Genomic DNA, 144,179 nt, shown 5'->3' with positions numbered 1-144,179 from the left:
TGTGTTCTGAACACTTTGGTTAGAAATTATATCTTCCCATGATTCAGGAACAAATGCCAGTGAATGTGGCAATACCAAGGCACGTTGTACAGTCTCATGTCAGCATGTGCAGTTTTAAGAGTGGATTAAAAAAAAAAAAAAAGAAAAAGAAAAAAGCAGTGATATGGAGCCATGAGCAAAAAAAAATTCAATAGAGGTTTTGTTTTAGTGCCTCTGAAAGGAAACTGTCTCCTCTAGGAGAACACTTCTTCCTCGATAGCATATCATTAGTTACTTCTTTACATGCTCTGGAAAGATGTTTCTTTGAATCTTTATGTGTGGAAAGAGGCAGAAAAGGGTGGAGGATAAAAGAGGCTGCTAAATATAGCAGGAGCATCTGAATGCACAAACGCAGCACGTACTTGTCTGCAAAATGGGTAACAAAGGGAAACATGCCTTAGCACATCAAAATATTACTTTTTCGTTAGAGTGTATTTATGTTCTGTAATGACATTTCTATTGGGAAGGAAATTCTTCTCCTCTGGCAACAACCAATAGGACAAATTTCTTTCACTTAATTCCCCAAAGTGGAATTTGCTCCCGTTCAGTCCCGTTTAACCCAACCCTTCTGTGCCTTCGTTTCCTGTCTGTCAATTATCCTCCTTGAATTCTCAGGCATATTATTAAGTCATTTATGTGTTTTTTAAAGCACTTGGATATCTCATAAAAATGATTGCATAAAAGTGCATTTATATTAGTACACCTTCATAAACCCAAATCATGCCAGGCACAATTAAACTCTTTTTTATGTCCCACCATGCAAATCTTCCTGTAGAGCTTGAAGTTTAACTTTCAAAGCTCAGCTGAGTTTATTCAACTGATTACTATCTAATCCACCCACCCATCATCCTACACTCCCTCAAAAAAATGTTAAAATCCTGCCCAGAGTGATATTTTTATTTTTAAACTTGAATGTCTAAGCATTCCTCACAGATGTGAGAAAACTTGAGGCTTAATCATTACAGCAAACCCATGCTGGCATTAGACAGGACACTGTCCTTCACAAAAAATCTAGATTTTCATGAATAATTGGCTGGTATCTCCCAGTACAAAGGCACATTTGAATACCTGGCAGTCCTACAGCAAATAGTGCACATTTTACTTGTTTATTACACCGGGAAACAGGAGTCACCATCCTCTCTTCCTGCTCCAGCTGCTGCAGCACGTTGGGTCATTTCCCAACTTCCCAAAATTGTTGCACCCAAAGGAGAGTTTGTTTGTCCATCAGCCTTTGCTTGGACAGTTGTTTGTGGATTAAAATAAATGGCAAAAGGGGGCTCTGTGATCTGGCCTGTGCTGAAGGAGGGGGCAGAGGCACAGGGGAGAGGTTGAGGGGGTACAAGGTGTTTGTGCTGTGTCTTGTTGGTTCTCCCTGACCCTCCTGGCACCTGCTCTTCCCTTCACTGCCTTCACCAGCTTCTGCCTCTCAGGGCAGCAACATTTGGCTCTCATTTGACTCATAATTGTCCAAACCCATGTCCAGTGCCTTTTGCTCTCTCAGTGCTTAAAAGAGGATTCCTGACACAGAATAAATTTCTGGTTGGAACACCAGTCTTACCAAAAACCAGACTTTCTTGGCAGTGAGGGAAGGGCTGGCATATTCCTGCTAGAGGTCACACTAGAATCTGTTGGAGGCTTTGCTGTACAGTAGCAAAGCTGTTCTGTAGGAAATATTTTATTGCATTGAACTGTTTAATTCCCTGGGCTGGTGTAAACAAGTATAACTTGTTGGTACTCAGTGGGGCCATGAATATTTATGTCTGCAGAGTATCTCCTCCATTATTTTTTTAATCTAACTACATTAATAATTTTAATTAACCATCAGTACTTGATGCTCTATAGGAAATCTGACTGATTTTGCAAAGATACAGACTCACTGTCTGTCAGACTGAGGTGCTGCACTGATATAAAGGCTGGTACTGATGTGGGAGGTTTTAGTAATCCCTGTGACATTTTGGGGAAAAACCAGGACCGTGTTTGTTGTGCTCAGCACAGACCTGCATTATCATGACAAGCCATGGGAGCTGATCAGGTCTGGCCAGAAGGAATCAGCAATTTGGTTTGTCTAGAAGATTTTAGAGCCTGCAAGGTGAACACAGAGAACTCTGGAGGCAGCTCAGGGCTCCTGAGCACCCTGACAGACACCTCTGGAGCTTTATGGTGTGTGAGATCCAAAGAATCCTGTGGGGTTTTAGCACGAGGAAAGAATGATTCCCAAGCAAATCAGCCCAGGAGGAATTCTTTAGGGCAGTTTAGTGGAGAATCCTCCTGACAAAGCCCCTCCTGAGACAAAACACCCATTTTTATGCGTTGAGGCAGCTGTTGGGTCAGACTATCCATCTCTGGGTCCATAAAAGTCTGATCTATTTATATGAAAAGGGCTAACTTGCACAGGCTGGGGAGAGGGAAACCTCTTCCCAATGATCAATACTCTGTTATTTGTACCAGCATTGACTGGGTTATCATTAGGCTTCAGATACTGCATACATGGGTGTATCAGGAGATTAATCACATCTGATTATGGACAATTTTAGGATCAGTTCCAATAAACCCAATTACAGTGTTTCCTAACTAATAAGACCTCCTTGAACTCTCAGGATGCAGACTCACGTGGTGCTGAGCACCTCTGCCGAGAGAGGGAAGAGCCCCTGTTAAATCCTGAAATCTGGGAAAATCAGGCCTGCCAGGAGTTAATTATGGGGGATTAATGGCCCTATATGAAAAATAACAGATGTGACTGAACAGTAAGTTTGCAAGCAGCACTATGACCAATCAATATAAAGCTGTTTTTCAGAGAGATATTATGCACCAAACATGGCAGGAAGATTAAAAAAAGCAAAACTCTTCCTACTTGAAAACATGTTTGAAATGCTGGCAATATGCAAAACATGCAATTATGAACACAGCATGCTACAACTGCTGGGGGAACTTCTCACTCCACAAGGTGATTTTGTAAAAGGTTGGCTTATTTTCATAGTTTATTTTCGCTCCAGCTAGACCAAAGTGAAGCACAGGTAATAGAACTGCCTTAAATAGTTACTTAGTTGGCAAAGCATATTTTAAAGTCCATTTTAAATCTATATACTGGGGTGATTAATCTAAGCTGGAAAGGATGGGAAAAAATAAACATTATGATAAGCAGATATGATATCAGGAGCTGGCTGTGCTTGAAGTTTCTCTTGATTATTGCAGCTAATGCTCAAGACAGACAGGAACTGCAAATAAATAAATACGTTCTGTTAATATTTGCTGAAATTTTTGAACACATTCCCTTTGGCTCTGCTTGTATCCCTTCTCCCTTTTGCTTTCTGGGAACATATGTGTGACTGAGTTAGAGAACAAATGTTTGGAGAAGAAGTTCAAAGTTTCTAAAACTGGCACACATTAGTATCTGTGTCAGAGATTTGTGCACTTTAACCCCAGCTCTGAATTCCTGCTCAGGACAGCACTGGCACACCAGGTAAAACCCTGCCTGCACCATAGCCAAGGGGGAATTGGATGGGGACAAAACTTCTCCCACTGTCCTGATTTTTTGTGCATATTTGGTTTTAATCCTTTCCCAAAATCTAGAAAAAAATCAATGAAATCAGTCCCTTTGGATTTTAAAGGACTTTGGATGAAGCTCCCAGTCAGCAAACAGCTTTTATGTGACTTTGTCCCAGTGTTGCAAACCCAAGGATTCAAAATTTTTGAGTCAGACCCTGCAGAATTGTATTTAAAATTACATTTAATTTATTATTAATTTATTTAAAATGGTATTTAAAATTATATTAGTTGTATTTAAAATTATATTTAAAATTACAAATTTTGAGTCTTTCAAGTTGCCTTTTTGTATCTTGAACCTACACTGTTCACATTTTCCAGCTGCCCCGGTGATTTAGTGGCATAACTGCCAACTGTATTTCAAATATCAGATGCTGCAGATTATGATCATTTGGCAAAAATCTTAATTTTCTGATGCGAGTTTTCCAAAACACTTTAGTAAATCCTGACGAACCAGCAAATGAAAACACTGCAGGAAAACTTGACTCCAGATGGACATTTTGCCAACAAACAGGGAGTTTCATATGAATTTATGTTTATACTTGAGGATATTCTCTGTGCTGCAGCTGGGAGGTGTGATGTGAAACCTCCTAAAGAAGTGTCAATAAATACATGTAGCCTGGTAAATGCTCTGGATTTTATGCCACCTTAGCTCTGTTATTTACTTGAGGTACCTAATATATATATATATTTATATTTATATATATATATATATATGCTACAGTCTCTGAGTTCTTATGGTGCCAGATCATAACACACTCTATTGTTGCAGGTTTGTTTCTAGAGTAGAATCATGGAATGGTTTGGGTTGGAAAGGACCTTAAAGACCATCCAGTGCCACCTCCTGCCATGGGCAGGGACACTTCCACTGTCCCAGGTTGTTCCAAGCCCCATCCAACCTGGCCTTGGACACTTCCAGGGATGGGGCAGCCACAGCTTCAAGTTCAGGCTGCCTGGAGTGTTTATCTGCTCCTGTGTTAGGGAATGACCATGGAAAGGCTGGAAAGCCTTGTGGTAGGGACTGGATTAGTGCAGCCCATCCACAGGGGAAACAGGAGCAGATCCAGAGGGGATAGTTGGAATTTTGCAGAGCCTTGAGCAGATCTTTGCTGATTCAGGAGAATCAATTACAAAACCCTTTCAGCCCAGTAGATGCCTCTTGCAGTCATTCAGAAGGTCATAAAGCTCCTGATTAAGCTGATTGCTGCTTATGATAAACCAGACACAGGTTTCAGGTGTGTTCCAAAGGGCCAAATTCTGGCTTGTGAGAATAAACCCTGTTGCTGCAAGGAGCTCCAATTCTGTGACTGAAAAACAACAGATCAGCCATTAAATCGCTCAGCTATTTGTTAAAAACATTAATGAAATGTTTTCCTCAGGAGCAGGAAAAAACAAAGCAAGCAAACAAAAACCACACCACAATTTCCCTGAGTTTCAGAGCTATTATGGCCTTTGATTCATGAGTTTTAGCAGGTTCTGGAACAATGTCAGAAGAAAAAGCTTGCTGTTACAATGTAAGAACACTAAAGTATCCTGAAGTTCTGTTTCAGAGGATTTGATATTTTATTTTGTGGCTTTACGACACCAATGGGCTGCATTATTTGCAATTCACAAACTCACAACACTGTAAAATACAGTGTGCTTACATTTTGGAATTAAAAACCATTTTCACAAATAAATCTAAGCAGATTGGAAATAATACAAAAATCTGTTCGTTTGACTGGAAGAATCTGAACAGAAACTGGGCAGGGTTTCAAAGCCAAAACAATGCAGAATATATTTGGGGTTGCAGTGCTGCAAAGATGGAACCAGTTGTCATTTGCTCACTGGTCATTAAATCAGAGCAGGTTGGTATTACTGAGGTGGTAGGGTGGAATCAGCATTCCTCCTTTTTCTGTTTATTGTTCTTATCTTCTCTCCAAGTGGATAAGGGGAAAAATTAGAGCCAGAACATAAGTAATTACAAGGTCCAAGTGATCTCGTTTGCCAGTGTTAAACCAGGTCTGTTCTGCAAGGAAAGGAACAATGAATGAGAGAAAACTGAAATTTCTTCATCTGAATCATCCTGTCTAATTCCAACAAAATTCCCATGGAAACTTCAGGACAATCCAGCACATCCCACAGTATTTACTGAAGGGAAATGTTGTGGTTTCAGATGTACCTTGGGTTTCTGTTCATGCATCCGTGCTCTTTAGCAGGACAGTGACATTAACACAGTAAATCCTGTGGTCCACTACCTCAGGTGTGGAAAACAATCCAAAATATAGCATTTCTCCATGGAATGGCAGCTGGTTCCCTCCTGAAGGACAGCAGGGACAGTAGATAAAGAAGTTAAAGAGCTGCTAATAAAAGTATTGTGTGCAAAAACCCTGCTATGGTCAAACATTACTTCCTGGGTTCCCAGAACCCTGAAGAACCTGTAATTATTTCTTTAATTAGCAAATATATATTGATTTGCATTTTTTCCCATTAAGTTTTAGCAAGATAAACGGGACATTTCACCGGTAGCCCTTTGCCAAGTAGGGCTGGCTTTCCTGCCACAGAGTTTGTTGGTTGGGTCAAGCATTTTGACTAATTTTTATATAGTAGGGGGAAAAAAAACAAAAGGGAAAAATAAAGAAAAAGAGAATGAAGAGGAAAAAAAATAAAAGAGAAAATTAAAAAGAAGAAGAAAATAAATAGGAAAAAAAGGCCTCCCAGATATTTTCTGACTAATTTTGTTTCTGTATCAGGGCGGTAATAAAAATGCAATTGAACTCTGAGCTACATGGAGATTAATACCAGTCACCAAGCAACTAACTTAGGAAAAAAGGATGAGTGTTAGTAGGAAAACAAGGATATTAGGAAAGCACAAGCTTGAGTTCTGGTTGTTCCAGAAAAAAAAGAAATCAGTTCAAAACAAATTCCAAAACAAACAACACTTTTCACTTAAAAAATCCAAAACAACACATCAGCATTCTAGTAATTCCTGCCATTGACTGTTTGCCTCTTAAACAGTACATATTTTAGGAGGAAATATCTGAGCTGTACCAAGAAAAGCCATCCAAGAATCTTTGTTTTCCTCTGAAATGCAAGGCCAATAACTTATCTCTTATTAACAAGTTCATCTTTTGTTTCCCCAAGGTGCTTGTGTTTTTTTGCTTCTTCTTTTTTTTTCTTTTTTTTTTTTTTGTTTTGTTTTGTTTTCCTCTGTGTGTGCTCTTGGCAAAATTGTTTGGAACACAAAGAAAGCAGCTTCCCCCTCCCGTTGTTTTGCTGTCTTTGCAAGCATTTATTTTCGTGGAGACAAAGCTGGGTTTCCTCTGTGGCGGGTGTTGTGCTGAGTGAAACGGCCCAACATTCCTATGAATGGAGGCTCTAAAGACGGGCTGGGCTGTTTTGAACTTGTTAGGACCAAAATAGCCAAAAAAAAAAGAGAAAAAATAAAAAAGGAGCCAGCTTGTCAAATTAGGAATTACATGAGGTCAGCAAATTTAAGAACAACCACAACTGGAGGAGAGAGAAAGAGAGAGACCTAATTACGACTTGGGGGAGGGAGAAAGGGTGGACCTTGCTGGAAACCCGGAGCTGCTTTTGATCTCCGAGCTCAGTGGGGCACTTGGGATGAGGCTCCACTAATTTTGGTGGCAAACGATCGCCCTTAATATGCCTAAAAATAGCATTCCTGCTGGCCAGCATTCCAGCCCTGCACACCACAGGTTATTTCTGCCAGATGCAGAAACCATTTGAACTGGGTTTAGCCCTAAAAATCCTGTGCCCTCTCCTGACTCGCTTGGGTTTTTTGTCTAGTACCTGTCACCGTGACATCAAAAGTCAACTTCTGCAAAAGGACAGCTCTGAGACATCTCTGGAAAGGGAACTCAGCCCTTTTTGGAGAAGTTTGGCATCCCAGCACAATAATTTTACCACTTGGACCATTGTCTGGCCTCAGAGATCCTCGGGCACAGGAGCTTCCTTGGGCTCGGTGCAGGAATAACTGTAACACTCCCATCCAGACCTGAGGAATAAGTCCAGCAGCACTTGATTTGTGCCAGAGTCTGATATTTGTAGATGTAATTATAGAAAGCAGCGGTCTGGGACACTGCAGAGGGAGCAGGAAGCCCAAACTCCTGCATTCTGATCTTCACTCAGTGACTCACTTTGCTTATCTTGTACAGCCCAGATAACAATCGTGCTGACCAGCAGCAGCGCTGGCAGCGTCAGCAGCACCAGCTCCATCCTGGCAGGGCTGGGGAAGCTCAGGAGATGCTCTCCCTCCACCTGTCCACTTTGTAATGCTTGACAAATTCCTGCATTATCTTTTTTTTTTTCAAGCCCTGTCCATCACAGTCCCGTAATTTACTGTAAAATGTTATGTTCCAAAAAAACCCCAAAATAAAATTCTCCATTTGTTATTTCATAGGCAAGTTGAATTCAAAATTAACATTTTCATGCAGCCAGAGAGCTTAAAAACAAAAGAATAATTGTATTTTCCAACAACATCATGATTCCTAGGCCAGCTGGGGTTGTGAGGGTGAAGGGTGTCCTGACTCCTGAACACTTGGGAATGGCATTCCCAGTTGTTTAGACTAATACAGCTCGAGCACAATAAACCATAAGGCAGGGGGTTGTTGAGCCCTCTGCCAGGGCTGCAGCACAGAGCAGTGCTGTTCTTGCTGCTTGCCTTTGCTCACATGCAGACACAGAGTCCAAATCACCAGCTAGAAGTTAACTATTTATTCAAATCGGATTCAACCAACTAATTGTTCCCAAGCTTTTCCCTCCACTCTCCATTATTTGGGACGTACAATCGGTCCCACAGGACCCAGGTCAGATGACATGGCTTTTTTTTTGGGGGGGGGGAGGCTGGATAATTAGAGTGTGAAAGTATAATAAACAGTAAATAGCAAATTTACTTGGAAACAGCCACTTATAGACACAACCCCCCTCTCCCACCCTGATATCTCTGCTAATAAAACCTCATTCATGCCAGTGCTCACAAAGAGCAGATGAAATGGGGCACAACGCTGAGTGTAAAAAGCAAATGTGCTTTGCAAATGTTTGCAAATCCAACCCTGCATTATTCTGTGAGCAATAGCCAGGGACAGGGAGGTGATAGATCTCTCACCCTGTTTGCAGCAGGACGTAAGTCAGCTCTAATAAATGTGGCATCTTTGAAGTATTACGCCTGGAAGTGGCATATTTTCACCTAAATTTTCAACCCTGTGGTTAAAATCTATTCCAGCCTTTACACTGTCTGACTGAGGAGTTAAAAGTCCAACATTCTGATTTGTTAATTTTTAACCTGGGTATGTAAAAATGTTCTGGTTTTTTTTTTAAATAAAGATGTAAAATTAGCAAATCCACCCCTTCCCCATTTCTACACTTGAAAGTAAAAACACACAGTTAAGCACCACTTGAACAATCCATTAATAACTAAACTAGATAACCTATTTGGGTTTAATCCAGCCTGAATAAAGGCAGCAGTTCAAGTTGAAACTGAAAGCCAATATTTAATATACGAGCTGGTAAAAACAGCATTCGGTGTAACTTTAACAGAATCACCAAAGTTTAATAATTGTTGTGGGGAGGGTTGTGAATTTTAACCTTCTGTTTATTGCAACCAGAAAGGAAACATTTTCAAACAGCAGCTGAGGAAGCTTACAAATTAAATTACATGAATGTGCCTCATCTGGGAAGAAGGAAGTCCTGCCTCACATACATATGTTTTATGCAACAGAGCTGTTTACTTTATTTGTAAACCCTTCAAAACACTGTCCAAAGTTCAGTCTTTGTTCAAGGTAAGAATGTAATTGCACTGCCCTGAGATGCAATGTAAGTAATAAAGTTAGGATTCACTAGAGGAAGACAATCTGGAATTAAGAAAAAGCAACTTAAACAGTCTTAGTGCCTCTCCTCCCTCCCCTCCTTCTTAATGACTCTCGTCCCCTTAAGAAATCTTTGAAGAAGCCAAAAAGCACAAGCAAGTCTGTTTAAAGGTCATGTGTTTCACTGCTCTGCTTCCCTCAATGTGCCTTTGATAATCCCAGGAGAACACACTGTTGTTTTACATTTTCATCCAAGTTCCATTTTTAGGAAGACACAGCAATGTCCAAGCTTTATACACAACCTCTGAGATGTGTTTAATATTGTTAATTAGACTCTCGTTGGGACTTTCAAAAGCAAAGCCTCTCAGTGGAAGTTCAATGGAGATTTATTTGCAAGCACAGAGTGTACTTACAGAGAAATAAAATTAGGGAAATAGGAAGGCATATTGAATATAGGCACTTCTTCTGCAAAGATAAATGATTTAGTAATGAATAGATTCTTCAGGCCATAAAAAATCCATTTATTTTCTTTTGAATTTCAACTAGAGGTCTTGCACTTTCCCACTCAGTTATAATCAGCTAAAATTAGAATACAGAGCATGAAACCAGTGTACAGGCAGAGCAGGCAACAACCACAATGTATAATAATAAATAGAAGTTAAATTAGCAAACATTTTCAGAGAGGCAGCATTTCCACGGAAAGGTGCAGGTTTATTCAAGGTGGAAGGAAGATGTGATCTCAAACACACCCGTTTGTACAAATCATCTGCCTCGTAACAACAGGCTGCCAGACTTTAGTCAACTCATTAAAACCAAGGATCCACTTGACCTCTTCTGTAATTGTGGAAATGAACCAGAAATATGATTAGTCCAAGAACTCCAAGGGTTGCTCCATGTTAAGTTTGTCTTATCAAGGAACCTGATCCTGCAGGACCTGAACAGGCGCTGGTTCTGCTTCACTCGTGTCTCCCTGTGCTCTGTCTGCATGAGAAGGGCCAAGATGGCACAGTCCTGGCTGGGGAGCACCACAGCCTCCCTCATCCCTCTTTTCCAGAGGGGATGGGCACATCAGAGGGGCCTGCACAGCAGCCTGACCAGGCTGGAGCTGCAGGACGGGGATGTCTTGCCCCAGGAGCAGAGATGGCCATGTGGCCACTCAAAGCACAGTCCCAGTGCAGCTCCTTTGGGACAGTTCTGTGGCTCAAAAGCCAAACTCAGCCTGGGCAAGGCAAATAGCCTTGTTAGGGCTGAAACAGCACTGACCTGGTGGCTGGACTGAAAATCTGCTAAGCAGTGATCAGCTGCTGCTGTGGCACCATTTCCCCTTTCATTTCTGTGGTTCCCAGGGTCTGGCTGAACGAGACAACTGTATTTTCTTCTATTTAAATATGAACTGGAAGTAGGCTCAGTATTGCTACTCTTGGGTCCATGGGGACTTGTGCTATTGAAAAGGTCCCACTGAGGTCAATAGAGCCATTTGCATGATTAGGGGTTTAGTGAAACAAGAGAGATTGGAGTAATGTTTAATTTTTGTGTTACCCGTAGCCTTTGTATTATTTGGTGTATATTAAAGTGTCAGGAGCTGGGTACACGTGTTGAAATCAGCTGGATGATTATATGAGATGGGAGCCAGTTCTGCAACAGCTCCATTCCCAACACTGCTGCTGTTTCCCCTTGACATGAACAGGTAAAAACACAATTGCCTCCAGGTTCAGTCAGACCCCAACACCCCCTGTCTGCTCCAATTGCTGGATTTGCACTGTTTTCATTAGAAAATAAGATTTTTCCTTAAAACCCTTTTCCAAACACCAGGTCTTTAAGGTCCCTTCCCACCCAAACCAGTCTGCAATTTCATTAATTCAGGAAAAAAGAGCTGGCATTTGATCACCAAAGTATTTTCTGTCTTAATGCCCATAAAAGTTATGAACTGTACCGTGATGTTTTGAAATCATGCAGGTTTTAGCATTTTTGCCTGTGCAGGTTTATAACTGGGAAAGTCTGTTTCATCTTCCCTGAGACACTGAAATATCTGGATCCCATTTTTGTAATGATAACCTATATAATTTAGAAATTAGAAAAGAAACAGAAGGGAATAGAAATTATGTTGAATATGCGTGAAGTAAAGACTTTTTTTTTTAGTCCTGATTTTATCCCACTGTTGTTCTCTCTTTCCCTGTGCTGCTCCTCAGAGCTGCATCCCCACACAGACACGTTGGGCACATCTGGGAGCTGAGGCAGGAGCCATTCTGCCTGTTTATTCCATCTGTGCTTGGAAAACACGTTCGAGCCAAAAACATGGCTCAGGGTTTGATCCTTCCTTATTATCTATAATTTGAGCGGTGGAATTTCTGTGTATCCTGAAGCCCAGGAATTTTAATCTAACAGTTTACATGTTTAAAGACAGGAGCTTTTGGTTCCACACTGTAGCTGCTCAGTCCACGACTATAAATCTGAGTAAATTGCTAAAGACTGAAACTCCAGAAGGCAGGAGGAATGATGCAAACAGAAGGTCCTGTTCTGACTCAGTCACTTACCAACTTGTGCTACATTTTTATTGCAGGTCAAAAGTCGACAGAGTATGCAAATTATTAAAAAAAAAAGGATTCTTGTTTTGGAAAAATACACCATTTTAGTATTTATAATTACACACTAAAGGGCTTTTATGCTCAGCCTCATTTATCTTGGATTTTTGCATAATTTGAACTGTAAGTGGCAATATATGTAGAGCTCATTTATTCAAATTATACAGGGTTAGTGTTTTCCCTCTCTTGAACATGGTGTGCATTTTGGGATTAGTGCCAGATTCAAGGAAGGAGGAGGAGTATAAAAAGAAGAGACTGGAAAAAGACTGCAGAGATACTTGTTCCACTCTTAAAATGGCTTCCAAACCTCTCATGAAAAATTAGATGTGCAAGTTAAATCCTCTTCCCTTTGTAAGACAAATATATTCTCTGCAGATCCCAATAAATGCACCTGACATTTGCAGTATTACTCATGCCACTGAAGGTGTACAGAAAATTGCTGTTCTCACCTGTGTAATTTAATAGGAGGAGGATTTTCTGCGTCCTCAGACACCAAATCTTCCCTTTTCACTTGCCATTCTGCAAAATGACATATGTCAAATCTATTAACTTCAGAACTGACTTACCCTGGCTGTGTGCAGGGTGTTACAGGTTTTGCTGTGAGGATTACTCACTGGGCATCCTGTTGTAAATAATGCTGTGAATAGATATTATCAACCAGCCCAATCCAGGCAAAACATGTTTACAGTGTGGTTATCCAGTAAATGAAGTGTTTTGTATTCAGTTTTGCACTACACTAATGAACACTCAACATGTTGCAAATTAAAGGTATGAAATTCCTGCTGAACTGAAAATCCCCAGTGCAGAACAGGATAGTGTCAGTCCCTAAAGGGAAATGGCTTTAAGAGAATTAATTATTCCCCAGTGTAACAATTGGAGCTGGTGTTGAAGTTGTTCTGACCCCTCATGTTCCAAATGGGATCTTCCCAACCTTCCTCCAGGTACCTGAGGGGGGCTTTTGCACAGGTGTGTCTGTGGAGCAAACTGAGATGAGAACTCATGATTTCCAGGAGTGCTCTGGGAGCTCCCAACTCAGCCTGGAGCAGGTTCCTCACTCCCAAATGCAAACTGAATGCAGAACAACTTAATATTTACTTGGAGACCTTAATGATCTATCCTTAAAAGATTAATTTGCTGTATTCTCCACTGGTGTAAATCAACATTCACCCATTGGGTGAAGCACAATTTTATGCCAACATGGCAATCTCCTTTGAAAAAGGAGATCTCCACACACAAAAACTCATCCTGCCAGCTGAGGAAAGGACTTGTGCTTGTGGGATATAACACAGGTTTTATAAATGGAGTTGTTTTTGTGGGCCTGAACTTCCAAACTGTGCTTCTGTGAGCAGGGGCAGATGCAGCCCAGATGTGAGCTGGGCATTTGAGCATCATCTCTCCCTTCCTTGCCCCAAGTCACTGTGACTCCTGGTTGCTCTGGCCTGGACCAGCAGTGCCTGTGGGGGCAAAGGGTCTGCACTGGACCCTCTCCCAGCTGTCCCACCACCTTCCAGGCTTCTCTGGGAGCTCCTGACTCCCGCTCCTTCCCAGAGACCCGGCCCTATTCCCAGTCCCGCTCCCATTCCCTGCTCGGAGCAGGTGACTGAATTCTCCTTGAAATACAAAGTGTAATTGTCACTACTGTGGTTTTTTTTATGCAAAGCAGTAGTTTCAAAGCTTTCAGCTCGTGATTCCTGTTCCTGGCTCTCCTGTGGCCATTTCCATCTGCACTTCCAGGTCGTGAACCCAGCGGGGTCACAAGCTCATCTTTGGGAACTGCTGATTTAACGTGTCCATGTAACTCCATTGCCAAGCTCCAGTGAAGTGCTGTGATTAGCAGGATTTATTTTGCTTTCCTAATAATACACTCGTTATGGGAAAAACTGAAGTTGAGCTTCCATTCCTCAGGAAACAAAGATCCAGTGTTCTTTTCGTAGGGAGATGGCCTCAAGGAGCAAGTAATAGTGGGGGGAAAGAAAGTAAAAAAAAAAAGAAAAAAAAAGCCATCCACTTTTTAAGACATCAAACACTAAATTGTGCTGTATAGGAAATCTTTTAACAGCCCTATTAATGCTATGCTTATTCCCCCTCCAAGATGGGCCGTGTTGTTGCCCCAAGGAAATCTGTGGAAAACTCCCACTGGAAAGTTGCTTTAGTGCTGCTGAAGGGCAAGTGCTGGATCCATACGTGTTCTGTTTTGAACCATCCTCTCTCCATGGCTTGAAAAGGAGTGCCACTGCTTCCACATGTACAATATGAACTCCCAGTGATACTCTTCCCAAATGCTAATGCACAGCTGTGGAGTTTGGATATTCCAGAGCTGACTCATTCTGCAACACAGCAGATTCACAGAGACGAGGTGGAGGAGGGGCAGTGCAAAATAGCTCTTTCAGGAATTAAAAGAACTCCTAAACCCCAAAGTATTACTATTCCATTACAGTATTTCTTTCATTGAAAAGTTTGGGTTTTAATGACCCCTAATTGATTTTTTTTTTTGGCTTTGCTTTGTTTCAACATAAAATCTATGTCACTCTGGCACAGCCTGCCAGTCTTTTGTCTGATGTTACAAACAAATCCAGGCAAACATTAAGATTCATAAGGGGGATGGGGGGGAAGCACAGCTTCTTAAAGCCACATCAAGTATGTTAGAGACAAAACATTTAATTTAAATGGTAGAAACTAACACAAAACAGCTTCAAACTTAGTAAGCAGAGTCAGCTAAGTAGAAACACATGTTCTTTTGACATTTGTTTTCATGACAATTAGAAGCAACTAGTTTTCAGCTAACATTCTTGTTCATCCCTTTGAGGCTTTGGCTCGTACATGGATTCAGAATTACTGCAGAACAGGTGCCGATTGGAACATGCAACCTCAGAGGATGGAAGGCAAAGGAGCCAAGTCTGGCTCAGGCACGTCCATGACCGTGGATTCAATGAGTCAGGCAAATGAGGAACACAAAACGCTTTCATTTTTATGTCGCTTTGACCTCAGTGTGTGTTTTGTTCTAATGTGTTCTGCATGCTCTGATCACCCTGATCACATGCATGTGGCTCATTCACTTGCAGAGCATAGAGTTTCTTCCCCCCCCGTTTGAAGACAAAGCCCTGTGACAGCTTACAGAGACAAGAACAGGTTTTTAAGTGTCATTAGCTCCTTGGGTTTGGTTGCAACAGTTTTCATGTCAGCCCAGAGCCACTGAGAGGATTAAATTGTCAATAGGCTCTTCCTACCTTTTTTTTTTCCTTAACCAAGAAGTGAATCCTCACTTTGTTGAAGTCAATGAAAGGTTTCAGGCTGATTTCAACAGGCACAAGGTTACAGATGCAGCCAGAGGGACAGCTGAGGTTTCAGGAGGGCAGATGGGTCTGAGGTGCCCTGCTGACAGCAGGGAGGTGATGGGGGGTGAGGAGGTACATAACTGTCAGGCTTCTGTTCTGGGATGACTGTACAACTGAAAAAAGCCCACAAAATTGCCCCAAAGTTTTTCAGCAAGATGGGCTACCCTGACATTTCTTGTTCCAGGCATAAAGGACATGACGGGTTGGCCAAGGCTTCTTTCACAAATAAGGGTGGGACTGGGCTGAGGAGACAAGTGGGGAGCGCTGAATAATTTGGCTTTCAATTTCTGGGGGCCTAAAACAGGTAGGAATGACTTTGCCTGCAGAAACATCAACAGACACACAGACACACACCCCAGTCCTTTTGGGCTGACCTACAACTGTTTTCCCTGTTGACCATCCCGTTCCTTTCCACTGCCTTTAACAACTCCCTGCCTTATCCATGCTGGTGTCACTCCTGAGAGGAATGACTTGGCAAGGGTCTGATGGAGAAAGGAATGAGCAGGTTGAGTCCCAGAGCACATGGAACAGGGAGATGTCACTGAGAACATTAATAGGAACTGTGTTAGCACCTCTGAATCATATTTTCAGAAGAGTTATGAGAAGTAGAAGCTCTCACTGCTGCTGCTATCAAGGGATTTGTCCTTGCAGGTGAGATTTTTAAGAAATCCAAGAGACCTATTATTGTTAGCCAATAAATAATTATTTTCTTTTTGTTTGTTTAAACTGGTTTACCAGGCTACTGAAAGACAGGAGTAATCTTAAAAGACTTGCTAATGAGTTAGGAAATGCAGAAACACCACACCCTGTGCCTGATTTCAGTCATACAATGGATCTGTATATGATGAAGAATGCAGATGGTGTCACATGACAAACCCTGTATGGATCTACCCTGCCTTAAGTAGATATAGATGTGACCTTGGCTTTCAGGAAAGATCAACAAAAGCTTAGCTTATTATTCCAAAATCTTAAACATATCATTTCAGCATCCATATAGGGCCTTGGCATATAACATCTGTAACTGCAGAGCTGGGTTTTCTCCCATATGGTAGAAAAATGTTCTAGAGGATGTCAGACTTCCCAGCCTTGCTGTATAAAGGGCAGGGCTCCTGCCAGTGCAGCAGGAGGGTGAGGATCACATCCCTCTTCAGCTCCCACTGATGCCACTGCAAACCCACGTGCTGGGGTTGGACACTGCTGTGTCCCCATGTCAGAGAGGAGTATTTGCAGCGCTGTATTTTGATACTAGTACAGATTTCATACATCTGTGGTAATGAATTTCACTTCATGTAATAAAATAGGTAAAACTTTACCAGAAGGATAGGATTGAACCACAGTGTCATAAATTGATGACACTGCTGTGTAATAAGATGGAAAAGGACTTTTTACAAGAGCATGTAGTGACAGGACAATGGATTCAAACTGACAGAGAGTAGGGTTAGGTGGGATATTAGGAAAATATTCTTCCCTGTGAGGGTGGGGAGGCCCTGGCACAGGTTGCCCAGAGAAGCTGTGGCTGCCCCATCCCTGGAAGTGTCCAAGGTTGGACGGGGCTTGGAGCAACCTGGGCTAGTGGAAGGTGTCCCTGCCCATGGCAGGGGGTGGAACTGGATGAGCTTTAAGGTCCCTTCCAACCCAAACCATTCTATCTGTAGTACAAGCTTGGTTTCAGGGGCAGTGAAGGTTCTCCTCCTCAGTCTCTATCAGGACTGCAGCAATCACTCACCCTCTGACCTGAGCCACCCCTGTTCTTAAAATGCTTTTAATTTTATTTTTCTTTCTTTATTCTCACTTCTCCACAATAATGCATAAACATTATATATATATCATATATTTAATATTTAAATATAGGGGTACTTTTTCACTTCTAAGAGAAGAAAAGAGCCTGGTAATACCCCAGGCTGAATCTGGTAATAGCCCAGACAAGCTGTATCTCTCTGGGCAGGGGTTTGCCACTCTTACTGTCACAGCACAGTTCAAGGTAGGATATTTTGTCTGTACTACAGACTTGTCTGAGGTGTGGCAGGAAGCACAAGTAGTTCAGTGGGTGCCTCCCTACCAACTGCATGGAGCCAGCCCATGGTTCCTGGGGCCAAAATGCTGTATTTGCCATGGAACATAGAGGTGATCCTACCAAGTTTTGCCATAGCAGGGTGTTCACAGCAAAATCCAACTATTTTACTTTGATGACCTTTAATACCAATCAGATCTGACCTGGTTTAGTCTCACTTGGAGGAGCATTGATCAGACCAGCAGAGAAATGTCCCTTAATCCCATTTTGCTAAACCTGCAAAATGCTACAAATCAGCTGAGTGAATGTGTATATAAATACTGTTATTATCATGCTGTTATCTAGTTTATCAACACTGAATGATACCCTCACAGCATCACTGTGCATCCTGTAAATAACTGAGATAATACAAAGGAAGCTTTTTAACAACTCTGTGCTTTTGAAGTTGTAATAAATCGTATATCACAGGGCGCAAAAACACTACAGAAATGACTCTTCTCTGCCAATGCTTCCTCTTTGTGCGTATGATTTTCATTTAATATCACTTATTTCTGAAGTCTATTAAACCAATTGTCTTAATCTCGCTTATTATCAGTGTATTTGCTCCGTGCAGCAGCAGCATTAATAAAAATCCCTCTCTAAACACAGACCAGCTGGAGCAAGCACCACAGGAACTGGGAAGGGTGACCCAGATGTGCAGCATTACCCGTATTCTTTTTATGAGAGATAAACATTTTGTCTGGTCCCTCTCAGGAATGCCTTCTCCCGGTGTCCCACTCTCCCTGCCCAGCCAGCAGCTGCACTAAATCAGGCTCTTTGCATCGTTCTCCTCAGCCCACGAGGAAGGGGAAATTTCTCTTCCCCTCCCCTTTTTCTTCTCTGTTCAGCCGGAGGTGATAATCCCCACGGAATGCAGCATTTAGCACTTGTCAGGTATATGGTAATTGCTACATTCCCAGGGGATTAAATCCCTGGAATCTAATTACAGTGGAGGGAAACCTCCCTATAAGAGAAGAGCTTTGCTGTATAAGAGAAGTGAAAGTCCATGGCAGGGTAACAGGGAACTGAGGGAAGGCAGGGCCTTTGCCCCTTTCCTACCCAACATCAGCACTATGTAGGTCCATCTGTCTGTCCATCCTTTTTGGAGAGCAGCCTGTGGGGAAGGCACTGGGAAGCTCTGAGCCCTGGCTGCAGTTCCTACAGGTCTGGATGTCCCTGGGCAGGGCAGATTCACCTACTGAAGTGTTTCATGACTTGACTATTATGGATGCAATCCCAACCCCAGCTGGGGTTGTACAATTGACTTACAGGCCTTGATCAAACATGATTTTGTTAACTCAAACTGCAGTCTGCACCCACCAGTACACCCCTATCCCTCACCTCCACAGGTCCATAAAAACTGCTATTATGGATAATCCAAACCAGCCTCCGTTGCTGCTGCTGTGTCACCTAAAAGCAATTTGAGTTCATTTTTGTTTGACGTCAGCAGAGCATATTGCAGAGGGGAAAAGAAAATACACTGCACAGGGGGGAAAGAATACTCAAAAGCACGTAATACGAATATGCTGATCTATAGATGATACCAGAAGAAAATGAAGGAGGCAGGAAGAGGTTTGTTTATGAGAGGAAAGATCTCTCACACACAAAGTGAAGTGTGTTATGTCAAGATACCGAGTGAGGTTCTTGCTCTGTTTTATTTAGATCACAAAAGAACAGATGCACTGCACACCCGCCTGTATGAGCTATTTTGTTGCATTCAGTTTTCCAGTGAATAATTATATTTGGAGAGTGAAAATATATATGTATATATAAAACACCTTGATAAATCAAAGCCCTCTGCAGTTGTGTGGCTGTCTGTTCTCAGGAAAGGGCTCTGTCTGATTACACAACCTAATCTTCTGAAAACATGAGTTTCGAGGAGATGAGTTTCTCCTCTCTTCAAACCTACACCTGCAGACTCTGTAACTGCCAAAACACACGTGGAAAGACTTTAAAATGTTGCTGCCTATCTGCATTATTTGTATCACACCACCAAGGCTCTGTTGCCAGACAACGGTGTTAGAAATAGTCACAGGACTGACTCTCCAAAGGAGGTTTTAAAAATACTGTCTCCAGTTTATTTGTTTGTTTTTGAGGCTTTATGTATTATCAGTTCTTATTTTCAGGCTTTTGTTTTCATTCAGAAAGAGTAAGAGAAATAAAGAACTAACTTCAAGAAAGTACTTGCAGTTCTCATGGAAACACATGAGAACATTTCTGCCTCCCAGAACTGAATCCTAAAAAAACCCCAATATTACAAGGCTTAGTGACATTCCTGGAGTTGACACACTATGCAAAACATCACTTCTGTTGTCTTTGAATTATTATTTATAAAACAAAGAGAGGTACAAACAGTTCTGCAACGAACATATATTTAAAATATCTGCACTAAATGTTTAAAGTTTTATACAGGAAAACATGGGCTGAGAATTAGGAGCCCTGGCTCCATTCCCTGCTCAGCCTCTGGATTTCCAAAGGGGCTCTATGTCACCAGTCCTTTGCACCTTCAGTTCCTGCAGCTATGAAGTTGACTTGTATCTTTTAAGGAACAAATCCTTAAAAATATGCTCTGAAATTACTGTGTAGAGTATTAATCTGTATTATTAGTGCTATGACTAAGAATCATGAATAATTAGAATTTGGAAGCATAACTGTATATGGTCTATTACAGATATTTCTCCAGCAGGAAAATTATTTCTAACTATGCCACTGGTTTATTATCTCATTTGGGTAAATTAGATCTGATGTTTGATAGTTTCCCCAAAAATAAATAAGGAATACTAATTCCTCCTATCCTTTCTGGAAATGCTTTTCTTTTGATTTGGGCAATGCTGAGTGTTTAAGTCTCAGTAATCACGGTTAAACATTAGTACCAAGAAAATATTCATATTAGATATGGGCAGATAAAATAATTCTTTATTCACTTATTCATAAATTACTGACCCTGGCACACCTATCAGCTAAACAGCACAAAAAGTTTTATATTGCCACTAAATTTTGCAAATTTTCTTTGATTTTTCTTCATTTTGCCTGTGTATATTTAGAACAACATTTTGAGATGCAGTAGCGTCCTTTGGTGATTTCTTTTTTAATGTTTTATCTTTTGTATTTTCCTGTGGTCACCCTCTATTACAGAGAACAATAATTTTAGACAAGAGGATGCGTGGAAGAAAAAGATGCTCATTCAAACACAGGCAGAAAAGCAAGAGCATTTTACAGCCCCATCTCCATTAGTCCACAACTGACAAATTACATTGCAGTCACCCAGAATTTCCTCTGCTCTTGCACTAAATTTTTGCATGTTATTTATGAGCTGTTGCATTCGACTCCAGGAGTGGCTGCACTTCCCACAGTGAAAAATTCACTGTAAGAGTTTTGAAAAACTCATTAGGTTGGCTCACTTTTTAATTTAATCTTTGCTCGGGGTTTGACTGGGTGTAAAAAAACCAGTGAGGAGCTGAAGAGCTGGCCCAGCATCTGCAAAGTGTGAAGTGTGGTTTGTCAGGAGAGATGCCCCTGGAAACAGAGAAGAGGCTCTTTGTGATGTCAGTTAATATAAAATCTCTTGTCCTCAGAGCTGGCTGGGGGGGTGTTAAACGTGGTTGGCACAGGGGGGACGGACTGCAGGTGAGAAGGGTGATCTGATGGGCTGAATAAAGAGCCTGGGGGTGCTTCTGGGTGGTGTTGCGCTGGCAGGAGACAGGGCAGCTCCTGCTCTGAGCCTGCAAAGGGGCTGGGAAGGCAGGAGGTGGGCAGTGCTGCCAGCAGGGAGCTGGGTGGAGGCATCACCAGAGGTTTTTTGGGAAGGTGGTGGCACGAAAAGGCCAAAGAGAAAGTGGTGCCACTTTCTCTCCACCAGCCTGAGTCTGTTCTGCAGGTCAAATCTCCCCTTGGTGCAGCATCAGCTTCCCCCTGGCTGGTTTATAGGCAGGTGCAGCTGTGTCTTGGTGCTCTGCCCCTTGCCCAGGGTGGTGCTGGTCAGTCCCCTGTCCCTGCCCAGGAGGGTCCTGGTGCTTCCTGCAGCTCTTCTGGTTTGTGGATCTGTTCCTTTGGTAGTTACTGACATTTCTGCTTCCCAGGCCAGACATTCCCTGTTCTCAGCTCACACATAAAGCCCCTTATTTCATATTCCTCTTCCATCAGAAGCCATAGATTTTATACACTCATTTTGAGACCTTCAAAATACAGTAAATCCATTAAAAACTCCCAGTGTTCAGGCACTGAAAGCCCCTCTTAATACTGACATGGTGTTTAACCTGTGTCCTTCCCCCTGTGAGCCCTGCAAGGTCAAAGCAGAGCAGTGATAAGTTTTTTGTATGTCTCCATGAACCTGCACACTTTTTTCACTATTTCAAATGTTTTGTAAGGAAGACTATATCTTCACTCTTTATTTTTTTCAGTAGTTGCACAACTGTTAAAAGTAGTGGACACTAAAAAAAAAAAAAGGAAAAACACATTCTGAGAAATGATCAAATGACCTTTTCAGAAAACTGAACTTTTGTCCAAGCATCCTCTTTTCTTAGTTTTATTAACTACTAAGCTATTTGCTTTGTGTTTGATTTATATTTAATCTGAATCATTATATTGATACAACAATAGCAGCAGAGCCTGCTAGGGAAAAATACTTGAGTGAGTCCAACCAAGATCAATTTTGAGTATAAATTGTCAACTCTTGATGAAATTGGTCTATTAATTTAGTGGTTGCAGGTGCAGGAGTCTCTACACCTGGAAGGCATCAGTGTGGCTGACAGTGTTGGCACCTGGTGAGTGAATCTCCAGGAGGTGACCCAGGAATACACTGGGATTCAGCCTTTCTGTTGTTTGCAGGTCAAAGCTGAGAGTATTCAGGGCATCTTAGGAGATATTTCCTACTTGCTCTATTTTTAGAGGAAGAAGAACTTTACTTCTTAGGGTTTTGATGTATTAATAAGTACTAGATTTCTTTTTTTTCCACTTTCTTCCCAGACGATGAGAGTTAACTCAAGCAGAAATCTAATATCTGATTACAGGTAGCTGGAAAGTGTGACCCAGAATTGTGAGCTTGACTGCCAGAGAGCTCTGGAGAAGCCCTACCTCACACGTACATTTTCTTCTTTCTCCATGAAGCACTGGGAATAGGGAGTGAATTTCTGATTAATATTGGAAACAGAGAGATGAAATTACTGACTGCCTACACACAACATAGTGAATTTACCACTCTGAAACGAGCAGTTTGCTATTGAGCTCGGGGTTGCTGTGAATTCAGAAGGTAAAATACAAACCTTGGTGTATTCCAACCCTCATTTACATTAAAAATATGCAGACACGTCCTGTGGGGAACCATCTTCAGAACTCGGCAATTCAGGGCAAATTTGCAGTGCAAGATGTAATTTATCTTGGTGGGGCTGGGAGATGAGTGGTCCTCACATATGTAAACCTTGGAGCTGTGCACTGACACCTTCCCATATTTCTTCTCCAGCATTTCCTCAGGAGTTTTTCATGCCCAGAAGAACACCTGGAGAAGCCCAGGGAAGGTCCCCTGGCCCTGCCTGTCCGTGGGCAAACCCTGCACTGCCAGTGGTGCTGGGGGGTTGTACCAGCAGGGCTTCACTGGGCAGGTTAAAAAAATACCCAGATCTTCCCTCAGAGACACAAATGCAGGCAATGGGAGCTCTCTGGATGCATGGGATTGTCTGGCTTTTAAAGGGAAAAGAACACTTGATGAGCAAGAAATTATTCCAGGTGCTTGATGACCTTTGCTGGTGGTGGGACCAGTGACTGTAATGGAGATTGGTGCTGTTATTTTTAGAAGCACCAAATTGATGTCTCCCTGACACTGCATTTATGGGGTTTATGCTGCCTTCCTGAAGAGCTCACCAGTTTCTTCATGTCACCAGGACAAACTCTCACAATCATCTAGAAAATGAGAACAAAGGACACATCCTTCTCAGCTATTGCCAAATCATTACACACTCTTGCCAAACCGTGGGACTTCTATTTTTTTTATTGTTTGAAACTGTACTCAAAAATAGTTTTCAATTTAAATTGAGTGGAGGAAACAGGAGGCAAGAGGGAAGGATTATTTTCTTTGTCAAAACAACTGACAGTGTTCCATGTAGTGAAAAAGAACAACACGTTGCTGGACACTGGTTATAAACCCCATATTTCAGTGGATTAATTTGCAGCCATATAACTGTTGTCAGGTGAAAAAAAATTATTTAAAGCATTTTTTTCCCCTAATAAAACTCCCAGCCAGCTATTTTTCCATTCTTTCTAATCACTCTGTATAAGTGCTTTGCTAGGAATACATTATCTCTGTTTGCAGACTGCAAACTTGTATTTCTGATGTTAATCTGCTGAGACATTGGCTCAGTTCTGAGCACAAATCATGGGGAGCTGGACAATATTTCATGTACTGCTTTATAACTAAATTCAGACAATATGACCCTTATGTTCCTAATGCTGAAAACATTTCACAAATGTTCAGGTTGTACCTGAAATGAAGTTCATAGAAACGGTAGGAAAACCCTGAAGCTGCAAAGAGAGGCAAAAAAACATGTGTACACTTCATTTTGGGTACATATTGAGGCTACACTTTTTTTTTAAACAGTATCTTAATGACATTAGAATTTAATGTCATCAGTAAATATATATATATATATATATATATTTAACTTCTTTGTTCACTTCTGAATGCAGTAATATTCTCCCAACAATAATCAGGCAGAGCAGTGAGTATTCACAGCTGGAATTGTCCTCGATGAGGTGTCCCGAGCATCCCCGAGCAGGTACAGCAGTTAATTAGTCCCCCAGTGTGAAGTTTGCAATCAGGTGTCGAAGCAGTTTCAGTTACAGTGTTGTGGTGAATCATTTCCTTCTGATGCTTGTGGTGATCAATCATGTGGGGCCCTCTTCTAGATTTTCACACCAGCTTTAAGACAAAAGACATTCACAAAGAAAAACAAAATATTATCCATCTGGGTACCCAGCGTGTATCTCGCCTCGCTTTGATTATTTTCAAACTACGAGGTTAGGTAAACATTCTACTTTTTAAAATTCACATATTAGTCCCAAACAGGCTTCATAAGGAAATATATTAGAGTCTAAAATATAAAAACTGTATATATTTCTGAAACACTGGTTTGTTTTGTTGGTGGTTTTTTGATTTTTTTTTTTAATCGCTTTTATATCTAACCAACATAACACTCAGGAAAATATCCTGCTTTTCCAGAGGCAGCTTTTAAACTGCATAACACATAAAAAAAACCCAAAATGCTTTCTTTTTTTTTTTCTGAAATAAACAGCACTACAGGCCTGTGCTTGTATGACCAGGCACATTTCACTGAAAGCACGTATGAAGAATTTTCACCTGCAGCTATTTGGATGGATTGATTTGGATTCAGGAATGCACCCCTGCTTGAGCCCACACTTAAGCATGTGGGTAAAACACACAGAGGGTAATACTTCAAGCTGGTCACACACTTCAGTGTGGTCTTGAGGAAGGTGGGATCAGAGCACGAGGGAAAGTGATTTCTTGACTCGTGGCCTTTGTCATTGGAACATAAAAACATGTACAAAGAACGTGGCCACACATGGCAATTACATGCAGAGCTCCTGTCCTCAGCCGTGGTTTAATATAGAGAATAATTGTGTGATGATGAAGACCTTGGGCTCTCACAGGTTTCGGTGGGAATTAAGGATCGGTGGAGGTGGCGAAACTAACAGTATTTGCATAAAAATGCTCATGGGAAAACAAGAACATCAGCTAGATAATAATATTCCAAACCTATTTTCAGTGTGTTCTCTTCCCTTACAGCTCACTGCAGGATGGGTTTGGCTGGAAATGTAAATGAACACGCTTTTCCAAAGATACATTTTTTTCCCTTACCGGATGGTAATGGATTAGGGGAAACAATTTTGAACTTTTCCCCATTGTTTCCTCCATTTTCCTGATCTGTACCCTGGGGTCTGGGAAGATTATTAACTGTGAGGATATGAGGATTGCTTGCTTTCCATCGCTACTTATAATTATCAAACGGTTAAATGAATAAAGAATAAGGAACGTGACCTTGTCACCCTGACTCATGAGTGATTGTCAAGTGAGGGATCCCAGTAGGTCAAACGCTGAAGTCTTCATTTATTTTTTTCATTTCACCATGAACTAAAAATGGAAATGCTGTTCTCCCAAAGATCTTCTGCACATTCATGCTTTTAGGCATCAGACAGCAAAGTTTATGCCTTAAATACACGTGTTACAGAAGGAAGACCTCAGGAAGTCTGGAGTCACCCCCGTTGACTTCAATAGAGGTTTTCCCATGAAGGATTGCAGGATTCCTGGGTGATACAAAGGAAGTTTACAGCAAGTGCTGGGGGTGGGGGAGCTGTTAGTGGAGATATAATTAAAGTTGCAGCCGTGGTTACAGATGATCACTTCTGATGACAAACTCTACCCCAAGTAAACGTGAAGGTCTCTGCTCTCCTCTTTTTTTTTTTTTTTTTTTAATTTCCAGCAATAAGGATCCTTCCCAAAAGCCAGAAGAGGGCAGGGCTGGGGGATGGGTGCATTTGCATTTTGGTGAGAGATGGGGGATATCACTCAGAATAGTGATTATGTGGAGACACTCGAGATGTTATTGCCCCTGCTACAGTATTTGGGAGAGCTGGATCAATATAACATTGGCTGTCCTTGCAAAACACAACAGGTCAATAAATAAATTTGTCAGCATTTTTCTGGCTGGGAAATAATACAGGTTACTAAAGAATTGCCACCTTTGATTTATAAAGCTAATTAAATATAGGTGGGTTGATTTCTTGAGAATCATTTAACAAATGAAAAGATACAGGGGAAGAAAATTCTAAAAGTGAGGCAGAGATACACACAGCACATCTGAATTCTTCTCAGCTTCTGGAGACATCTGCCCTCAATTCCTGTAACCACTTTTAACTCCAGGCTTTAGTGTTGCTCACCCCTTGTCTATTGACAAAATATGATATGCAAAATAAATCTGCAATGAAGCAGTTTTAACTTAGCATTCAAGATTCTAGAAAATCATTACAACTTAAGTCTTGGGGCAACAGATATTTTCCCTACTGATTTCTTGTTTTTTTCTGCACTTTTTTCTATTGCTTTGCATGATGTTACATTCATAATACTCGAGTTTATTCATTTCATAGGCATTCATTTCATGTACAAACGGCCTTAGGTGTTGTACTAACAAACATTTCAGTTCAAGCCACCATCCTCAGAGCAGGCTTTGGAAATATTACACACTGTTGTGTCCTGTTGTGTTGTAAATCAGCAGCTCCTGCAAACTTAAGGAGCAGTTTCAGGGATTTTTCTTTTTTTTTTTTTTTTAAATCATGGACTTTTCCTGGTCAACTTTGGCTTGCAAACAATGAGAGTCACAGATGAGGGTCTAATACTCCATTTAATTAGGTTTCCTTTGTTACATTTTTATAAATAACTTGGGTTAAGGATTGTCTGCATCTGACTGCCATGGCCCAAATTGTGCTCTCAGCCTTTCCCAAGGAAAACAGCCTGGCTGGTACTTCCTGAATATTGTGGGATGAAGATTCAGTCTGAAGAAACCCAGACAATGAATGGGGGGAAATGAAGCCGAGTGGTTAATGGAAATTTCTCATATTTCCCCCTGGGATTTTGCATTGGGATGACAGGTATTGTGTCCAAAGCCATGAGTCAATATATTCCTCCCAGCTCCATAATCCACTCAGCCCTTGCTTGGCTGTGAACAGCTAATCTGGGGCCCATACATTTCTGTCTGGGATTTCCTGGACAGAAACAGGGGCACATGTGCTGGGCAGTGGCATGTGGAATAAACTGGAGAATAAAGCTGATGTACCCAGGATGCATCAAACTTACTGTAAGTGTGTGAATCAACCATGCACCATGTGCTCCATGAATCCAAGATTTGTGAGAAAGTGCTACAGCATCTCCAAATCCATTGCACAGATCTGGGAATTTGGGATGTAAATTTTAATTGCTCTGCCCTTATAGACAGAAATCTCAGATAAAGGGCCAATCCAGCCCTTGGATTTTTCTTGAACAAGGAAGTAAAGGACAAAAAAATTATTTTCTCTGTGTTGGTGAAAAGAAAAAGGATATTTGCCTGCAAATACCTAAGCCCAGAGTAGCCCTTGCTAATCCCAGGGTATTGCATCTTCCCATTCTCTTTCTTGCTTGGCTAATGAGTGCCAGGTCCATGGATTTGGCTCATTGGATGTCACATGGCTGTTGTATGGTATCTTTAAAGGTTTGATACACTTGGTTCAGTGGCTGTGTCCCATACTCAGATCTTGGGGAAAATACTCAAGCCTCAGTTTCTCCCTCTATAAAATGGGTTTGGTGATGACTTCTACTGTTTGTAAAGTGCTTGTACCACTACACATCAGTGGTTCTCTTGTTCCTGTGGCCATCTATGACTTTTAATTAAATTGTGGGTGATTCAATACTGGTGCTACCTCCGCAGCCTGTGCCTCTGTAAGACACTCAACTCCTACACAAGGCATGTTCTAAAAGCCCCACAAAACTCACATTACCTTTGACCTATTCCTGTGACAGACATGAAAGTCCAGGACATTAACATAGTGCACGACCTTCTCTGAGCCAGCTTCAAAAATGTGACACAGTCAGAGCTACCTTCAAAAAGTCTTTTTTCTCCCCCGAAACATGAGCAAGTGGAAACAAAGGCCGTTCAGATGATAAATATTTCTTACTGAGAATAATTTAAATCTATGAAAATATTTATAAGCCTAAGTAGTAGGTGAGTTTAGTGAGTCTGCTGACTCATTATATAACTAGTTATTATATTAAATACAAGGCATCCTGTTACTACAAATCCATTATCATTCACCGTGAGGCTCCTCGTTCCAAGCAGTTAACGCAGTTATGAACCTGTAAAAAGGATTGGTGACTTTACTGCCCTAGAATAGAATTCTTTCCCCTTTATTTTCCAAACTGTGATTTTATTTCCAAAGCTGAAACAAAGGGAAGGCTGTGCTCCGGCAAGGAGATGCACTGCTCCAGGCTGACAGCTGGAGTAGTGGATATAGGATGGCAGTTCTTGATTTGTCAGCATGTTGCCAGGGGTGGGGAAACTGAGAGCAGAGGAAAATGCTACTGAGATATTCTGGTGTCTCCTGGTGCACTCGCTCTACCCCTCTCTGTCTATATTCCAAAAGGGAAAAGAAATCCTCCTGGCGAACCCAGAAAGACACATCCTGCCTTTCCTTTCTTCTCTTTGCCTTTGTGCACGGGGCTAAAAAGTACCCAAACTGAGTGTACAGAGCATCTCAATGGAGCTGAAAAGCTCCTGGGGGGCAGCAGGATGAGGAAGGGGGGTCAGCAAACTGGCATGGGTTGGGGCACTGAAAACTGCAGGATCTCATTCCTTCAAAAGCAGTTCTGTATGGGATCCATAGCAGGACACAGAACCTTAGATCTGCCTGGGGTTGCTGCAGGTAGAAAATGCAGAGGGCATTTAATTCACAGTGAGCTCTTGCCATCCCTCCCGAGTGTCTGTGCAGGTAAAAGCAAATTAAAATGTGCTCAATTAGCTGCTTCCATGTACAATTACCTGGTTTCCATACCCAAATTAAAATAATTGCATGCCTAAAGCAGCCATCCAGCTTCACACACATTTGCAACATTTATCGAGTTCCTAATTTCTCTTGAAAATCCACCTTTTACAACCAACAGAACAGATTATGGAGCTTTTCTGTATAAAGCAATGACATTCACCGTAACCTTTCAAAGTCTACTGAAGGTATTTATCTAAATCCACACACATTCAACACCGGGGGACACAGCACTACCAGCTTACACACTTTTCCAGCCCCGTGTGTTAAAGGCTTTAATTCACCTCTCAGCCTGACAAAAACCCCACCACGGAGCGAAGTCCTCTGTGCTGCTCCTGTGGCAGCAGCAGGAAGCAGCAGCAGCAGGAAGCGTTTTTTTCACGCTCCGGGTTTGTAGTGTCACCAGGAGTCCCTGATGAAGCTCTGGTTTCATCTGTTGGGCACGGATTTTGTCGGCACCAAAAACGTGTTTTAGGAGACCTGGGAGAGGAGTCGACCATCTCACAGCCACCTACTGCACGTGGCACGGTCTGTACCAAATATCCTGCTTTCTTCCTCACAGGAACGAGCTGTCTTCTCCCCAGCTGTTAAGAGAAACTTCACTGCTGTAAAACTATAACATCCCATTACTCTGGAAGAGCACTCCCAGGTTAAAAATGCCCCATATAACAATTTTCTCCTATTTAACCTGTGGTGACACCACCTCAGATGAATAAACTGTAAAGGGTTTACATTTCAATTCTACTTGTTATTTCATGTCCGATGGTTTAATTTCTGCATTTGCTTCCACAGAACAAGTCACCTTCCTCTTTGCCTCATAAGTAGTTTAAGCGTAAAGTGCCCTCAGTTGTGTGTGTCACTGTCTTGTTTGAAAACAGGCTTTATAACTGTACAAAAAATTCCAGTTACGGTGTTTTTTTTAAAAAATCCTCTCAAAAACTTCAATATGAAATAAGAGCTAATTTATTTTGAGGGGAAAAAAAATGTTATACAGGAAATAATGTAACAATGGCAAAAAAAAGAAGCAAAATCTGATGATTTACTTTGAATAATATCCTGGCACGAACAGCCTGCAGGAAGATATTACTGTGTCCAATAGACAATACTTCCATTGTAGCGAAACACCAATGTCACATTTTGAATTTCCACACGTGAGTGGAACTCTGGTTTGCTGAAGGACAGATTTTGAGGGGGCTGCCACGTCCCTGCAGCCCCCTGCCCATCACCCCAGCACTGGGCCCTGCAGAAATAGTGGGTTTAGAATCAAAACTCCCCTTAAGCACTTTAAAATGCTGTGGTGAAGTCTCAGCTGCTGGAAATTATTGTGGCTCCATTAAAGGCAGGACTGTGATATCGATATGCACCAGCTGAAGCCTTGCTCTGGTCCCAGCCTTCACCTTCCATCCTCATCCTCCTGCAGCCCAGCAGCGAGTGAAGAGTGGGGAAAAGGCACTGGGTAAGCAGGAGCTCAGCATTTTGTTACATTTATGGTAATCTGGCAGGTTTTGCTGATGGTGGCTGCCTGTGAGAGTTGCCTGTGTGTGAGTATTGGCAAAACTTCCCTGGTGGGATTGTTTGGGAAACTTTTGGCCCAAGTCAGCAGGGCAGGAGTGGTGCAGAGACTGCGCTTTGGGCTTGGTTTCCAAAGGTACTTGAAAGCTTCTTAGCTCTGGGAAGTTTGGGTTTGCTGTTCTCCCTCCCCTTTCCCCCAGAACAGAGGTGGCAAACGTTCATCACCTGTCTGCCCCCGCACCCACCTTGTCCTCCCGCACTTGTAAGAACCTGACTTTGCAAGGAGAGGGAAGCAGAAAAATATAAATCAAATAAACACAAGAAATGCAAAGACGGGGGTCAGGTTACTTGCCAGTGGTGAAAGAGGAAAAGGCAGAATGTGTTTGGAAGTAAATGATATCTTCTTATGGTGTTGGAACAGTAATTCTCAATTCTCTGTGTGTGACTGTGCCAGTGTCACTGTCCCCCAGGTCAAGGGATACTTGTTCCCATTAAATGGCACTGGAAACCAGGGATCTCTGGCACGTGGCTTTGCCAAGTGTCATGCTAATTCCTGGTTTTAAACAATTCCTTGGCTCTTTTACCACTTTTCAAATGCACATTTGTGACATACCAGCTCTACTGCATTCAGAACTCAGAAGCCTCGGGTTTTTCTTCCTGCATGTCTCATACAAGGAGGAAGTGCTGCTGAAAGTACAATAGGAAGAAACAAATAATGATAACAAAGAGCCAAGCTCGGGGAATTCTTTGTTATAAGATTAGGAGGAAGTAAAAAAAAAAAAAAAACAAAACCAACCCGTTGCAACCCTCCAAGAATGGTAATTCCACGTCAGGATTGATCAATATTAGGTTTCTATTTATAGAACACCTTTCATTCTGAGGCTGTGTGGTGTTTATAAATTAGTAAACACGTGTGCAAGAATCCCATCATCCATTATTAATGCATCAGCACTTTCAGTTTATGAGAGATAATTATTATTTTTAACACCATGAAAGTTGGGAAAGGAAACAAAAAGTCATTTTATGAATCCTCTTCTCTCTGCTCTGCAGTTTGGGGGATTAAATGCTGTAGTAGCATTACAGCCCAATGTGAGGACACACTCTAAGGTAAATACTTGTGCAAAAGTATGGCTCAAAAAATTAACTGAACTGGTCATATTGTTCTAGGTATTACACCTAGGTAATTTTACATAATGAATGTATTCAATTTTACCAAATGAATACTTCCTTAACTCTGAATTAATGTGCACAGATGCATCCAGTCTCTCTGCTATCTTAAGGCAGATAATTTTGTTTCCTTGCTCATGGGACAGTTCTTAAGGATCTGCCTCCACATCACAATTACAAGGAGCAGTAACTGCCACCCTTAAAGGCAGTTTTGGAATATGCCATAGGAAGTAAAGAAATTAACTTTCTTCAGTCTGGAAATATTTTGTGAGACTCTGAGAACCTACTTCCATTATTTTGATGACAGACCCTGTTGCAAATGTTATGGGTGTACCTGCAATTTCAATTTCATTTAAGATCAAGACAAAGAGGAGTCAAACTTCTATAGCTGAAAGTAAAATAAAAAATTACCCCAAAAGGAGAAGTGGGAAAAAGGTGACATTTGAATTACACCTACAGCACAAGTGTCAGAACTGAAATGTGGCTGTAAAACTCTGGTTTATCTGCTCCAAACATCCAAGATCTTACAGAGCTCACGAATCTGTAAAGTCAGAGTTTTTTCAACTTATTTTGTAACAAGCATGCACTGAGCTCAGTAATAGAGTGAGGAAAGTTGTATTAACAAATACAGAACTTAAGCATGCCATCCTATCAAAACAATAGGTTTCAATTTTAGAACCAGTTCAGTGCACACCTACCTTTGTATGTGAATAGTCAGCACAGGGTTGGGCTTTTAATACTAGACTTGCTTTTAATTGAAGAATGGTGTCAGGTGCTAATTAGCATGAGTGAATGTACTTTTATTTTGCCCTATCCAAGCAATAGAAAGAAGCAGTTTACAAACCCAGAGTAAGAAGACTGGAAGCTCAAACTAATCAAGGGAGAGAGAGGATTAACAGCCAGCCTCTAGATCCAACTCTTGATATTCAGAGTAAAAGCCGTGTGATGCTGGGCAGGACAATTTGGAAAGGTACAACAAGAGTTTAAGGCCTATGGTGCTGATAACTGAGCCATTCTGGGCACAGGGTATGACTTCATCATCCTCACTCTGTTTATCTGCCCAAGAAGCCCTTTTTGTATAATTTGTATCTCACCAATACATTTCTCTGCACTCCCTGCACAGATGCATGTGAGGCTTGTTTCTGTTTTCAGCCCTGAGGAAGGGCTTGTGTGCCTGAGAGCTCTTCTCTCTCCTCCGGCCACATCTAATAAAAGATTTTACTTCTCCATGCAAATCTTCATTCTCTTTCTATCACTGCAGCAGCAACGATGCTGCTGTTACTGCTGTTGTGATAGACCCTATCAGACAGCTACCATGTGCTCGAATAAATAACAGTGGGATCCCGGGGATCTCTCACCCCACAAAAAGAGAACATTCACACTGTGCTGTGCCATCATCTCAAAAAGGATCCATTTGCGGGACAAAGTACAGGAACAAAACTGCAGGCTGAGCAAAAAATCTGATGTGTTTTCTTTGAGAAATCTATGTGCTGTTGAAGAGGCTTCTGTTTACATGTATTTTCCTATGCCGTGTGCACTGCAATGAGTAAAAAGAAAAGGCACGTCATGCTTCAAGTCTGTTAAAGTTCATACACGGCGAAAACAAAAAATCAAGGTCAAACAGAAAATCTTTAATAGCTGCACTGTCAACGTGCCTCGCAGGACTTGAAATCTATGAGTTTACACAGACAGGATGTACAAAACAGCGAAAGAAAACCCCTGCGACTTCTTTATCACTATAAAAATAAACTGTCGTGCGTTAAATGCGCTGCTCAGAAAGTAGCTGAGCATCGAAATACCTCCGAATAGCATCAAAGTACCTACAGTGCATGTATAAAGAATGCAGCCCTTTGGTGTAGAATGCAAAGGGGGTGTTGACGAGGGAGCTGTAAGTGAATATGGGTGAGGAGATAGTCACTAATGCAGGAGCCAGGCGCATTCTTGGGGGGGGGGAGGGCAGCGCCTGCTGGTTTCTGCGCAGCCCTCCGTGGATTATCTGATGTCGCAAGAACCCGATTGCTCGCAGCTTTCTCATCGCCGTCTCATCCGTGTCTTCATTTAGTCAATGTGATCATGTGAGTTAGTCAAATCTGAGCCCGGGTCTAACGAGCACAGGCGTTTCCTGTAAACATGCACCAGCAGCCCGATCCCCGGCACGGCGGGATCGGCTCGATTTGCTCAAATAATGCTGAAAGAAGTAATTTGTGCGAAGGGGGGAAACGCAGAGGAAAAAAAAAAAAAAAAGAAGCCACAGAACACTGATAAAGCTTCTCATAAATGATACCGTTTTCTAGTCTCGGTCTCATCTGAATGTTGCACAAACAGTTTGTGAACTGTTTTGTAAGCAGAAAGGCAGCGTGATCCTGATTTTGCCAATAGATATTGTTGCGCAGAAATGAAGAGTGTAGAATTTTTATATTCCACCTCGTGGCCCAGGCACTCAAAACAGCTTCCAAAAGGACTTCTAAAATGCGTTCTCCAACTTTGAGCTATTAGGCTGCACTCTGATTGTGGTTTCGAGCTTATCTCCTTAAAAGCCTAAACACGGTGTATTTACTTTATTTATCTGTTCATGCCAGCAAATTGAGAATTTCATGTAATGCCTTGAACTGCCACAGCAGGGGCTTGAAAAAAAACCCAAAAAAATGCCCCATTTTGTGAGCCCTGGGAGAAGACTTGCCCAAGATCACGCAGGAAGTCTGTGGGACTGAGCCCAGCTCCCCTAAATCCCGTTTGTGCCTTAACCACACGACGGGCCAGATTTAATAGCTGCCTAAATATGAATCTAAAATGAGAGAGTCCCTGTGCAAAAGAATGAAACTTGGCTGATCTCCTGCTGCCAGGGATAGACCAGGGGTGTTTTGCTACTCAGGTCAGTTGTTTGAGACAAACACCCACAGAAACCCTTGAAAGATTTTAAATTTAGGTGAAGGCTTCCTGCTGCCTGCTCAGCTCTGTTTTCATTCTCCCTGACAGCGAGGGCTTTCCCCTGTGTGCTGTGAGAAGAGCAGGACTTGAGCCAGATCACCAAACTTCCAGCATGGATTTTTATATAATGTAATTGTGCATAATGTAATTTAAAAGTACTTATATGTTTAAGTGCATTAGGAGTTTGGGGACTGAAACAAAACTTTTCGGCTTTCAGCAATGTTATTTTATTTCTTTCTGTTGTTATGGAGGAGATTATCACAATTTTGGGCAGGCTGCCTGGTTCCAAAGTCTAGTTTGGGGCTAGGTTTAATATTGCAAGACTGTGTAGTAACATATAGTGCAGAACAGTAAACACAGGTCTGTCAGTGCATTTGTTGTGGAAGTTTTTGCTTCATACATAAAACATCGATTAGGGAAGCTCTCCAGAAAGGCAGCAAATGTCCTCAACGTAAGGAAAAGGGTAGGAGGAGAAAATCTAGGATTTATTTTTCCAGGTTGGCCCTTGCCTCATATCAAACATTTCCAGTGCCATGAGCATAAATCACAGAGGTCACCGTGGCTAATCTGTAAAAATAAATGGGATGTTTTCATTTCAGCCATGTAATGTGATATTATACGACGCTCTTTGAGGAAAAAGAAGAAAAGTTTTATGATATTCTGAGTCTCTCATTTTTTCCTGAAACAGTCTTTTTATTTCCTTATATTTTCCACAGAGGTACCACATCTCAGTGGATAAAAACCACACGGCTTCTGTGTTCTCTGCTAAATCATGTTTACAGTCATCCAGAGCCCTGACTCAAGTGAAGTGCCCCTTGTGATCCAGAAGGTCAGTAGATTTCACCTGAAAAAGTAAAATCATTAAAAAGGGGTAAAAAATGAAAGGAGGAGGGGGAAACTAATGGGTTTTGCTGTGTCATGAGAACAAGAAATATTGCAACACCTGACTCAGGGAGTCTTTTAGGAAACACATTTAAGAGCAAAAGTGCAGGTTTAATATTTTTAAAAATTTGTGGGCCCTGAAGTTGTTTTTAACTCTTCAATGCAAGGTCTTTCAAAATGCTAAAATCAGAAAATAAAGACTAAATTTGTTAAAAGAGTCATTTGGTGTGATAAAACTGGTCACTCCCACACCCATTTCCAGCAAAATTCCACTTTGTTCTCCTTGCCAAGCTACCATTTATAGATAATCAATATTTAACTGGCCTAGTCCTGTGCTTAAACTTGGGAGTGTTTGTGGGATCAGGTTTGGCTACATAGTACAAAGTGCTGTGCAGCAACTTCCAAAGAAATGCAAAGATCTTGCAAGACAATGGAATATTTTGCATGCACGGATAAACACCTGGCTTGGACACATCCTACTGCAAAAGAATCACACTCAAGCCAACTGGAACTGCTCAAGGTGCAATAAGCCATTCAAAACTCCATTCAGAGCAGTGGCAAGACCAAGATCTGATGCTTAAATATCTATATTTTCAACTTTTGGCCTTATCAGGTTTGACCTTCTCTTCATGAAAATAAATGTGCTTTGAATTACTTTGAGGCAACATTCAAATTTGCCAATAAAGATATTTCATCTCCCAGAATTACCTGGTTAGTAAGTATATTACTATATTACCTTGTGTGTATTACACATCCTGTAATGGTTTTGATTAATCTTTATTTGCCATATAAGTGACCTAAATTTCAGCCTGGGTAGCTTTGCTCATTTTACACTGGGAGAACATTTTGGGAAAACTTAAAAAAAAAAATAAAATAAAAAAACCCACCCCCACATAATTTTAGCTGCAATTATTTTAGAAATGTCCTCCATTCGGGCAGGATGATTTTTATATTGAGGGAAACAAGCCCCTGGGTGTGATCTGAACCTACTGATGTAAACTAAACTGACTTTAGCAGGTCTCCGTGTGTCTTTGGGGGAAAAACGAGAGCCCACATGGAAACTCACCTCCTTCTTATCCCATTTCCTTGCAGAAGGTGCTAACCTCAGAGTCTAGCAGAGATTAAGCACTTTGCTAACAGCATTACAGATTGCATTTAACTCCTAAAAACCTCCTCAGTGCCAAGTGGCATACTTGAAAATATATTTTGTCTTTGTCTACTGCATTGAATTCCTCTGTAGCGTCCACACCTCTAGAGCAGAGGTACCCGGAGAGCAGCTGGTGCTTTGGTGTCAAAGGGAATGAAAACCAGATGAATCCTTGGCCTGTTTCGGGTGATGTCCACAGCAAATCTCTGTGTTCTGGGTGTTCCCCTCCTCAGGCAGCACTGACAGGCGCCAGGCCCTCACTGAGCTCTGCCAGCAGTCGGGGGGCAGTGGGTTCCAGGGACACCACAGGAGGGACTGGTGGCACTTGAGGGTCATTGGGGCTCTTATGGCACCACAGGAGGGGCAGGTTGGGGCTGTCGTGGCAGAAAGGGCTGGTTCGGGTCATCTCCGCAGAAAGGGCTGGTGCCATCACTGCAGGAGGGGCAGGTTGGGGCCATGTCACCCTCAGTGACCCACCCGAGGACATCGATGGCCAACAGCTACAAGGTCCATTGACATGGGCTCTACGGCCCTGCCCTCGGTTTGTTACCCAGGTGATGCCCATCGCCCAAATCCTGAATCACAAAGTGCCCAGCGTGGCTGGCACCTCACACCCCAACGGGACAGAGGAACAGCCACCAAGAAATCCCAGAATATTGGTGTTGGAAGGGCCCTCTGGAGATCACCCAGTCCAACCCCCTGCCCAGGCAGGGTCACCTGGGGTAGGTGACACAGGGACACGCCCAGGTGGGTTTCGGATGTCTCCACAGAGGGAGACTCCACGCCCGCCCTGTGCGGCCATTCCAGTGCTCTGCCACCTCCACGGGAAGAAGTTCTTCCTCCTGTGGGAACCTGAGGTCCGCACGTGAGGTGGAACTTGTTGTGTTTCATTTATGGCCATTGCTCCTCGTCCTAAAAGGGGCTGAGGCGGCAGGGGCGTGGTCGGAGGGGCGTGTCCAGAAGGGCACGACCGAGGTGGGGGCGTGGCCAACAGAGGTGAGGCCAATCAGAGAGCGAATCGGGCAAGGGGTGTGGCCACAATGGGGCGTGGCCAACAACGGGGATGTCCAGGTTCGGGGGCGTGTCCACAGGAGGGGGCGTGTCCCCAGCCCGGTGGGCGTGTCCTCAGCGGCGGGGGCATGTCCTCGCGCTCCCGAGCAACAGCCGCGGCGGGGCCGTTTACAAACATTGCCCGCGCTCCGGCCCCGCTCGGGCCCCCCCGCTCGCGGCGGGCACCGCGCAGGTGAGGCCGCGCGGGGGCACCTGCGGGGGGCCCCTCATCACCCCCCACCCACACCCCCTCAGGGACACCCGGGCGAGCCGCAGCCCCGTCCCGCGGGCGGCCCCTGCCGTGAGGGCGGCCGGCTGCGAGGCAGCGCGGCGGGGGGCCGCTGCGCGCCGGGTGCGTGAGGGGGTTTGGGGCGCACAGCCTGTGAGGAACCGGGGGCTCGGGCGCCCCTTGAGCCGGCGCGGGGTCGGAGCGGGAGCAGGAGGAGGCGCAGGGCAGGTGCGGGGCTCGGGGCCGGCGGCTCCGTGCCAGGTGTGCCCGGCGCTGGCCCCCGCCCGGCCGCCAGGTACCGGCCCCTCCGCCGCCCCCTCCCCGGCCGGGCGGGCGGGGCCGGCCCGGCCCGGCCCCCGCTCCCTCCCGCCCCAGCCCCGCTGTCCCTCGCCGGTGCCGCCGCTGGCCCCCCGCCCCGCACCCCCCGAGCAGCTCCCGCCCCACACCTGGGGGGTCACCCGGCCCCCCCCCGAGCCCCGCCGGGTCTGGGGGGGATTTTCCGCCGGGGTCGGGGGTGTGCGGAGCGAGGAGAGACTTTATTTCTTTGTGAGTCAAAGATGTTCCTGGAAGAAGGATTTGTAGTAAGTGGCTCATGGGGCGGAGGAGGAGGAGGGGGGGGGTTGTTAATGAAAAGTTTATTGATCCGTTTTGCCAGTTTTTGTTTCATTTACCTTTGTCTTCTGAAGACCGAACCCTTCCCGATCATTTCTTCTCGTGATCGTTTCTTTAGCATCGTGTTTCTCTCTTTCTTCTTCTTTTTTTTTTTTTTTTAAAGAGGAATAGGAAGTTTAGAAAATAAATAAATAAGCCTCAACTGACTTCTTGAACAACAAAAGAGGTTGCCAGGCGAGGACAATAAAATTCTAGAATATCCAGAGATTGGATTTCATTCCTGTTCCGTGATACCCCCTGGACTTTGTGTTTTGGGGTGTGAGGATTTTTTTTTGTTTGTTTGTTTGTTCCTCACACAGAAAACCTGCAGCCAAGTAAGGTCTGTATGTTCTCTAATGAACCATCCCATAAAATGTGCTGTGTGACTCCCTGTAAGTATTTGAATTGAAGTGTAATAGTTTTGAAGTGGAGGGGAACAAAAATCTTTATGTTGGGTTATTGATCTGCTGATGAAAGGCGTTTGAATGTGAAAAGGGTTTAGTTTGGGGGGTTTGCGTGTTTAAAGGTTTTTTTTTTATGGCAACATTTTTTTTTTTGATTTTTGAAATGACCTTGAGAGCTTTAAAACTACATCAGTTTCTACCAGTGGGTTTGAGGGGGAGGCAGGAGCAGAAGAATCTAGTGAAAATCGAAAATAGAAATGGGAACTGAAGTGTAGCTGCAGTGAAATATTTTCTTATAGAAGTATGTGAAAAGGGAAGTTTTTGTAAGAATATGTGAGAAAGAAGAGAGGGAAATAACGCAGTTTCAGATGCAGAGGGGGGAGAGAGGGAGCATATCATTCTTCACATTTTATTAGGCCGTGAAATGCAGGAGTGATATGATCTGGAAGACACAGAAATAAAACGCCTAACTACAAGTTGAATAGCAGGCATTGACTTGCTGACCAGTGCTCACAGGCTTGGTTGGGGGCTGGTTCTGTGTCTGCAAAGGTATAAGAGCACAGGGCTATGACAATGGCTTGCAAATGCTTTAACGCCATGTTTTATTGCTCTTAGGAGCTCTTATTAACTGTAGGTTTGGGAATACGACTAAGACTTTAATTTGTGATGTCCACACTGAGGTTTCAGCGTTTCCTTGGATAATAGAAAAGGACAGTTGCAAATAAGTAGGATAAACTGCATTCTTTGGCAGAGGGGGAGGGAAGAGGGAGAGGGTGGAGGAGGGTTTTTTTTTTTTCTTCCCCTTTACTAGTTCTGTAACTGAGTCAATATTTTAAGATCTGTAGCAGGAATGTGGCTTTGTGATCACTGATCTTTCTGCAACATGTTTTTTTAATGAGCAATATTGTAATGCTGTGCAAAATACTTGGGTTATAGATCTCGCAGCTCGTTCTTGAAATCAGTGTCTGAGTTTTCAAGTTTTGCCTTTTAAGTTTGCTGGGATGATGAATATGAAAAACAAATAACTTTAGAACCGCGGCTATTACAGTGATTATTGATTGGCTTGGCCTCCAGCCAAGCAACTCTTCTGCATGCACCAGAGTTGCTGATGTAAATTCTATGGATTCTTTTTCATATGTTTGCTTTTTTTTCTTTCTTTCTTTGAAATCTCTCAACGGCATATATGGCTATTTAGGAACAGTAGATCAGTTTTTAGTTAAGGTTGTTCAATTATGTCTTCATCGCTTTGGAGTTGGTTGAATGACTTGACATGAGATTAAGCACAACAAAAGAAAAGGCAGGGGAACAACAGCTGCCTTCCAGTACCAGAGCTCCAGATTCTGAGCAGTTCAGCATTTTACCTTTTTAGCATTACGTGGTGTCAGGTTTAAATGCGAATATTTCCAGTCGCCTTCCCAAGAACCTCAGGCTGATAACACATCAACCAGTCAACACTGGATGTTCGCGCTGGGGGCTTGTTTGTCTCTTCGCATTTTGAAGAAAATGATCTGACGGTCTGATACTGAGCAGTGAATTGATCTCATTAACTTTTAAGACAAAAGTAGCAAACAGTCACCACTAGTTTGTACTTGTTTAGTTACTGTGTGGTAAGAACTTTAAGGTGTGTCCTTAATGGCAACTGACGATTCTTGCTGCGAACCTTGTTTATTTTAGGTAGATGTTTTATACAGAATTTCCAGTGGGACAAATTACTCCGCTGACTGCACTTATTCTTTCTGAAGGCTGACTGTGAGCATAAGAGAATGATTTTGCCATGCTGCAATCAGTATATATTTAAAAATTGAAGCCATTAAGTTTTGCTGTGTATTTTAAGGCTTTTCCTACTTCCTTTGTTTAAACATTCTCAAACAGTGCATATCATAGATGAGTTTAAAACATTCATATGGCACTGTTGGGGCCGAATTTAAAATTAAAATGAATACCTACGTCCTTGTTGATCTAAATAGAAAAAGCATTTCTTTAAATAAGTGGATGTTTTCTGGTTTTGAGTGTGGTAAGGAGGCTATATTTGTATCTTGTAAACAAAGTTTCACATTAAGTAGTCTTTAGAGAATGGCTTCCAGGCTTTGCATTAGAGGATTTCTTTTTTTCTCTTTAAGTGAATAATGTTTTTTTGGGTTTGCTTTCTTTTGGTGTAGGGGTGGGGAGAGCAAGATTTAGGGTGGGGGGTAGAAAGAGGAAAATAATAAACTTTAGCACCTTTTTATCAGACTGTCTTACACAAAAGGTTACTTGATTCTAGTTTCCCCTTTCATTAGATCACACTCAAAAACATTCCTTTTTTGAGCACTTTTTTCTAATCTTCAGAAATATCTTCTCTTATGTTTTCATTTAGAACTATGTTGATAGATTGATAGCATATTTTATACAAAGTGCTAAGTAATTACTGCGATCAGGGGAAAATAATTTTAAAAGGGAACTGTGGGTTTCACTTAGACTTTCAAAAGAGTGATTACAGTAAACTTTTAGTTACAAAAAATCCGAGAGTTTGCAATTAAGAAGCTCTGGGGGAAACGTTAAGTACATTTTAACTTCCCTTTGTTCTTGGGGACTTTTTGTTGTCCCAGCTCTTTTCTAACCTGAACCTTGATTTGGAATCCATTGTCCTGGTAAAGGATTCCATACAGTGGGTATGTAAATGCACTCCCTCTTTCCTGTGTTATGAAATGCTGGCATATGGAAGGAGCAGCCCCCCCTTCCCCAAGGTAAAATGGGCTGAGCTTTCTTTTCTTTGCAAGAAGCTGAAAGAAGAGTTTGACCTTTGAACTCCCCCTCACACTTCCACGCTGCTTTCAGGATGATTAAATAAGCGAGGATATTTGCCTGTGTCTTATGCTTATTTATCTCACTTAAAACGCTGTAATACTTAACCGTTGAGGTATTGTCTTTAAATATAGCCGGCCGGTGCCTTTGGGTTGCAGCGGGGCTGCCATGTGCCAGCTCAGCCTCTTGTTTGTGGGGCTGTGCCTTTGGAGCCTCAGCGTTCCAGGCAGATCCTCTTTCCACATCTCATAACTTGCGCTCCTTTCCAACCGCTCTTTGGGGCGTTTCTGCTGACCCGTGACACCTTCCCCCCCTCCCTTCTTAAGGTGACTTTAGGAACAAAAAAGTTTTTCTTCCTGGTGCCTGAGCGTGCTCAGGGGATTCTGCTGACTACTGTATGTGTGCTGTGAGGGAGATGTGACTCATACCACGAGAGATTTGCAGCTGAACACAAAAGTAAGGAAAAGGATATGACCAACTACGTGAGAGTCTCAATACTATGTTGCATTAGAGGATTAAAAAACCCCAAGCACACTTTCTCAGCCTAGCCTTCCCTAGGTTTTTGTGCACCTCTAGAGAGAAAGCTGCTCTCTCAAAATAATTTGCTTTTAGCGATCAACTTTTGTTTTTTTTTTCAGTGAAATTGCCAAATAATCGCCTTTTGTTGCTGATGAAACTTGTTTATGCCAAACGTGGGCGTACGTCACTGGGGAAAATATATTCAAACTTCTACTGTTATAACCACATGACTTTGGTCAGAGCATAGTTTATAGCTTATCATAAATCTAGCTTTTGATTCTTCCTCATTTTTTTTTTTTTATAAGGGGGGCAGCAAGTTAAGTGGCGTGATAAGAGCAGACTTTCAATTTCAAAGTAAAAGAACTTATGTGCTGGGAAAAAAATGAGTTTGAAATCAAAAATATAGGTGCCACACTTGTTTGGAAAGACAATGCCTTCAGTTTATTGCAGGGGATGGAACTGGTTATCAGGCTGCCTTGAGGATTTCAAAAGAAAGTACAAGAGGAAATGTGGTCAGAATATGCTGGGAAATCTATGTAGATCAGTGTGACTTCAAGATTTGAGCAGAACACCATCCAAGTAGAAGTGAATAATTGACTGGGTAGTGATTTTCTATGTGCTGAAGATTTTATGTAACTAAAAGTATCAAAGTCTGAGTTTGTTTATGTGCAATAGGTACGGGGGCATTTCTCGGTGGAGTAAAGGCAGTACAGTTTGCCTCTGACATGAGCTACAGGAGGGATCTTGTATTGTTTTTATACTTTATTGTGATAGTTGAGAACTGGTGGGGTGAAACCTTGGGGGTTCTGTCAGCCTCTTCTCTCTTTTGCCACTCGGGAGGAAGAAAATTCAATGTACACCAAAGGCTGATGTTGAGTACATTGTAAGGAAAATGGGTGTAAAGTGGTCCAGAGAAGCCCAAATCACAGTTTAATTTTCCTGTTCCTTTCTAACCTTTTCTTATGCTTAAAGAATTGGTACATGACTCTGCCTGTTGAGGTCAGTTTGTTGTGGGTGCTGCCTCTCCTTTCTTTGGCCCTGTGAAGCCCAGGATGCTGGATACATGATCTCATACATCCCTGCAGCCCTCTGGGGTGAGAGACTGCAGGGCTGGGTAATTAGAGAGGTTTATTTGTGGGTCTCTGGGAGATCTCCCACCTGCATGGGAGAAAGGAGGCAGCTGTTGGAAGTGTCTGTTTCTATCACTTTTATATTTTAGTACCTTCAGATGCTAGTCCAGGATGACTGGAGTACAAGTGAATGCCTTTTCCCTGGGTCGGGTACCTTTTTCCATCTTCCAAGAGTGACTTTTGCAAATCCCTAATTGTGGATGTGTTTGAAAGTGGCCACTTCCAAGTGCTCTGCAGAGAAGAGGAACCAGACATTGCTGCTTCTCCTGCCACTGTGCAGTGGTTTGAGTGTGTTGGGTGAGAGTTGGATTCAGAGCTGAAACCAGGTGAGAGCAGTGGGGCAGATTTATGACCTTAACAAAGGGAACTCTTTGGAAGTGACCACTTGTCTCAAATACAGGAATAGTAAAACAATCTCTTTTCCTGTTATTTCACCTCTGCTGCCCAAAGGGATGCAACTTGTCCATAATTGCTCTGGAGGAACTCCTGGCTCTTGAGCAATAAGGAATTAAGTCTAATTTGGTAAACTGAATTTACCACTTCTTTGGAGTTGTGGCTACTGGAGAGACCTTACATCCTTCTACCAAGAAGTAAAAAAGTCCAATTTCCTTTTAAGGTCTCTGAAAATATCTCCTTTTAAATGAAAACCAAGACTAAACACATGAGGCTGTCTAGGTAAGGTGAGACTGACTCAACAATAAAAATGTATCACTCATTCCACAGAGAGCCTTTACCTGCTGTGGAGAGAACAGTAAACTGTTTTGTAAGGTAAGGGGTCACTGCCAGTTTAAGTGCATGTAACTTCTTGATTTAATGAAGTTGCATCATCCTGTAGCAGTGGTGAAATGTGGCCCAGACTTATTTCAAATAGGATCACTCCTGTGTCTTTCAGCCTTTCTACAACAGGTATTGGCCACTTCACCTTGTCTAAAGTACACTTTGGTTCTGTGGCTCCTGAGAAATTCTCTCCTAATCCCAGGGAAAAAAAAGGAAAAAAATCTGGCAGTTAGAGCAGTCCTTCTGAACTTTAAAAGTCAATACTTATTTGTAGCACTTCCTCCTTTAATGCCAAGAATTAGTCTCTTTTATATTTGCTCTTGCTCAGTGGAGGAAAAACATGTGCAAAATGATGCAAGCTTATATGTTCCCTGCTTTAAAAGGACTAATTACATCTTTTGATAGAAGAGGCTTTCAGTTCACTGAGGAGACACATTGAGCTCATCCATCCTCTGCCAAAACACTGGTAGACATATAGCCTTAAAGAAAAAGGGACTCCACAGGAAAAGGTTTCTCAGAGAGAGGATATCCTTTGTTTTTATTAGTATAGATGTCTGAGATGGGGGGAGGGAGTTTTCCTAATATTGTTCATTATTAACTACTAGTTATTTTCCACTGGTGATTAAAATCCTGTTTGCTGGACTCGCATGTGTGTCTCTTTTATCTGACTGTAAAAGAGCTTTCCACCCAAAATCTTTCTGAAGTGCGTGTGCAGAAATGCCTGGATAATAACATTCTTGAATTCTGGATGTGTGTCTGGTTTTGTGAATTGTCTTGGTGTCACTGTGTTGGGAATCTCTGTAGTGTTGTTAGAAGGGACTGTAACTGAGCTGCTCTCTTAGAGAGGATAAAAACGATAAGCCATGAAAACCCCCCCTAAGAGTTTAAGTTTAGGATAACTTTGAAATCTTCAAGCCTGAAGGATGAAGACTAACGAGGGGGACTTAAATTTGCAGATTTAGGGAGTGGAAATTCCAATTTAGGGTCATCTTTTATGTTCTCTTTTCAACCTGAACATCTTCATTTTGATCTTTCCTGCAACTGAAACAAACAACTCTCTTCCTCCCCTTCCTCCCCCTAGATCTCCATTTCCTTTACAAGTGTTGGTTCTTTATCAGGCTGAACTGGTAAAGTATTTAAAAACAGTTCTGTACTTGAGCAGTTGGTGTAAAAGCCTCGGTGAGGATGAGAAGCAGCTAAAGGTGTTTTACTCACGTGCTCCTCCATTAGCAGAGAACACACTGGGAAGTTGTGTGAAATGATCCCCTGTTAAAAGGTGGAAGGGGATAGCTCTTCCCCTCCCTAGAAAGCAGTGGAACAGCCAGTGATGAGGAGTTATTGGTTCTGTGCTGCTCTGCAAAATCGGGTTTTATCTGGGCAGGCTTTTACAACTTCCCAGTGTTGTCATTTCAGTCGTGTACTTTGTCAGAAATAAGGTCACATCCTATGTAGCAAATACTGCATCATCTTCCCTGGCTTTAGGGACTGTCCTTCTCTTAAACTGGGGGAGAAAAGGCATTTCTGTCTCACAAGGGAAAACACCTGATGGCCCGAGGTGTGACATCCACACTGTTCTTCTGAAACGCAGAGAGGAAGTTCAGTGGTTGCCATGAACCCCTGGTGCCTGGAGAGACAAACCTGGAATTCCTCCCTGTGGATTTTGGAAATCTGACTCGTGTGTTGGAGCAAGTGGTAAATCAGAAACTCCCAATAACACTTGGCTTCACTTTGTAAGTGTAGGAGCTTGTGGACAGGGCTGGTGTCACTGGTGGGTTCTCCAAGCACAGCCCAGGGCACTGGAGGTGCCATCCCAAAAATTTGGAGCTCTTGGATGTTCCTATCAACTGTTTAGGGATGGTATTTTCTGCTGAATGTCTTTGTGTGTGCCAGGTGTGGTGCAACTTAGCTTAATGCAGTGATAGAAATGTATATTAAAAAGAAATGCTCTCAATAAATTCAGTCTCAGCTCAGGTTTTATTTGAGGATTTATTTATGTATTTAGTTATGCATGAGCTCCTCTGCCTGTGATCAGTGTTATACCTCAATACAGCTGTGCCCAGACAATACAGATAATATTCAGAAGGTAGCTTTTATTTGTGGTCTCAATGACGAAAAGGTCATGTTAAATAAAACAAATTTGTTGTGTTCCTCAGGTAGAACTGGAACAACTATTCTGAAAAGGCAAAACTTGTAGATTGAAACGAGAAAAAAAAAAAGGTGTTTAACTTGTAATTTCCATTAAGCAATCAGCAGTGTAAAATCCATTTACCAGCAACATGTTCTGGGCTATAAACATACCAAGAGAAAAGAACATTTTGTGTAAAATGACTCTTAATATCCTGAAACTTCTTGAAACGTGAGGAAAGCTGAAGGGTTTTTTTTGTTGTTGTTTTGTTTTTGGTTTTGTTTGTTTTTTTAAGTGGAGTTGAGAGTTACATGAAAGTTTCTCAAGTCTGATAGACACAGTGAAAATTAAGGTGGTTGATCTGCAGCAGCTGAAAGAAACTGGTCATCTGTTGAACAATATCTTTGCTGCTGGCCTTGAATTTGAGAATCTCTGAGTTTGTGAGGTGGTTGTGTCTGAGGCTGTGTCTGCCAGTGCAGAGCAGTAACCAAGTGTCCTGAATTTGGCTGTAACTCGAGTAGTTTTCTCACTTCTGTTTCTCAGAAAGTGTTGCAGCAACGACTTTAACTTCTGTAATTGTTCCCCATTGCTTTTTACAGTTTAACAATAGTTTTGCCAGCACAGGAGTAGCAAGGAATAGATATTTTTCCTGAGACTTGGAATGCAACTTTCGTTCCCAGTGCTCTGTAATGTTTAAAATGGGAAATTCAATGGTTAGACTTTGCTATTCTCTGAAAGGTGTGTCGAGAGTTTTTATTACATATTCATGGAAATTTTGAAATGCAGGAAGTAGAAATGCAATAAAATTACTCCTGATAGGTCATTTCCCAAAGAAATCTTTGAGATTGTAATATGTTGTCTTTGGTTGTGTAACTTAATAAAAAGAAATGAAATTTCTCTACAGGCACTTAATTAAAATTTTCTCTGTTTTAATAATCCATTTATATGCAGCAGGTTTTTGGTGTGGTTCTTGGGTTGTGTGGCAAGTGCAGTGAAAACAAGATGTTCTCATCTGTCCAGTGGAGTCTTTATTTATACACGTTTTGTGGTGTTTATAAATGCAATGGGCATCACTGTGAACCTGCTGAAATACTTGGCTAAAGGCCCTATAGCCAAATATGACTCAGGTTGAACTGAAGTTTGCTGAATGCTCAGGCTCTGCACTGTTGGAATGGCGAAGTACAATAAGTGGCATCCTGGAACTCAGAGGAATTTGTCACTTCTGGATGGACCACGCCAGGAAAAGTCCTGGCAGGTTCTTCCTGCCCCGCTCAAAGTGTTGGAGCAGCCCCTGGAGCCTGTGGGTCTTGGATTGGGCTGTGAGGTCCATGGTGACATTTATAGGGCAGGGAAGGCAGAACTCAAGTTTTCTAGTGAGGAGGGACAAGTCATTCTTTATTTTTAACCTTGAGTTCATCTGGAGCAAAGTTACGGCTTTTCAGCTGTTGGAAGGAAGGATTTCCTGTTTTGTTCTGCTCCTTTCCTCATATCTCTGATTCTGGTGGGTGTCTGTTCTTTGGTCTTCTGAAAGTGAAAGATGACAGCAGAAACCCAGGTACTGTGTGTTTTTTGTGGAGCTCATGCACAGACCTCCAGCCACAGACAGTGTTGGTCAAACCCACACGTTGTCCACTTTCCCAAGGAAGCAACAATTGAGGCAACTCTGGACAGTTTTCCTGCTGCCTACAGGGTTTTGAATAACAGGAATGTGATTAATCAGCATTTTTGGTCCTCAAATCCAAGGCACATTATCTTCAGCAGGAAGAAAGGTTTGTTACTAATGGATAAAATCCTGGTGTAGATATTTGGGCTGCAGTTCCAGCGTGTGTTGGCTTGTCTAAACAACAAGAGCCTAAAATCCTGCCTGCTTGTAAAAGCCATGTACCTAATCAGAGTGAGATGTGTAATCACCAGATACAAGAGTAAGACTACAGCTTTCTAACTCACCTCCTGACTCCAGTAGTTTTGTTCTCTTTTCCTCTCAGTTTAAATATAATTCTGTCTAGTTGCATCTGCAGTTTCCTTCAGAAATGCTACCTGCAGTCTTTTTCCCCCTCTATGGGTACTGTCTCCTGTATATCCAAGAGCAATGGTTGCCTGAACTGCAAATAGGCATTTGAGATTCCAAAAACAGGAATATCTTGCTCTGCTTTGCAGTGCTGCCTAGAGGATGAGCTGTGGCTGGTTCTTCAGAAGTGTTCAGAGCCTCTATTAAAAGCTTGGAAAGCACTGAGCAACCAACACAGCTTGGTGGAGGGGCTGCAAAGTGCTGTGACCATGGAAGAAGTCTCCAAGGGGCTTGTTCAAACCTGTTGATGCCCAATGAAACGGGACCCAGACTCCTGTGGAACTCCTCTCATGGCCCATGTTCATTGTACACTCTGAGGACAGGTTTAATTTTTTACAGCTGAGGTTGAAACAGACCCATTTTTAAAGGACTTACCAGAGAAAACATTATTGATTGAGGTGTGTTTTTCACACACCAGTGACCAACCTGGGGCCTTCCCTAGATGTGATCTGTGCCTGTCCCTTCAGTTCTGATAAATCTTGAAGGACGTGGCTCTCGGTGTTTGTATCATCCCAGGCTGGGTTTGAGTAGAGCTGGGTGTGGTGGTCCCTGTTAGAGGGAGCTCTGCTCTCCCTCACCTCATCCCAGAATACTGTGGAGAACAAGGCACTAAGTGTGGATTTTGCTGCTTTTGAAATCTGTTTCCTCTCTGCAGTGACTTAATTCTCGTTTCTCTGTTGTGTGGATATTGTAGTGTAGCAAAGTGGGAGCGTAATCAACCCTAATTGGCTTTTTCTGTGTTTGTAGACAGTTTTAAGGAAGTAGTGGATGACAAATTCCAGCAATTCTATTTGGGACATTAGGCACTGGCCTTTGGATCTGCCCTCATGCTCCAGAAATGCCTCTTGTAGGCATTTTTGTGGGATGATTCTTACAGCTGTTCTTGCAGAGCGCTTCCCTGTGGCTTGGAAAGAAAATGCAGTTGACTCTAAGCTTGTTCCATTTTTTTTATCTTGCCTGGATTTTTTTTTCTTTTTTTCTTTTTTTGGTTTGAAACAAAATTATTTTCAGGCAGATAGTCACTGAGCTTTGCTGCAGCATGTTATCCTGTTGGGTAAAAAAAATACCTCTTAAAACTACAGTAGAAATAGAACAAAAAGGCAAGTTGAAACTTGAAGTAAAACATGCTAACCAGCACCCTTTGATATGTTTTTTCCTTCTGTTTTACAAAAGGGAAAGCTTTTTGAATACTTCAGCTTCAAACTTTGGTTATAGTTTCTCCAGCTGCCTATAAGGGAGAGAATGAAAGTCAGAAGTGAGTAGGGAAGGGACAAAGGCAAAGGCTGCAGTAGAAGTGTCACCCTACAGCCTGAACCTGCCTGTTACAGGAGATTTTTGAGTCATGATGCAAGGAGGAAGTGTTAATCATGGCAGTGATAAACCTGAAAATGGGGAGAAAGGGTGTAGTTAGAAAAGAAAATCCAGGTTCTGTTGGCACCAGCCTGTCAGGGGCTTGTTCCCTCTTAGGGGAATGTGCTCATTGTTTAAACCTGAGTTGGAGGACTGGGCAGGAAAGACACTTGTAAGCTCTGGAGATACAGAAAAATAGAAGACAAGCAACTGGCAACAATAATTTCCTCCTGTTTTGGGGCATATTAATTCAAGTCATGTGATCACTGGCTCTTAGGAGATACTTTTGAAAGTTTGAGTCAGATTTTTTATGAATTCTTTTCATTAGATATTCATTTATCTGGAAATGTGTCTTGTCTCTGAGTGATTCTTCTTCAATTTGTATTAGTCTTGTATTAGTTTGCTAGACTTTTCCTTCATCCAGAAATTTGATCAAGTGGAGTCCTGAACTCCAAACAACTATAATTTGTCAGCCCAGAGTGGTGAGTTGCTGGTAGCAGACATTATAACTTTAGTAGACTTGGAGATTTAAATTGGAGTTGTGATTAACTACATTATAACCCTTTTTAGTCTTGTGGAATCTTTCCCTTGTGAGGAAAATGAATTAAGCACCTTTTTTGTTGTGTGCAATTTGAAAGTAGAGGAGTTTTCTTTTAAAAACGTAGTAGTTGGCTTCTTGTGTGATTTAAATATTAATATACTGTTCAAGAAATTGTATCAGTTTATATCAGACTTTGAGATGTTCCAGTTGTACCAGCCCCAAACTGACACTGTAAATTTGTGGGTGATAGGAAAAGCTCTGAGAGTGGTACTAGTGAATAGTCCTTAATACAAAGATTTGTGCTGACACTTCCTGTGTTCCAGAACTGTAAAAGCTGATTCCAAGCTGTCTGGTCTTAAAAAAAAAAAAAAGTCCTTTGCTCAACAGCCTTTAGAGGACAAACAAGCAAAGTTTTACGGTGGTTTCACCGGTTCAAGGAAAGGTTACTTGGGCTTGCTATGTTTGCCTGTTGTGAATTCAGGAGTGTATTGAAATATGGTTTCAGCAGCTTTATATAACTGGGTTGGAACAGGTTTAGAAGAGACAAATTATTGCTGTTCTGTAGCAGTTGTGACACAAAAACCCCGCTCATGGAACAGAGGGATGGTCAAGTGTGGAAGGTAGAAAAGTGACCATAGTGCCTTTTAGCTGTCCCTCTTTGACTCTTAAAAATATGCCTCCTGTGTTCAAAAGCACTTGGTAGTTCTCAGCCCTCTTGTTTTCATTATTTGGGACACAATCCTTCTCTTTGGAAAAGTCTGACTGACTCTTTTCTCTCTTTTCCAGGTGCTGGAGTTCTTCGTGGCACTGAACTTGGCCTTGAGTGTCTTTTGCCCAATGCAACTATTTGAAATGTTTGTGCAACAAAACTAAGTGCAACTGACTGTATCTGTAAACTTGAAAAATCTGAAGAAGCAACTCAATAAAAAAACCTCATTCCATCACTGAATGACCCCACGGATGCACTTGCAGTGATGTGTGAAAGCACATAAAGCTGAAAGAGAATAATTTTTTGCTCGTGGAAAAAAACACACCTTTTCCTGGCGGAGGTTTTCCAGCTCAGCAGACTTGTAAGCACATGTTGGAGAACTCTACAAGTGTCCTTATAGTGATCAGTGAGCACTCCCAAAGAACTGCAGCCTTCCAGTGAGACATGTAAGAGGGCAGAGAAGGGAGGAATCATGCCCACCCAGCCCCTCCTGGCATACATGGAAGGGCCGGACGGAATAGCCAGTACCGTGGGGGCACAGATGGACAACAGCGACGCCTCCATGACAATAAAAGGGACAAACACCATTTCCTACAAAAGCTTGCAGGAGAAGTTCCTCATGCAGGCTGAGGGCTGCATGCCCCTGGACTGCATGTTCTGTGATGAGACCTTCAAACACCCTGAGGAGCTCGGGAAGCACGTTTTAACCCAGCACAGGCCCACGCTGTGTGAGCCGGCTGTCCTGAGGATTGAGGCAGAGTATCTCAGCCCTCTGGATAAGTGTCAGGTAAGGACCAACCTGCCTTCACCAAACAATGAGCAGGACAGCGAAGAACTCAGCTGTAAGGTTTGTGGGCAGACGTTTGACAAAGCTTTTGACATTGAGGCACACATGAAAAAGCATAAAGACTCTTTCACGTACTGGTGTAACGTTTGTGGACGAAGATTCAAAGAGCCCTGGTTCCTCAAAAATCACATGAGGACGCACACTGGAAAGCCTGGCTCAAGAAACAAACACCAACAAGGTTCTGAAGGCCCCGTAACAATAAATGAGGTGGTGCAGGAGCATGTAACTGAAAATGTAACGTCACCTTACAAAATTTGTATGGTTTGTGGTTTCCTATTTCACAATAAAGAGACTCTAATTGAGCACAGCAAAGTGCACACCAAAGAATCAGTAGCCAACGGTGAAAGCCCCCAAGTGACTGCTGAAGTGAATGCAGAAGAAACATCTCAACACCAGGAATTTTTCCAGTTCTTGAACTTGAGACCAAATTCAGTTCCAGATAAGGACAAACTGCAGAAACCTGCCAAATGGATTGCTGAGCTGGATCCTTTCACCACGTACCAAGCGTGGCAGCTGGCTACCAAAGGGAAAATTGCAGTTGGCCACGGCCAAGTGAAAGAACCGGGGCAAGAAGGAAGTACAGACAATGATGAGTCATCTTCTGATAAAGAAGAACTCTGTGAAATTTGGAATGCAAATAAAGGTAGCCAGGCTGAAACTACAGGGAAGTCAAAAGTAAATAAAAACAGTTACGCAGGGAATGGTAACTTAACCCAAGACAAACTGAAACATCCAGGTGGTGAAGTGCCTTCTATGGAGATGGATTCTAAATCATCCCAGAACAAAGAGAAACCAACACACTGCTCCGAGTGTGGGAAAGCCTTCAGAACATACCACCAGCTAGTCCTTCATTCCAGGGTGCACAAGAGGGACAGGAGGGCTGAGGGAGAGACTTCAGCTGCTTCCAGGACGTTCTGTGCTGATATAATTGCAAACCTGGAGGAAAACGGAGCAGGAGAGCGAATGGAAGGAGGCTCCGAAGATGGATCTGAAGACGGGCTCTCGGAAACAATTCATTTAGGTGAGGAGAGTTTGGAGCACTTGAGTCTGAAGTAGCTGATGTTGAATTGTTTAGGAACTCCTCAGAGCCAAAGAATGCATTGTGTCTTTGTTATCTGGTCAGAACTTGGTAGGAAATGTTAAAAAACTAGATGGGAAATGTTATGGTGGGGGGAAAGGGAAAAGAGAAAAATGACAGGGAAAGGAAAGGTTTGGATGCTGCCATTTTTGAGGTCTTCAAAGTTTTGTTGGGCTTTCCTGCAGTTATGAGTTACTGGAATCACTGAAATAGCCTTGATAACAATCAGTGTAGGAAAAGTCTAATCTGTTTACTCACCTCTTCTCTCTCTCTTTACTGGATGCTTTGGAGTGTTGCATATCCCTTCTTTACCCAGAGTATTTCTGAAGAAATTATTGCAATTCCACTTTTTTTCCCCCCTGCATCTCGTAAGGGCAGAAAATGTTCAGTGCTCGATTCCAGCAGGTTTTAAGACCCCGAGAAGCAAAGAATAATTTGAAACTTTTTCTGTCAAACTGCAAGTTCTGTGTTTGTTTTGAACAGAAGTAACTTGAAAGCCTAAATGTCAGAGCCAGCAAGTTTAAATCCATTGTGCAAGGACGTGCAGGCTGTTAATATGTGGACATGTGTGTAAGGTATATATTTAAGTCCTCCTCCTTGAAGGGTTGCTGACAGAGTGGATAGGCTCCATCTGTACATTACCCAGGATTAATTCTGCATGTCACAGTGTCTTGGAAAAGCACGTGATACTGAATGATTCCTTAATTGAAAAAGATTGCCTGTCTGGGGACAGAAAGGGATAGCAAAGATTGCAGCTAATCTCACATTCCTGTGTGTGACATGCTCCGAGTCGGCATTTAAAGAACAGACACTTGCATAATCTCAAGGAAAGACACGACGTACAGAATGTCCTGGCACACACACAGGGCTGACTTTTCCATTTCTGGTAATGTGCAGCCCTTTATTTTGCCTCCAGTAACAAAGGAATGGAATTATTACCTAATGCTAACGTGCTTGTTTTGTTTCTCGGCGTCTTATCCTAAAGCACAGCAGATTTCGGTGTGAGGGTGCTGAGTCACAGCTATTGAGACATGATGTGTTTGTTTAACTCAGCTACAGCTCGGCTTAGCCACAGCTGAGCCAAACAAAGGAGCATTTCCACTAGAGAACCTTTCCAACACTTAGGAACCTCAAAGAACTGTTTTAACCTCGATCTGTTAAGCGGCTGCAGTCTTAGTCAAGCCAAAGGTCTCCTTCCTTCTCCTGGTTTCCGGTTGGACTTGGGTGTTTAGCTGAAGTTGTCTCTGTTTTTACTGAACCTGCCAGCAGAGTCTCGTTGCTCAGTGGTGTTGGGAGAGCTCTTCTCTCCCATTTCCCTGTCCCTGCCGCCCTCCAGTGGCACCTGCTGCAGCTGCACTCGAGTGGAACCACCTGGCCATCCCTGGATTTGTTCCTGGAATACACGTGTCCACCCGGGCCACTGCCCTGTCTATATTTCTCCAAGCTTTAGCATTAATGTTTCTAGGGAAAGATTGCTCATCAAATCTAAAGATGCTATTATATAGATACACCGCTGATTAGCACGGAAATAATATTACTATTAGAATTAATACAAACTTACATCTATTTCTTTGCCCCCCTTCCCCGAAACACCTCCTTGTGATTGGCCATTGTGCACAGAGCACATTTTTATTCAGAATTATGATTCTCACACTAATTCAAGCACTCCTTTTAGTAAACTGGTGCAGTTTATAATCTGTGTGAGTTTTTGAGATGGGCCATTCTCCATCAAGTTCCTGTAGGTCAGTAAAGAGAACTTTTTTTCTTCTTTGAGCCATAGTTTTGCATCTTGTTCTCTGGGCTCCTTCAGTTCAGTCACAAGCCACAGCTCCTGGACACAAACAGAACTTTTAATATTTTAACTCTTGTGCTTTGAGATGAGAACAAAAGATACTTGTAGACCATAGGATTTGACAGCAGTTCATAATTCTGTGGTCTTTTTCTTAAAAAACCCAGTTAAAAATAGTTATTGTTTTAAACAAGACTGCATTTGCTCTTAATAATATACCTATGTTTTTTCCCAAAGATAAAAATGAAGATAGTTTGGAAAGAACAAAAGTTAAAACCCTTGGAACCTCCAGAGAATGCAGCTACTGTGGAAAGTATTTTCGCTCTAATTATTACCTCAACATTCATCTCAGAACTCATACAGGTAATGGGGGCTTCTCCTTGGTGGGAGGGGAAGGAAGCCTGCTGAATCCACTTTTTTTAAAATGAAAAACAGAAGTTAGCTTTAAAATTGTTGATATTAAAAACGAGGTCTTCTCCAACGCTAAAAAAAATATTATAATTGCAATAAAATGTCTTAGAATTAATTATTTACCTAAGTATAAATGTTTTTGAATGGAACTCGTTGCATCAGGTATTGTTAAAAACACAATACGTTTTAAAATTTGAATTTTTTTCTGCTTTTAGCAGTGTAGCAACAAGTTTGGGGTTTGGTTTTAATTTTTTAAAAGAGCCTGTTTCCCAGGTATTCAGTTGTTTGTCTGCCAGCTGCTACTACCTGTGAAAAGCTGAGCCTGCTTTTCAACTCCTTTTTTTCTCTGGCCAGGCAAACTCTTTTACTTCTGCCTGTCCCTGTTTCTGGGGAAGCAGCTCTATTTATAGGTGAGCTGTGCCACTGGTGTTGTTGAATAGCACACTTGTGGTATGATCAAGGGCTACAAGTTGTTGGAGTTGACCCACAGTTACACTTCTTGCTTATCTCTGCCAAACATGTCAGCTCCCATCTCCATCCGTGGCCAACTGTGTGGGAAACATCTCTCCACTGCAACCAGAAGATGTCACTGTAGTTAGTCAGAGCAAAAAGATGTTGTTTAAATTATTTAAATGGGTTTTGGGCTGCAGAAGGGGAGAGAAAAATCTGGTTTACTGTTTTAGGGTCTCCGTTATTCCCGTGTGTTTTATTGTGTTCAAATCACGTCACATTTATTTACTGATAAAACTGTGTTTCAGGTGAAAAACCATACAAATGTGAATTCTGTGAGTATGCAGCAGCACAGAAAACTTCACTGAGGTATCACTTAGAGAGACATCACAAGGACAGGCACGGTGACAGTGCAGCAGACGTGAAAAGTGACAGCAAAGTTTCATTACGGAATCAGGAGACGGTGCTTTCGCTGGCTGCTGATGGTGCTCAAGAAACCAAAAACCTGAAGAGGCTTTTTGATGGTGCCAAAGATGCTGAGAGCTGCCCACCTGCCAAGCAGCAAAAGGAAGTTCTGTCCTTGAGCAATGCAATAGGCAGCACAGTCTTTTTAAAAATCAAAAACAATTCCAGGGAATCGAACAAAGGTTCTCTTTGTAACAATTCCAATCAAATACCCGAGAACGTGCCCACTGCTTATGTGGAAAAACTAAAGGCTGAGAAGGAAACAAAGGAAGCTCAGCTTAATGTTCCTCATAAAAGAGAGAGAAAGGTTTCTGTGGCATCAGAGGAAGATGATGTCCAGTATATCTGTGCTTTTATTGGTGGAAAAAATGTGGATGATGTGCAGGAGTGCACCGAGAGCTACAAACACAAACCTGTCGCGAGCTGTCACGAGCAGCCCTTGGACTTATCCAGCAAGACTTCACAAGAATGTTCAGTGGTTGCAACTAAAGGCCTGATAGCACCCAGTACCTGCCCCTTCTGTACTTACAGGACTTTTTACCCCGAAGTCCTAATGATGCACCAGAGGCTGATGCACAAGTACAACCCCGACACCGTTAACAAGAACGGCTACAGAACGAAGGCCGTGACCAAGGCCCGGCGCACGGGGTGTCCCCCAGCTCTGCTGGGCAAAGATGTGCTTCCTCTGTCTCCTCCTTCCAATAAAAATAAGACTTCCTCATCTACACAGCAGAAACCATTGCAAACAGGGAAAGCTAAACAATGTCCCCCTGCACAGAACAAAGCCCCTCTCTTCTCAGCGACCGAGTCGAGCAGCACAGCCCCCAATAACCTCAAGTTTCATAAACAGCCAAGTAATATTGGAGCTCAGGCAAACAACTACAGACAACCTCAGCAAGAAGTGCACTCCAGTCCCAGCATCTCTCCAGTACTGGACAGAGTAAAAAGGTCTGAATCTAAGATAAAAGCTCTGGGTGCCCCAGTGACTCAGTCTGGTCTGATAAGCAGCAGCATGAATGGGGTTCTTGACTCTCACCTAAATGAACCTGCCTGGGCTTGTCATCGAGGAAGGGACTATCTTTGTAGTAAATCTGGGAGCAATGTGAACCTAGACTATGGTGAACCCTCTTCCAAACGAGTGAAACCCACCCTGGTGGCTGTTGACCACGTGGACTCTCCCATGGCCAATTACATGAGATACGAAATGAGCAGATTTCGTGTTGCAAACAGATATGCAAATCTGCTACCTCAGGAATACCCTCGCACCAAACCTGCACCCTCTGCTTTGCCAACCAAACAAAGGCTTCTGAATTCAGATGATGCTGATCCTCCCAGTGCATTGACTGCTCTCAAACCCTACGAGCCATATGGCTCTGGGGCACTGTACAGTTCCTGTGGATCCAGCAATGGCCAAGTGACCAGCTCTACAGGAGAAGGTACGGTGTCCCCTTCCTCCTTAAATGTCCTGCACTGGTACAGAGGGAGGGGAGTGGAGTGTAAATGTGTTGTACCCACCTTGAAGCACAGAAAATAAAGCTGTACTCACTGTTCCACTAAGTCCAGTCAGTGCTCGGACTTGAAATTTAAAATCCAGGTTCAGCAAACTCCTGGCTTGGGGAATTAGGCAAGGAAGGGATGAATTTTAAAGAGGGATTTGAAGTTCCTCAGGTTCCCTCCTCCCCCCTGCCATGGGGCTCTGATAGCAAACATGTATTGTTTGCTCATCAGAGTGCTCCAGACATGTCGACTAATCCAGGATATGGAATGAACCTTTCTGCTTAATGTACCAGAAGTCTTGAACCATCTGGAATATTAATAAAACTTCTTACAAAAAAAGAAAAAAAAAAAAAGAGAAAGCTGTCATGGACAATTGTTCCCTTCAATAGCAGAAAAGGATGTATTGCAGATCATAAAACTATGATTTAAATCTTATACTTCTGTTCTTCAGTGATGTTTTTTAATGTTTAGTTTTTAGCAGGAACAGAATACTTTGTTAAATCAGGACAACAGGTTTCTGCTGTTGTAATTATGGTGTAGTAATGCTCTGTGGAAAATCCTGGGCCTAGCAGAGATAAATGATTTGTGATGTATTGGGAAAACTTTGGTACTTCTATGAAATACATGCTTTTTGTGTTTTGTTCTCGGTCAGCATTTTCAAAACTTAGCAGGAGGCCAAGATTAAAAGGTGCTGGGTGATATTTAAGCAGTTGTCTGACTATTTCTAGAAGGTGGTATTTATGACTTGGAGCTGAGGTCAGCATGGACTTAGCTACAAATACAGGACTTTGAATTTTGAAATGAAGATCCTACTATAAAAATGAATAGTGTGTGTGTGTGTGTGCTGTGTAGTCTTAAAGTCTGTTCCTGAACTCTGAATACTCCCATTCTCTGGAAGCAGTAAAGTTACTCTTCTGAAGTAGTCTGAGCTCGTAACAAGCCAGGGGTGTGTTACTTGAGGTCAGAGCAAACTGCAAAATACTAAATCTACATTTAGTTATGGGGCAAAAAAATATATGTGCTAACTCTGTTCTGGTTTTTGTTTGCTTGTTTTAAGGTTGAGGGCTTCAAAAATATATCAGATTTATATATAAATATCCAGGCTTGCCCAGTGGGTTCTGGAAGGATGAGGGAAAGTGTCCCAGTTGTGTTTCCAGGCTGGGTGGGGAGTGGATGAAGGAAAGCCTACACCCCAGCTGGCTCACTGAGGAAGCTGTGGAGTTAAGGGCTGATTTTGTGAAGAGCATTGTCTGTGTGCCCTGAGCTGGACCAGCAGCTGCTGTGGGGGTGTAAACTGGGCTCTGGGTTTGCGCAGAGTGCCCAGGGGTGGCAGGAGGACAAATGGTGCTGGTGATGAGAGAGGATGAAACAGAGGGGGCCAGCAGCATGTGTGGGGATGGGAGATGCTCCTGTTGTGTCAGCAGGCCCAGCCAGGCCAGGCTGCTGAAGCAGCAGTTCAGGCAACACTATTTTTAAACAATGACTTCACTGGAATCCACCTTGTTCTCCTTTTGGAAGCTCCACCTGTCTGCCAGAGAAACCTCCATGGCTTTTCTGCCTCCTCTTTAGTGCAAGCCTGGAGAACTACCCTGGAGTCAAGAACTCTCCACTATTCCTTGTTACTTAAAGCTCTCAAAACTGTGCCTGCAACTAATTTGACAAAGGTTGTTGTCATGGAAAGAAAGATTTCATTGTTGGTTACAGGGAGGAAGGAAAGCAACTTTTTATGGCTGTTACCTACATTGGAAAGACTTGCAAAGCAAGCCCCCCCCATGGGGTTTCTTAGCAACTTCAATAAAAAGCCCTATCCAATAAGATGTAAATAAATATAAATAAAATATAAACAATAAAAATGTAAATAATACAAACACAGAAAAAAATGTAGGTTTATGAGGTTAATGTCTTAGTTTTCCAGCCATTCTGCCTAGAAGAACCCAACCTAAACCTTGACAGTTGTTGAGAGGGTACAGGGGAGCAGCCAGCAAACCTCTCAGTGTTAGAGTTTTATTGTGAGTGAAGACTGAAGATAAAAGTTCCTGCAAATTCTCTTTATTTTTGGTTCAAAAGCCAAAGTACAACTGTTTGTCAAGAGTTTCAGCTCCTCAGAGCTGTGTTCTGTGAGACACCACATGCAAAGCACTGCAGGTGCAGACCTGCAGCTTTCCGCACTCTTTTTATTGAACTCTGGTGATGTTATAGAACACGATGTCAAACCCCTTTTCTAAGGGCCCCTGTGCCTCGTGGCAACATTCTTTAGGTCCCGTGAACACGTTATGTCGCATGTTAAATGCTGGATCAAGTTGTCATGAGAATATGTTCCACTTGGCAAACTTGATTAAGGCACGATGCCTTCCCTTATTGCTTGTAAGCTCTGCCATCCCGTGTTGCCCTGAAGAGACAGGAACATTCTGAAACCACTCACTTTGTGTTATTTTCAAATTAGTTGCCTTTGCAATGGCAACATGTTATCAGGGATAACCTGTTGGCTGATTGATTTGGCAGAGGCTGCAAATTAAATGACAATTGCTCGTGACACACTCCAATGGCTTCCTAGATTCTGTTGAAATATTAATTTAGCTTTGCCATTTTAATTTAATTAAAGCTTGCTGGCTTTTTTTTTCCCAATGCTGCATTTAAAGCTTCCATGGAATATGGATGGCAGTTGGGCTTTTTGTATCCTGTGGGAGTAATGATTCTGGACTTTTTTCCTTAGTTTTATGAAGTGTTTTTGACTGCTTGCTTGAGGTAGTAAGACTTAATATGGAACAGGCATTGATTTCACATCTATAAATCTGAATTAATGGTCTCAGATAAACATGAAACTACCTGTATACTGGACTGAAAATTGCTTAACAAAGGGCTTCAAGAAAATGTATATTAACACTCTTTAAAGTGTCACAAGTGCCATATAATCTGTGATGGCAACAATGAAGTATCCCCAGTTTTCCTCTCAAATACTCATTCAAAAATTGAGTTTTCAAACCAATACAGGCACTGGATCTGTAGCCATCAAGGTACAAGAATGTCCTGCAGCACTCACACCTCCTTAGGTGAGGCCTCTGCTGTGATGAGTTAAGCAAAACAATGTCTTTCTTGCAAATAAAATGAATGAAATCTGGAGATGGACATTATGTTTATAAAGCTTAGCACAAAGTTGTTAAATTAATACTTTTCATTCTCCTTGTATTTGTTCTGGACAGTGAATTTCACATAATCATTAATCAGGACTGGGAATATCTATGTCTTGAGGCCTGGTGATGAGATGATTTGTTGAGGCATCTGTGGTATTTTGGGAACCTGGATGCTGATGTAGACCTGACATTTTAGCAGGAAATAATTCTAATTCCTCTAAATTATTTTTTTCCAGGGAAGAGATCAGTGTCTTACCAACACTTACCCAGCAGCCTCCTGCAGAGGAGGAGTTACGAGCCCTTCGTGGGGAACTCACACTTCAGGCCCAGTGACAAGAAGAATTAAATCCTTCAAGAAAAGGTAAACAAACCTTCTGAACTAATTGTTGCTCAAATCTTGCTTTGTGTTCTTGTGGCATCAAAGGTGCTGCACAGCTTGATGAGAGGTTGTGAAAGTCTGAACCACAGCAGCTGAAAAGACACAAACTCCCTTGTTCTTATAAATTCAACCAAGTGCTGGTGTAGCAGCAGGAGTTGTTTTGAATAGTAGTGATGGTGTGTGTAATAAGGAGGTAGATGCTCCTTTTTGGAAAGAAATGGGAGGGCTAAAACAAGATAAACGTATTAATTAGGTACAATACCAGTGGGTAGTGTTCAAAGTTAAGTCAAAGTTTAGTCAGAAAGTCAAAATTAAGTCAGTCCTGGAGGGTGGGAGAACATGTTGTGGAGAACTAGAAATGAGAGGAAGTGCCTGTGATCACAGTTGCTGAGTCCTGTGGGAGGTTATGGGTTGGTCCTTCCTGAGAATGGAGGTGAATCCTTCCTGAGAATGCAGACACTGCTCATTTTACCCCTGCTGGGGCCTGAGCCCTGCCCCAAACACAACCTCATGGGGGATTGCTCCATGGAGAGGTGAGGGTGTCCTGACAGCTCCTGCACAGTTTCTCTTTGTACTGGAGGGGTTATTCCAAGTAGTTTTCCCTCTGTTTGACATAGGGGTGGGTGTAGCCTCTGGGGGAAAGAGGTCAATGAGAAGCTTTATCCTGGTGCTGGGAATTCCTGTGCTCCAACTCCTCAGTGCTGTGCCTGTCTGAGAACTCACCAACCCCCTCCACTGCTCAGGAGACAAGTGCTCTGTAAGAGTATAAATAAATAAATGTATCTGTGGGCCTTTTTCAAACCTAGAGCTACAGATAATTTTCCTCATTCAAATTTAAGGAGCTGTGTCTGGAATGCTGTAGCACCTGGACCAGCACACACTATTTTATGGAAAGATTTTACATGTCTGCACAGAGCTATCTGACATCTAGTTGACAGCTTTTAAAGTACTTTGCTTTATTTCTTGATATTCTTCTAATCTCACTGCATTTATTGTCCCTACTAAGCACATTTGTGTCCAGTTGTGATGTTTTAAGTTAACTCAATTTCATGCCTGTAGCTCTACTTGGGGCTGAGTATCTTCCAAAGTAGACTTGATTGCCAGCTTTTATTTGGAAAATTAAATATGCAGACCTTATATGGCAATACCAATTCCTAAATACACTGAGCAAGAATGTGGAAGAAATTCTCTTTATGTTTTAAAGCTGCTCCTTGAGAAAATGTGCTGTACTATTTTATAATTATGTGCCACAAACTTATTTTTTTTTGCCCTCTTTTTCCCCCAGGCCTAAGGACACAAATGCATGTTTTATGGAGTTATACCTGCAGTTCATCCCCTGAGGAAGAGAAAATGGTGAAAGCTACTGAACTAAGCTGTGATTGTACTGTATATAGAAACACTACAGTTTTATAATATCGGTTCTTTTAACATTTTGTACCAAATAGCCATAAAAAGTAGTCTAAACAATTGGGTTATGAAGGTGTGTGGAGAATGTATATCTTGACATTGACTTCTTGAGTATTTTTCATTAGAATGAATTGACCAAATATTAGGTAGGAACTATATTTTTACATACTTGAGCGCTGCTGAAGAGTTTCTCTTTGAAAGAATATATACTGTTGCACCTCAGGTAACCTGTAAATAGTGAAGATGAAATCCTGTTGGCTTAATGCTCCTTTTTGATAAAAGTGAAAGTTTCTCATCTGGGTTTTTTTTTTTCCCTGTTGAACTATGTTAGTTTTTTTGTTTTGTTTTGTTTTGTTTCTTTTTTTTTAACAACAACTTCCAAATAAACTGTCTGAAACTGTCCAGTTTATAAATGTTGTGAACACGAAAGCAACGGTGCTGACATTGTGCTGATCTGCCTTATGTGTGAGAGGACCACGACGTGCTGGAGGGCTCTGGTCCTCTGGGCTTGTTTCCAGCATGTTTTTAAATGCAAGGATGAGGCAATACTTGACATTTGGATTTCCTGAAGTGTGGTTGGATTATTCTCTTGGCATTGGCTGCTGTTCTTCAGAGAAGCCTCTCAAACGTCTCTCCCAAAACTTTGCAGCAGAAAATCCCTGGGACTGGCTTGAGAAACGTACTGCTCTGAGTGTTGCAGAGGTTTAGTTCTGTACTAAGCTCCACACACAGTTACATTTAGAGAAAAAAACTACTTTGCACCTTTGTCCAAGCTGTAAAGTCACAAACAGGACTTGCAATATGAATATGGGATCTCCAGACTTCAAAAGGGATGTGGCTCTGGTGGAGCCTTATTAACTGTGCTTGGAAGCTTCTTGATGTCAAGTTTTAGCATCTGCTGGGTGTTTAAAATGAGTGAGAAATAACCTGTAAATGGGAGAATATCTCCTTTTATTTTTTTGTGAAGACAACAAGAGTTTTTTCTAATGCACATGCAGTTTAAATTTTGTAAAGGGAAGATGGCCAGTTACCAGCCAGTAAAGCAGAACTGTTGCATATTTTGACTTGCTTTCCTAGTTTCTCCTCATGAAACCTGTAGTTAAGAGTTAACTCCTTCTGGACCTGGCTTTGACTTCCATATATTTTAGTAAAACAAAACAAAAAAAAAGAAATATTTTGCACTGTTCGTTTTGCTCTCTTCCCTCATACAGCAAATGTAAAATAGCAAAAATGTAGAAGCCTTATGCAACTTGAGATGTTCCAGTTGTCTGTCTTAGTTCCTGGATATGGGACCTATTTTTGCTGTCTCTGTGAACTGGCAATGGAATGAAGTGCTGTGTATCAGGAAATTGTACACTATTGACCTGTTTTCCTGTTCATAAGCTGAGCCATATGTACATAATCTAGATTTTTGTTTTCCTAGTTTTGCACTTTTATAGCCTATTTTTTGAAGATGAATTCACTTGGAAAATGGTTGATCTATTTTTTTTGCCTGATCTCTCCATGAGTTTATAGAATCCGTGGCTGTCCCTGTCCTACCTGTGCCAGGGGGTCTGAGGTTGCTCCTCTGTGCAGGGCTGGGTTTTAACGTGTTTCAGCAAACAGACCTAAGGCTTGTTTGTTTTTAATCTCCCTTCATACTGGTACAGTTTTTCAAGGCTTTTTTTTAAATCTTGGTATCTCTGGGGTTGGAATGGAAAAACAGACCTGAAGACTCTATTCCACAGCAGCACCACCCTGTGCTTCAGAACACACTTTGCCCATCAGTATTAACTATTGGGATACTACTGGTTTTGTATGTCTTTGGAAATAACAGTGCATATATAGAGGTACAAATTGTTGATTTTTTTTTTAAAATGTATTTATTTCATTCCATTTTGTTCTATTTTAATTGTTGGAACCGGAAGTTGTCAAGCAGTAGGCGCGCAATACTCATTTAATTTATGATGTATTTCACTTTAGTTGAGTATATTATTACATGTGGATGTAAATATAGACTTGGTGTTTTGCAAAACTGGTTTCTGTGTCTTGCTTTTAAAGCTGGAAAGGAATTGCCTGGAACTGCATATTCACTTGACCTTTTGTCATACTCGCTCTGGTGGGGGGGAGAGGGAGAAGCTGCCAATAACCCAAACCAAATTCATGCCATGTTCAGTTGTTACATGAAAATACTGAACCACTCCACAGAAAAATCCATCTGTGAGGTAAACTTTAAATAATGAAGAAACCTTTGGTTTCTTCTCTTTCAGTTATTTTCCTTCAGAAAGGAAATTGAGTTATTGGATGCATTTTTTTGTGGTAATAACATTATCAGGGGACTGTGTGTGTGTATGTATGTATGTATATATATATATATATATGTATTTTTTTTTTGGTGACACTTCAGAATTGTATTAAATTATCAATTGTTTTTGAAACCAAGTATGTTTCAAAAAAAATTTCTAGGTCTGTCGTGTCCCTGGAACTCTCCTGAGGTGTCAGACCTTCCCAACACCTCTGGCCACATCTCAAAACCCACTTCTGAGCTCTGAAGGCAGCTGGGAAAGACTTGTCAAAGGCAGCTCATCTGGGGGAGAAAGGGAACTCCCCAGCTGAAGCCCCAGTGGGAATCAGCCCCATTTCAGTGGGAATCAGCCCCATTTCAGTGGGAATCAGCCCCATTTCAGTGGGTGAGCGCAGCCTTGTTAAGCCACGGGCTCAGCTGGGCTGGCTCTGGTGAGGTTTGGAGGAGTAGGGTGGCCCAGGTTCTTGGCTTAAGTGCTCCTGTAAAAGCAGTGCTGCTGGGGAGCATGAAACCTTCCAGCTGTTGGGGCGGGAGGGCAGCAGGATGTACCAGGGAAATTGTGGTGCCTGTGTGGTGCTGGGTGGCAACAGGGTTGGGGGGGGTACAAGGGGTAAATGTGAGCTTTGCAGTCTGCTGTAAGGCTTTGGTGCCTCTCAGGGGCCATGTGATGAGTTTCTGATGAGCCACACAGACCTGGAGACAAAGGATGCTTATTGCAGTGACTGTAGGTCAGCATTTGCTGGACCAATGTGTGAGTTCTGCAGGTGAATTAAAGAGCAGCTCTCACTGCCTGACTGAGAAGGAGGTGCTGAAGATAAGGACCAGTACAGGGATATTTGTCTGCAGGTTGAAAAGGCACTTGGAGTGTCTTGCATCTCCAAACCCCGTGGGATGTTGGAGGTGTGCTTTTATTTTATGTTAGTTTTGTCAGAGATGTGGGCTCTGGTTGCTACAGGTGAAACTTTTTTCGCCCCCATTCCTTTGAGATAAATATTATTCCCAGCCTAAGCTGGGTTAATGGGAAGGTTGAGACTCTCCCTGGGGAAAGGCCAAAACTAGAAATAAATTGTGGCAGTGAATAAAATGAGGGTGTCTCGTCACTGCTGGTGTTGGTGGAGCTGCTGTAGGGGAGGGTGTGAGATGGCTCCGGGGCTGCTCTGGCTTCTGCCCCCTCATCCAGGCCGAGGAGCTGGGGCTGTGCAGCCTCGAGGGGAGACACTGAGAGGGGACCCCATCCATGTGTGTCAGGGCCTGCAGGGAGGGGGCAGAGCATGGACCAGGCTCTGCTCGGGGGGCCCAGCAATGGGACACGAGGGACGGGCAGGAACTGATGCCCAGGAAGTTCCACCTGGACAGGAGGAAGAATTTCTTCCCTGTGCAGTGACTGAGCACTGAACAGAGACCAGAGAGGGTGCGGAGTCTCCTCCCTGGGGATGTTCCAGAACCATCTGGACACAATCCTGTGCCATGTGCTCTGGGATGGCCCTGCTGGAGCAGGAGGTGGGACCAGGTGACCCCTGTGGGCCCTTCCAATCTGACCTAGTGGTTCTGTTTCCTTGATAACCTGCAGTGCAGGTTCTGTTTGGTGCCTCCATACACAGAGTCAGAGGGCTTGGAGCACTGTCTGAGATGAGGGAGGGTAAAACAAACAGTGTTTCTCTGTGGATGTTCAGACCAGCATCACAAACACTTCTCTGAGGGCTCTTCCTCCTCTGCTTTTAGCTAATTACTGGTTCAGATTCATCCTCAGACTGCTGGATGTCCTGAAATTGCAAAGAAGCAACGCTCATTTTCACTTACGAGGGAGATCTAATATTAAATCGCAAAACTGTTTCTTCTTCCCCTTTGTGGAAGTGGAAAATCTGCAAGTGCTTTCCCGAGCAGATTTCTCCCTTCATTTGCACACACTTGAGAAAAGTGCATTTAATTAGGATTAGCAAGTCTCTAAATTGCAGATGGTTCTCAGGGGAAAAAAATAGTTATGAGTGCATTCATGACATTAAAATCAGTACATTTAATTCAATTTCATCTTTACGAATTAATATTAATTCGTAACATCTAAAGTAGTAGTTCCTACAGCAGATATTTATATGATTTAGAATTACTGGGGAAAATGAGATGTAGCAGTTCCAAACATGCTACAGCATGATTCCCATGTGTAATTATGCAGATTGAGTAATCACATGCTAATTGCAAGAATGCCCATTTTGACGTGTTGTTATGTGTAGCAAGGGTCCGTTGTATGCTGAGTGGTTTTATTTAGTTTGGAGTTTGTTATTGAGAGGCACAGAGTCCAGTATTGGGTCAGATGTGAAATATTGCAAAAATCAGGAGCTATGGTTGCTGTTGGAGCAGAATTCCAGAGAGGAGGCTGCTGGGCTGAGCATGGCACTGCAAAGCACAAGATGCTCTGGTTTAACACTTCCCAGCCCGCCACAGACTCAGTGGGGTGAAGACAAACGTGAAGGTGTGGTGTCTGCCCAGGTCACCCCTTCACTGTGGTGCTGGATCTGAGCTCTTTGGGCAGACACAGCAGCTTTTTATCTTCCTCCTGTATATTTGTGTGGAATGAAGTCACTTTGCTCCCGACCTTTCTGCAGGACTGGGGGTCTCTAGGTTTTGATAATAATATTCCCTATAACAAGAACATTCCCTCTCCAGAATTGCTCTCCCTTCGCTTCCCCTGAGGCTATCCCTACTCCCAGCATGCAGAATTCCATCCTGCAGCCTCCGGGAGCTCATCTCAGCTGTCCAGCACTTCCCAAATGTCTCTGTGAGCTGGGGAGAGGTTCTTCCCCCCGCTCCGCGTGTGCTGCAGCCCCAAAGAGCCACATCGCCCCGCTGCTGGGGCACCTCCGGCTGGGCACAAGGGGGGTCCAGCCGGGCGGGAAGGGCGCTGGGAGCATCATTCCAGGTATTTGGAGCTCCAGCGGAGCGGGATGTGCCGGCATTAGGTGGCGGTGTTGGCCAAGCCGAGGAGCGGGACCCGCCCGCGGGGCTGGAGCTGCCGCGTGTTCCCGGCACAAGTTTGCTTTAGACACCAGAATTAATTAGCAATCGCATAAAAGTACCTAATAAACACAGAGCTGCCCCCAACAGCCCAAACGGGCTGAAAGGCAGTGACCTGGTTAATAACGCGAGCATCACTGGGAAACTTCCCCGACAAGGGAGATGGACCAGAGAAAATCTGGAGATACAGAAACGTTATCCTCGATTTTCTCTTCTCACCCGATCAATATTTCCTGAAATGTGTTGCTACCGAGCAGATTTAGCTGCTGGCAAACATTATTTTTGACTGCTTGGGTTTTTGCTATTAATTAAATGATGTGTTTTATAACGTGGGACAATCACTGTGGACGTTCCTCTGTGTGGATCTTGGGGACAAAACTATTTGCATGAGCAAGTTCAGTCTAATAAATAGTTATGGAACACTTTGGCATTTAAAACTCATTTTACATATATAAAATGTTTTTATTAATCCTCTCTGAAAATCGTGACCTAATTACTGATTTTTTTTTTTTTTTGGTCTTGTGGAATAATTACTTGCAAAGAACCTTCCTGTGATTTCATCCCTCAGTCTTTGGTGCAGTTTAGTGGAACAAGAGGTAGATAAAGAACAGGCAGAGTCTGCATTACCCACGTGAGCTGAGGAAACCACAGGCTTCACAGTTTTCTGATAATTCTGGAAAATCAGGAAGTTGCTCTCACTTAAAGCAAAAAAAAAAATAAATTCACATTTTGTAATGAAATGTTATTTCATTTTCGAGCAGTTCTGAATTTTTAATATGTGTGTATATATATATATATATATGTATGTTCTCGAAAATCTAATTAAACATTGCTAAATAAAGTAGTTCTGAGCAAACCGAATGAAATTTTAATGTCAAAGTTGAGCATAAATAGTTTGGGAAAAAAGATCAGAACCGAGTGAAATGATAATTAATGCCGAAATACATTTTCACCAAACTTGAATTTTTTGCCTTCTGTGTTTTTCCAAATCCCTCTCACCAAAACCTCCCAAAACTTCCCAGCAGCAGGCCCAGGTATTTCCGACCTCTGGGGCAGGTTCCTGTTCTCAGCTGGAGGAGGAGCAGTGGCTCTGCACTTCAGCTCTCTTGATTATCCAGGGAATGTATTTTCCAGGTCAGTTTTTGGGTAAAAATAACCCCTTAAATGAAGCACCTGCCCCTGCCCTTCTCAGTGTTGGTGTTGTATGTTCACAAAGGGAGGTGAGGATGAGACACTCTTAATTTCTCTTTCCTTTTGGTTCCCCTTCACTGTTGAGTTTGGGGTCGTATTTCTGGTCTCCCTCCAGCTGTTACTTGAGGTTAAGAGGTAATTGAACCCAGCATTTCTGTTCAAATTGTGTCTTGTTAAAGTCTCTTTTTAGCAGAACCTAAATCTGGGCCTCTGACATTTTGACAGAATCTGTTTTCAGGTTGAAAAATTTCTTTCCCGATAAGAATTTTGGTTGTTTTCCTGTTGGACTCCAAAAGCCTGAGCTGATCATCTTTAAAGCATTAGCACAATTGCTTACAGATGGACTTTTCATATAAAATATGTGATTTCCCCCTTCTCCAACCAGCACTATTGCTGTTTGCCTGAGCTCAGGGGCTCCTCACTTTGTTAATTTAACCTAAATATTTTCTGGGATGAGTTTATCCAGAGCCGTCAATATTTTATTATTTCGGAAAAACAAGCAAACAAAATTCTTAAACACTTGTAACATTGTTTTTAGTCAATTAAAAGGTAATATCGAACATCCTGGTTCAAGAAATGCTTTGGATTTGGTTTTGGTTCCAGATTTTGGAGTTTTTTTTAACTTGTTACTGGTTTTTGGCGCTGGATTTGCAGAGCCCAGTCTTGGGACACCTTAATCCCACCTGAATTGCACCACAGAACTGAGCTGCACGCTCAGGCAGCCAGATGCAGTGAATTTGGTTGAGAATGCTTTAAAAATAAAGATCAGTGATAGTTTGACAGCAAAAAGGACTTTTTGGTGGAGAGCCAGGGCTGGTAACTGAGAAGCCAGAGCTGTACTTGCATGGTTATAGATTATATTAATGTAAAGCTGGCATCCATTTCTGAAAAAAAATAAAAAAAAGAAGAAACGTGTTCAAGGTATATTTCCCTGGGAAATCTGTCTTTTAAGTAATTTAATGTTTCCTGAAATGCCCAATGTTTGCAGCCCTGCTCTGTCTGGTCACTGCAGGAACATCCAGTGGGCCCAAGGCTGGTTCATCACCACATCTACAGAGTCCCTAAAGACATCACAACCATAAAAGCACCACTTCACCAGCAAAACTATGTCTTTCCTGTGTTAAAAATGTTGTAAATGCCTTTCAAGTGTCAGTACCACTGCAATAACTATTTTCAGTGTGCAGACAGTCTTTGTTTCCCAAATGCTCTTGTTAGTGTTGAGGTTTATCTGATCTCTTCAGGAATTCTCTTCTTCCCTCACCATGGCTTTCAGACAAGCAACACACTTAATATTTTAGGGGCTCAGGCGTATTTTGTAGGACAGCCTGAGGAGGTATCAGAGGGCTTAGCCTGGATTACCATTTGGGCTGCAGAAAACTCTGCCAAAGTAGAAAATTTTACACAATTGAGCAGTCTGGACCTTGCTCCACAAGACTGACGTGGCCTGATGTGCTGAGAAAAAATAAAGGCAGGTTTGAAGTGCGTTTCCCCAAAGCACAGCTTGGTTAAGAACTGCTTTGGGGCAGCTGAGAACTGCTGAGGTGGTGTTTAAGGTACTGGGGCCACGGGGAGCTGGGGACCCACTGGGAACTCTGTGTCCTCCTGTTGATGGGATCCCATAGGAACACATCCCTTTCCATTACTCATTTGTGATGCCAGTCACTGCTGGTCACCAGCACCAGGGGACATGGGCAGACATGCTCAGTCCTCGTGTGCATGTAGCCAAAATCTTGGATGTCTCTATGTGTCTGTTTGTCCTGCTGTGACAGACACCTGCCCTGCCCCTCCTGCTCCCCTGGGATGGGGTGGAGGAGGAGGATGAGGCCCCAGCCCCGTGCCCTGGGTGGCAGTTGTGGTGTCTGTGTGTGCTGAGTCCCGGGAGGATCCCAATCATCATCATCCTCAGGACTCGACTCCTTCCCCCGAGCAAAGATCTTCCCAGTAGTGGGCAGCAACTTGACACAGCCTGATGTTTTCTGCTGCATTTTGGATTGTTTTTCCTGTGATATTTGCTCCTGCCTTTTCCCTGCAGGCAGCCTGGAGCCCAGTTAACAGCTTGGTTTGCTCCGGAGCTGCCTCTGAGCCGTGGCTGAGGCGTCAGTGTGAGCTGGGAACAGATGCTGAGGGGATGTGGGGCTGCCTTTTGTTCCTCTAAACATTTGTCTTCCCGACCATAAATCTTCCCAATAAACTGCCCTGAGTGACACAACCCCCTGCAGCTGCTGTGCTGGGTGTGGTGCTCCAGCCGTGTCCAGCCTGGCTCAGGAGTGCGGGGCAGCAGCTCCTGGGGAAGCTCAGCCCATCCTGGCACCAGTGCCAGTCCCACCTGAAGATGTCCCTGGGCTGGGAGCCCCTGACTGTGGAGGGATCAGGGGAGATGTGAACAGGGCTGTCTGTGCAGGGGGACCAGCCCAGGGGCACTTCTGCATTTCAAAACTTCGGAGCAAACCGTGGGTCACAGAATGTTGGGGCTGGAAGGGCCCTCTGGAGATCACCCAGTCTGACCCCCCCACCAAGGCAGGGCCACTCAGAGCAGGTGACACAGGAACATATCCTGGTGGGTTTGGAATGTCTTCAGAGAGGGAGACTCCATGCCTGCCCTGGGGAGCTGTTCCAGTGCTCTGCCACTCTCACGGAAAGAATTTCTTCCTCAGGTTGAGGTGGAACTTGTTTTAGTTTGTGGCCATTGCTCCTCATCCCATTGCTGGGCACCACTGAGGAGGGTCTGGCACCATCCTCTGACACCCCTTGGAGATATTTGTATGGATTGATGGGATCCCCTCTCAGTGTTCTCTTCTCCTCCTGTTCTATGGTGCTTCATATGGGTCACATAATCCTCCTTCTGGTGGCAAACCCAGCCCCTGGTCCCAGGCTCTCCTCTCCTGCCTCCCACAGACCTGGACAGGTCCCACTTTACCCTTTGTACCACAACTTTGGTGCCCTCCTGGAGTGCCTGGACCCCTCTGTCAGACCAGCTATTTAAATTGTAAAACACTCAGCAAAGGTAGACAGAATTAAATTTATTCCTGAATTGCTGAATAATGTAATATTCGTGTTGTACATAAAAGAATCACAAACCACCCAGCCTGATTTTCCTATGAAAACATTTAACTTTTATTAAATCAAGACAGTTTTAAGGAGCAGCAAAAAAAATGAAAGCAAAAACAACAACTGAACCAGCTTTCAAAGTTGCCCTGTAGCCAAAACATCCATCTGAGAAGCTGAAGGGTTGATTTTATTTGTTTGTTTGTTTGTTCTTCTGTTGGAGTGTATCACCAATAATTAAAAACAAAACAAAAAAAAAAAGAGAGAGATGCAAGTTCAAACCCTTGGAATAAATTAGAACAGGCTCTTCAGCCTGCTGGGAGCTGCCTACAGCTGGTCTGGCATCTCCATCCGTTCGGGAATGCTGTGGTGGTGGGTGAGTGGCCCCACTGGCTCACCCAGGGCTCCAGCACAGAGAGGACGTGGATCCTTGTGGACCACAATCCCAGCCCCACAGCCAGTGGGGTGCTGTGGGCAGGGGCATGGGGTGAAAACCCCCTCCCATGGCACATTTATTGCTGCTTTGTGGGGCACTAAAATGCGTGGGGTCAGCCCCCGAGCACCTTGCAGGTGAGACTCCCCCAGGCCAGGATTTGGCCCTGCACCTATAAAACATTCCTGACCCATTAATGATCCTTCCCAGGGAAGTGGCAGAGGACCCTGTGTGCTGGAGTTAAGTCAGAGAGGCGAGACAAAGCCCAGGGGAGGGTCTGCGGGGAGCAAACCTGTATTGGCAGACAGTAAGATAAATTGGATGATCTAATAGTCCTTTTCCATCTCTAAGTTTTATGATTCATTTGTTATTTTAGCCATCTATATATATTTTTTATTTTACCCTAGAGGGGTTTCTTGAAATGTGTGCAATATATTCCTTAAAAAAAAAAAAAAAAAAAAATCACTTAAAAAAAAAAAAAGAGGTCGGTGTTGCAGGATCGGAGGCACCGCCTGGGAGGGGGTTTGGTAATGAGTGTGGGAGGGATGGGTGGCCCTGGGGGTCACCCGTGGGTGTGGGATGGTCACAGCAAGGGGTGAGGAGTGGGCAGAGCCTGTCACTGGATTTGGCTCTGCAGGAGATGGGCAGCTGGAAAAGGGATGGGTGATGTGCTCTGGAAAAACCCTGGGGTGGCTTGGGAAAGGAGATTTGAAGGAAGTCAAAGGGGGACACATCCAGCTCTTCCCTCCCGTCTGCTGTCCCTTCCACAGGTGTGGGGACACCTGCCCTGTCCTTCTGTGACCTTCAGGGACAGACAGGATGCAGGGAGGACGCGCTGCGCTCGGGATGGGCTGGCACGGGATGGGCTCCGCCGCTCCTGGAGTGCTGTGTCACAGCAAGGAGGAGCAGCAGAGTTAAACCCGGCTCGGGCTATCCTGTGCCCACCAACATTTAAGGAGGACGAACCTCAGGAATCTCTGCCCCGGAGAGAGCTCTGACTCGTGGGCAGTAAATCAGCCACGGGGTGGGCGGTGGGGACACAACTCCCGGCGCAGGGGGACAGGGAATGCCCGGGGACAGGGAATATTAACCGGGGGACCAAGGAGTGCCCGGGGACTGGGAATGCGAACCCGGGACAGGGAATGTCAGCCCGGGCGATCCGTCGGGGTGGAACCCCCGGAGGGGGTTTTGGTGTCTCAATCTCTCCTGGTTTGTGGTCGGCGAGCCCCGAATTTGTGTGACAGCAGCGCGGAGCCTCCTGCAGATCCCTCCATAAATAACCTGGAGTGGCCAGAGCAGCCCCGGGAGGGAAGGCAAAGCTCTGCACCACCAATGCAGGGCGGGGTCGTTGGGGATTCTTCCCCCTTTTGCTCACTTTAAGTGATTATTATTTAAGGGAAAGGAGACTGCTAGAATTTGTTCGTGAGTTTTACTGAAACAGGCACATTCCTGTGGGTTTTTTTCACTCCCACAGCCCCTCCAGGTCAGTCCTTTTCTTTCTCTGCAGAGAAAGAAAGGCAAAAAAAAAAGGAAAAAAAAGAAAGAAAAGAAAAACCCACACAAAAATCAATCCATCAAATGTCATTACAGATTTATTAAGCCTGATGTAGAAAGACTTTTAACAGTAACATCTTCAGAAAGCATAAAAAGAGCACTTCTGTTCAGTCTTGTGCTTTGAAAATCTAAATATATTTTTATCATATAAATAATTCTTTTCATGTTTTAAGTGCATCTGTTTTTTTTCTTTTTTTTTTCTTTTTTTTTTTTCCCTTTCCCTTTTCAAATTTCCATTTTACAATTGGCCAAAACTGAAGCCTGCATTGACTGAAATGAAGCCATTTGCAAAGCTAATGATGTTGTGAAGCATGTCTATGGTGAGCCATATCAGCTAGATTTCAGAAAGGTAGTTCAATGAGTGCAGCATTAAAATGAGGGACAGCCTCCAGCAAAATCATAATTGAACACACCCAAGTCCTTAATGTCTGCAGTTGGGTTTCCTGATGCAAATTACGATAACATTTCAGATGTGAGCAGTCGCTTTCCAGTAGCTGCAGTGGAAAAGAGACATTTTATGCCACAAAGGAAAGAATTACCATGTTTAAAAATGTAAATAATATATGTATAGAAACCTTTTTTATGGAAATGAGGCATTCAGGATTATGTGAACAGTTTGGGCTATTTTTTTTTTTTCCTTTTAAACACAACAGATAAAGATGTGTGATCTATTATTCAGGGCTTTAATTACAGTTCTAAAACTGCAGTGATTTTATTAAAAAAAAAAAATCCCTGGGCATAAAAAGTAATGTTTTCTGTGGGAAAGTTGAGGGATTTTTTTTTTTTAACAACATATTTACTGTGGTGAAAATACAGAACAAAAAAAAAATCACCATTAATAGATTTCAATGCTGCAAAATCATACACAGAAATACATCTTAAATGCTCTGGAATACAGTCATCTTCCTGTAAATCAGAAAAGGCCTTAGATAAATAGGTTTGACCTGATTTAAATTTAATGAGATACATAGTCCTGATTGTTAATAATTGGTTTGGGGGAACCCAAAACAATAAAAGCAATAATCTCCTCTAGTATAAATTATACGAATTTATTTAGCAATCAACCATGGGGGGGGGGGGGGGGAGGAAAAGCCATTAACATTATCAATTTGTTTAGTTTAAGTTAGTTATAATAAGCAAATAATTGGAAGCAAAATTGCCAGCCAGGCTTTTGGAAAGACAGTAAATATGGGGAAGATGTGTGTCTGTGATGAAGCTCCAGGGCCACTAGATGGTATGGTCCTCCCAGCAGAAAGGGCTTTTTCCTTGAGAAGGACCATTCATAATCACCCAAACCAAGTGAAACATGGTTTTGATTAAAACAGCCTGTTGGCTCAATAATCTTAGTAATTTTAAAAACATCCTTAATGTGGAAGAAGAACACTGCAATGTCAGAAATGGCCTTGGGGCCCATTATAAACAGCAACAAAATAAATAAGGAGAAGAAATGAGGGGTCATGAAAACAAAATTAAGCTAATGTTTCAAATTTTGACAATTATGAATTGTTCCTCCAAGAAGACATTAAAAAAAATAATTCAGGCGCTATTAGATAAAATACAAAGAGAATAATTGTACATGTATGAGTTTCCCATGGGACTAAGCATGCTTTAAAAGCAAAACTTGACTTAGATTTCCCCTCTTCCCCCCGCCCCCCTTTCTAGCCAGCAACTGGGCAGGTCTCATGCAAACACAGACTTGCTTCTCAGAGTTCCTCCAAAAACTCGTCTCTAATTCCTTTATGAGTCATTAAAAGATGATGACCAAGAAAACAAACAAACAAAAATTACAAGCATATTTTCTATTGGGAAAAAAAAAAATAAAATAATATCCCCCGTTATGGACCCATTTTTTTTCCCTTTTTTTTTGTTAGGAAACCGAAACAAGCAAATATAACAAAATCTGTGTTCATAACATGGCAATATAGTTAATATATACAAATATGTACAGTATAAAAATGCATCAAAGGCGCAACTTTTCATCCCAACAAGCTGCAGTGCCCAAGGAAGAGCAGCTTGGCCCCCCCTCCACTCTAAGTTACAGGCAATATGTTCTATACAGCATGCACTGGTTACAAAATCAGTGCAGAGCACTGAGACATTCTACAGAGAAAGTCACTGCGAGTCCTCTCCAAGGGAGTCCCCTTGGTTTGTTCGTATAAAAAATGTGGTTCAGCTTTCCTTTTTGCCATTTGGAGTATATACATTATTTTTTTTCTTTTTTTTGAAAAGAGAAATGAGCTTTTGATTCTTTATTTTTATGACCATTTTTGAAACGAAATTCCAGCCCTAACACCACGGGTCACAGATGGGACCTGAAGATGCTGCCAATAACAAACGTGGGCAGGGGCAGAGCAAAACCATCCAATTTACTGTTACGGCCAACTGTGCTCCTTTAAGTGGGGGTGGATCTCTCGTGATTCCTGCTGACAGGTTCCAGATAATAAAACCCAAAATAAACATGCAGAATAAAAAAAACAAAAGCAAAAACAAAACAACAGAGGATTAAGAAGTGGTGCCTGAGCACAAGACAGGAGGGGTTATTGTACCAGAGACAGGACAGAGAAGTACCCTGAGCCAGATAAGAACTGTTGAGCTTGTCAGCTTTTGCAACCTGTATTGCACATCCCAGTGTTTGCTGCCTTATAAAGCCAAAATCCTGCCCTGCTCATCCTGCAGGCCCTGCTGCCAGCAGTGCCCAGCTGGTCCCTCAGCCAGGGGTGGGTGCCTGGGCAGGAAGAGATGCACAAACACACCCGGGTGTGCCCGTGTCTGCACACACATGGTGAGTGGAGGGGGGGATATCTGTAGCTACCTGCACATCTACACACAGGTATGCATTTATTTAATGCTCCATGGACCAGTTCCTAAGTGAAAACCTTGCCCACATAAATCCTCCACACCAGAGACAGCTGTGTGGACGTTTCCACACCGTGAGTCCCTGGGGATGGGGACAGCATTCCCTGCCTTTAACGTAGCTGCGTTTTTCCAAGGTGTTATTTTCATTTTCTTCTTGAAATACTGATCTTTTATTTTTTCCCCTGCTATCTCATCTAAGAAGTATAATGAGAGAATTTGTTGCCTTTACTTAGATCAAAAAGAGGAAAAAAAAAGAAGTTTGCTCAGCGAGATGGTGTGAACTGAAGTGGGGATGTACGATCCGCCAGGATTAGTATTTAATCTGTTGTCTCAAACAGGGCTTTTTACAAAGGCCTGGAGACATTTCATGAGCTGAGAGGGATGATGAACTGGAAGTTTATTACTCTGCAGTTAAGTCCAGTGGTACAGCAAGTTCGCTTTTAAAAATACTCCCCAAGAAATTATTGTGCAGACACTTTGGTACGAGAAATAACAGTGTCATCCTAAACTTCATCTGCTCTTCACTTTTTTGCCAGCACAGTGGAAACAAAAAACCACCACTAGCATAGACTGGAGAATACTGGGATAAAAGTGCTTGCACTGGGATAAAAGTGGTCCAGCAAAAGGAAAGGAGCTGTACCAGTATAAAGTGCTTTATAGTGATACAACTGGTTTTACATCAGGACTTATACCAGCATAGTCACAGCAATACCAAAGTATTGCAGTCTCCTCCCTGACATAACTCTGAACCTTCTGAAGTGCAGAAGGTTTAATTTGTCTGGAGATAGAGGTTGTTTGCTGAAGTTGTTTTCAAAACTGCCTAAACACGTTGGGAATGCGAGGTTAGGACCGTGAGGACAGTGTTTGGGGCTGTGCAGATGGAGGGTAAATCTACTGAATTTGAAGGAGTGGCTCTGGATTTACACTGGAATAATTCCATCCAGAATCTGGCTTCTGTTTTTTAGACATTGGACTGAAACCAAATCAGAGGGAGGCGGTTGCAGGGAGGATCAGGGAGGTGCTGGCAGGACATGGCACAGCACGTGTGGGATGCAAAGGTAAGTCAGCTTCTGTTAACAGTGCAAATCCATTATTTTATTCTTTCACTTTCCCTCAGAAGGAAATTGAAGAACAAAAGTTCTAAATTCTCTGTGTTTGTGTGAAGCCAACCACTGCAGGAAATAATTAAGAAAAGAAGAAAATCCAGGACAGCATTTCTTTCTGGAATAACAACCCAGTGGCTCACCCAGGGCCATCAACAGACAGATCTTGACTTCAGGTGCAGACAAATTAGGACCTCAGTTTGATGAAATGTGAATTGAAGTCTGCCTTTAGATGCATGTCATTTATTCACTTATTACAAGTCTAAAAATATTACACTTACTGTGGTGCAATCTGTCACATAACACAGTGGTCAGAGGTTGGGCTCCACAACTGTGGGGGTCTTTTCAAACCTAAATGATTCTGTGGTATAAAAAAAGGCTCAGTTTGCACCCACCAATGTCCAACTACAACACTTCAGCACCGTGAAAAGTGCTGAAGCTCTTAGTTTTAGTGAAAGCTCTTAGTTTTAGTGAAATTCAAGACCCTCTTGCTGACCATTCCCAACTGAGGACAGAGCTTTGGCAACAAGGAAAGTTGGGATAAATTGTGAGGGGGAGCAGGAAACCCAGGGGGAGCAAAACCACAGTGTCACTGACCTGCTGTGAAACCCAGCGAGAAGCTGGTCTGAGGGCCCCTCTTGGGAGGTCAGTACCCAGGAATTACAGCTCTATAGCTCCTCACACAACTTCCTAGGAACACAAATAATATGTCAGGCTGTGAGAAGATGGGCACAAACCAGTAGCACTTGTTCCCAATCCATCGAGGTGGCTGGATCGGTGCTCTTGCTTGGGGACAGATGGCCTTTAAAGCCTGCTGTAATTGCAACATATTGATCTGGAATCTGTGATCAATACTGTCTTTATAGAGAGAATTTTAAATATAAATTGCATCGTATATCTGTTGGCGAAGACAAAAGGCCTGTGTGATGGAGATCCACCTCTGCTCCAGCCTGGGAGTTACGATGGCACAGGGAGAGGGGACGTGGCCTCAGCACAGCCCGGCCTCGGGGGCTGAGCAGAGTCAGTTCTTCCATCTCTGCCAAAAATCAGGCTGCCATCTTCATTCCCTTGTTTTTTTTAGCAGGTTTGAGCCCAAAATAATATCCACAGCACAGCCAAACCATGGGCTGCCCTGAGCTGCTGTGCTGGCCCGTGGCTGGATCAGGCCCTCAGGAACCAGCAGAGTCAATCTCCCCTCAGAACTCCCACCAGAGCTGCCCCAGGACAAAACTCCCTCACTTCTGTATTTCCTGCTCACTCAGGGCAGCTTGTTTTCCATGGATGTTCCCAGTGGGAACATGCCTTTCTGTTTAAGGAACTGAACCGTGGGTATAAATTAATCAATAAATATGGCACTTTATCAAAACATGATTAAGGAAAGAAAAAAAAAAGGCCAAAAATTAGGGAAACAATCCTTGCCATGGTAATGAGTAAGAGTTGACTTGATAGCCTGTAAAACTGGTTTGGAAGGCTTCAACCCCTATCCTGCTAATATATAATTATTGATTTTTAAAATGACTTTTTGTATCCTCCCTGATCTCTAAAAAAAAGCTGGGAAGGTCAGTCTTGTAAATACTTTTACAACTAGGTAATAAACCCCCTGATAACTTGCATTGACAAGTAATTACTGGGCAGGTTTTTTAGCAGATTCTCAAAGATTTTTTTTTTAACCCAACAATTATTATTGTACTAATGACAGCTATTTTTAAAGTTAAGTGTCCTTCTCCCTCTCAGCTTAAATAATAAGAGCCTGGAAAAAACACCTGAGACTGATCCACTGAAATTCTTATATATTAGGCTCCAAAGGGATGCTAATTGCATCTCCTTCTTTTCAAATAGAACAATTTTTTAAAGGTGATATGGCTTATTTTGACATGGGTGGTGGTGGGAAGGGAGCTGTGGTTTCTGAATAAATCTTTCAAAGCAGGGTAACAATTCTCACTGCTTTATTGCAGTGCAGGAGCACAAACAGCTTGGATATGTGGTGTATCAATATGCCACTTGTTAATAAGCAAGGACGTGAATCATAAATATTCGGCTGTTTGATCACCAGGCTTTTAATTAATGTTTTGATGATCTCCAATAAGAATAAAAGTCAGAACGATAGATATTGAGTAGCTGCGACAGAGAAAAGATGCAATGATTTTCTGTGTTACCTGATTTATATGACAGATAAACTATCAACCCATCCAGTTCCGCACAGAGAAAGAGAGAGGAGAGATGTACATTTTCTTTTTTTATATCATATTGTAAAAAAAAAAAATAAAACCCAGTTAATTCAAATGTGTACCTAAAACGTTCCCAGAGGACAGCGGTGCCGGCAGAACGAGCGAGGCTTAGCTCTGTGTAATAAAGGTTTGTGGCCACGTTTCTAAAGGAAGTAGCTGTTCCCACATTTGCCTGTGCCAGAGCCAAGCCTCCTGACCAGAACCTGCTGCTGGGATGGCCAGACCTCCCTCAGGGGGACTAGCCCTCCCAAAATCTCCCTGGAGGTTTGCACCTCTGGGGTCCCAGGTGCTGACGAGACAGGGCTGTGGGGTTTTGCTGCTCACTGGCTATGGGACACCAGCAAAGCCTCTGTTCTGCCAAAATTGAGCAGCTGGTGACCCAAGAGCCCCAGCCCTGGTTGCTGTGGGCACTCAGGGCCTCCCTTTTGCAGGAAGAGGCTCCTGGCAGCTTCTCTGGCCACGGCCACAGGGGACAAACCCAACTGCGTGGAGGATTCTACCAGAGCAGACAGCAAAACGCCAGCAACAGGGAACAGCATCAAGATCTTCACATTTGGCTGCTGCAACAAGCCAAATATTTTTTCTGTGCACCCAAAAGCTCAGGGAAAGGAGCAGGCCTGGAGACACACACGTGGTTTCTCCCACGTGGTGATTTACTGTGGCGCTCGTGGCCTTTGGGTCTGTGCCACAGGCCCCACCTTGGGCAACTTCACCAAATAACTCTGATCTGGGCTGTGCAATTTAACAGCTTCTGAGGAGCTCGATGCTAATGCATTGATTTTGCTTTAATAGAATTTTGTTGTCAATGGCCGGTGCTCAGCACGGCACAGGCTTCAATCTTAACCCATCTGAAGGCTCTGCTCGTTTCCAGTTGAGCTCCGTTCATTTCCAGTTGAATAGGTTAAGCAAAGACAGACCTCACTGTTCTCAATTCACTTTATGATCCTCCCATCATAAAAAATAATATCAGCACCTTGCTTTTCATGTCAGAACTACATTTGAGCTGCTATTCCCTATGCCCATGAGTAAATCCCATAAAAGCCGCCCCGTTGTACTGTCGCTATTTTTCCTTGTGGATGATTGATTGATGGATGAGTGCTGACACTTCAATGAAGCTATTTCGACTGCCATCTCAATCCGATGATGTGAGGGGTATATTTTCTGTCCATGCCTCATTACTTCAGAATGACATTCCTGGAACTTCATTTACTTTTTCCCTCCTTCCCTCAAGCGCCATATTTTTTCCCATCTAGGTTATGCATGCCATAAAAAAAGCAATTTGCTATTATATGTGGCATAAGGGCAACACTTTCCCTAGGAGGTAAATAAGAAGGGCCTTTTTTTCTCCTCCATGTTGAGTTTAGGGATCATGTCAAAATTTCCCAAGCAGTGCCAAAACAGGCCCTTCTGCACAAGCCGGGGGGAACGCAGTGAACATGTTCAGCCTGATTTTGTGAATGCTGCACTTCAATTAAATCCTTGAACATCGAAAACAAAACAACAGTAAAAAACACCCCAAAGCCCCCCCTTATTTGAGAAAGAGCCTCTTCTCCACTTGTGCCTCGCATACTTTGAATATTTCATTTGCCACGGAATAACGATTTACAACTTGATCCAGACTTATTTTTCCTTGGAGAATAGGGGAAGTTCATCGTTAAATGCAGAGATGGATTTGTCTGCTGGAGGTTGCTTTTGCTGAGCGAGAGTAAACAGGGCTGTGCCTGGTTTTCCAGGCAGTGCACTAGGAAACAGGAGACTCATGACACTGGCATACCCTGGAAGAGTCTGGGAGTTGACTCTGGACCCGATTTTAATCTGTGTAATACAGTATTCCCGTTAATAATAATGTATAATTAAGACATCCGTTAAAAATCCATAACGTTAATTTAATGGAGAAAATCTAATACAGTTCTATTGGAATTTTTACGTTAAATTAACTTTAACGGGCTTTTAATGGATGTCTTAATTAGATCTCATTATTAACGTGAATATTCCACAAATTAAAATTGGGATCTCGAAGTTTTAATGAAAAAAGTTCCAAGCACAAATTCGGAATTGCCATCTCTGTAGCCCCCTTCTCCCCAGGTCTTGGCGGACTTGAAGGCACAGCACAGAACACGGACACCAGATTCTGATCCCATTTTTGGTGGCATAAACCCAAAATAACTCCATTGACTACAACAGAGAGTTCCAGATTTACACTCACCTAACTAAGAAAGGAATTCTACTTTTCTTCTTTTATATCTATATATAGATATTTATATAGTGATATTTATATATAGATATAGCTATATTTATATAATGTTCAATAATCTAACAATAGTACTTTTGTTTAAAAATCCCTCCATCCCATATGTCTCGTCATAAACCGTAATGGAGATTTAAATATATATATATATCTGAGGAATAAAACAAACTGAAAATAATCCATTTCAAACAAATCTTTGGCAGCAACATGGTTAAGCATAACTATTTGAACAACTTGCACAGAAGATTAACATTGTTCAGAGGTTTTTTGGCTCAGAATCTGTTTTAACTTAATAATTCTTGTACTTACTGTGATGTATTGATCCCTAGTGCAATGACTGGATTGGGCAACCCAGGTGCAACAGTAATAGCTGCACAGAATAGAAACATTTCCTTTAGACAAACTATCCCAAAGGGGTTATAAATAGGAAATGGACATTACCATGAAAAGTAAAGCTTCCAAAGTGACTGCATCTTGTGTAGCACACTTGGACATTAAACTATGAAGAATTTTTTTTTCCTGTCAAGTGTTACAAATTGACGAAATAAGTACATCAATGTTCTCAGTCATTATCTTACTTCAGTGGCACTTTGTTTCAGTGACAGCAAAAAGGGACAGTGGAGACCAGACAGCCCCAGTGCAGTTTATCAATGAAAATCTAATATTGTCCATAAGCAGGGGAGTGGAAATCAATACTTCATTACCAAATTGTTAGTGAGGATGAAGAAGAATAGCAGGAGTTTTTTTTGGCAGTCTTCTGGGTCCGGGTTGCTGTGAGTTCAGTGTCAGGGCCGGAGTGACGTGCAGGGCTGGGCGGGAGGCTGGGCTGGAGAGCTGGGACTAAGGCATTCGTCCTGCAAGCACAACAACAACAGCCACTGTCACCAGGTTGTACCAACTGTGTACCTGCAGCCACAGAAATTCCTGGAAATGAGGCAGCTTTGCTTTACTTTGTCCACCCACAGGCTCACAGAAGGCAAGGACACACAGGTGGGAACAAAATCCCGGCTCCTCGTGTCTGTAACTGGGCAGGGATTAGTTGGCAAACTCCAGCTGGTGCTGTGGCTCTGCCTGGTACACCAAGCACTCTGCATCTCTGCTTTCCCTTCATGTTGCTTAAACCAGAACAATGAACTCCTTTTTACAGCCAGCCAAGAACATGCTCTAAAATCCTCATGGTACTTTGGACATCTCAGTGCCCACATGGTGTTTAATTACTGTGTTATTTCTGTTGTTGTGGCACTTCCCCAGCATTAAAAGCCACTGTTCTTCCAATGGACCTTTTCCATTCTGCAGCTGCTAAAAGTGCTAAGTGACTCAAGTTGTGAAGTTACTGCTACACAGAGACAGAGGGGGCTTGTTTTATTTAATTTCAAGATGTGGGTTTAAAAGTTCAGCCCAAAGTTGAGTTCTGTTTTGCTTATAACCTGGGAGAAAGATACTGAGAAAAGCAGGAGAAAAAACCAACTGGAAAAATAGGGTGAGAAATGGGGCAGGCAATAAGTAGAGTGAAAGTCAATCTGGAGAGAGCCCAGAGGAAAAAAAAAGACCAGCAGTGGGCAAAGAGAAATATGTTACTGAAAAATATATTATCTGTTCAAGGCCATGGATAGTTCAGCAAACACAACTCAAACCCTGCGGTGTGTTCCCTGTGTTCTGGCTAAATCAACTGGAAATTCAGTAGTAGCTTTATTTAAAGTAAAATAAACTCAGCTTCTCAAAAAATTCCATATGAAAACAAAAAAGTCCATTGACTTCATGCTATTTAGTTTATAATTTGGTCTGTTTTACAATATCTTCACCTTTTCAGTTTTCACAGTGATGCTGAGTTTTGCACTGGCAACTCAAACCTGCTGTGGAGAAACTGTTGGAAGAAGAGGTTTTGGCAGCTGAATGTAGAGACTTTTGGCAAGTGGGGATGCATGGAAGTCAGCCTGAAATTGTGGTGAATGCCTTAAATCATTATTCCCACTTAAAATACATTAAAAGCAACCTATGTTGACACTTTAAAATATTGTCTTTAGGTTTCAGGGGTAAGGCTCTGGAGCCATTCACGCACCTTGCAAAGCCATTATTTTCCACTGCAGAAGGGCAGAGCTGAGCCAGTTTACACCTTGTTCAGATTATAAAGAAATCCAGAGGCCTTGCTATGGTAAGGCTGGAGCTGAAATAGAGCAACACCAAACAGTCCAAGTGCAGCCCCCCCGGGATGGCACAGGAATTTGGCTTCACCTCTCCAAGCAGATGTTTGCAGCCCTCACCAGGGTGGAAAACTACCTGCGAGATGCCACCTTAGTCCTGCCTTGGGTCATACCAAGCCCTGAAACATCTGCCTCCCTCATGGATGTGGGATACCAACACTGTGGGCTGGTCCTACATGGGCCAACAGGAGGGGCAGTGGTGACACAGCTCAGTGCAGAAGTGATAGCTCTTGATTAGCTCAACTCTGCCTCCAGAACATAGTTAGGACAATTAAGCAGCGTGTAAAGTGTTAAATCTAGGAAGGAGTCCTGAAGTTACTGCAGAGCACTGGTTTCCTGCCAGAGGGAAATATTTATCAGGGGATTGGATTGGAAGAACAAAAAAACAAACTCCTGTCTCCTTTTCTTCTTGTTTCATTGTGAAGAAGGCCCTGAGGTTTTGGATTAGACCAGCTGTAAATTCAGCACAGCAATATTCCTGGTCACTCCCGTGCCACAAGGGGAGTGTGCACAGAGCAACACTAAGGACAGTGTTAGCCCAGGGCAGAGCTCTTCACAGGCACATCAGTCAGGGAGGAGATCCACAAGAAACTCTTCTGGCAAGAAATAAACTTTTAAGGCTCAGTGTCCATGTACTTGACTAATGGTAACGTCTACACACAAGTAAAATCAATTGGGACTTGGCATTGATTTCCATGGGATAAGTACTTCACCCCTAAGGTCTTTTGGCCAACTGAAGTCTACATCCTTGTGGTTTTCTTTTTCTTTTTTTAATTTTATTGATACCTCTGCAGGCTGGGACAGGACTTTGGGAAATTAATTAGTGTGAGCCCTGATCAATAAGGGTCATAGTTTATGTATTTCATTATCAAGTCTGTAAGAGATTCAGGGAGTATGTGGAGAGCTTGTCACCCACAGGCAGAGCACAGCCACTTGGATGTTCAAACAGCACTTGATGGGCAAAGTCTGCTTCTTCCTGGGCATTTGCTGAAATGCAGTTCAACCTGTACCATAAAGAAATCTGCATCATTTAAATTGTTATGAAAATGGAGTTGAAGGTGTTCATTGTACTGACGTGTTGTACAGCATATGTGAAATATCAGTTGCAGATACTGAAGCTTTGCTTTTATTTAACACTAATTATCAAGCCATCAACAGCTGTAGAGTCGAATCTGTTTGAATGTAGATGTGTCAGGACTCAGGATTCCTTCTAACAACAGCCTTCCCACTCCTTGTCCATGGCACAGCTTCCCTCTCCTCATTCAAACGTTGCCATAAAAACACAGCTGTGAAACCCCTGAAATGGGAGCTCTCAGACATGTCTGCAGCCTGACACAACTGTCCAGGGCACGCCAGCAGCTCGTGGGATGTGTCCAGCCTGGGCTGGCTCCGGCTGCTTGGCCGGGTCCTGCACAGCTCCTCCTTCACAGAGCCACACTCAGCTTACCCTCACCCATCCCAAACCACTCCCTACACATCCCAAACCCCTTCTCACACATCCCAAACCCCTTCTCACACATCCCAAACCCTGTGCTTTCTCTGGTGTCTCCTTTTCCCTTTCTCCACGGCCGCACCAAGGAATGACATGGCTTCCTGGGGGTAGGACAGAGTATTTCACAGAATATGCTGAGTTGGAAGGGACCCACAAGGGCTGAGTCCAACTTTTGTTTCTTTAAGTGGATGGCCCATACAGGGATCAAACCCACAACCTCACTGCTATTAGCACCATGCTCTGACCAGCTGAGCTCATCTCAGGACACAGGCTGCCTGCTCAGGGGTTGGTTTCCAAGTCACAGAATCATGGAATCACAGAATGGTTTGAGCTGGGAGGCACCTTAAACATCTTCTCATTCCAACCCCCTGCCATGGGTTGGAACTAGACCAGGTTGCTCCAAGCCCCATCCAACCTGGCCTGAAGCACTTGCAGGAATGGGGCATCCACAACTTCTCTGGGCAATCTGTGCCAGTCACCACCCTCACAGTAAAGGCTTTCTTCCATATACCTAATCTAAATTTCCACTCTTTCAGTTTGAAGCCATTCCCCCCTGTCCTGTCACTCCTGATGAAGAGTCCCTCTCCAGCTTCCTCATAGGCCCCTTCAGATAGTGGAAGGCTGCTGTGAGGTCCTGCCAGTATCTGAAGTCCTTTGCTTGGGAACTGCTGTCACTGTTTGCTTTTTGGGATCTCCAGAAGTACCAACCTCTTCAGTGGCTGGTCCAAGGTGTGGTGGAACTCCAGAGCCAGGTCGATGACAGCAGGTTCATGTGTTTGTAATGTGTTCTTTGTATTTCCAGATCTCTGCTAATATCACGTCACCATCTCCTATTTATGTAATGGGATAATAAAAATGACAATTTTCATCTGTGATCCACCCACCTCAGCCTATGGGGAGTCTGTGGATCAAAACTTTGTCATGCTGCAGCTGTACCTGTAGTAATAAATTGCAGGACTATTTAAAGGCCACGAAGGAAGACACAGACAGTCCCTTTGTGGTTACCAAACATGTTATCTCTAGATGTCATTTTCGACCTACTTTTGCTAGATTTTTGCAGCAGTGGAAAATCTGCTCCTTAAAGAACCATCCTTACCTAGATACAGAGAAACCAGCAAATCTGGATATATTTTATTTCATTTAGGACTCCTCTCACCATGAATTACAATATTACAGGCTGTAAATGCCTTCTCGTTACCCATAATTATAACTAAAATTATATCAATCTAAACAGTAACTACTCAAATGATTCCTCCTGATTAGGAGGAGCAGGCTCCCTTGAGTTGTCCCTGCCCATCCATTTTAAAGCCTTGTGCAGGAATAGCTTTCCAGAAGGTCATTTAGCAGCACATTAAATAAATAAACAGAACATATTTGTTTCGGAAAACACACTCTAGGAGGGTGGGAAAGCATTCTGGGAGAGGTAAGAACAACCCTCATGAAAACTAACACTTCCAGCTCTTCATCCTCGCTGAGGCTGCAGCACCCACCCAGGGACAGGCAGAGGCTCCATGTGGTGCCAGCAGGGAAAAGTCCCTTGGGTTCTGCACACTGAAAGGTGCCACAAGTCACTAGAAGGCCCTGAGCCTCTTGTGGCCCTGGAAGAGCCACCAGTTTTTGCATATTCCACCTCAGCCATCAGCCACATGGAGAGGGAAGTGGGGAAAAGGCTCCCCTTTGCTGTCAAACATATTTCTGTGCTCTGATTCAAGTTCGTCAGAGTGTGGGACAAGGCAGAGGAAAAGAAATGTGGGCTGTAGCTCAGATGTTCCTGGGGTGTGTCTACCTAAACACAAAACCCACTGTGGTAACACCCAAGTGGAGGAATTTAGACAGCTTGTTGCCTGGGCTGATGGAAACTATATTTAATAAAAACTCAAAGTCATTAAGTTGCATTTATCTCAGAAAACTCCCTGTTGAAGACACTTTGTTAAGAGGCCAAAGGCCTGTGAAAAGCCTCTGGATTTCAGCAGAAGGATCATCAGAGCCCACACTTGATCTGGTGCAGGCACCTTCTCTGTGGGAGGTCAGAGAAGTTCTGCTGCTTTACCTCGGAAGGGTTTTGTGATATAAAAGAAGAATCTGCTGGAAATCTGCCAAAATAACCCCCAAACCTTGCTTTCAGAAACTTCTGCTATCTGTGCCTGTAGTTTGTATGACAGGTCTGTTATCTGTGGCCCTGGCTGAGCAAAACTCTTAAGGAAATGTCTCTTGTGTCATGCATGGTGCAGGAAGCACAGTGATCCACCTCTGCCAGGAACTGGGGACTAATGGCACCAAACACCATGGCTGGGCTGCACAGGAACAGCAATGCTGACATTTTAGGGCCATGCCTGTGCAGGCCTTTATGTGCATCAGTCCTGCCACCTGAGACCTGAGAGAGAGATGAAAAAATTCTCCTGCTTTTATACATTATATCTTATGTACAGAAATAACCATATTTTTATATGTAAAAGTGTCTGTGTATTTCTGGACACCAAGCAGCCCAGTCAGAGCTATGGATATGTGCAGCAGTGCCCAGCTCACGAGGGTTCTCAGACATCCCTGAACAAACACCTCCAAATCCACCTGGACAATGTGGCTTGTGGGAGCCCTGACACCTCAGCACAAGCCCTTCCCAGAGGGATGGCAGGTTCTGCTGCTGCTGACTAGAGAAGGAACTGGGAGTGTTTTAAAAGCAAGAATGATGAGACACACCCCCAAAAAGCCAGAGGCAAATGAAAGGTGCAGAAGGGTGGAGGTGAGCACTGCGGGCTGAAGTGCCCCATCCCTCCCTCTCTGTCCTCTCACCAGAGCCACCTGTAAGGAGCTGTGGGGCAGGGGGCTGTCTAGGCAGGGAAAAAACAGCAATAATATCTGCTTTTCCTGATAGTTTGGGCAACTCAGAGCTGTGCATGGGCCCAGGCAGCTGAGGCAGCAATGGTGCTGGAGGGACAAGCAGCTCAGCCCCTTCTCAGAACTTGAAGGCAGCTGGCAAGAAAGGTGGTGAGAGATGGTTTCCAAGGGCCTGGAGTGGCAGGACAAGGGGGAATTGTCTTCAAACAGAAAGCAAGTAGGTTTACATTAGATATTGGAAAAAAATTCCTTTACCCCAGATCTCAGTGTGGGTCTCAAGGTGACATAGGATACACACGTTCAGTGACAAAGAGCACACGTGATGTCTCACAGGTACAAAGGTGTATCCTGCTCCCCATGGTTACACCAGTTACCTGGTGCAACTGGTCCCCCTAATTGCTTCTGCACATGGGCAAAGCCCAGTACAGGGGTGTCTGGATGGATCATAGGCTTGGAAAGAGAAAAAAAAATGCAGAAGAACAGTTAGTTTTTATTTTTTCCTTATAAATAAAGTATAGCCATCAAACTACAATGTATTTGGGAGCACATGTTATTGACAGCCTATTCTTGGGGAAAAGAAAAAAAAAAAAGTTGATTTTTTGGCAAAGTTTCCTAAAGATTAAATTGTTCATTGTACAGGGCACCATCTGCCCTTGGAGAGAGATTTAGTTGATGGCAGCTGCAACCAAAGTGTGGAAGATAAAGCTGAATTTCTGGTTTCTTTTCAACTAGCAACTGTCATTACAGGTCACATGCAAACTGTGTCATTTTCTGTGACAAGCAGGTTCTGTAGACTTGGGTGCTCGCTACATTTTAAACTGCCACCTGTATAGATCCCAGACAGAAACAGCTTTTGTAACACACCTTGAAATACGTGAATTTAGAGCAGATAAGACAAAACAATTATGGATCAACCATCTGGACACCGGCCGTGGGTCCCAGTCCCAGGTTTACACGGATGGAGGTCAGGATGGACTTGTGGGTCACCCTCTATTAATTTGGGTGCTTAAAAAGGCCAAATTGTCATTTACAAGTGTTCACTCAACTGTTGCATAATTCCTCAATGGCCTCCTTGTTTCCCTTGTGGTGTAGTTCCCAGTTAGATTAAACCCCACATTTCTTAAGCCCTGAAGAGAATTTCTGAATCACCAGAGGCTGTTGCTGGTGGGCTTTTTCCCAGCCCCACCTATGAGCTGAGACATTAAAATACCTCAATTCACTGCCAGGCAGCAAAGGCCATTTGAGAATGGGGAGATGCTGATCTATCTCTGCATCTGAGCTACTTAAACATTACACAAAACTTGTACTGGTTAAAGCAAACCCCTCCAGGAAGGGATTTGTATGTCTTCCCTCTCTCCTGAACACTTTCACAGGAGAATGATGTTCCCTTTCTCCTTTGAACAAAACGGGAGGGGAGAAGTTAAGAGCACACTGGTAGATTTTATTAGGACTAAGAAACAAAGCAAAACAAAAAAGCAAACCCAAAGCTCTTCCCTTTCATCCCTGCCTTTCTATGAAAATGCCTTCATATTTCCAGGCTTGCTGACAATATTTCAGGATGGTACATCACACACCGTCTCGTCTGGAACAGCAGACATTGTCAGAGCTGGGAGACAACCACTCTCTGGTTTATACTTCACAAAGATTCTGTATAAAGAAAGCACTTCTATAGAAAAAAAGAGTTTTGAAATTTGTGAGTCTCTTAGCCTTTCAGACAAGGATGAGTTCTGGTTAATTTTCTTCTGATGATTTCCACATTTTCTGTAAGAAAAACAACAGCTACTGTTGCCTTAAGATAGACTGAACTAGTTGTAACATGCCTAGATATAAGATATATTTTTTTTTTTCATGTGGAAGAATTTGCAGGACATGGATTTGTTCTTGAGTTTATTCGGTTCAGTTTAACTTATTGGTCTTCTATTCCATTTTATCACAGTAGAACGGGATCATATTTTGAAACAGAAACTGCTACTGCTGGTAGGTTTTTAACCAATCTGGTGTGATTAAATCCATGCTTTTGGATAATAAGATTAATTTTAAAATGGGTGGAGACTTTGTCTTTCCAACAGGATATTGTTCATCATTTCAGGTGTCAGTGCAGCTGTCTGATGGCCTTGTGAAGTGCCCAGACAATCCAAGCCAAACCTCCTTGGGAAGGCTCCCACTCCCATGTCCCTTTGCTGCTGCAGAACAGACCCACACTCACCCCTTGCCTTTCCTTAGGGAGATGCCCTTTTTTCCATCCATGACCTGACTCACCTCAAGCGCTTTCAGGATTAGGCTCTTCGAAGAGACATCCAGAAAAATGCTGAAAATCTAAGACTATGCCTGTTTGGGTTCCTTTTTGCAGAGCATTAACGGGTGGGAGGGGAGGCTGCCTGTGAGGAAGCGCTTCAAACACAAATTCCCACCTTAAAAACCAACCCCGTGCACTCAGCGCGAGCTGCGAGTAAATCACCGGCTCCGAGGTGCCAGGGCTGCACAGGCTCCTCTGCTGCTGATTTATCTACAAAATATATCACATGCCAGTTGCTTGAATTAGGATCACGGGGAGAAGGGAATCATTAGAGAGTAGAAGAAACTCTAACGCATAAAGAAAACTTATCCGTTTGTCTCCCTGGTTTATTTCCTCTTCAGGCACTGACAGCGCTGATGAGCCAACGGGTGCTGTAATCCTGAGCAATCGCTTTTGGGGGGAGCATCGTTAGGGTTTTGGACATGTTTGACACAGCAGAGCTTTGGATTTGCAGACAGGCCCTTTTCCCCGGTCACTGCCAAGGGTTGGAAGTGCTGGGAGGTGAAGGCACAGCCCGGGTCGGGTCTCTCGCTGCTGGTGCTGTTTGCTTTGCTCTCAGAGCGCCTTGCAAAGCCAGGTAAATTAGACTTGGAGAAAGGGACACTGCATCTTTGAGTAATGAGGCTGGGAAACAGGGAACACATTTTCCACTAGCTCATGTCTCACTGTATGGCATTCTGATTTCCTGACACTTCATAATAAATCATTGCTTATCACTCACATGGGAACATAACATGGTTCAAGTTAAGATTCGTTAGTGATTGTAAAGAAGAAACATGAATTGCTCTATATCAGGGCTTTTTGATCATCTTTCTGTCCATTGCAGGCGTTTTTTTAATCGGAATATTTACAGGAACCATTGTTTGAGGCATAAATAAAAAGGAGAAGAAAGAGCAGAAAATATGAATAATGAAAATGAATTTATTTGTCTTATTTATGTGTTTATGTAAACATTTGGCAATTGCTTTTCACAGCAGCTTGTATTCAGTGTCACAGGCTGCTGCACCAACATAAGTTTCTATAGCTGGGATTTTAAATATATATGTGTTTGTGCGTATATAAAAAACCCCTAAATGCCAATACATTCATTTTCTGGAGAAGAAGGCTCTAGCAAACATATCTAGAGACAATTTGATTTAGCATGGCTGCCACAGGGAGGAGAGAGTCTGATCCTGCCCTGTAGGGCTGGACCAGCAGGACAATGGGAGTGGAAACGTGGTGGCATCGGCCTGGATGGCTGTAACTGGGGTGTCTGGGCTGCTCCTGCAGCCCGTTATCTGTGGCCAGGGATCCATCAGATGCTTAGGAAACAGGGATTCAGTTCAGTATGAGGGGTATGTGAGAGCTGGGCCAGCCTTGCTTCAGTCCCTGCAATGAGCCCAGGGATGGCAAATCCTGAGCTTGGATGGGACACGTGCTGGGGGAGGAAAAAGTCACAGGCCAAGGGGGAATGGCCTCAAGCTGTGCCAGGGAAGCTTTAGACTGGATATCCAGAAAAATTTCTTCCCTGAAAGGGCTGTCCAGCCCCGGCACAGGGTTGGAGTCCCCATTTCTGGAGGGATTTAAAAGCCCTGTGGATGTGGCACTTGGGGACATGGGGCAGTGGTGGCCTTGGCAGGGCTGGGGAATGATTGGACTTCATGATCTCTGACAGCTTTTCCAGCCTCAAAAATTCCAAGATTCCATGTATCCAGCTCTATATTCAGGCAGTTCACTGCCTTCTCTGACCTTCAAGGGATGGATTTTTCTCCGTGTGCTGCAGTTCACAACTTTTTCATCAGCAGTTTAGGGAGAGGGTGAAAAGCTTATGGGTTTACAGATGGTGTCAGTAGAGCTTTAGGGGAACAGTGAATTTTGCATTAAAAGACCTAAAAACTGAAAAAATGGGAGCTCACTTAAAGAATTGCAACAAATGTGAAGAAATTTTCACAAGAAAAATAAAATTAAAATTCTATTCCTTCCCTTGTGTTACAAATAGTTTTACTTTAATTTGTTTCTTTATCTTTTGGGTCTGATTGTGGGAAGTACCTAAAACTTTGGGATAACCCGAGAGAAATCAGATAAGGTAACTATTTGCTGCAACTACGGCTTTGATTATTCCCCCTTCAGTAATTTGCTATTTACTACATTAATCAACTATATAATGTGTCATTTCTACTGCTCCCTGGCTGAATAATTTCCAAAACTACAAACAGCTTTCAACATAGTTGCCAGACAGGCGCAAATTAATACTTTCAGAAATTCTTCCTAGAAATATTCCCAGGAACAGAAGCTTTCACACCCTCTATTTGTGTAAAGAAAATAGAGTTGGGTTAAGAAAAATTGCCAAATGATTATTTTGGGCAGATTCTTGCATATATTTTTTTCTGGTTTTATATAGATTTATATATATATTATGTATTATAAAAATATAAAGTTTAGAATAAGTAGCTTTGGGAGACAAGGTGGCAATGGAAGTACATATGGAATTAACCCTTTGCAGGATTAGAGGCTTAATTTAGTAGTTACAAAAGGAGGGATCTGATCTGCTTTTCCTGAGGCAAATAATCCCCTTGATTTGTGGGACAACCTGTCTGAGTAAAATGGCAAATGACCAAGGGACTGTAAATTCAGCCACTTGATCCATCTGATCCCTCTCCCTGACACTCCAAATTCCAAGTATTTGCGGCTACTCTGGCCTCTGGCTTTGATCCTCATCCTGCTCTCTTTAATTCAGTTTTCCTTCTTGTGTTCATGGTCAGGTCCCTGTAAGACTTTCCCTTTTGCTCAGAAAGTCCCCAAATCCTTTACAGGAAATGCATTATGCACAAAAATGTGAAATCCCCCAAATATCAGATTTTTAAAAGAAAAACAATTCTGTTCTGCTAAACCACAATATAAGACAGTTTTAGTTTATCTTACTTTTCACCTACCACCAACAGATGATTATAGACAAGAATTAAAGCCCCCAACTCTTGACCAAGAAAAAATACACAGTTTTTCTAATATATGTGACACAGGCTCTTAATCTGCTCTCACTTGAAGTGGTGCAGTGAATGGGAATATTCTCCATTTATTTTGGCTTACACTAAACTGGAAATTTTGCCCCATAAGCTTCCTGTAATTTTTGTTAGTGGAACTGCCTTTGTCAGCATTTCTAATATTTCCCCATGGAAATGGTATTAAAAATCAGCACATTTGCCCTACAATCTCACGTTTTATCCTTGAGAAATGAGGACTTATGGTAGGTTTTTTTTGTTGTTCTCTCTTTCTGTAGGAAAATGGCTTAATAAAAATCTCAAACAGAGCCTGGAACGAGACGGTCTATCTTCAAAATGTTAATTCTCTCGCAAACCATGCCTGGGTTAAAAACAGATATTGAAACAGGGGAATAAATATTTGACAATGCTGTTAAGGCAACTTTGCTAACGATTTTTGAACAACCTCCAACTGAGGTCTAAATGTCTGCAATATCCATAAACAACTCTATACTGTCCAATTAGGGAGACAAAGACATAGAGTCCTGTCAGGAAGATTTGCATGGCTAAGTGTCTGAGATCACAGAGACGATGAGGGATCGTTGGGAGTGATGGGGGATGCACACAACGGATGACTATCATTAGGATATTACAGAGGCTTACACCTTCCCAATTACTGGCAGGATTCATTAGTTACTGCTGCATTTCCCTAATAGAATCCTCTCTCTTGGCTTATCACTACCTTCCCTCTGTCTACATAAACCCACAACTCAGCAGTCGATCACCTATGAAAAATTAGACGGTGGAGCTTCCAGTGGCCTATTTAAAATGAAAAGGCAACTGAGTAAGAAATAAAGAACAAAAAAAAAATAAAAAATCAGGGCTGTAATGCAGATATGGGGGAGCTACAGGAGAGGCATCAGACGGATTCGGAATTCTCTTTCTATTGAACTGTTTGAGGAAAAAAAATCAGTGGCAGCTGCAGAGAGCAGCATCATGGTGGGTTTAAAAGCACAATGAAAGTGTTTTACAGGGCTGTACGTACACACACGAAGTGGAGGCAGATTGCAAAGTGACAATTACTTAGGGCCTGCTAGGCTGAAGTTTCCCAACTAAGATTGGTGAGTATTGCAGGGGCTCGATGCTGCTGCAATCGGCTCAGCCCCATTAAAGATAATGGTGTGAGCATTTCCACGCTGTCATCATGTTACTATCAACAGCATTATCAGTATCAACTGCTTCTACAATTATGCACAATGCACAATTATGCTCTTCCTGCACAAAGACTTAGCAACCACCAAACTCGTTTTCTTTTTAAATACACTGAAAAGAGTGTAGATTTCAATCCTTCATCTGCTCACAGATGAAACAACATTTCCAAATCATCACTGATAGCATTTTTTTCCTCCCATTCTAAGGATGGCCAACTGTTCTCAGTGATTTCTATTACATTTCCTACCTATTATTTCATGTAATGGCATTCCTTAAATTTTAAATTAGCTTTGAAGAATAAAAATAATTGAATTCCTGCTGTTTTGTGTACATAGAGGGTGACAGGAGCTAATGTGATAATTTAAACTGTAAATGAGTCTTCACTTTGTGTTCATTAATTACAGCTAATTACTGAATTACAAACCTTCTTGGTTAGGCACTGTTATGTATTCATGTAGCATGTTGGATTTCCAGCTGGTAGAAAACTGTTTTATAGACTTACAAGCTGACACACCAAGCTACTGCCGGAACAATTCCGCTTGAAAAATAAAGGCAGGGTGGGGGGCACAGAACCCCTCCTGCTCTTTGAATTAAGGGACTGATGAGAAACAGGGCTGCAAACCTGAACCTCAGGTGAGGCAGGATCTGGTGGGTATAATTAGAAAATACTCGCTGTGTCTGGTGGGCAGAGACGCGGTGGGTTTGAGCTGCCACTCCGGGTGAGGGGTGTGAGCAGGCTCTGCTCACACCTGCTTTACACCAGCGAATTCCTGGATTTAAGCAGAGTTATTCTCTTTCCAGAGGCACAGCAGAGAGACAGAAATGCCCCTGCAAATGGGGCCAGTGCTCCCAGCACTGATTCTTCAGCTCTGCTCCTGAACAGCGGGACGGTAATAGAAAACTGAACATCCCAGCAAATGTGCATTGTATTCCATATGTAAGTGCTCATTGTTCCTCGCTGAAGGATCGTCTCCAGCGCTGTAGGGCTGTCTTGAGCATTTACTCAACATGCTCTGCACTGAATGGTTCTGTCCAAACCTCTCCTTCGGATCCCTTTTGTCTGCTGATGCTCCGTATTGAAGCTGAATGCAGGAGTTGAAGTCTCTCTCTCTGCAGAGCGAGCAGGAGGAGCCCCACAATGACAAAACCAGCCATGTTAAGGTTTTACAAGCTACACAGCTCAGTGCCCAGAGAGAGAACTGTGACAAGTGGCAAGACAAAGAAACAAAAAACCTCACCCACACTTCTGATAAATACATAGACACAGAGATACAGAGATTTCCCTTTCACTAGCAATTTCATTTTCCACCGGTTTCTTGTCTTTAGTTTTTTTTAATAAAATAGGCCAACCAGACAGCACGTTGCTGGCACCATCCGACCCACACCAGCCCAGGTAACCCCAGCACTGCTTTGTGCTGGAAGCAGCAGAGATTGCAAGAAATTACTGAATCAAATAATTACATTAAAACTGTTTAATTAAATTGCTCCATGACCCACTTGGCCTTCCTGGAAAGACACAGATCAAGAGTCCAGTGTTGAGTGTGGAGAGCAGATCCTTCTCGGAAGAGCCCAGTGTTTTCTATGGTCTGTACTGGAAGGGTTTAGCTGAATAATACATAAACAGCCAGAAAGGAAGAGCTGGATCCTCAGCTGATGTAAAACTGTGTAGCATCATTAATTTCAGGAGAGTTCTGTTGATTCACAGCAGCTGAGGATACGGCTCAATAGGTTTGTAATAATAAAGACTTTGATGAGAGGCCCCTGAAAGCGGTAACACTAATGTGTGACTGCTCACATAAACACCAGTTCAATAACAAGGCTTTTCTGCCTAAGAACCACTCTGTGTCTTCAGGTTTAATGATAAGTACTAGTCTTTTGTCCTTAAATAATCATTTTCATCTGGAGAATGGCAAAGTGACTTGTTCTAACACCAACAGAAATTCAGCTGTAGGCTTCACAATGGGATTCATGTCATGTCCTATTCCCTCATCACCTTCTCGTGCTGCCTCTTCTCTTTCAAGGTACAAAAAGAAATGGGGAAACCAGGGCAGAAAAGATGTGCAGGCAGAAATCCCTTTCATTCTGTGGGTAGTAACTCCCTGCTATCATAGAAAGATAATGACTTTCATTAATCTTCTGTAGGTCTTTAATCGAAGGGTTTTTTCTCTCCATGCACAGACACTACTTAAATGCTACTATATGTGAAGTAAAAATGAGAATCCTTGATATCAGATACACAAAAATGGAGTGAGAAGTAGCAGCCTGCAGCACGGTACCTACAGAAACTCAACATGACCAAAGAGCTGAGACTGCTGTTCAGGAAGGTATCAGCACCATTTCCAGCAGTCTTCCACCCAACTTGTTTTCATGTCCCTTTTTACTCTCACAGCCTCCAACATGCAAATTTACACTGAAACTAAGCATTCCAAATGTGCCACAGGGAAGCAGGGGCCTCACACCTATTGGCAGATCAGTGCACTAATGCCCTTTGGCTTTTTTTCCCCCTCTTTTTTAACATAAAGGCTGATTATCAGTTGAACAACTTGGAAGGAGTGACAAGGAACTAACAAGAGTAACACTGTATTTGCTGTTTGTTTTCTTCCCTTGCAGTGGTGCTAATTAGGAGTTCTTGATATGGAGCTTTGGGGAATGCTGATGAGAAGCACACAAAAGGCTGAAGAGCCTCTTCTGCAGAGCACTGGATGCAGCCAAACACAGCATCCTCTCGATTGTCACTGCCCTGATCTCCCACACTGTCTCAGTATTTGGGATATTAGGGCACTTACCTTTTAGGGGCAGTACAGACCAGCCCAAACCCTCACTTAGGAGTGAGTAATACCATAGTCACTCACAGCTTATCATAACAAAATAGGTTTTCAAGCAGAAATATCAAACCTGCTTGGTAGTGGTGGGAAGGGAGGCAGGAATGAGATGGGAATGTATCTTTAGAGGGGCTCTGTGCTGCCTGTGCACCCCTTCACCCACAGGGCATGGGCTGCTCTGGGTGGGAGTTGTTACTCAGCATCCTTCATCCTTCCAAATCCTGCCTCCCTGGAACGTGCCTGGTCCCAGCCCTTTGGGCAGGCCAGCCTCAGACACTGGGGAAAAGCGAGACACTGCCCTAACTTCCCAAAAGCCACCACCAACAGCCTCTCCTTCAAAGACTTTCCCCCCCTCTTGGACTCGGGAAGGGGTCATGGGGATGGAGGCTGGGAGGGAAGGACGGCACCTCTTTCCCATTCACCAAGGTTTGATTCTCTTTATGAGCATGATCCGCCAATCCGTAATCAAGGGTTAATTTCACAGCTCACTGCTTCATCTAGCATAATATCCATTCAGACTAATTAAATCTGTCTAATAATGTGAGTGTCTTTGTCTTTGTTCTTTCCATTCTTTGTTTTACACCCTTCACATCTCATCTCCAGAACTACACGCCATCACACTCTGCTTGACAAGCAGAATCCATCCCTAAAATTAAAACATTCCTGACCTATCTGCGATGACAAGGCAAGCAAGCTTCACAGCGCTGCGGCCCATGAAGGGAGCTGACACATTTGTTTTTAATTTCAAAAGAGTAGAAAGTGAAGATCTGACCCTGTCAATCAGGCCCTGTGACAAGTTTAATCATTGCTGCCCCACAAAAATCACGGCTAAATAGGAATGCAAATAATGTATCACAGGGCTCTTATAAATGCTAATCAAGGAGAAGTAATCAACTGACAATTTCACTGATCTCCTTTCTGAAGAAGTCAGTCAACGCACTGTCTCTGGACCACAAAGAGAAGAAAAGACAAAAGGCATAGATGCCGTTTCCCAAAAAAACCTATCCTTTTTCAGGGCTTTCTTTTTCTTTTTTATAGAGGAAAACAGAGAATTCACTCTTTTTGATCCTCCACCGAACTTTAAAGCAAAGCTGTTTCTCAGGAACTTGAACAGTTATATGTCAAGTGTACTTTATTAACAGTACCCTCCCAACCCAGAGACAGCACTTGGAAACTTCTGCTAAAATAAAAATCTTCATTTGTCTTTGTCATTCATCCATCTTCAAAATTCTTTTCCGTCGTAACAGCTTCTGTCCTCTACGGGCAATATATTTAGTGATATATGAAGTTTTACAAGTGGAAAGCTAATAGTTGAGCTCCCATTTTTTTTCTAGCAGCTCCCCTCCCCCTAAACTGAAAAAAGAAATATCTTGCTTGGGATTTATTTCAGTGTAAAGGGTTCCTTCAGTACCAGGGGTTTTAAAACTGCCATCCTTTTATGACCTTTTTAATGTGGTAAAGAACAGACAGCACAGGTGGAATGTCAGTCTTTCACTCCTAAATGCTGCATGGCAAGAAGCTGTGTCTTCACCTTTGTACAGAATAGAGAAGGACTCAGGACAGACAGATGCACGAGCCCTGTAATGCTATTTGCTGTTATCCTTTCAGTGTGGTTTGCCATGATAAGCTGTGGTTCACTGTGGTGGGTCCTGACGGGGCCCATCAAGCCTCAGAGTCACTGCATTGGCACAAAACAAAAGGATATGGTTTGGCCAAAGAAACTCAAGGCAGGGAGATGTAAGTAGTATAAAGATTGCTGCAAGAGGTAAAGTTCAAAGAATCTGGTTGTTTGAAGTTTGATTGGGTTTTTTTATTATTATTATTATTAAACCACTTTCCTACATGGAGCCAATAGATGAAATAACTTGAGGGGGGCTTCAGCAACAGAGACTTGGGTTGGTAAATAGAAATCTTCCACCACTGCAAAACCTGGTGCTTCACAGCCCATGAGAGTTCCCCACAACATGGATAAAGATGTCAAATCTTTGTCCTGGGTTGTGTTTGGAGGGCTGAGTTACAGAGCTCAGAACTCAGTGATGCTGTGCCCACTGGGGCTGAGAGCTTTGCTGTGCTCAGGAACAGTTGTGTGACTGGGGAAAGTGCCACCAAATCCATTCCAGACCGGACACTGAATCACTCAGATTGATCAAAGAAGAATGGGAATGATTTTTGGCCAGTCCCAAGTTTTCAACTGAAAGAAGCACTGTGGCAGCAACAGAAGCTTCAGTGCCACTTCAGTGAGAAATGTGACCTGGAGCTTTGTCACGCAGCATTCGCTGCTAGACAGGGATGTTCCAGCAGCAAACTCTCATACAGGATGAACGTGGAGGGTGGGAGTAGAAAACAGAATGAGAAATTGAAAAGCACTTTGCAGTTGTCATGTCACTTAGCAACAACCTTTTCTATTTCACATCAGCACGGGTGTAGTAGAGAACCTGCACAAAGCACACGCACCGAATGCCGGGGTAAGCAGCACGTGTGGGAGGGCAAGAAGGAGCTCAAACACCAGCTAATCACAGACAGCTTTCATTTATCATTTGAGATGTGTTTCACATTGCTGTCCTTGGGCTAGGGCTTCTCCTGAACAAACTCCTGGATCCAGCCATCACTGGTCTTCTGAGCACTAATGCAGAGTAAATTACACAAACGCTCCTGGAGGTGGAAACCAAAGTTCAGCTATTTGTCTCTCAAATGAACTCCACCAAAGTGGTCACCCTTCTGTCACTCTCCAGTCTGTAGTTTCACTCTCAGATTAACACATTTTTCTTTTTTACTTACCTGCTTCAATTTCCCAGCTTCTTCCCTGTAGGATTCTCACTCTCCTCTCTCTTTACACGCTGGGTTTTCATAGTAAGGTCCAGACTTGCAAGTCCTCTAAGACTTCTTTCAGAAGTTAATATTGTGGCTCCTTCCAGATATTTCTATCAAGTGGGGAATGTGTCTGGGCCCTGATAAACAGTGGAGCAGATCCCTTCCTGCAAGGCTAAGTGGCTAAAATGAAAAGCTCTTACACAAAAAGAAAGACCTATGCAGGTCACTTTGCAACTTCTAAGAAGGATGGTAAGTCAGGCACCTCTCTACTTTAATTATATCACTTGTCCTCATTTGTTTAGCTCCAAAGAGTTAGGGTTTAATTATTAGCTTTTCCCACACTGTTAGGGACCAGCTGATTGACTGAAGGGATGTCTGTGGAGACAACAGGAGGAAACCTGTGATTCAGGGATTCATCAAGCTCAGAAAATTCATTCTATTGCTCGGGGAAAAAATGAAATGGCAGGAGCAGGCCTGAAGGTCTGTTATTTCTAAGGTTGCTCTCTGAATATAAAGCCCTGCAAAGTGTATGAAATATTACACAAATAGAGCATTAGTATGTGCCAAATTAACAACATGCATTATCTAGCAGCCATGCAGTGATGTTTATTGTACGATTCTAAATCATCCTAATGGGAAGGAAAAAAAATCAGAATCCATCACTTAGTGGCTGAGTTCCTCTCCTTGCAATTACAAAAAGTGACTTTTGCACACAGAATTGTTGGAGATGCATCACGGAAAGCTGGGCATTGCCAAGGGACCAGAGCACACCACTACCAACCACTGGCTCCTGAGCTCTGCTCCTGCTCTGCTCTCAGGGGGTGTTGCTGAGCTGAAAGCAACTGCAGCACGATGCCAGAGTGCCTTGCTTTGGGTGGGGAGTGACAGCCTGATTTTCAGCACCCTGTTAAACACAGCCACAGACACAGCCACGTTACACCTTCACTTTAGCCAGGCATTCAGCACTTGTGAATATCTAAGAACACAATTGGCGGCAAACACGTGTTCAGACCAAACCACTCACCAAGTTTGCTTTGGCCCTGCCCAGACACACACACTCGCTCCAGCTCCAAAGAGGCCTTGCCAAATAGAGAAGAGACTTATTTTTTACAGCTGGGTTTCGTTTTTGCAGCTGCCAAGCAGCACAGAAAAGTAACCCTGGTGATGAGGCCAGAGGACGTGTCCGATGCTTCCAAACAGGCTTCCCGGGAGCAGAGACAATCCAACGGCTGCCGCCGCACGGAGCCGCTGGAACCGGCGCCACGGGGAGCCAGCACAGGGGGGTTATAAAGGGTTGGCTGCTCCCTGTGCTCAGCCAAAAACCCAAGGAAACGTTGCAAAGGTGAACAAGGCTTTGGCACAGGCAGGATCTCAAGGGATTGTTTCCATCAGGGCTCAGCTTGGCTGCAGCTCCGGAGGGTGCAGGGTGAGCTCTGGGGGGGTCACTCTGCAAACCCATCCCTGCACACACTGCATGGCCCTCCCTCGGTCACTTCATGCACCACCAAAATCAACAAGTGCCCCTGAGATGGGCTCAGCTGGTTAGAGCATGGTGCTGATAACACCAGCTTGTGGGTTTGATCCCTGCAAGAGCCATTCACTTAAGGGCTGGACTTGACGATCCTTGTGGGTCCCTTGCAACTCAGAACATCCCGTGTTTCTGTGAAATGCAAACAAACAGCATTTAGCTTTGAAAGGATCTCTCGTTAGAGGTGATGCTACTGGGAGAAAGGATCAGTTCTCCCCTGGTTGTGAGCAGGGCTCCTGTGGGGGCCACAGTGAACTGCTGGGGTTTGGGGCTCTGGGACCCAAAGAGATGATCACAAAGTGAAGGGTCTTGCTCTTTTGTTGTCCTGCTCAGGCAGCCTGTGCCAGGGACCCTGCAGAGCTTATTTATGCTGTAACACCTTCTGGACACAGAAGTGATGATGAGCACAGGAACCTCTGTGGTTGTGTTCAGCCATAACCAAAAACTCATCTGAGGGGGCTACTGAGGACTGGCACAACTCACTGCAGTGCAGGGAGTGTGGCCTGTTAAATCAAAAGCCTTCTGATCTGAGCTGGAACAGGAAATTCTGCAGTAAAAATCCAAGTGCAGAGAGCAGCACAAGCTACAACCTCAAGTAAAGGAATCCTATTATCTCACCCCAAGAATACATTAATATAGATGACCGTTACATAACACACATTAACATAGCGTAATAATATATTTACTCAATATAGGCATGTTTTGACACAGTGCAAGCTGTGTGCAGTTGCTTAGAGAATTGGGGATTGTATATTTTTACCAATACACTGAAAAACTTAATTTTGAAAAAAAAAAAAAAAAGAAAAAGATGGTCTCGGGGCTACTTTTGTGCAATTCTGACAACTGGAAGTAAAACTCAGAGCAGCTTTTGCTGCCTCGTCTGGAATAATTGAGCTATCAAATCTGTTTCTGTCACATGTCAGTCATTTAATGGGCTGTGTGTGAGGAATTGCACAACGAGCCAAAGGCTATCATCTCAAATCTGGCTGTGTTTGGTCTGGGTAATCCACATCGGAGCAGGGATGGATCCTGCAAAGGGCCTGTGTGGCCCCTAGTGCTGCAAGGGCCAGGCCCTGCTTATGGCCACTAAAGCACAACTGTTCTTCTGTGTCATTTAAGGGCTTGAGCTCCTTATTTGTGACCTTTTTAATCCAAATCAAACAGAAGAACAAAATAATCACGGAAAAATTAAGATACTCCTGTATTGCCCTGTGGGAAACTCATTTCTTATAAAAATCTGCTGCTAGAACAAAAGTTTGATTGTACCCATGGGAGATTTAAAGTGAAAGTATAAGAAATGTTACCTGATTTAAAAAAAACCAAAAATAATAGAAACAAAAGCAAACATGGTAGAAAAATAACCTCTGCATTTCATAAATCCAGCCATGTTCATCACTGCTTCCCTATCACACCAAACTTTACATTGCAAATTTATCTTCAAAGCCTGGAGTCCCTCTCCACAAGGAGCTGACTGGTGCCAGTCACTGCACACTGATGCTGGTGAGGACTTCAAGGATCCTGCTTTTCAACAAGTACCTGGTTACTTATTGAACTCCCAGGTTAAGTCACCAGACTGGTCTCCAGAGTTTTAAATCACAAATAGCCCAGAATATTGGTGTGCCTTGAACGAATGATTCTTTATCAAAACAAGACACCAAAAGCAACCTGATTCTTTTTTTTTTCTTTTACTTTAAGCTGATTAGAAAGTTAGTTCTGTACTTGATTAAGTTCTGCAGAAATTGGGCTTGTGATGAATCATTAAACAAAGACATTTTTTGTACAGCAATAAAGCCTCAAATGATTAATTAAGGGCACAATGCCAAAACAAGTGTCTTTGTTTAAAACGCAGTGGACAAGACAGGCTTGGGAAAGTTGATGTCTTAAGTAGACGCCACAACATGTTTTTAATTATGTTCAGGAAGAAGAACAAGAATGGGAATTGCCAACTGTTTGGAAAGATAATTTTTTTTTTTTTAGAAGAAAGATTAGAATAAAAAATAACAAACAGAGCATTATTGATTTAACACAAATGCCATTTGTTGGGCCTTTTGTAATTTCCTTATTAGTGTCATCATTCTGGAGTTCATATGCTCCCTTCTGTTATAGCATTTGGCACACATTCAGCTCCCAGCAATATGATACAGTAAACATTCAGTGACTGCTCATATTAAAATGTTTTATTTGTTGTAACTGTACCAATGATCAGGCGGTGCAAGTCCTAAATTACCCCAACTGTTGTGCAGGCTGGGCTGTGGCAGCGAGCTGGGGATGGTCCCTGCACACACAGAGGGCCCTGCAGAGAGGTTGCAGACACAGCACACAGGTCATGCACCACCAGCTCCCCAGGCTCCTTGTCCAGAGTGATCCCAGTGCTCAGCCAACACGGATACAAGCTCCAATCAGTGTTGTTTGGGTTTCACAGGATCACAGGATATTCTGAGCTGGAAGGGACCCACAAGGATCATTGAGTCCAACCCTTAAGAACGGTCCATCCAGGGATCAAACCTTGGTGTTATCAGCACCATGCTCTGACCCACTGAGCCAATCTCAGGTTTGGCTACATCTCCCTTTTTGGGCTGTTACTCTGTGGGTACAGTGCAGGGGACACCCCAGACATTTTTTCAGACTCAATTCTGTAAGACTTTTCTGTGCATGTTTTACTCAAAATGTTATTTCAAACTTATTCTAGCAGTCACTGCATACATTAGTCCCATGTTTCCAGATATGGAATGCTTCAGGAGAGAGGAATCCCAGAATCACTGAGGTTGGAAAAGACCTCCCAGACCACCGAGTCCAAGCTGTGCCAGATGCCTGCCTTGTCACCCAGCCCAGAGCACTGAGTGCCACGTCCAGGTGTTCCCTGGACACCTCCAGGGATGGGCATTCCAAACCTCCCTGAGCAGCCCCTTCCAATGCCTGACCACCCTTTCCAGCAAGAAATTCTTCCTGATGTCCAACCTGAACCTCCCCTGGCACAGCTTTAGGTCATGTCCTCTCTTCCTGTCACACAAGAGAAGAGGCCAACCTCCACCTTGTTACAACAACCAGGAATAAGGTTAAGGAGCTTGGAAGGAATTTTGGAGGATGAAAAACAGCACTGTCCAAAAATCATGTTTCCCCCAGCAAGAAAATAAAGCAAATAGTAACCACAACGACAAGAGCATCGACCATGAGGATTTACATGTAACAAATCCAACATATGGAGCTCTGAAGACTTCCCAGAAAACCTTGTGCTTGCAGTTGCTCTCTTTACTTGTGTCCAACTGCTGGCAGAACATGCAAACAAGGCAAGACTCACTGCAGTCAAACACAGGCCCCAGAGAATGTCTTTTTTCCCCATGGCACATGCACTGGGAGCCTTTATTAATGGGCAACTCCTTTATTCCTGAAGAGTCTCACTCTACCCTTGGTCTGTATGCAAACCTCTGAGGGTCCTCAGCAGGAGACCACTGGGGACCCAGGGGAGCTCATGACCTTCCTGCTGTAGCACAAGTCCCTGGATCATAATCAAAAACATAACTTGGCCCCTTCCACAAAATGGGCTCTGACACCTCTGGAGTGGGTGTGTGACTTTAGAGGCCTCCTCAGCTCTCATTTGTCCTGCTGGGAATGGCACACATGTAGGCATGTAATTACATGGCCAACATGTGGAAAACCAGGCTGCTCCTCAGCCTTGCTAGGGCCAGATTTACATATTTACACCTCCCATTAACACCTCCCAGCCTTAATGAGACAGACTCACCAGCGCCTTCAACCTGAGAAAATAGGAGAGCAGACATCTCAATTTTCTTTTCAGCCCTCCTGCTTATGTGGTGATCCAGAAGAAAAATTAATGGATAATTATTTCTAGTGAACACACCATTAATTTACCTGTGGGTCTGTGACAAAGGGAAAGTTTTTTGTCATGGATTTCTTTGGAAAGCAGAGTCAGGGGCGTTGCTGGTGAAGAAGCACAGGAGAGGCTGGGCTGTGCAGCCCTCATTCCCTACCAGGAGTCGCTGGGGAATGCAGGGCTATGGAGTGATTTAGCTCAGGACAGCAGCCAAAAGCCAAATCTGCCACCAAATCTCTCTCTCAAAGGCCCAGGCCCACCCTGGGTATCCATTCAACGCTCAGGGCATTGAGCAAACACAATAACTAATCAGATGCAGCAAGTCGTCAAATCTATATGGGTGCTATAAAACTTTAAAGGATCCCCTTAGGCAACAATAAGAGGTGTGTGTGTAAATTCTGTACAGAGCAAGGCAGAACGGGGGCCTCAGTAAAAGCAAAGTAAACACAAGTGACATTTGCAGCAAAAAACGTGTGTGCACAAAACCCCTAGAGCTTCATCTCAGTCCTCTAATATTTCTGCCCACCTGGAAGCTCCTTAAACTGTTCAAGAAGGTGCTGGGATGTTCCACCAAAGGGCTGAAAGCCCTGAACATCCCTGAACATCCCAGCTGGGGTGCTCAGCACCAGGCACTTGGCACTTGGCTGGCACAGGGTGCACACAGGAGAGATCCAGCTCTTCTGCTCCTTCCAGGTCCAAAGGTGGTAGCTCCAAGAGGAGCTTTCTTGAAAAATAGCTGCTGAAAAAGCATGACCTTCTAAAGTGCTACTCATGTTAGAAATGAAAGAAGATAAACCCACCAGAATTTAACTAAGATTTAACAACTTCTGCTTCTTTGACTGACTCTGTGAAGTTAATATAATTAATATAATTCAACACTTAAAATGGATAAAAGAAAAATAAAAATTCTGCATGATTTTTTTAATTTGTTCTTACAAAAAAAGATAACACTAATTTTTTTAACCCTTCATTTGAAGCCAATAAAAGAGTTAAATAGCATTAAAAAAGGGTTTTATTTCATGACTTTGGAAAATGGGACTCAGCTAATCTCTGGGACTGCATCCTTCCCACTACACAACCACGTGAAGCAAACATGTGACACCAAACTTTGCTCCTATTGCTTGTAGGAGAGATGAAAGAGTTTCAGCAACTAATCCTCATCAGGTTTGACAAGGCAGCTCATCCTGCTGATGGCAAAGCACCAGTGACAACGAACCTGGGTGAAGAAATCAGGAATGAATCCCACAGGAGGCAAGGGCCCAGGGAACATGGAGAAAGACCCTGCTGGGTGCTGTGTCCCCACTGCTCCTGCTGAGCCCAGCACAAACCCAAGGTACTCCAGTTCTTACTCTTTCTTCAAAAGCCAAATATTCTTTCTAATAGCTTTTCTCAGTGAGTTCTATGTTTAACCATCAAACACCTCTTTTAAGTTGGTTGATATTAGTCATATTCACCCACACCAATCCTCAGCCACATGCAGAAGAGAGAGCTGAGAAATGTGTGGCCGGAGGCCTTTCAGGGTGACCTTGCTGAAGAGTACACCCATCAGCAGGAAATCCTCCAGGAGCTATTCCTGTCCACCTGAGCAGGAGCTATCCACTGTTCCACTCACTCTTAAAAGCAAGATTTCCACAGGGCTCTTCATAGAGTCACTTAACATGTTAGCTTGCCATGGCCTCATGTGAACCCCAACAAAAGAACCACAATAAACTCTGTTCCTTCTCTCTGTTCACTACAAAGAACCATTTTACTTTTAAAATGGAAGCCTGGAAATAAGTGAGTGGGCAGGTTGGGAGCCTCATGTCATCTGAAGGTATTTACAGTGGCTGCTTTCTTTGAAGGCAGAAATGTCCCATCAGAGACCAAAATAGCTGAGGGGACCTGTAGCTCACAGAAAGGTGGTTTTCCCCTCATGGGAACAGAATCATTAACTTTAAATAAGTCATCCTTAATCTCCTGAGCTGTGCAAACAAACAAACAAACAGACAGAAAAAACCAACTGACTGTTTTCCCTCTGCCTTTCAAAAGCACAAACAAAGGCTCGTTTGCCAGATGGACGCTTTCAGAGCTGGAGCTGAGGGTTGGGAAAGGCTGATCACTCAGCAAGATTTTCTGACGGTGGATGGGGGAGTTTGCTCAGAAGCTTCATGGTAGTTTAAGATATTAGAAGATGCACAGGCAGAGCCTCTGCCTTCCAGCCGTTTCAGAGTGGAGTTTCATGGCTTTGAGGATAAACTGCAGAATTATATCCAGGATGTTGCAGTGCCCAGGTGTGTGAGTGGGAATGCAGAAATCCATCAAAACTGAAAAGATAAACCACAAAATTCCTAGTACTAGTTCTGCTGTAGGACATACATGTGAGATCACAGAATCAGTTAAGTTGGGAAAAACCTCTGAGATCACCAAGTCCAAGCTGTGTCTGATCACCCAGCCCAGAGGGTCACCTCCATTCATTCCTTGGACACCTCCAGGGATGGGCACTCCACCACCTCCCTGGGCAGCCCCTTCCAATGCCTGACCACCCTTTCCAGGAAGAAATTTCTCCTGATGTCCAACCTGAACCTCCCCTGGCACAGCTTGAGGCCATTTCCTCTCATCCTGTCACTTGTTACCTGGGAGAAGAGGCCAACCTCCACCTTGCTACAACCTCCAGATGGTAAAACCTTTCCTGTATTTTAAATCCAAAGTAAAATTTTATTACAATCTCTTTGGATTCACTTGCATTAAGCTCTGGGTGTGGAGAAGACTCCACCACAGTGACCAGGAACACTGAGTCCATTACAGGGTAAGGGTGGAACTCCAAACCTACAGAACTTTCAGTAATAATCTTGCAAGTGTACATGAAGCCACTGGTAGCACTTTGCTCTCACCTCATACCATGTAGATGCAAATTGGCATTCATAATTTAAAGGAGTCCTTTTTCTGCACCCCAGCAACACGAGCCGGATGCAAAAGGAAAACGGAAGAGTTTCTCCGGATACAGAGAGGATCAAGCAGAATCTCATTAAGGACCACTTCAAAGATCAGTTCTTCATTTCCATACAAACAAGTTTAAATTATCTCGTGTGAATCTGCTGTTAGCTGTTGCACTGTTCCATTATGCATGATTCTTGACTGCTTGTATCATGAAAATCTGCACAGTGCTCCATTAGTGATTTTCAGTGTTATGCTAAAGCTTGCAAGTGGTCATGTTATTAGGTTAAAGTACTATATTTTGCATATTTATTCTGCCTTACCACATTTATTACTTCTGATACTGGCCCAGCAGAATTTTGCATGCATTTGACCACCTACTTTGCATGACTTATGTGCAGCTGCCACTACAACCATGGGCAGCAGACTCAGAGAGCTGGAGACACGACTGGCTCTTTGCTCCCCCCTTCACTGTGGTTTTGATCCACTTCTGGAAAAAAACTTCCCCAATTCCTGCAGAGAGGCACTCTGGATCTATCAGACTGCATCTACAAAATTAATCCTTTTGAATAACTCAAAATAAACTATGTGACAAATTTCATTATGGCATAAATTATTGCCTTTATTACAAAGGATTTGTTTTTACACTTTGGTAATTTAAAGAAGCTTTTCCCAGGATTTCCATCTATAAAAATAAAAGTGCTATCATCTGGTTTCTGGGTCTTTATATTTGTCTTACTTCTGGGATGCACCATATTATTAACTTTCATGGAATACATTCCATTCTCAAATTACTGAAATCATCTTGCTCGCTTCGGGGATATTTGTATTAGGAAGGAGACTTGTTACAAACATCAGGAACATAGCTGGTGTGTTACAAAGACAAATATATCATTCATTATACTTAGAGGAGAAAATAATTCACCTTTTATATATTGGTTATTTTGCAAATCTTTGAGCCATGGATGAATGCTCAGGGGATGCAGAGGTAGAATATGGATGGCATAAATTAGAGGGGCACGGAACCAGCCCTTCCCAGTGAGATGTGAACAGGTGTTTTCTTTGTTGTTTTTTTTTTTTAATTGAAGGAGAATGTATAAAAGACAATATCAATATTTCCTTCTGCTTCCCAATATCTGGACATTCCTTTAAAAAATAACAGTGAACTGTCCATTCCATTGCACCCCAGTGACAGCAGCTGGTGAGACCACGACTGAAAGAAAGTGCTCCTGACAGCCCTTCCCAACAAAATCCTCTGGTTTGCAGCTGTGGTGAAACTTCCACGGGAATTCCTGCTGGTTGGTCCCACAGTTCTGGGTGATGAGCAAGACAGAGGGTTGGTTGGAGTGCTGTGTCCAGTTCTGGGCTCCTCAGAACAAGGGAGACATGGAGCTCCTGGATTCATCACTAAAGATGATGAAGGGACTGGAGCATCTCTGTGACCAGGAAAGGCTGAGGAGCTGGGGCTGTTCAGCCTCCAGAGGAGACACTGAGAGGGGACCCCATCCATGTGTGTCAGGGCCTGCAGGGAGGGGGCAGAGCATGGACCAGGCTCTGCTCGGGGGGCCCAGCAATGGGACAGGAGGGACGGGCAGGAACTGATGCCCAGAAGTTCCACCTGGACATGAGGAAGAATTTCTTCCCTGTGCAGTGACCGAGTACTGAACAGAGACCAGAGAGGGTGTGGAGTCTCCTCACTGGGGATGTTCCAGAACCATCTGGACACAATCCTGTGCCACGTGCTCTGGGATGGCCCTGCTGGAGCAGGAGGTGGGACCAGGTGACCCCTGTGGGCCCTTCAAACCTGACCCATCCTGGATTTCTGTGAAACACTTTGCTTTTCACACAGCAGCAGATTAGCCTCGTTGCCACCATGAATTCCAAAAGCATAAATGCATCCAAGAAGAGATGTGGTTGTGGGAGGCAGGGGACATGGAGGGCCATGGATACAGATGCATCTCATGGATACAGATGATGCAGGACAGCACAGAAATAACAGGAATAATATTCAGTGTCTGAACAGACACTTCTGAAAAGCTTATTATGCTGAGATGCAGCTGAACCAAAACACTTTTTCCAAACAGTTCTGAAGATGCCAAGTGATTGACATCTGAAACTAAATCAAGAGCCACGGTTTGAATGAAATCCATATTTTTTTTCAAGAGGGGCCAAATGAAATCCCTGAATATCAGCCTACCAATCCATCTGCTGCCTCTGTTTGGGGTTATTCAAATCTATATCCAAAATTTTAGGCTTCATCTGATCTCTGATAATAGATTGTCAGCTCTGATGTTTTATCCTCATAAATTGCAGGCTGACACACATTCTTTCTCAGGTAGTTCATTCATCTTACAGCATTTTGAGCTTCTAATTTGTCATTTTTCTTCCTGCATCCCTGCTGACCACAAATTACAGATGGTATCTCATCATGGGGCACCATAACAACAATAAAAGCCTCAACAAAATAGTCAGGATCTGATCCTAAGTGATACTGATTGCCTTCAATATTCACTGGGGCAGATGGGAGCAGAGATGACCCAACATCTCACAGGCAGCACCTCAGGAGGTGCCAGGGGATCCCTGTTGTGGGTCCAGTGTCTGTTTTATCCATGAGGATTAATCCATGTGTGTGTCCTGCTATTCAATGTTATCATCATTGGTGTTGCTGTAATACCCTGAAACTCCAGGCCACGAGGAAGGTGCCACCAGCTATTTTCACATTTTCCCTTTCACTCTCTACTCAGCTGCAACTTTAAGAAATGAATTAATTTCCTTCATCACTGTGCTTTTTTCCCTCTGCCAGGTTTTCAGATAACCCTGCTGAAGTTAAAGATGGGGTTAATAAAAGTGCTCCAAGTTTGAAGACATTGCCAATTTGCATGGCAGGCTGGGTGCGGATAACAAAGTTTATCTCATCTGTGAACTGACACGGATAGAAAGGAGGTTCAAACTCTCCACACACCTTTGTGCACTGTTCTCCAAAGCATCAGAGCATTTTGTTCTTAAAAAGATAAAGAATTCCTGGCAGGTTTTTGTACCTGCAGCTACTGCAGAGCCACCACCATCCCCTGTGCAGCCGTAATTAATTAGCTGCATTTACAATCACTGCAGCTGTGTGTGTACAGTCACAACAGGAGAGCACCAGCTTCTTCTTACGTGTTGTCTCCCCATTTTCAAGTGTCTGCAGACACCTGTCCCTCCACTCTCACCTTCTGTGACACACTAATGTGCAGCAGCTGAAATGTTCAAGTAAAAACTGTCTGCATTACGTTTTTAAGGCATCGGGCGTCTTTTCTTTAGTCTCTCAACAGATTTTTAACACTAATCAAGAGCATAAATGCTACTGAAAAATCTTTTCCTGGCACGAAGCCTGTGATAGGTGATGAGGGGCCAGAGAGGCCACCCATTAACCCCCATCCTCCTCCCTCCATCCAAAACCCCAACGCTCCCAAGGAGTTAAATCCGCAACCTCCCTCCACTACGCTGAAGAAAATAGATGTGATTTTCTTTACAAAAGAGCATTTCATTTAGGGAGAGAAAGAAAAAGGAAAGGCAGAGTTAACACAGCCATTATTCTCCATCTCAGGGAAAGCAAATCCTATTTTGCCTGTCATTACAGTAGGTAGAAAAATCCTTTCATCCAGTCATTAGTTGTAAACATTCCCGCACCGCCTGGGACCAGGCCTCTGTTTCCCATCCCGTGCCGGAGCCATTTTCTAATACTAATGTTTTATACACACATCTCAGATACATTGCGAGCTCCCCCAACCCCAAAGGCAACGGGGCATTCGTTTATACTAAATCAGAAGTGTCACCCTTGGCAACCTGCAGCACTGAAACATTTATTCGGCTTCACATTGCTGGCACTTGGAATTATTTCTTTCATGCCTGATAGCCGAATTACAATATGGCAGGTTTCCCCGGAGCCACTGGATCATTAGTGCCAGCTCACAACATACTTTCAACTGATATGGCATTTCATGTACAGCTGCCAATCAAGAGATGGGGGATGCAAATGAGGGTGGGCCATTGGTGTTCAATTACTGTACAGCGAGCGCGGCGCGGCTCCGGTAATGACTGGCAGTTGTTTTGCTGAGTGGAGGAAGAGCAGAGAACAGAGGCAGGAATTCCCTCCGGGAAGCCGGTTGTGAGCGCGAGAAGTTTTTACATTTGATTTCCATATTTATTCTTTTTTTTTTTTTTTTTTTTTTTTTTTTTTTGTTCTTTATTCCTTTTCCCCTCTGTGTATTTCTAACCGGCGAAAAAAATACTTAGCGCAGCTTTTTTAAAACCTTTGAGCATTGTCATTCATCGATTGCCAAGGCCACATCAGCAGAAGATTAGGCTTTTTTATTTTTTTTTTTTATATTATTTCCTTGCCCCCTTTCTCTTCGAAATATATGCCTCTCTTCAGAAAGGCCCAAGATGTTTCAGCCTTGAGGGAGTTTCGAGCTCTACGGAATCAGTTATTACAGTCCATTTCGGTGATTTTTGCTGTCCTTTTCGCACACAAGAAATATGACGCCAACCTTTCCACGCCACACATCTTACACCATTTGTGAGCTCCTCCTGTCATGAAATACCTCTTGGAGGCCCAGATCTGCAGGGGTCAGTGGCAGAGAAGGATGAAAAACAACAGCAATCCTACAAAATCAGGAATTCTGCTTAATGTGTGTCTGTGTTACTGCGGGCACAGCGGCGCCTGCAGCTCCCGGCGTGGGCTCTGCAGACATGGATCACACCACACAAACCCAGTCAAACAAGGTATGACAGAAGGGGAGGATTTTCTTTGCCCTCCTCCCCAGTACCCAAGTTCAAGGAGCAGAATGATACTCAGCAATTTCAAATGGGGTTTACTTTGCATTTTAGCATCAGTCACACCGAAATCTTGAAGAGAAGCTTATGGTACCTGGGGTCAAAAACCCCCCCACAAGCCATTCCTGTCTGAAATCTGCAAAATAAACCCGGTTTGCTCTCAGCAGCAGCTGGACCTCTTATAAATGTCAAGAACGTGGAATCTATACCTGTTAAAATATAATTAAAAAATTGAGTAGTTCTTATGTCTGCACAGTAGCTACTTTTTAATGTTAATCACTGAGTTGCATTTAAAATCCTTTAAAAACAGGAAATTATGTGAATGACTAAATGCCTTTGTTGTTCTTTAGTTATTAAAGCACAGCAGAAGCCAATTAGACTTGTTTTTCTCAATGCTAAGTAATAAAGTGAGCTCCTTTTTTTTTCTGTAACCAGACTGCAATCCTCCACAGAATGGCTTGAAACAAAACCATCCCAGAAATCCCTGGGATGGGGAGCCTGGTTCTGCATCCATGAAAATTGTTTGTGTTATTGCTCCCAATGTACAATCTGGACGATCCGAGAACTGAATCACAGGAAGAAAAAGCCATTTGTACTTGGCCCTGAAATGATATTCTTAGTTATATCCTTAGCTGCAGCCTCCAGAGGTCACTTTGGGAAGCACAGTGGGATGCAGGTTTGGAACAGTGAGGTCACTGTGATCCCAGGTGTGGGTTTCACAGCCCGGCACTGCAGCTTGTGTTGGGAGATTTACACTGCCATGGAACACACCAAAGGTTCCTGCAGCACATTCCCTCCAAATTTCCTGCTCTTGCATGGACTGGGAGCAACAGATCTCAATATTCTGTCTTAGCACAGTGAATTGCATAATAATACCACAGGGGGAAGAAAAGTACAAACCAACGTGGTAAATTTAGTCAGACACACCTTTAACAATCCTTGGATGAATTCTTGAAAAGAAAATGCCCAGGTTATCCCCAAATAAAACCACAGTTGGCACATTAATATATTCTTCGTGCCTCTCTTTTTCCTGATATGTTAAAGGAGAGTTTTAAGATTAAGTTATCAGTTGTTTTAGTACTTATTTAATACCACAGGCCTAATTAATTTTGCTACTTTAGGGGTTATCTTGGAAATTCTATTCTGTGATGCTGTCCAGTCCTAATTGACACATCTTACATGAACTGACTTGTCTGCCTATGGAGAAGTAAGTGCTTTTCCCTTAAGGAAGGAGGTGAGAGGATTTTTCTGTTGCTTCTGGTCTGTGTAAGATGGCAATCAATGCCTCAGCCCTTACAGAATAATTCCCGAAGACAAACTTGGTCATACTTTACTGATAAGAAGAGAGGTGCTTCACTGAATATACTTGTGTGTGATATAACAGCCTGACACAGCAAAAGAACAGAAACAAACCCTGATGGTTTAATTATGGATGGCAACAGAGCTGCTCCTGTCTGAACCACACACTCAGCACCTCCAAACACACCCGACTGGGTAGGAGATGGAGGTTGGTTTACAGTCCAACAACCACTCTGAGGTCAGGATCCAGCATTAATGATGCAATGAAACCATGATGCAGTTCTTGCACATCACACAGCCTCACACAGACACCACCTTGGGGTTTAAAACTGGAATTTCCCCATGTGCCAGCAGCGGAAACAGATCCCAAGCTCCTCTTTGCTGTGGAGCCCTCCTAAGAGACAAAGACTTCAAATTTACTAGTGTGAGCTTAAATTTTACAATAGGTCCCTGAACTAGCCTGATCTATCCAATGCATCATTTTATGAGGCACATCAAGTAATATTTTTTACATTTACACTTAAGTAGCAGTTGGTTTTCAGTGGGCTCAAGATATCTCACAGACTGTTATTGACAACACTTCCCCCAGGTATTTGTTACCAACATAACAAGCCTTTCTCTGAATTGCAATGTCTTCATTTCTGACACACAACACTGGCCACTACAATTGTCTTTCTCAGAAAGAAAAACTCACCATAGGAAATGTGCCTATTGGACCTCAATGACATTTTGCTTGCAATTAGTAACTTTCGAGTCAAACAAAAGTCCAGTGTAGAGACCAGAAGTGAGTTGACTGGGTAGAGAGAATATTAAACCCACAACAGAGAAAGGTTCAGGTCTCTGCCAAAATCAGAGGATAGGGTTGAGTGTGACCCTCCCAATTTAACTACTGAGCCATTCTAGATTTCCTTGTATTTGTGTCCTCACTATGCTTTATTTTCATGGTTTCTCACACTGATGAGAAACAAATTGTGAGTGTGGAAAAGCCTGAAGTTTTTCACAAAGTGGAACTATGTTTTCTGGCCAGTCCAGCCTTTTCCTTCAGCACAGGCAGAGCAAAAACAGATTCGAGGCTAAATAGGAGCTGAGACACTCATTTAAGTGGACAAGGCTGGGCATCTAGAATTGGAATTTAAAACATAATAAGAAGAACTTCTCCATTAAGCTCATCAGCTTTAACTCCTGCCATGACACTCCCATTTGAACTGCTCGAATATGAAGATAAAGCCCCTAATGCCTGTGAGGCCTCTGGGATTGCCACCCTCTTGTGTCACTGAGACCTCTGGGATTGCCATCCTCCTGTGTCACCCACCTCCCTGCTGCTCCTTTTTGGCCATTCTCCTGCTTTGCATGACTGTGAGATCAGTATGACCAGTCAGGACAATCCATGGACCAACTTTGCCCACTAAAACAGAAACAAGAACCCCCATTTTTCTCCAGTAACACGAGTTGCTCTTTGCTGGTATTGTGAGAGAGAAGGAAATTCCTGCAGTGGCAGCAGGAAAACTAAAAGCAGCAGGATTCATGCCTTTGTTTTAAACACCACTCTGGTTTGCAACTCTGGTTGCAAATTATTTTTATCAGACTAGAAATGCAAGACTGGGGCTGCAGAATGTCTATAATTTGGGAGATACAGTGTATGACACCTCTTAAGTAAGTAGGAGGAGGTTAAAACCTGGGGAATGCATCTTTAAATATTTTGTAGTTGAGAAAGAGGGGAATGAGGAATTGTAAGTTTTCTGAGCAATGAAACCAGTGAAGAATTACTAAAATATTTACTCCTAAAAATATTCTGGAATATTAAAGATTTCTGCCTGTCTAGGATAATACATGTATTAACTTGGATTGAGATATCCTCAAGAGTAGGAAGTTTTCAGAAGATGGAGTTGTAGGAGAGGAAGATGGGAGAGGATTCCACAGGCTAAATTTACTGTTAAATAGTAATAATAACAAAACTGTTTGCTCTAAGAAGGGCAAAAAAGACGACCAAGGTAAAAACAATAATAAAAAAATTCCAAGATTGAAAAGGAAGCCTAAAAATATGATAACAAAATCTGAAAAGAGTCCACATATGCTGAAATATCATTTTACATGTGTAGGTCAGAAGTTCACGTCTGCAGAATCATGGGATGAATGTGTTGGGAGAAATATATCACCCTCATGTCTTAGGGCTATTGGGAATGTATTCAATACATTGATTAGTTTTATCCAGATTATATTACTAGTTAGGTATTTGAAATCCTCAAAACTTAAGAAAATGCTTTGTCCAATTTTTCTCTCTCCCCCCAGTGTCTCCCTTGTTGTCACCAGGGCTGATAAGATCAAATTTTCAGCAACACACACGTGCAGAAAAACTACAAGTGCTGCAGAAGAGAGCTGGGAACACCCTCCCCATTAGTGGGTGTGAAAATTGTGCTAAATGAATGCCTGAATCAAGGGCCATTCTGTTGGTCACTTGACTGCTTTTTTTTACTGCCTTTGTGCCTGTTGTATCCTGGAATCTGTGCAAACAACTCAGGTGTGCAAATGAGATTGTAGTCAGGAAGATTTGGGTTTTTCTCTGTTACTTTATACTCTAATTTTTTTATGAGTCTCCTGTGTCTAGTTTTGTTTATAATGCCTTGTGGCAGATCCTATTTGTGACTTATCATTTTAAAGCAGTTTTTGTATTTCATCTCTGTAGAATTCCCTCTGGAGGATGCTACTAAGGAGGCTAATCATGCCAACAAAGCTACTGTAGTAGAGGAACTCATGAAAAGAAGCAGATTATGTTATTGCACATCTGCAGGAATGTTGAATTCACCTGGGCTGCCACAATACATGTCCCTCTTTTTTTTTTTTTTGCAATTTTTTTCTCTCTTCATAATGTTGGAAATGATTCACAGTCACTCATGCTGTCCCTCACTACTTTCCCTGACATGCAGGATCAGAGAATCACTGAGCAGACTCAGAGCAGGAAACTGAAACTGTGGTTTCTGCACTTTTTGTCACAGAATCCTTTTCGAAATCTGCTGAAGTGTCCAGAGGTTTGACAGTGCCAATCATGAGGCATCACACCCAAAAACTGTCAGCTGATCAAATAACTGCCTGAGCACAGCAGAACACCCACCAGCATCCTCCCATTCTTGTATTAGAACATATGAAAGCTTTTCTTGTAATATGACAAAAATTCTCCATTTATTGTATGCAAGCACCAACCCAGAGGCAGAGCACAAACCCTGACTTGGCATTTGGATCTAATTTGCCAATAGTTACGGGGCAAAAATTAAACAGGGCTCTTGTTCTTGATCACTGAAATGAAGTTGTAGTTGCAGTTCCACAGCAACCCTCAAAACCAGGAGCACCAGCTGCCAAGGAAACCCTGGGGTCTGGGAGCAAGTGCCCACCTACAACATGAGATTTGGGGTCTGTTCCTCATTCCACGACTGATTTCCAGTGTTCCCCTGGAAAATCACTGTCTCTCTGTCTACCTCCATATCCAGACTCAGGGCTCATCAGGGCAAGGATTGCTTTGTTTGAGAGGTTTTCTAGAAGGTGACTGTAACACAAACACACTGGCTTGGTTCAACAACACTTGCAAAGTGCTTGGGCTGTGGGAATCAAAAATACAAAAGCGTGACAAAGAATTAACGATGGGGAGGAGGTGATGCTACAAAGAAACTTTGGGATGCTTAATGAGTGCATAGCTGTTCTCTGTTCAGAACATCAAACAGCTCCCTTTTCACACCAGGGCTGAGAAAAAACCCGCAGATAACATCATTTCCCCTGAAGGACAGCCTACTGGAACAGTGTCATCCCTTCCTGACCCAGCCTCTAAACCCGGGCTTACTGGCAAAATGGTAGCAGAGTTAGCATATCATCTTGGGGTGTGCAGCAGTGCAGAAGGATTTGACAGCCTCCTGGATGAGTTCTCTATTTACCAGCTCCTCGATACTGACAGTGTTATGAAAGGGCCAGTAAACACAGCAGTGCTCTAGTTCTGGGGCACTGTTCTTGGCAAGAAGCAGCACTGGGGCTGAGTTTTTTTGTTTAGTTAGACTCATGTCGATTCTGTCGTGCTTGCCTAGCTCGGGGAGGCAGAGCCTGAAAGACTCCTTGCAAAAATGTGAAAGACCAACTTATAATAGTGTCTAAAGAGTCAACCCTGCCAAAAATATGTGTATTCAAGGAGACTCTTAGCTGGTTAAAATGGAAAAGGCTTTATGCTGGCTTAGAGCAGCGAGTATCTGGTCTATCAACTTTTCTTCACTAAAGAAGTATGATATTGTGTTATCAATTAGCTTATGCCTTAAAGGAAGCATAGAGAGTGCAAAAAAACCAACATTCATATCTTGGCTTGGCTTGATTCAGCCAGGAATTTGATTTAAAAGACAAACAAACAGCTCAATCTGAGTCTGTGCATGCATCTGTTTTACAGGACAAAACCTTAAACTTGAACAGTTATTGAACTCCTGTAACTCTTATCAGAGGAAACAAGGTGCAAAAGAAAAAATGATTCACAGATAAAATATTTTGTATTCTCAATATTGATGTCATTATTCTCCAAAAATAACTAAGTTCTCAGATCTTAATGATACCTTTTCTACAGGCTGAACTTAAGTGTCAGTATTGCTCCAAGTGTACTTAGTTTAACAGTTCAGGTTTCCTCTAGAGCTAAAGGAGGAAAGCTGGTATTTAACTAAAGTGCTCTGAATATCCCACTGAAGGTTTATCCTTTGCTCTCCTGGTTGCAGAGGGAGCTGGACTCTCACTCAGGGACCCAGATGAAGTCCCCAGAGGTTAAAGGCACCCATGACTCTCATCTGGCCTCAAACCAACCCACTTTGATGCTTTTCAGCCCAGAGCTGGTCACCTTCCAGCAGCACATCTCATGACATCAGTAGGTGCAGACCCACCTGCCAGGCTGTGGGATGAATGTTTGTGTGCTTCAGGTTGATCAGGAATGTTTGCCAGACTGAGCTCTGGCTTTGGACAGGACTTTATTCTATCAGGAGGAGGGGGAACCTAGGAGTGTTATTATTATTTTACTTACTACTGCAAACTATCCAATCTAATAACTCATGGCATAATAATTCAGGATCTAGTTAGTCTGGGATGAGATAAAAAAACATCAAAGGCATATGGAGCATAGCTTTTAATTGCTCCAAGACTCTCCCCCATCTTTTAGCGCTGTGAAATGTCTATTAATAAGTGGCCAGAAAGCAGACAGAGGGATTGTATTTAAAGACATTTCTAGCAATGTTTAGACCTCAGCATGGTGACTATCTTAAATTTGCCAAATGAAGCCTCTAAATAAACTAGTTCTCGGGCAGAATCTTCACAAATATGCAGATGTTTGCGAACAGAGGCCGAGTTTCTCCGCTCCTGACATACTATCAATTTGTCAGCCTCTCCTTTTGCACTTTGCAGCAGCAAATATGGCTTTGTGTAGCAACAGAAGGACCATCTTTCATTTCAGCTGAAGGCCACACTCTGCAGCTCAGTCAAATGTTTGAGACAAATGCTCTTCATAAAATAAGGCAAATGTGTCTTTTTTTGGTTTAGAGGAGGTCAGCCGCTATTCTCTGTCAATGGATTATTATCAAAGATAAAACCTTAACAAGCATTTTCTTTTTCTACTCATTTTTAGGGTCATATTACAATCCATTGAAGTTTTGTGAATCTGAAGAAAAAAATCAGCGACAGGACTCACCATCTGTTGCATAATGAAAGAGACATGTGAATAATAGAACGTCAGTTGAAAGGGTTGCAAGTGATCAAATGTTGTTCAGCACCTCAATAATATTTCCTCAGAAAAAAGGCTTGCTACAGATATTCCAGCTTTGCAAGTTTTCGTTTGTTTGTTTTGTTGTTGATTCCATAGCTGGGAGTGGAATTGAGTGTATATTCCATTTTATATATATATATACACACACACACACACATATGTGGTTGTGGCTCAAAAGTGGCAGTTCTTGGGGTTGGTGACAATCACCATGGACATCACAGACAGCTGCTCCCTTTGCTTTTGAAGTCCAGGGGCTGTGGAGAATGTACATATACAGTTCATTTTTATAGATGTGAGGTCGAATTCTTAATTTAAGTCCAAGCTCACACAATCCTCTCTCACCAGTGTTCATTCTTTGACATGAATAAAGAGCTGAGGGTTAATCCTTCATCATATTCCAAAATAAAGGGCAGACCTGAGCAGATTCAAGGCCAAAATGGTTTTCCCAGATGCCTTTTCGGTTTTGGAAGAAAGAAGAATGCAAAGTGCTTTAATATTTGATGAACCCGTCACCTGATGTGAAGCCACAAACTCTGCTTCTCCATAGATCCCTTAAGGCTACTGTGCAAATATTTCCTATGATGTTCTCTTAGAACAAGAATTGAGGTTATATGAGTCATAACTATCATTCCTAAGATGTCAGAGCTGATCAAAAAATAGACAATACTAAATACTCATGCAAACAGCACCATAGCAAACTGAAAACGATGCCACATTTCTATTTTAGCCAGTATTTTATCTAATACCAGGATGTCTTTCCACACTTGTTCTCTCACAAACCATATTGTGCAAGGCCTACATACTAAATAACCCTTCCAGAGACATTAATCATGGCTTTTATAGTTCCATCAGAAACTAATCTGAACAATGGAGACACCAAAACACAGATGCAGTTACGACAAGGATGACTCACTGCATCTATCTACATCTATACCTTCATTTTTTCCTTTCCATGTTCCAAACATTTCTGTCCTCAGCCATTTTGCAAGAATTTGCCCCCATCTGCAAAGCATTTAAGTGCTAAAAACTTCCCTTCACACAGCAGTCAGGTTCTATTTATATTAAACACATTTTACTAATTTTCACTTTCCTTCTGTAGAAACCTTGATAAGGAGAAACCTTCTCCTTGAATATTCAATCATTCAAATTAATGGGCATTTTCTTGGAATGTTGTTGTTTTTTTTCCCCCTGTGAGTGCTGGCAGATCAAAAGTTCACAGAGGGATTCTGGTGCAATTTGTAGCTGCACTGCAGAGAACAGGGTGCCTCGCTGCAGCCCTAATGGCTCACAATTGAAATGCTACATTTTCATTTTCGACTGACAATGAAAAACACCAAGTAATATTCTAAGGCCAAAAATTATTGCTGGAACTTATGAGCAAGTCATTTCCTAACAGCTTTGTTCCTTGAATACTGTCTTATCAAACGTGCCCAGGATTTTATTGAAGTGAACTGTTCTAATGAAAAAGAGCATTTGATGAACAGGCCTGGCTGCAAACTCAATTCCACTCCCTTCTCCCCAGTTGGGTTCATCAGTAAAATAACCAGAAGTACCCAGGTGACCACAGATGAAAATATCTGGGTAAGATGTCTTTAGGATTTTTTTTTAAATTGTTCTTAAATTAGTTTCCTAAATATGGATGAAGGCATCTGATTTCTGTTCAGAAATACTGAGCCTAGAGCAGAATGCACACAAGTCTTGTATGTCCTCAAACTATCTGTTCCAATTTTTTAAAGTTCTTAAGAAAGAACATTTTAATACCAAATTCTGATGTTCCATATGTTGGAAGTGAGCTTACCAATTATTACTGTTTTATTAGATTTAGTTCCCTCTTTGATCTCCTGCAACACTGTGCACTCAATATCTCTGTCTCCAATCCAGATGCTCAGAGTTTCACCCCACTGATACAGTTGTAGTCCTATTACTTGGAAGTTCTGTACTTTTGATCTCACTGGTAGAGACAGAGACATAATTACAGCACCAGATCAGGCTGCCTGCCAGTATCAATGGTAAATAACACTGAATGACTCAGAGTTTCACAGTTCTAACGTGGTTTACACATTTTGGGATGCAGCTGCCCAACAGATTCAGCCAGAATGGATACACAAGTGCTTTTTTTCCTCTTTTTGGAGCAAGGGATCTGTGAATTAATCAGCATTGACCCTTCCTCTGGCAAAGAGTTGAAATCAGACAGGAAAGACACCGTTGCAAAATGAGTTTCCTTTTCAAAAAATGAAAAAAAAATCTACCCATAGAAAAACCCAACAAGCAAAACCAAACCAAACATCCACTTGAGAACCAAACTCAGGCTCAGTGTAGATGGGTGTGACTCCCCAGCATCAATAAATCCAGTTCTTGTTTGAGCAGGCTGTGGAACTGAAGCCCTGCTTGCACCAGTTCTCTGACCCTGGACTTGTGTTCAAGTGCACAAACAGTTCAGAGCCCCAACTGTGAGAACCCTCTCTCTGCTTTCTGGACTGGCTCTGTCCCTCTCCTTCAGCATCTACTCTTTGCTCAGTGGAGCTTAAACACCGATAAGAAAATCTGGGACTTTCATCAAGAAGTCATTTTTAAAACTAAACTGCTCCATCCACTCCTAAAGAAAGTGAACACGTGTGTCTTAACTTCTTAAATCTGCAGCAAGATGAAACATTCAAACAACAACAACAAAAAAATTAAGGATTTATGTGAGTGGTGTTTATAAAATTCATTTCAACAGCATTGTCAATTAAATATTATTATGATCTCTAAAGTGAGATGTTATCTCTGCTGTTTCCAAAGCAGCAAAAACACACAAGCTAATGCAGCACAAGGAACTCAGAGTTTATGACCAGTAGCAGTTGCAGTGGAACATGCAAAGATAACTCAAACCTCGCGTTTGGGGTATAGAAGAGACCACTGGGAGGGCCAGGAAGGACCTTTTTTCTGGTACAGGACCCTCTATAATAAGGCAGGTGCACTATCAAGGGTAGGAAGAAGCTGTCATGTTACAAAGCAATAAGTACAGACCACCTGACACAGAAGAAAAGCTTTCACAGAATCCCAAAATGGTTTGGGCTGGAAGAGATTTTTAAAGCTCACCCAGTCCCACCTCCTGACATAGCAGGGACACCTTCCACTAGCCCAAGTTGCTCCAAGCCCCATCCAACCTGGCCTGGAACACTTCCAGGGATGGGACAGCCACAGCTTCTCTGGGCAACCTGTGCCAGGGCCTCACCGCCTCACAGGGAAGGATTTCTTCCTAAAATTCCTCTTTTGTGGAGCAATTAAAATTTTTTATATTTCCCCATGAGATTTACTCACACCCATGTGTTCCCACAGGCACAGACTCACCTTCTGTGCTGTGAGATACAGCCAATATATTTCACAACATTAGGAGGATTATTAAACCTTCCCTGCAAAGTTTGAACGAGAGTATAATCATATATACACAAGCCATAAATTATGTATATATATATCTGTACAGATGATGTGTGTGCACATATCTGTATGTTATAAATGCACACACTGGATATTAAACACACACAGCTCTGAGGGAGCACCAGACAAAGTTTGAAGGAGCCACCTCACGAGCAGGTTACGTTTTGTGACGCGTCTCCCAACCCCGTTTCACTGCACTTTTCGTTTTGCTGATGGCCATTAATGACCAGGTTAATTAAAACCAGCCCCAAAGCCGGGGGCAGGAGCTGCTGCCCTCGCTGGCACTGCCCTGCTCCCCGCACACCGGCACCAGCCAAGGGAGAAGTTTCCCTTCCGAGAGCTCCGCCGGCACAATGAGATATTTACTGTATTTATCGCGGAGATCAAACCCACACACAGATGTCACATTTCTTGAATTCCATCAGTAGATCAGACAAGCAGTCTCTGGAAAGGGGACACTGCAGCCGGAGAGTTCAGCGTGTGCAGGCGTTGGAGGGCCATTCCCACTCCGGGGCTGTCGTGCTCCCGGAGCCTTTGTTGTCTCCGCAATGCTGATAAATCAATCCATCAAAAAATTTCCTCAGTGAAACTCAATCAAGAAAGGTCATGTCAGCGGGAGAGGAACAGATTAAATTAGCATCAAATTAGACATGGAAAGTGAGTTCTGTCAAAATCATCACAGCGCTCAGCACAATTAGAATATGTTAATTATGCATTTCATTAAGGTAGTGCTCTTTGAATGCGAGATGAAATGTCAGTGGTGTAGGCATCCGAAAAAAGGAAGATTGCCAGGCACAACTTTCTCTAGACAATGTGTGACACCTTCATTAACATCAAGAATCACAAGTCTGTCTTGACTTTTTTGTAAAGTATTAAACCGTTAACTGTTTGCTGGCACTGGGAGGAGGGAGAGCCGCCGGCAGCCCCCTCTCCCTCGGCTCCAACACCAGCTTCCTGCTCTCCAGGAGCCCTGGAGACCAGCAGAGTGCCCAGTGGGCTCTGCAAAGGGAGCTGGGATTCAATGATTTGATGAGGGTAACGTGGTTGCCCTGGGGGTGCAGCTCAGGTGGGGCTGGGAGGAGAGGGTGAGATAAGGAAAGGCACAGGGAGGGATGGAAGGAGGGGAAAGGGTGGAAGAATCTTATTTTGCCTCTGGTTCCAAGATATGATCAACATAAAGGGGAGAGCAAGAGAGAGAAGGGGAAGGAAAAAAAAAAAAAGCAGAGAGATTTGCAAACCTACATTTGACAAACCCTAATTTGGGAAATTATTTTGTATATCAAACATCTTTGATTCCTAATGATGAGCTGTTTTTCAAAGGGAAAAATGATCCCTGGTGAGCTTGGGAGGGAAGTGTAGCTTCATAAAATACTACTTATGGGCTTTATTAGATGCACTATCAGAAGTTGGGTTCATGGAGGATTAAGAGCCATCACATACTTTCTAGAAACATGAGAAATCCTGCCAACTTCTGGTGACTTGGTTGGAGCCTCCTGCGTTCTCTTGGGGCGCACAGGTGGGGGACAGTTACAGACAGTCAAGCTTTCCAGTGGTCACCTCACTTGGATTTCCTGCCTAAGTGAGGATATCTAAGCCAGCAGATCTGAAATTGTGCCCATTTGCTCTGGAAGGAAGAGGCAGTGGATGGCAGAGCTCTCCAGCAGCTGTTTAGGATCAGTGACCTGGTATTGAGAAGTTCTTGCCCTCGGGTTCCCCCCAACTCCACAGCCCAGTGGGCTTGTGCTGTCCCACTGACACAGCAACAGGGACAAAAAAGGGGCTGCCCAACACGAAAGAATCCTACAAACTGTGTATCAGTCCCAAGACTTTAGTTTTAAGCCCCTTTGGAAATTATAAAAAAAAAAAACAACCCTCACTTTAAAAGTCTAAATATCCTTTCTGGCATCTCTCACCTTTCTCCTTGTTTCTTACCAGAAAATCAGTGTGCCGTGGTATTTCTAGTTACAGAGCAATGCCCTGAGTCCAGGGTGATGTGCAGCCCAAAATACTGATCAAAAGTGTGTTGGGAGAAGCAAATTTTACCTGTACAAAGCTGCTGTGCCCACGGTGTGTGGCACACGTGGCAAAGGGATGTGCAAACCCCCATTTATTGGTACAGATGCAGAACAGGCAGTGGTGTGCCCATTTTAGTACTTGTACATCAGCATCCCCACATCTAACCTGTCCCTTGGCTGTTTGTTTCTCTCCCTGGCTCCAAACTTCCCTTTACTGCTGGTATTTAAAACACCAGAGGACTGAGAGAAGGGTTACTGTGAGCACAAAAAAATTCAGCGTGTTTTTAATGAGCTTTTCTTTGGTTTGCTGTAGCTTTTGTAAATCCTGCCTGAGAATTCAAAGTTGCCAAATCTCCTCCCCAAAGATACATATTGTAGCTTCCAATGCCCCTAGGACTCATTTTAATATAACAGGTTCCCATATAGTCAAAAAATGCCAGCGAGTGAGCAGGAGCCAGAGTCTACTTCAGCACACTTGGCTGGCCTTACAGCTCTCTGAAATCTCTGTTTTCGCTGGAGCTACAAAAAAGAGATTTTTATCATTTGAAAGAACAACTCGAGTCCCAGAGCAAACAAGCTTTAAGATTATGTTAGTTCTGCTCACTAGCTCAAAGACAAGGGGACTAAAGATGACCTGGAAGGGCTTAGTGTTCTGGGAGAGCCCGGTCTCGTCTCGGGAATGGGAGCACCAGTGCCTGGTTTGAGATTCCAGAGGGAAATGCCTCCAAAGTGCTGGATCTGTTACCCCCCAGGTGACCTAAGACACACTGTGGTGTGTGCAGGTGGTGCCTCTGAGCTCACCAACCATGAGGCATTTTGGCTGCTCCCCCCAGGCCCCCCCACCCCACCTTGTCCACAGAGGCACTTCCAGATTTATCAGGATCCCAGAGAAAATTCACGGCATGAGGCAGAAAATTGACTCAGCCCTAATGACAGCTACCTGGTAATAGCATCTCTCATTTTCCTTTATGTGACTGGCTTAACATTTTAATAATTACAGGCCAAGTCTAGTCATGGAACAGTTTCACTGGAGACAGTGATAGGAGTTCTGGGATAAATGTGATCTAAGTAGAGCTATGCACATGTTTCATTCAGTGTCCAAATTATTATCATTATCATCCATTTTGGGCTGACTCAAAAAGAAAAAAGTTAAGCTTGTGAAAATGAAAAAAAACCCACCCAGTATCCACTTGGATTTCTAAGAATTGTCCTGTTTGTCCTGAAATCAAATGTTTTAGTTTACAACGGGTTTTTTATTTACTTATTTGTTTAATACCTAAACACTTTTCTTCAAAATGAGAATTCAGTGCTAATTCCAGAAAGTATCCCCCTTAAGTACCTTGACAGAGTACTTTCTGGGGTCTGTGGGCAAACTGCCTTTTCCATCTGGACACTACTGGTCCGAAAATTTTTGCTCACCCTTGGCTTAACACTTCTTTTGTAGTAATAGGGATGTGATCATATGCTCTGCTTCATCATTTCTATGTCAGCACGACTGCTGGGGTTACAGGGCTATAAATTAACATAATTGAATGGTGAATCAAGCTCATTTGTTTCTACTTTCCTTCACAATAGGAGAAAAAATACAAAGCTAAAATAAGTTTCAACTATGATCCCTCAAAAATTAGCATTGAACCTGTAATGCACACTGGAATCAGAATTCCTTTCTGCTGAAAACATAGAATTAAACCCAAACCTGCCACCTATCCTGGTGAGGGATGGTAAGTTTAATGGATAGTTTTTCCAACTAAGGGTTGGGGCATTTTGTCCATCTAATGATTTCCATGAAAGACAAAACATTATATATATATATGTATATATATACCCAAAAATGCTTCACTTGGAGGCTTTAACTAGGTAGCAGTAAAGTGTGTCTGAGCATTTGCTTTGTATACCTTTATTTACTTCATTCCCAATCTGAGAAAATAAGTTTGAAAGCCAGAAAACATGAAAAATACTGAAAAGAAAGAAGTGAAAATTATGGACATGAGCCCTTCTTAGGAGCTGTTTTGTTGCAAGAACAATTTACCATCTCACAGTTATAAATGTTCATGTCTCTTCCAGGTTACTCAGAAATTAACTTAATTGTTGCTACTAAACATTTTTTCCCTTTGCTTTTTCAATATCTGGGGGGAAAAAAAAAATCAATGAAAGCTTGTATTTGTCATTTAAAAGTGTAAAGGAAATGGCACATGAATGTAATGTTTTGTTTTATATTACAAGTTTTCATTTCACTGTGATTTTAACAACTGGATGGTTTTTGAACCCATAATGCCAAACAGCAGCTAAGCACCAGAAATTCCCAGGAATGTTATTACATGATAATATTTGTTTGGCCTGAAACTGGACTTTTAAACAGAAAAAAACCCCTCAAACTGTTTTCTAAACCCAATTTCAGATAAATACTAACTTGGCCGCTTCAAAATAAATACAGTGTCTCAATTTTAATTTCATTTAGAGAGAAGACTCTTTAATTTGTCCCTGGTAGAAAAATATTCTCTCTTCTTCACCCTTCCAGCCACTACATGGCATTGTACAAAAGGAAGAGAGACATGCCCTCTGCTCCTTGGATTTTACAATCTGGTTCTGTGTGACGTGCATGACAGAGAGAGATGCCACTGCATGAGTTAAGGGGAGAGATGAGAAGTGTTTCGAAGATCCAGGGAGAGATTTACATGTATAAATAGTTATTTTAAGAAAACATCTCATTCATTTACACAACTGTGGCAGTCCTCTTTAAATTCAGTAAACTGCTCTGCCCTATGGTGAAATAGAAGGCAGAAGAATTTAAATCAGGACAAACATAATTGGTTAATCAAAGTTTAAGGAAAATCCTCTGCTGCTTAATAAGAGCTGGGTTTGCTGATTGCCAGAGCCCCTGCGGAGGGTGGGCTGGGGATGCACCTGCAGAGCAGCACCAAAACCACAACTGCTGCTGTGCTTGGCACCAAAACACGCTGGGAATTCCAACTGGTGCTCAGGCAGTGACCTGAAGACAATTCCTGTCCCAAAGAGCTCATAACTCAGTGCACTGACAAACCCTCGGTGGTCAAACAGAGAGGGGACAGTGGGTAACAGTCCAAGAGGGGACATTGGCATGTATATATGTTTTTGGGCCAAGGATCAGAGCAGTCACAGGTGACTGGTAAAGGCTGTGGCCCCACCATCACTATCAAATCAGGGAAATTTGGGGAACTCCCACCAGGGGTAGATGACACAAAAGCACCCGGAGCAGCTTCCAAATCTCTGGAACGGCACAGGCACCATGAGCAAAGGTGTCTTAAAACACATCACAACCCCAGAAACACAAGGGGGTGCTGAATGCAATGGGCAACCAGAGCCATGGAGGACACTTTCCAGTTGCACTCAACTGGATTCACCAAAATCATTGTCCCAAAATATGTAAGCCAGGCCCTTGTCCGAAGCAGCCTCCACTCTGCTCCTGTCCCTTTGTCAACTCAACACTCCCAAGGCCTCGGTGCAATCAGGGCATCCTGGGGGCAGGCAAAGGCTCTGTTTCAGGGAAGGGAGGCTGGGAATTGCTTTAAACACAAGACTTGGAACAGATCTCCTTCTTTCAGACCACTGTGAGCCAGAGCCGAGCCCAGGAGGACAATCCCTTACCACCCTCTGCTCTCAAAAGCACCTTCTTCCCACAGCAGGACTGCAGCAAATCGCTCTGCCTTTGTTGCCAGGCAAACCCTCCACACTATTTTCCCCCTTGCCAGTCCCCAGTCTGGGGGTGTTTGAGGATGAACTCTTAAATCAAGAGCAAGTCCCCTCAAAGCCCATCCACAGACAGGAGTTCACAGTGCCCCAGTCACCACAGACACTTGTTTCTTTGAGCCGTGTTTCTGTTTAGATACACAAAGGAGGCTTTGAAGTTTCTCATGCAGCAATTCAATCCCCTCAGTCAGGAGAACATTCCTCTTAATGAATTATTTTGTCAATCCCTTCTCTTACAGAAGTGCTGGCAAGGTTCAGACACTGATGCAGGACACTGGAGCTGTCTGATTTTTTTTTTTTCTCCCCTTTGAAAACTTTTTTTTCCCACCTTTTGCAGTGGAAATTAGATTTTTAACCAAGGCAATTTTCAGTAGTAAGGTATCTGCTTGCTAGAGAAGCTTTTTTATCTTTCATCAAATCTCAGAAATGTGGTGTTGAGAAAAATAATTCTCTGAGAAATAAAATGTTTTCATTGGAAATTCTAGTGAAAGCAAATTTTTTTTTGGGGGGGGGGGGCAAAAATGACCACATAAATTAAAACCATTTTCAAATTAATGGAACAAGTACTTCACAGACAGAGTAGGAATCAGGAAGATTTGGATGACAGGATCTTGGACGTGAGGAAGAATTTCTTCATGGGAAGGGTTGTGAAGCACACACAATGTACCAGTTCTAAGCCATCTTTGCAATAAAGTTTCCCTGTAATCCAGCTTGATTTTATATATATGCTTCAAAAGGGCAGCTAATCCTGTTTTGAAGAACAGAAAGCACTCAGGAGTGCACTTGAGGAGCTGTTGTGAGCTTCCATCACCTTCACAACCAGGAACCGTGTCTCATTTTAATAGAATGTTATTATTTTACTGCTAAATTTGCTCAACATCAATATCCTGCTAAATCTGCTTTCTCAGCCAGACTCAGGGCTGGCTCTCACGGAGGGATGCCCACACACAGCAACCAAAGCATCCCTCAGTAGTTCTGATAAGCTGAATATGTCAAGTTCTTTAAACTTCACAGCAGAAGGTTCATTTCCAGCCTCCAGGCCACTGCTTTGGCCTCCTCTAACTTTTCTTCAGAATATTTTCACATGCTCCTGGAACATGGATATTCACATTGGGAATCCATCAGAGCTGCATATAAGAATAAAATTCATCATTTATTTGCTTGATTTCATTTAATTTGCTTTGTTTTGTTTGAATAGTTAATTTATTATTACTTTTCTTTGTGCAGGACTGTTTTTTCCCCACAGCACTGCACCATGAATTTACCTGAGGTGACTGCCCACCTATTTATCTCCCAGATAGAACCACAGCCACAATCTATATGCTTTGTTCCCATGGGGTTTTCTTTATTTCTGCTGAGTCCAAATGAGTTCTGTTGGACGGAAGCCCCTTAACCTGAAGATTCATTTTGCTCCTAGGTAGCAACTTTTTGTCCTGGTTTTTCACTGCTCCATCAAGCCCCAGGTCACCAAAATGTGCAGCCCTCACCAAATGTGCTTTACATCTTTGCTTGGATCACTGGCATAAATTCTATATATAGACATGAACAACACACCAGGAGATCCACTGATGAGTCAGTGCTTAAAACATCCAACACATGTTTAAATCCCTAACGAGGCAAAACATCAGGTGGACTAAGTCAAATGCCCTGGAGAAATCCAGGTATGTTGTCTTGCCCCAGTTCCCTTTCTCAAGCAGATATGTAATCCTGTCAAGAAGACACTCTGTTTATTTGACAAGATTTATATTCCTCCCTGCTGGCTGTCATTAATTGTATTTTACCCTCTAATTCTTTGTTAATAGAGTTCTGGGTTAATCACTATGTTTTACTTGGAATTAAGATCAGACTAAGTGGTCTGTTGTTCCCTGAGTCATCCCTGTAACCTTTTTAAAATACAGGTTACAGGTTGATAAGCTCTAAGGGACATTTAGAATCCTTACAAGAATGATTTCATGTAGTAAAACATCAAAAGTAAAATCTTGGTCCTACTGAAGTGGATGGGAAAACTCTAATTTGCTGCAGTAGTGAAGGAAAAATTTCACTGAAAAGTGAAAACTGGAAAGCTAAAAAAATAACTGAAAATATGAACACTAAATTTAGCTTAACACTAAAAAAGAACACTAAATGGCAAGTGTTATTTGCCTTAAGATCCTTCCAGCTGTGAAATAAAATGTCAAAATTTTCGTGGAAACCAGAAAAAAATAGTTGAAAATCCAATTTCTCATCGAAAAATGCTTTACGTGGGAAATTTTCAATCAGCAAAATTTATTCTTCTGCCCCTAATCACTGCAGTGAAACCCTCGTGTGAACAGTCCTGCAGTTCTGAGTGCACCCAGACCACATGGGGGTCAAAATTACCAAATTAATTGATCCCCCCCTTAACTTCTCAGAGCATTTTGCGTCACCCACAGGTAATTTTTGAGGTAAGCAAATGATGGTTGATAGAGGAATGTTACCTGGTCAGGCATTGAGGGAGAGGCAGTTTATCTGACTAAGAGGTGACTGGCTAATAATGATCCTAATTTTTTAGAAATCCGTAGTAGACCCTTGTTTTGTATTAATGTTCACCTCTCTAATGACCAAGAGCTCTTTGATACCCCTCTTACAAATCCATTGCAGCTTTTGTTTCCCAAGAGTTTTTGATCCATGGGCAGTGCTTGTCACCAGATAAAACTCAACCATAACAGACTCACTGAATCAGAAGTTAAAGTAATTTAGAGCACAACACAAAAAGACAGTGATTATTTTTAACACTAGTCTGCATTAAAAAAAAATAATAAAAAAATAGGAGGCTGGAGTGGTTATTTATGAGAAATTAAAATAGTTTGAATGATACACATTACACATGTGTGGCTTTCTTAAATCCGTGCTGTATGTTCTCCAACTGGAGGAAGAGACAAGCCATGAATAGAAATCTGCTTAAATATATTCATATAAACATCTACCTACACACAGGTATATATCTATATACACATATGGCTTTGGTTGAGGATTTTTGTCAGATATCACCGGGATCACCTTCCAAAAAAAAGAAAAAAAACCTCTACAGAAAAACATCTGTACTTGCTATTCCAGCTACAGACACCTGAGAGAGCATAAATTCCCCTGAATAGATGTATTGTTTTAACATCTATTTCTTCACCTTCTCAAAATGCCTGCTCATCTGAATTTACAATATCTGAGTGTGTGGTGTGTGCACGGTTCCCCTTCACTACACCGGAGCAGATTAGTGCTCGTTCGCCTCTTTCCTTGCTTCTCTTCAGATCGTTACACATGACAAAACAACTGTCCTAATTACAGCAAGTGTTCCCAGCTCTGTCACCGTGACAATTACTGCAATGAGGGCTCAATATCTGCAGCAGACAGTAAAGTATTACTGCAGTTGTGTTTGATAGTGCTCAATTGTCCCCTGGAGGATTCTCCAGAGAAGGGTTTTTTTTTCCGTGGGGGTAAAGCCTCCCCCCCCTTCCCCGTGCTCTGCCCACGGTGCATTTTGCTAACAGGGTTCAAAAGTTGAAGGCAGGGGGATGACCGAGGGTGTGCTGTGGAAAACACACAGGTTTGTGGTTTTAAAGGGGAGGACCATTTGTAGATAGGGGTGGGTTTTTCCTGCACGGGCTGGGCAGAACAGTTACTCACAGCCAGAGTGGCTGCAAACTGACCCCCTTCCTGAGTGTGAGTCTCCACAACACCAGGAGGCACTTGGAGATAGTTCCCTCCTTCCTCCACTTTGGATTTCATACCATCATAGACTGGTTTTGGTCGGAAGGGACCTTAAAGCTCATCCAGTCCCACCCCCTGCCATGGGCAGGGACACCTTCCACCATCCCAGGTTGCTCCAAGCCCCGTCCAACCTGGCCTTGGACACTTCCAGGGATGGGGCAGCCACAGCTTCTCTGGGCAACCTGTGCCAGGGCCTCCCCACCCTCACAGGGAACAATTCCTTCCTAATATCCACTCTAAACATCCTCTCTGTCAGTTTGAAGGCTGATAACCTGATATTGCCCCAGATGGGGCAAAAGACCAGATCCAATAATAGAACATCCCCCTCCAAAATCACATCCCTGCCACCCACATGTCCACATCTCTCCCAGGGAGCCTCTCAGCCACTGTTGTGTCAGCAGCAGGAGCTCCCTGTTCCTGGAGGATTTCTGTTTGTTTGTTACATGAACTGATCCATCCAGACACTCCAACCCATCTTAAGGGACAGCCCTGCTCCTGACAGTTCCCTCTCTGCTGACGTTTGACACCTTTAACCTCACTTGCCTCCCCTGTCAGCCTCTGCAATCCCAGCTCATCAGAGAGGGGATTTTAGCTGTTTCCAAGGGCAATATCTTGACCTGCACTACACTCACTTTATCCTGAGTGATGAAGGTGATGTTCTCTGCATTTATAGTCCATTATGCTCCTGAAGTTGATTCATTCAGATGTTCTCCTTGTAAAGCCCCTAAACAATGCAAAATCAGGACCTGTGGAGCCCTCTCATTTGACCAGAAACAGGAATGCAAGGTCCTTTTATTGAATATTGATCATGGAAGGCTAATGCTGCCACAGTTAACTTGGCACGAACAGACCAGTGTACTTAAAGTCTGGATTTCTAATTTTCTTTGGTCAGGAATAAAGCAATATCTTATTTATCAGATAACATCTTTATTATAAGCATCTTGCACAGCCTTTCCACTTCAGCCCACATGGGCTTCTTCTGCTCTTGGCATGGATCAATGAAGTCAATATTTCTGACTGCAAAGCTTTGTATGACTTACACATATTTAAAAGAATAAACCCCAATCAACAACTCCTCTGCTTGAACATAACCATTATAATCCTTATCTTTGATCCTTTGGGCTACAGCAAGCAGGGCAAGGAAGGAGTACATCTTTCCAGCTCTCAAGAAATAGTTGTGATGACTGCAGGAGATAAACAACATCATCTGGCTTTGCTGGCTGGAATTTCTCCAGCAAAAGCAGTAAGTGGAGCCACAGTTTCACAAGTACAAACTGGCCAGCGAGCCCTCCAACTGGTGTGACAACAACTGTACCCCTCAGGTACCAAAATGTCTAAAAGCCTTGGAGCCAAGCTCCTGAACCACTGACAGGCAGCAGGAGGTTTGTTCCACACACGGGGAAATTGAGGCATATCAGAGTAATATCTTCATGATGATATTCCCATCAAAGGGGGAGGAAGAGTCAGAGCCCCAGCCAGGGCTTTTTCCATTTACCAGAACTAGACTTTTTTACCAGATGAGATTAAGTTACTTCAATCAATCTGGGGAGTTGCCTAAATTATGTTTAGGGAGTTGGGTTTAATCACTGTAAGGCTTGTTTTAGCCTTGTGAATTTAGCTTGCTACAACCACCCTTTCTCCAGCATATGGAGGCCAAATAAGTTCAAAGCAAGCACATTTCAACACGAGGGTTTTACTTTTGAGGGTTAAGTTGTTGGCCAACCCTACATTTTGCAGCTACACCACCAAATCCCACTAATAGAGATGCAGCCTGTCCAGCCAAAAGAGTGTTTTTAGCAGTTGTTTTTACTAGTTCCCTCAATGAATAAGCTGTGTCAGCAAAATCACTTTATTTTAGTACAGCTGAACCTGTGCTGAAGGTTTTACCAATATAGAAGTGCTATTAAAAAAAAAAAATAAATAAAAGAATGACACCTCTAATCCAAATGACTGTGCTGGCAAAAGGTTTTACTGTACACCTGACTTTAAGGGTTCCTTTGGAAAAAGATTTAACAGAAAAGTCAAATAAGGAAAAGAGGAAGGGGAAGAGGGTGGAAAGGCAGGGGAAAGAGTGAAAAAAGCATTCCTTTTCACCCAGTAGTCAAAGTGTTCTCTGAAGTTCTTGTTTTGCTCTAGAAACAGCCAAACAACTTCAAAAGATATGTTTGTTTTATTGAGAGATGTAACAGACCTTTTGATATGGAGCCATATGTCCCAATTCTCCTCTCACAGTCAGGGTGAACCACCTGAGGTCAGAGAAGCTCCTTTGTGGGACAGTGGTACAAGAAAAGAACCAGGCCCTTGTCCTCAGCAGATCTTTAATTGGAGCTTAAAACTAAGCTTAGAGTTTGCCCAAAGGGGCAGCAGCAGAGCCCAGGGAATTCTCACCTGGTTTTGGTCTGCAGAGAGCACAGTCAGACAAACACCTCACTGGGCTCCTTTGTTCAGCCAAGAGAAAAGCTTGGGGGGAACAGAAGTGCAGGAACTGCAACTGTAATTAGTTTTGTCCTTTTTTCCTTGTAAGTGTCTCAATTTTTCATGGAGTTTACACATTTATGCCCAGGGAAACTTTCTCTTCTGCAGAGAGATTACAAAATGGCCTGTGATAAAGTTATTTCACACATATTACACTGGCACTTTCTATACTATGTGAGTATCAGCATCTTAACATTGGGGCATCTCCTCACTATTTGCATTTATAGCACACTTTGGAAGATTGAGTTATAAAAATAGAGGCTGTCTTTGACTCAGGCTTAGCCTAAACTGCTCAACGAGGTAACAGTTTTCAAAACTGCAACCATAAACCAGATACTCCTTTAAAGAAAGAAAAAGAAACAGCAGAGAAAAATAAAATTGTGTGGACATCTTATGCAGAGATGATTTTTTAATGTGTGCATGTAAAGTACCCAGCAGAGCGGATGCTCCTGTTGCCTTTGGCCACCACTGAAATACAAACTATTATAATAATATATCACTCACTAGGTACAGGGAGAAAACTGAGAGCAGTGAGGGAATATGGTCTTGTCAGTGAAAAGCTCTTCTGACCTAATATTTGTTCTTATCCCCAGGAATGAATTTGGCTGCAGAGAGCAGCCTTATCCAAGCAGTAAAAGGAGAAATTCTGGTTGATTCTCAGCTCCTTGTGCCTTTCTCTTCATTAGGAATTGCCAGATCCCAGAGCCAATCACACAGACTTTGTACCTGATGCTATTCTGCCTTAATAGTATGTCATGGTCTCAGAAACATTCCTTATGACACAGGAAAATGTTTAACACCCAAATGACTGTTGATCATGACAACACAGCCCCACAATGCTCATGTGCTGCACAGACAAAGTTTCTTGGTAGCACAGTTTGGGCAGATTTTTCTCAGAAATTAATTTAAGACACAGGTTGCCTGAATTAAGTGGGAATTTTTACATCTGTTTCAGGGTCTAAAGACAAAGGAGGAGAAAGAAGGATAAAGGCAGCAACACTGCCTTAGCAAACCACTGCTCAGGCAGGAAGGAGGGTGCCAGGTTCAGCTCCCTGCAGAGGTTCCTCTTCCGTGTAGGGGAAAAAAAAAAGTGATTTTTGAGCTATAAATTGCAGAAGGAAAGTAAGGATTTAACAAAGCAAACCAGAGTGTGCTTAAGTGTAAGGAAATGAACATTTTCAATAAACCTGATAGACCCTGGGTGCATGTTGAACATCATGCAGGGCCCTGCTTTTCTAGGGCTACTCAATAAAATAAATGCTTTATGGAGACCTGTTGCAGACAATCCTTCTTTCTGGCAAGGCAAGCACCAATTTCTCTCCCTCCCACGTGTGCCTTTGTGTGTGTTTGCAGATGCACCTCTCTCTGATTTATATTTATTTGCCTTAATAGCGTGGGCAGAGACTGAATCCAGATATTTGGGCTCCTTTAGCTCTGCTTTGCAGCTCTTTTATCTCGTTTCTGAACGTTCCTCACGAGGAGCTGTGGTGGTGCAGCCACATGAATGAACTGCTACAGAGGGTCTGAGTGGAATTTGGGCAAAGGAGAAACTCTGAACCTCAGGAAAGGACTTGACTCTGCCTGTTACTCGAATTGCACCTAAAAAAATCACATATCTGTGTCATTTCTGAGAGGCTCCAACACTGATCCAAGTAATGCTATTTGTAACAAACTATTAACAGAGAACAATGGCCTGACCCAAAACTTATTAAAATAGACATCATGAATAATAGATGGGAACGAAAAGTATAAGTGAACTAGTGGATGTAGACACAATAAAAAAGCCTTTGAAAATACCCTACAGCAAAATACACATTTTCAAAACTGCAAGTTTTATCCATTTTTTTTTCTTGGAAAAAAAAAAAAAAGATCCCTCTCTGACCTTAGGGTACAACAAATATATTGGACATAGATCATTTCTAAGTGTTTTTGGCCTTTGTGAGGGAAACATCAATTTTTGCTCTTTGCAAGTTCTTTTTCTGGCCACACACAAACCTCCTGCCCCACCCCAAAATGTTCTCTCTTCTTTTCCTGTTTTAAAATGACACAAATTAAAAAAAAAATAAAACAAAAATAAAACAAAAACCACCAAACCCTCAAGTGTAACATTTCAAACTACTCAGTCCACGGGAATTCTGCAGATCAGCAGGAGCAGGACTGCACACTCGTGTTACCTCAGGCACGTAGAACAGGGGTAAGTCTGACCCAGTGGGATGCCAGCCAGGCCTTTCCCAAACCCCTGGAAACTCAGGGAGTGCAGTGCCAAGCTCATAAACCCTCTTTCCATCAGATGGTTACACAGGGCTCAGCACATGCCAACGCAGCCACCTGGCTTTCTGTTGGCTTGGAGCTTGAGCTGAGAAAACCTGCCCAAAATACCACGCAGAACTACCCAAAAAGAAGCCAAATCACCTTTTGCAATTAACTCTTGCCATGCTGGGAATTTTTTATTAGCAAAAAGAGGAATAGTTTGGGAAGAATGGCTGAGCCCCTGAAACACACTGACAGTGAAATGAGCGTAAGCAAAGTTCTTAAATACTTTCAAAGTTCTGAAAACGAGTTGTGTTCTCTGCTGGCAGAGAAGGACACTGGTTATTGCACCCCCAGCACTGCTATTTCACCAAAGAGCTACCCAGGCACCCTCAGGTTTTACTATCCTCTCCAGCCCCAAGTCTTATTTCAGAAATGCTGACTTAATGTAACTTATCTTTGATCAGCATCACCCCTGGAACCTCCTGCTTTCAGCAAACAACATCAGTGCAACAATGCTATCCCCAAAAAATCCAAGCAAAGGCCAAACCCTTATGGATTTTCAGAACAAATAATTCCATTGACTTCTTTGAAACTATCAACAATGAGTCAGGAGCAGTAACAGATTGATTGGCTCAATCTTAAAAACACCACAACAAAATTAGGCTGAAACTTTCCCAAAGTAAGACAGGAAACAAAACTACTCCTGCTCCAAAAGGGCAGCTGGAGGAGAACAGGGCAGGCAGAGCACAGAGCAAGACTTACCAGAGCTCCCAGCAAAGGCACCGACTCTGTTCTCCCATGGGAAGCAGGTGGAGGATATCTGGCTCAGCACTAAGAACTTGCCCAGGATAAATAAATTCCCAATCACACTCAGAACCTTTAACAGCTGTTCAGCAAAACCCAGCCTTTTTTGTAAAGTGTGGCAGCGAAAGGCAGAGAAATTCCTAATGGGAGAGATTCCTTCTGTAAATACCTCTCAGGAAGAGAGTGGAAAACAAAGCCTTCAAATGGCTAATAACTAAATAAACTAACACTATAACCACTTGAAATTGTCTTTTTAAAGTTTTTTGAACACAGCTGATGAGCTTAAAAGAAAGAAAACATCAGCCTTGCAGGAGAAAATACAGTTTCAAAAAAACCTGTTTGTCTAATAGAGAAGCTGCTTCTCTAATTAAGCAATTAAGGCTCAGTAAGGCAGACGTTATCATCCCATAAAGGTCATTTGAAATGAAGAGGGGCTGAAAAACACCGTTGTTGGAGAGTTTTATGAATGATCCTCTTATGATTGGTGGCTGCTGGTTTGAAATGAGCTGAGAATTACTCGACAGTGTGTTTGGATTGTCTTCAGCTTTAAGTCAGAGCCGGGAATGGCAGGTTCTGCTCCCTGTGCTGGCACAGCTCCCACTGCAGTCTGAAACACCGACTCCTGCCTTCTCCTTGCTCTGTAAATCATAATGAACTCGCACTGGGCTAAATCCAGGGAAGCTGTTCTGGATTTACACCCGTGGAAATGGGAGCAGTTACCCTGCTCTAGATCCCCCAGTTGCTTTCCCAGTGCTGCCCTGCCCTGGAGGTGCCTGAACTCTGGAATACAGCAAACCCATCATCACTGCACAGCATCAAATGGGAAAGGAAGCACAGGGATCTGAACAGATTTAAATAGATCTGATGTGATAATTAACGTCCATTGAGGGATCTGGGGGAAAGAAGAGGGAAAAAATATAAAACCAATTTCCACCTTTATTTTAAGTTCTTCTGACAGATGGGAATATTTTCTGTTATGCTACTTGTGGTTTGGGTAATGAGATTAGGCCTTGCATAGCAGGAAGCAGAATTAACTTTGTTTACTTAAAGTGACACCATCAGCTTGGAAAATCACATTTCCATCTGAATTGCAGTGCCTACTATCATTACAAATAACCCTTGAGATCATGATAACTAAAGGAGATTAGAGATGAAAAAAAAACATGTTTCTCCCTATCTTTTATTTTTTTTTAAGTACACTTTGCTCACACTGTGCAGCTCAGAGCATTCCCTGTATCCAGAGTCCCACTCAGCATCTCTCTCTGGCTCTGCTCCATCGTGCCCCTGCACTGCAGAGGATTCAGGAGGGAGCAACAGGCTGGGAATGAGAGTGGGGAAAAAGGGTGAAAGCCCAGCTGGCTCTGGTCGATCTCAGGCATCCCGAAAAAATACCTCCCCTAAAGGCAATTGGTGTGGCAGGAAAAAAACCAACCCAGCAGCACTTTAAACCATGTTTAACATTGGGTTCATACCAAAATTAAAGTTAAAAAATATATTAAGGCGGGAATTTTCAGAAGCTGACTGATTAAAAAAGTCCCTTATTGTGGGTCCCCGAGTGCACTTCCACTGCAGGGGCTATAAAAAGGTTGGGTGTTATCAGCTGCTGCATCACACAACAGGATGAATCCTTAGGAAGGGAAGACAGGGAGGAGAGGGACGGGCTTTGGAATGGGATATCTCCTGAATGACCAGCTGATGCACTGGAGGGTTCACGTGTTAAATGACCAGGCTTGTGTTACACAAGGGCAAACTGCGAGGGGAGAGAGCACTCTGATCCTCTCTGCTGCTCCTGCAAAAAATCCTCCCAGCTTAGATGGGAATAGTGCATGGCAAGTGCTCGGGATGAGGAGCCCGAGTGTGCCCTTTGCCAGCCAAAGCCGAGCTCAGTGACTTGTCCCCGTGGTATTTGCTGTACTCGTGACCCTGCTAATGTTTACAAACCAGGGAAATGCCTCATATCTGGCACAGTCACAACTGCTTCATGTCAGCGAGAGTGACAGGTAAAGAGAAAAATCTGAGCCCAGCACAGAGATGGATCCAAAATACATAAATAACCAATTAAGAGAAAATATTAATAAAAATATTGTAACAGATCCCAATCTGCTGTCGAGTACCAATTGCCAGTAATAATCTCTATGGTAACTGAACTCTCTTTGGCCTCTCTCTGTATGCAACTAGTGTTTTATGGGTTTATTTTTTTCTCTTCCCCTCTTTTCATGGAAAATTTTCAAAACTAGTTTAAATATTATGATATTTTCCTCTTCAAGTGCTAACTGGGAAAAGTATTCATTTGGTGTCAGTCTCTTAAGCAGATTTTCCCTTCCTTAGATGAGTCTCCCTCAGAGGTGACTTTTGTCAGGGAACTTACTGGAAGTTCTGTTCAGACACAAAATAGGTGAGGGAGGTTTTCCAAATCAAAGAGGTTAAAATACTGCCCAGTAAGTAGATTAAGTGACTAAGAGGGAAAAAATATACTACGTAAAGATGTTGCTTTCAGTACCTGGGGAAACTTGAGCTTTTTTTTTTCATTTGTTCTTGTTACCTGGCTGCACTTGTCTCTTCTTGCCAGCTGCTCTCCTTAATCTCAGCAACTCATTCTGGGCTCTGGGTGTTCCCCTTTCCCAGCCTGCTCATGGTCATGCTTTGGCTGCTGGATCCAAAGGAAAGCATTACCTTCAGAAACAGCATCATGCAGTAAATATTGGTTGTGTTACCTCAGCAGAAAAGAAGGAAAATTTTAAGGGAGAACACGCAGAATCATGTGAAAGCTGCTTCCCATGTGCACATGGGGTTTTATTCAACCTCTCCTCATTGTAACACAAATAATTAGATACCACAACTTTGCCAGTGTAAGGACCAGACCTTTACACTTTGCATTCTGGCTTTTTCCCCTGTAACTGTCATGGGAAAAGATCCCAAACGAGAGGGTTTGGCATTGGATACAACCTATGAGGGAAGGGATGCTCCTCTCCTCCAACAGCCTTGCTGCAGGGTCAGTGTGAGGGTCTGCTGAGTGCCCCCAGCTGAGGGATTTGCTCATCCAACTTGAGTCCAGAGGAGCCCCATGTGCCAAACATTCCATGGTGTGTAATCAGTGCCATCCCAGGGAATTTGAGCTGATAAGAATTGCAGAATCATCTCACTCAGCTGTAAGGAAGGACTTAGGGGTGGAAAAACAAGTTTTGGGAAACTGCAGCTTTGAGCAGAGTTAACTTCCAGGCTCAGGAGAAGTTGGATGTCTCAGATGGGAACAGATAAAATTCATGAAGCTCTGCAGGGTTTGCTTATGGCCAGACCTGGGAAATAGATGTTGATCTCTTATTGTAGGGTATATCTCTGGGGCTTTGGGAATCTATTCAGTTATAGCTGAAATTGAGTTACTTGGTTATTTCTACTCCATTAAACCAGTCATTCCTTTGAGGATTCATGGTCTGGGAGATTTCTAGGAAGGTGTATCCATAGACTTTCTTTAAAAATCTTACTAGAATTTGCTCTCTTAAAACACTTTTGCTTTGACTCATGGATTTATTTGAGCTCAGAGCACTCTGACTGTAGGGGACTCAAACCTACATTTTCCAACCTCAGTTTGTTCTTTTAAAGCTTCACAAAAGTGAGTCTCAAACTGAGAGAGAAGAAATGGGCTTGGGCACCATTCTGCTGCCCACTGAGGGTTCCTCACCTTGGACCCTGAAGTTTGAGTCCTGAAGGCTCTTGATGCATTTTGCCTCATGGTTTTAGTTCAAACAAAGCCCTTGGAGCATGGACTGGCATTTCCCCTCTCCAGCCAAATGTTGTAGCCACTTACAAAGCTGTGCTTATGTTTCTGTTCCTTCTCCCCAGCCCAAGAAATCTTGAACTCTGAAAAACTTCAGAAAGGGCCATGTGAGAAGTGCTCCCTCTTTGTCTTTAGTGCTCAGGTGTCTTTCGAGAGAACATTTAGGTGTTGAAGGATCATGTAAAATCCCTGTGGACAGGCTGGTTTGGGAGATACTGTATAAATTAGACTCACATTCTGCAATTCTTGCTCCTTTATACAACAGCCCAAAACAAGACCTTCTATCTGAAATATGGAGCTGGATTTAGATCCACATCTGAATTTCCGAGTGCTTGCCTGTCTTCCATCTGTTTGTATTTGGATGTCTCATAGGATATCAGCAGCAGTTCTGGAGTGTCACACATGAATAAAGTGGATAATTATAAAATTAAAAGATATAACATGCTTCTAGGGGAGATAAGACTACAATTAAAGAGTATAAACAAAACTGAGTTTGATGTTCAGACTGATATATTTATTCATTAAATATAATAACATAAACAAGACTATTAACTGTCATATTTTAATGATACTGTACCCTGCAAAACATACTTGGGAAAAAGTCCTATTGACTTCAACAGCAATGCCAATAAATTTAATTCATGACTGCAGTAAAACAGTATCTCACCAATCTTATTGAAGATTATTTGTTGTAAATACCCCAAAATGTCAGAAAAAAAAAAACCAACCTGTAACTTACTGAACTGAGTCTGAGCTCAAATGTTTTATCTGCAAATCTGAAGAAACCCAGTGGAGAATGCAGAAACCTGTTCCCCAGATAGCTGAAACACAGTATTCCCGAGAGGAGAAAACAGTCAGGCAAGGCTGCTGTCTATTCCATCTCCCTCTGGAAAACACTGG

The 144,179-nt window shown here is 42.9% G+C and overlaps 1 protein-coding gene across 2 annotated transcripts; it reads left to right on the top strand.

The window, feature by feature from the left end:
* Nucleotides 1-38,333: 38,333 nt before the first annotated feature.
* On the top strand, nt 38,334-64,374 carry ZNF217 (zinc finger protein 217). Of its 2 annotated transcripts, XM_018073895.3 has the most exons (6): nt 38,334-38,426; nt 50,981-52,771; nt 54,855-54,980; nt 55,787-57,379; nt 60,808-60,932; nt 62,236-64,374. In XM_018073895.3, exons 2-5 carry the CDS (start codon nt 51,376-51,378, stop codon nt 60,915-60,917), a joined length of 3,225 nt encoding a protein of 1,074 aa, XP_017929384.3. In that variant the 5' UTR covers nt 38,334-38,426; nt 50,981-51,375; the 3' UTR covers nt 60,918-60,932; nt 62,236-64,374. The 2 variants fall into 2 exon arrangements, with proteins under 2 accessions (XP_017929384.3, XP_008931264.4); XM_008933016.4 differs by lacking the exon at nt 38,334-38,426 and having other exon boundaries at nt 50,864-52,771.
* Nucleotides 64,375-144,179: the final 79,805 nt, after the last annotated feature.

This window comes from Manacus vitellinus, unplaced genomic scaffold (assembly GCF_001715985.3).
Source record: "Manacus vitellinus isolate BGI_N305 unplaced genomic scaffold, ASM171598v3 scaffold_26_pilon, whole genome shotgun sequence".
Lineage (NCBI taxonomy): Eukaryota > Metazoa > Chordata > Aves > Passeriformes > Pipridae > Manacus > Manacus vitellinus.
Note: the sequence above shows the minus strand (reverse complement) of the source record. Positions and strands in the feature narration are given on the sequence as shown.

Bases quoted from the DNA above. Each gene is read 5' to 3' on its own strand.
- ZNF217 (XM_018073895.3), top strand. From the start codon at position 51,376: ATGCCCACCCAGCCCCTCCTGGCATACATGGAAGGGCCGGACGGAATA. The intron at 52,772-54,854 runs GTGAGGAGAGTT...TTTTTCCCAAAG, and splicing joins CTCGGAAACAATTCATTTAG to ATAAAAATGAAGATAGTTTG. The intron at 57,380-60,807 runs GTACGGTGTCCC...ATTTTTTTCCAG, and splicing joins GACCAGCTCTACAGGAGAAG to GGAAGAGATCAGTGTCTTAC.